This window comes from Musa acuminata, chromosome BXJ3-5, assembly GCF_036884655.1.
Source record: "Musa acuminata AAA Group cultivar baxijiao chromosome BXJ3-5, Cavendish_Baxijiao_AAA, whole genome shotgun sequence".
Lineage (NCBI taxonomy): Eukaryota > Viridiplantae > Streptophyta > Magnoliopsida > Zingiberales > Musaceae > Musa > Musa acuminata.
The window spans coordinates 14,086,040-14,230,218 of NC_088353.1; the positions used below are offsets into that span (position 1 = coordinate 14,086,040).

Sequence of the window (144,179 nt, forward strand, 5' to 3'; positions counted from 1 at the left end):
TTGATTTAAAAAATTTTTTAAGTAATTCCAATAAACCAAGATCATGATTTTGATAAAACTTATTCAAATTTAGATTGTCAAAATCATCAAAATCTCAATATTTCTTTCAAGAGATTCGAAATGGCATAAATAATTTTATTGATCTTTTAATGAAAAATCGATAAGATAGAGAAAAAGAAAATTTTAAAAAAATGCTTTCCTCCTTTTGTTTCAACTTATTGATTGATTTTATACATATATGTTCTTTTCTTTCAAATCGATGCATCATTCATTAACACCAAAAAAGAACTTTCAAAAGATCGCAAAAATTATCATGCATAAGTTCGAAATATAAACTTGTTAACCATGCTTTCAAGTTATCATTATATTTTCATTAAGATATATTTTCCTATAAGTGATTGATTTCATATAAGCATGATCAAGTTTTTTTTTTTTTTTTCGTATGAAAACATACATCATAGTTTTAAATTGAAAAGGCCACGTTCATTATCGTAAAATTCGATAATCCATAAATTTCAAGAATCATCATGCATAAATTCGAAACATAAACTTATTAAGCATGATATCAAATCATTACTTCAAATAAAAAATAATTTCATTAATCGTAGAGCATCTTCAATCAAAATCAAGAAACAATATGATTCATCTTGTTAGGTGTAGAAGCATTAGATTTATATCTAACATTCTATTACATTATTAAAACATCAAGCATGATTTCATAAGGCATTTTTAATCAAAATCATTTTGTTTGTTTATCATAAAATATATAATTTTTATTATTACTTTTAAAATCACTAGAAAGGTAAGCATAATCCAATTTTATTTTTGTATTTTCATTAAACATGTAATTCAAAAAATATATAATTTTTCTAAACTAATTTAAGAAAAATTCATGAAAAAAATTATGTAATTTCAAAATAAATTAAAGGAGTTTCATTTGAGTTGTTTACCTCATTGTCGAATGCCGTTAAAGCGTAGTTTGCCACCATGCCTATGTTGATTTTCTTCTTGTCTTCGGATGAGCTTAATTCATTCAAAGTTGCCTTCTTCTTTTTAAGTTCATTTTTAATTTTTGATTCTTGTTTTATAAATTTAATGAGGAGTTCAAGTTCACCATCACTTAAGCTTATGCTCGAGTGGTCTTCAATTGTTTTAACTCTGAAATGCTTCATGTTCTTTCGAAGGTGATGTTAGGAAAAGAGTCGGCACTAAGAGGGGGGGGGGAGGGTGAATTAGTGCAGTGGTAAAATACATCTTCAAATCGGTTTCGAAAAATATTTCGGTACGATAAAACCGATTTCAGAAATGCTTAACGTTGAAATCAAAGTAAGAGCGTACTGAATGTAAATCAAGTAAGGAGGTAAAGTGGTTTGCAGTAAAGATAAATTGCTCATAGTAAAATGCAAACCAGATTTTAGAGTGGTTCGGTCGTCGTGAACTACATCCACTTCGCCGATTCCTCTTTCGTCAAGGCCACCGGCATCTACTATTGATCTTCCTTTAATAGGCGAAGATCAACCTCCTTCTTACACCCCTCTTCTCCTTTTACCGGGTTTAGGAGACAACCCTTACAAGCACTCACTCCTCTCTCAAACTATTCTAACACTTAGAACTTTGAAGAGGATGACTCTCATAAGAGATTACAACAGCATTTTTTCCTTTTTAAATTCTCTATGCTTGTGTTTGTTAACCAGGGATGAGAGGGGTATTTATAGGCCTCAAGTTGATTCAAACTTGGAACATAAAAACATCTCATCCCGGGTTTCTTGGGTCCGGGTGGTACCATTGCTTGTGTTGAGCGGTACCACCGCTAGTGTCAGTCTAACACTGACATTGTACTAGGCGGTACCACCGCTAGTGTCAGTCTGACACTAACACTGCACTGGGCAGTACCACCGCCCAAATTGGTGGTACCATTGCTTAGCACTGGGCCACTAGGCGGTACCACCGCCCAGACTAGCGGGACCATCGCCTGACACAGTCTCGAAGACTATGCCACGACGGTGCCATCTCTTGGGTCACTGTTTGGGCATTTCATTGGGCCCAACATAGTCCTTACATGGGCCCAATTATCCCATAATTGGGTTGGCCTAAATCCAATCCCAATTACGTGCTAACTATGAAATCTAAGACATTTCCTAAGCTAAACAAGTCTGTAAGTCTAATTTCTTCCGACGAGCTTCTAGCAAACTTCCGACGATCTCTCGGCAATATTTCAGTGGACTCCCGGCAAGATCCTAGACTTCACGATGATCTTCTTGGCGAGTTCCGACGAGCTTCTCTAGCAAGTTCCGAGACTTCTCGACTGGTTCCGACAGAACTTCTGACGAACGTCCGAACTTCCGATGAACTATCGAACTCCCAACGAAATTGCGTCCTTGACTCCAGGACTTCATTTTGCTTTATGCCTTGCTATCATAGTTAATCCTGCATATGTAAAAATATACTTCGATCTAGACAATTAATACTAAGCATGAATCATGTTGTCTGGCATGTCATTGGTCTATCGACACTTCGTCCGATTCTTCGGTGCATCGTCCTCTCTTGCGGCCTATTACCCAATCGGCCAGTTGACTTCCACAACTCTGATATCCTTGGTGCAATATCTACTCTTCTTGGCCTGATGCCCGAATCCATGGCCTGAAGCCTTCTATCGATACGTCGACCGATCATTCGGCGCGATGTCCAATCTTCTGACATGTTTCTCCGGCCCAACATGATTCTTCCTGCTTTAAATGTCTCTCCCTAATTGAAGCATCCTGCATCACTCAAAATGTAAATCAAATCATAAACACTTATCACTTGGTTTCATCATCAAAATCTGAGATTTAATAGGTGGTTCTCAAGTTCTTTACGTGCATTGCACGTTATTTCGTAGGTCATCAAAGACCCTATAAGTTCTTCAATTGGAAAATGGTTCAAGTTATTTGATTCTTGTATTGCCATTATTTTTTAATCCCAATTTTTAGAAAGCAATCGTAAAATCTTGTTAACGAGTTCAAAATCCGAAAAACTTTTACCAAGTGCTTTTAAACCATTGACGACATCCGTAAAATGGGTGTACATGTCTCCAATGGTTTCACTTGGTTTCATATGAAATAGGTCAAAATCATACATTAAAAGATTGACTTTAGAATCTTTTATGCTACTCGTGCCTTCGTGTGTGATTTCGAGAGTGTGCCATATTTCAAAAGTCGTTTCGCAAGTAGAAATCCAATTAAACTCAATTTTATCTAAAGCACAAAATAGAGCGTTCATAGCTCTAGTATTTAAGAAAAAAGTCTTCTTCTCCAAATCATTCTAATGGTTCATTGGAAGAGAAGACCTTCAAAAACTGCTTTCGATAATATTCCATAAATTCAAATCCAACGAAAGCAAGAAAACACTCATTCGAGTTTTCTCTTGGGTGTTAAACCAAATGAGAAATACTGTTGAATCTTGTATTTTGATGATGAAACCACTTGATATATGTTTATGATTTAATATATGTTTTTGAGTGACGTAGGATGCTTCGATCAGGATGAGACAATTAAAGCAGGAAAATTATGTTGTGCTGGAGGAACATGTAAGAATATTGGATATCAGGCCGGTGGATCGATCGACATATCGATAGAAGACTTCGGGCCATAGATTCAGGCATCGGGCCAAGAAGAATAGAGATTGTGCCAAGGATATCGGAGTTGCGGAGCCAACTGGCCGATTGGGCAATAGGTCGCAAGAGAAGACGATGTGCCGAAGAATCGGACGAAGCATCCAGGGACCAATGACATGCTGGACAACTTGATTAATTGCTTAGGATTAATTATCTCGATCGAAGTTTTGTTTTAAGTGTGCAGGATTAACTATGATAGCTTGAAGACATAAAGCAAGTCTACCGAAGTCAAGTTTGATGGGTGTTCGAGAGTCCGTAGAGAGTTTGAAGATTCATCAGAAGTGCTGCCGGAACCAACCGAGAAGAAATCAGGGACTTGCCGAAGATTTCGGAAGTCCACCGGAGAGATCGTCGGAGGTTCGTGGAGATGATAAGACCCTAAAGTCTTATCGTAAAAAAGAAGAAGAGAAAGGGGATGATCACTTCGAGGGGATCGGCCTCCTTGATCACTTTGAGGGTTTGTCAAAAGATAGAATAGTATTTTTCATAGATAACTAAAAAGAAGCAGTTATATCCCTATTTATAGAGTTCCACCCAAAGTCCATCAGGACTTGAACTCTAATAATAAATAAATATTAAATAAACATATACTTGACTCTAATTGAACCAAATAGACTTAATAAACAATTGGACTAAATAGACTCAATAAACATTATTCAAAAGCTCAGAAAAATGGTCCTAACAGTTCCTCCCTCTTCAAATCAGCCTTGTCCTTAAGGCTGAGCAGTATCAATCTCGGGGAGCTTCTCTTTTAGCACTTGAGCCATAGACTATCTGCAACACATCACAACGATCAAGTAAGTATGGTCTCCACTTTTTGATAATGTAAGCAACTAGTCGGTCTTTCAGTGTAGTAATCGTTGCATGAAACTTCTAGCCCTGTATATTCAATTTTATCTTTGAACCTTTGCTATCACAAGTGAAAATTCGTCCATCAACGATCTTTACTTCGAATATGTCATAGTCTTCAATGTGGTGGGCCAATCGGTCAACAGTCTCACTATCCATAAAATTGTTAGTACTACCAATATCAATCAAAACTATAATAGGTTGATGCTCTAGAGTTCCGGCAACTTTCATAGTTTGCGGGTTAGAGTAGTTGACTAATGTATGCATTGTATGTACGGTAGGTTCAACGTCTTCATTAGAATTTATACCTTCATGATCGAAGTCCACATTCTTAGCTTTCGGCTCCTCTCCAATTAGTTCAATCATCAGAAGTTGCCCTTGTTTACATCGGTACTCCATACACCATTTTTTATCATAGTATAAACCCCTTACTGATCTTTCCTTGCTAATTTTTTTCTCATGTAGATTTGCAAATGAGATCGCAGCTATCATAGTGCGGGGTTGACAAGCCTTAACTTAACACCGGATCTCTGGAATAAGCCCTTCAATAAATGTATCCAGAAGTTGTCGGTCCGACCAATCTCTATCTTGATTTTATAATCTTTCAAACCTACTCTGATATTCTAACACTGTAGAAGTCTGACGAATTTTGGCGAGCTGGTAATCAACATTCTCATATTAGGATGGGCCAAAGCGAACAAGAAGCCCTCTTTTGAATTGCTCCCACAAAGGAACTCCGTGGAAAGTTTCATATCAATAGTGTCTCAGAAAGGAGAAATCGTAGGCTATAAGACATGGTACATTCCATGATGAGTTTCACTGACCTACCCATCTTATTCTGGGGATATGCCCTAGAAACCGCATCTTACCTTCTAAACAGAGTTGCAAATAAGTCGGTAGTGTCTACACCATATGAGATATGGAAAGGGAAGAAGCATGATCTTAAGGTTGTTAAGATTTGGGGCTGCCCTACCCACGTTAAAAGACAACCCCGATAAGTTAGAATCAAGGATAGAGTGATGTAAATTTGTGGGATAACCCAAGGAAACTTGAGGATATTATTTCTATCATCTCGAGGACAAAAAGGTCTTTGTAGCTAAGAGAGCAGTGTTCCTTGAGAAGGAACATATTCTTGGTGGAGATAGTGGGAGAATGATAAAGTTGAGCGAGGTTGGAGAACCAAGCTCAAGCACCACTCTACAGCCCGAGTCTGTTCAGGTACCTAATACACAAGTTTCAACTTTACGTATGTTTGATAGAGTATCCCATCCTCCTAAGAGATATGTGAGACATATTAGAGGAGAGGATGTTGAGGATATTGATCCTAAGACCTACGAGGATGCTATTATGAGTATAGACTCTAGGAAGTGGCAAGAAGCCATGAATTCTAAGATGGATTCTATGTACTCCAACAAGGTTTAGAACATAGTTCATGCGCCCGAAGGTATTGTACCCATCGGTTGCAAGTGGATCTTTAAGAAAAAGATCGGAGTAGATGGAAAGGTAGAGACCTATAAAACAAGGCTAGTGGATAAGGGGTATCGTCAAAGGCAAGGTGTTGACTACGACGAAACCTTCTCACCCGTAGCAATGCTAAATTCCATCGGAATTCTGTTGGCTATTGCAGCACACTATAATTATGAGATCTAGCAGATGGATGTGAAAACTGCATTCCTTAATGGGAACCTCGAGGAAGAGGTGTATATGATGCAACCTGAGGGATTTGTGTCTAAGAACTGCCTAGATAAGGTGTGTAGGTTGCTTAGATCCATTTATGGACTAAAGCAAGCTTTCCGAAGTTGGAACATAAGATTTGATGAGGCAATCAGATCTTATAACTTCGTTAAGAACGAAGATGAGCCTTGTGTGTACAGGAAGGTAAGTGGGAGCACTATCACCTTTTTGGTGTTATATGTGGATGACATCCTGATCATTGGGAATGATGTAGGAATACTATCCATAGTAAAAGCTTGGTTATCTAGACACTTCTCCATGAAGGACTTAGGGGAAGCATCCTATATCTTGGGGATTAGAATCTATAGATATAGATCCAAGAGGATGCTTGGCTTGTCCCAGTCCAGGTATATAGAAACAATTGTCAAATGGTTTGGCATGGAAAATTCCAAGAGAGGTCTCATACCGATGAGACATAGGATATCGCTTTCTACGAGAATGTCCCCAAAGACTCCAGAAGAAAGGGCGAACATGGATATAATACCTTATACCTCAGCAATAGGGTCTATCATGTATGTTATGCTATGTACTATGCCTGATATAGCACATGCTCTGAGTGTCACGAGCAGGTATCAAGCGAATCTAGGCTTGGAGCACTGGAAAGCAGTAAAGTGTATCCTTAAGTACTTAAGAAGGACTAAGGACCTTTTACTAGTATATGGAGGAAGTAACCTTAAGGTTGAAGGCTACACAGACTCAAGTTTTCAGTCTGATGTCGATGATAGCAAGGCGAATTCAGGGAATGTGTACACTTTGAATGGAGGAGCAGTGTGCTGGAAGAGTTCTAAGCAAGATACTATTGCTGACTCGACCATAGAGGCAGACTACATTGCTGCATCAGATGCAGCAAAGGAGGGAGTCTGGTTAAAGAAGTTCATCACGGATTTGGGAGTCATGTCGGATAGCGAGATGCCGACTTCCTTATATTGTGACAACTATGGGGCGATTACTCAAATAAGGGAACCCGGGTCTCATTAGAAGTGTTCTGTGGAGGTTCCAGCTTATCAAAGAGATCGTAACCCGAGGAGGTGTAGTAGTGGAAAGTGTTCCATCCGAAGATAACATTACAGATCCACTGATAAAGTCGTTATCTCATATTGTCTTTGAGCATCACAGGGGTCTGATGGAGATCAGACACATAGGTGATTGGCTTTAGGTCAAGTGGGCGATTGTTATTCATAGGTGCCCAACAAGCCAATCACATGAGTGATGGCACATGTGACTTGATACAGAATCTTTTTGCTTATTATATTTTGGCATATATCACTTTATAACTATTACATATATGCATATATATATTGAGATGTCCTTGGATTTGTCCAATGGGAATCGGATCGTGATGAGATCACGATAATGAGATCAATTCACCTTTAAACACAGATCCTAAATAATCCCGATCATAGGTTACTCGAGAGGGACAACGTGATAACAAGACAGAGTGGGTGCTGTATACCTGTCCATATGATGGATGCAGCTGGTCTCATAGCTGCTCGTGTAGGGACACTAGGGATACAGTATAGGTGCTCATTGGAGAATGAGTTCACTGATTGATCCGTTTACGGAATATTGGATTGTTGATGATGCCTTATTGTCAGACAACGATTCCGTAGTCCTAGTGGTGTATCTGGTCCTTAGACTTGAGACACCAAGGATGTCCTATATGAGTGCTCCACTCTTTGATACCAGACTTATAGGTTTGGTTGTCCCAAATCTAGTACAACTAGTCATTGGGAGTGGTAGTCGACCTTACGAGGGCTATTGAGTGTCGATAGAGGATCATCCACTCTCGGCGTCATGAGAGGAATATCCCAAGAGTTCTTGCTTAAACAAATCTCTGGCCAGGGACATTCAGGTTGAGAGAGAAAGAGTTCTCCGGAAGAATCCGATTAGAGCGAGACTCGAGTAGAAACCGTATGGGTCTGACAGCACCATGCTCAATATACGATCTCTGGGATATTAGATGGATGAGGGACTATAGGTACACGGTAACTGAGGACAGACAGGTCCAATGGATTGGATTCCCCTGTATCGTCTGGTGACTACGACGTAGTGGCCTAGTACGTCCGTAGTCGATGAGTCGAGTGAATTATTACAGAGATAATAATTCATTGAGTTAGAAGGAGTTTTGATAGGTTTGACTCATAACCAGCTCGATATTGGGCCCAGAGGGTCACACACATATGTTAGGCATTGCGATGAGTAGAGGTTCGGATATGAGATATCCGACGGAGCCCTTGTCTTATTGGATATCCAATAAGCCCCTGAATTATTGGATCCCATGGACGAGATCCAATATGAGCCCATGAGAGATTATTGGATAGAGATCCACTAATCTAAAAGGCTTGGGTTTTTGGATGCAGATCTAATACCCACTAGGCGAGGAGTTTTGAGGAGCGTCGTCGCAGCCCTGCTGTGTGGATCACCGCTAGAGAGGAGGATGCTTGACCTCCTTCACCCTCTCCTAAGGATCTGCAAGGAAACAAGGATATACGGTCTCCCTTGGTAACACAATATACTCTATACGTAGTTTTAAGTTTCGCAGATTTTGTGCACTAATCTTCGCACGACGACGAACATCTCTTTGGGAATCGGGGATTTTGTTTTCTTGTTCTTCCGCTACAAATGTGATATCGCCCCCAAGATTTCCCAACAGTGGTATCAGAGCCAGGTTGTTCGTGCGAATGATTGGTTTTGAACTGCGTGTGTTGTGTTTAGGAAGATTTTTGACGTCAAAATCGTTGACACAAAAACAAGGGCAGCAATAGTTGCTGCCCTCGATCTACGTGCCTACAGCCACCTACAGTGGTAGCCGCAGCCAAGCAGCACAGCTCCGGCGCAAGCACTGTGCCTACAGCAGGCTTGCGGCCGGCGGGGCTGGCAGCCAGCAGGCAGAGGTACCATAGGGCAGTGGCGCTTGCGGCCACTGCTCACGCAGGGCAGCAATGCCTGTGGCCACTACTCCCGCGGGCAAAACCCCGGCGAGGCAGCACCGCCTGCGGGCGCTGCCTCGCAGGCAGAACTGCCCGCGGAAGGGGCGGCGCCCACAGGGTCGCCCGCCCGCTTGTGCAACGCTACCCACGGCGGCGCCCACCTGTTGGGGCGACGCCCCGGCCCCGTTGCACCTACCGCCACTAGTAGGGTGGCGGCGGCAGTAGCGAAGAGGGAGAGGGGCGTAGGGTTTTTAGGCAAAAAGATAGTTTTACCCCTATGAATTTGAGAAATTCCAATTTTTGTCTTTTATCCAAATTATGAAAATACCCCTATGAATTCATAAATTCCCTATATGTCCCTGATTTCATAAAATACTAATTAGTTAAAAGGTTTAGTTGATTATTATTTTTATCATTATCTAGTAGTCCTACATGATGATTATTATTTATACATGTGATGTATGATGTGTGGACGGATGATCATGGACCATGTGATGTGTGTACTTGTGATTATTATTATATGAGGTCTATGAGCCTCCATTATATTTTTTGTTTATTGTTGGGCCTGCGTGCCTATGATTAAGTTGTAATCACATGAGGAGGCGTAGTGAGAGCGTGGATGCAATAGCGGGACCCACGAGATAGACGATCGCGATGCATGAAGATGCATCAAGATGTCGACGGAATCGACGAGGCTGAGATGGACGATCACAGGGCATGGAGATGCACCGTTGCACACAAAGATCTTGATGTGAGTGATTAGACCTACTAGCTCAGGCCTAATCACATTAGGTTGTGGTCCATGATCATCTGGTGTGATTGCTTATACACATACTAGATATGTATATATATTTGCAGGCGATATAGATATATATTAAATATGTATATGTGTGACATATCATATTAGGAGACCAAATCATGGAAACATCTCTCTCGATAATATTAAGTCGGTAAACGTGAGGCAATTAGATTAACCCACGTGGCCTTCCATCGTTATAAGTAGGAACTAATTCCCGGTGTAGGTTGAGTTGGTCAAGTCCCTCGAGACTCACCTATATCGTGATTCGCTATCTTGCTTATGACATAGAGATGTCACTGGTGACCTGAGGACATGGTATGCTTGGTCGAGTCCCTCGAGGGTATATCATCAAATCAAACTCATCTTGTAACGAAGGTGTTGACTTAACCGAGCATCATGGTTGGTCGAGTCCCTCGAGACCATGGTGATTCGGAGGCCGAACAGGACGGGAATCACAAGGAGTTGTGATCGGCAAGAGTTGCCTACCTTTTAGACTTAATGTGATTGGTCGAGTCCCTCGAGGTTACACTAAGACACTGATTGGATCCTGATCCCCACTAGAAGTCTGCCGGAGACTTCCGTTTCACGTGCTGAGGGTGTCGCGTGACTCGTTAGTAAAATAGTGGGAGCATATTAAGATAGAAGTCCATATCTTAATAGTTTATTTCTTGCAAAATCTGCATGTTATTCATTTCTGCTGCATCTTTATTTTTAGAAAAATGTCGCTTTCAAATCCCTTACGTGGCATACTTAATGTCAACCGCCTCACTGGTCCAAATTATACAGATTGGCACCGTAACTTGAGAATTGTTCTTACGGTAGAGAAAATCGTGTACGTCCTTGATACAATGATGCCTGCGCCCGAAGAAGGGGCAAGCGAGGATGAGATCACTCGCTACGTGAAGTACATTGATGACTCCACTCTTGCTCAGTGCTATATGTTGGGCTCTATGACTCCTGAGTTACAGAGACAACATGAAAAGATGGATGCCAGTTCCATTCTCCTACATGTCCGTAAATTGTTTGAGGAACAGGGAAGGACTCAACGATATGAGATATCTAAGAGCCTCTTCCACGCTAGGATGACTAAGGGGACACCGGTTCAGAACCATGTCCTAAAGATGATTGAGTGGATAGAGAAACTCACAGGTCTAGGAATGGTCCTAGAGGATAACTTATGTGTAGACATTGTGCTTCAGTCCCTACCAGATTCCTTTTCATAATTCATAATAAATTTTAATATGAACAAGCTTAATGTGACTCTCCTAGAGCTCCTCAATATGTTGAGGGAGGTAGAGAATACTATTAAGAAAGAGATGCCAGTTCCCTACATTGATGAGACCAGAAAGAAAGAAGCTTGGAGAAGCTTCAGGTACATTCATGATCAATCTCTAATTGTCAGATTTTTGTGATAGTGCATTGGTATTGGATACCAGTATTGCTTATCACATTTACAATTTATTATAAATTCTAGCAAAGCCGAGGGGAGATTGGTGAGAGGAATATTGCATAAATGTTTGTTTATGCTAGACACTACTCCACATATCATGAATGTAAGTGTCTAAGAGGAAACGAGATGAGGTGAACAGTGCATACCTATGGCATTGTAGGCTAGGTCACATCCATGAGGGAATGATTCAAAAGTTGCTAAATGAACGATATCTAGATCCATTTGACTATGTGTCATATGCAACTTGCGAGCCTTGCCTTCGTGGAAAACTAACCAACTCTCCATTTAGTGGAACTGGAGAGAGAGCCACTGAGCTGTTGGAACTCATACATAGTGATGTATGTGGACTAATGTCAACTCATGCCATTGGTGGATACTCCTACTTCATTACTTTTACCGATTATTTCTCAAGGAATGGATATGTGTACTTAATGAAGTACAAGTCCGAGGCTTTTGAGAAATTTAGAGAGTATAAGAATGAGGTGGAAAACCAGACTGGAAAGAGTATCAAAACTCTTCGATCAGATCGAAGAGGTGAGTACTTAAGTACAGAGTTTACTTAGTTCCTCAACGACCATGGGATATTATCCTAATGGACACCTCCTTATACACCTCAGCTCAATGGTGTCTCTAGAAGGAGGAATCGTACGCTGTTAGATATGGTACGGTCCATGATGAGTTTCGCTGACCTACCCATCTTATTCTATGGATATGCTCTAGAGACCGCAGCTTACCTTCTAAACAAAATTCCAACTAAGTAGGTAGTGTCTGCACCATATGAGATATGGATAGGGAAGAAGCCTGATCTTAAGGTTGTTAAGATTTGGGGCTGCCATGCCCACGTTAAAAGACAACCCCGATAAGTTAGAACCAAGGACAAAGCGATGCAAATTTGTGGGATACCCCAAGGAAACTTATGGGTACTATTTCTATCATCTCGAGGAACAAAAGGTCTTTATAGCTAAGAGAGCAGTGTTCCTTGAGAAAGAACACATTCTTGGCGGAGATAGTGGGAGAATGATAGAGTTGAGCGAGGTTAGAGAACCAAGCTCAAGCACCACTCTACAGCCCGAGTCTATTCAGGTACCTAATACACAAGTTTCAACTTTACGTAGGTCAGATAGAGTATCCCATCCTCTTGAGAGAAATGTGGGACATATTTGAGGAGTGGACGTTAAGGATATTGATCCTCAGACCTACGAGGAGGTTATTATGAGTATAGACTCCAGGAAGTGGCAAGAAGCCATGAATTCTGAGATGGATTCTATGTACTCCAACAAGGTTTGGAACCTAGTTGATGCGCCCGAAGGTATTGTACCCATCGGTTGCAAGTGGATCTTTAAGAAAAAGATCGGAGTAGATGGAAAGGTAAAGACCTATAAAGCAAGGCTAGTGGATAAGGGGTATCGTCAAAGGCAAGGTGTTGATTACAACGAAACCTTCTCACCGGTAACAATGCTAAATTTCATCAGAATTCTATTAGCTATTGCAGCACACTATGATTATGAGATCTAGCATATGGATGTGAAAACTACATTCCTCAATGAGAACCTCGAGGAGGAGGTGTATATGATGCAACCTGAGGGATTCGTGTCCAAGAACTGCCCAGATAAGGTATGTAGGTTGCTTAGATCCATTTATGGACTAAAGCAAGTTTCCCGAAGTTGGAACATAAGATTTGATGAGGCAATCAGATCTTATGACTTCGTTAAGAACGAAGATGAGCCTTGTGTGTATAGGAAGGTAAGTGGGAGCGCTATCACCTTTTTGGTGTTATATATGGATGACATCCTGATCATTGGGAATGACGTAGGAATACTACCCATAGTAAAGGCTTGGTTATCTAGACACTTCTCCATGAAGGACTTAGGGGAAGCATCTTATATCTTGGGGATTAGAATCTATAGAGATAGATCCAAGATGATGCTTGGCTTGTCCTAGTCTAGGTACATAGAAACCATTGTCAAATGGTTTGGCATAGAAAATTCTAAGAGAGGTCTCATACCGATGAGACATGGGATATCGCTGTTGAATCTCGGATTTTGATGATGAAGTCAATTGTCATTTGTTATCTAATCTATATGTTGAGATAAGTGTGCAGGATTAACTACGATGAGATTAAGACAAGCAGCAGGAGTTGCGCCGGAGTCAAGATCAGGATCACGTTGGGAGTTCGAGAGTTCGACGGAAGTTCGGACGGTCGTCGGAGGTTCAGAGAGAACAGATCCGAGAAGTCCAGAAGCTTGCCAAGCGAAGCTCGTCGGAACTCGCCAAGTGGATCGTCGCAAAGTCCAGGAGTATGCCGGATGTCCGCAGAAGGATCACCGAAGGTTATCGGTTGATCGACGGAAGTTGGCCGGAAACTCGCCGGAAGAAGCGATTGACGCATCGGAGCAAGCTGCAGAAGTTGTCTTAGAGATAATCGTAGTTAGCACGATGATTAAGCAGGAAGATGGGAGGTGATCCCATTAGCTTAATCTTGGGGCAATTGGGCCCCTGAAAAGATTCAAAGTGGGTCGAATGGAGTGAACCATTCGGACCCTGATTGCACCAGGAGGTGCAACCGCCCCAGCCAGGAGGTGCAACCGCCTGGGCTGAGGGGCTGGGAGGTGCAACCGCCCCAGCCAGGAGGTGCAACCGCCTGGGCTGAGGGGCTGGGAGGTGCAACCGCCCCAGCCAGGAGGTGCAACCGCCAGGGCTGCACGGCTGGGAGGTGCAACCGCTCCAGCCAAGAGGTTGCACCGCCAGAGCTCAAGTTCCGAGCTCTGCCAGGCGATGCAACCACCAAGCTCAGTCTTCGAGCTTTGGCAGAGTGGTGCATCAGCCTGAGCTCAGTCTCGAGCTTTGCCAGGTGATGAATTCACCAAGCTCGGTCTTCGAGCTATGGCAGAATGGTGCATCAGCTTGAGCTCAGTTTGGAGCTCTGCCAAGTGATGCAACCACCAAGCTCAGATTTCGAGCTCTGCCAGGTGATGCAACCACCAAGCTCAGTCTTCGAGCTCTGCCAGGTGATGCAACCATCGAGCTCAGTCTTCGAGCTCTGGCAGAGAAGAAGCAATCGGCAGAGCTCAGTCTTCGAGCTCTGCCAGGCGGTGCCACCTCTCCAGTCGAGAGGTGCAATCGCCTGATCCCAGAAATTCTGGGATTGGATCGATTTGATCGATTTGAGCTCGAATTTTGAATTGGGTTGGGGCCTATAAATACCCCACCCATTCAGCACTGAAAAGATACAGACACATACCAAAATTGTGATCTTTTCTGTGATTCTAAAGAGCTCAAACGTGTTGTAAAGCCTTGAGTCTCCTCCTTCTGTTCTTCAAGTTTTCAACTGTAAAGTGAGGAGAGAAAGGTCTGTAAAGGTTGTCTCCTAAGCCTGTCAAAAGGAGAGAAACTGTAAGAGGGAAGTTTGGCCTTCGCCCATTGAAGGAAGGCAGCTAGTTGACGTCGGCAACCTCATCGGTAGAGGAAGCCAAAAGTGGAGTAGGTCAAGGCTGACCGAACCACTATAAATCTCTGGTTTGCGTTTAATTTCGAGCACTTTATCATTACTGCAAACCTCCCTCATCACTACTGCTCTCTGCGCTTTCACGAACAAGTTCTAAGTGCTGTTCTTCCAAATCTGGATTCAGACGTAAACTCGTATTTTCGTACATTACAGTTTACGTTTACGTTTGATTCTGCAGAACTGTTTTCTGCGCTTTTACGAACGAGCTTCCTTGCAGTTTACGCTTGCATTTTAATCCTATTAATAACTGCAATCTGTCCTCTACGATTTTACGAACGAGTTTCAACATTTAGACGTAAAACTGCATTCGGACGTAAATCGGCTTTCTTCGCTCAATCATCAGATTTCAGTTTACGTTTACGTCTTGATTTCAACTGCATACTGCCTTCTGCGAATATACAAACGAGTTTCAAAGTTTAGACGTAAATCTGCGTTTAGACGTAAAACTGCGTTTAGACGTAAATCTGCGTTTAGACGTAAAACTACGTTTAGACGTAAAACTGCGTTTAGACGTAAAACTGCGTTTAGACGCAATCTGCGCTTAGACGCAAACTGCACTTAGATACAAACTGAGAATTTGCTTTTGCATCATAATCGTTTTTGAACGAACGCAGCTTTTTGTTTTTAAATTATTATAAGATTTCCGCTGCACTAATTCACCCCCCCCCCTCTTAGTGCTCTTGATCCTAACAATTGGTATCAGAGCTCGGTTAACTCTCTAAAGGATTAAAACCCAAGAGAGATGGCATACGCCGGAAACCAAGAGGGGCATTCGATTACACGTCCACCCATGTTCAGTGGAACGGACTACACTTACTGGAAGACCCGAATGAGGATCTTTCTTATTTCTATGGATTTTGAACTATGGAACCTTGTTGAAAATGGATTTTCAAAATCTTCTCTTCCAATGATCGATTGGAACGATTTGGAGAAGAAGGCTTTCGCTCTTAATGCAAAGGCTATGAATGCCTTATTTTGCGCACTAGATAAAAACGAATTTAATCGTGTTTCAACTTGCGAAACTGCTTTTGATATTTGGCACACACTTGAAGTGACCCACGAGGGCACAAGTAGAGTGAAAGAGTCAAAAATCAATTTGTTGCTACATTCTTTTGAACTTTTTCGAATGAAACCGAGTGAAACCATTGGCGACATGTTTACCCGTTTCACGGATGTCGTCAACGGTTTAAAAGGTCTCGGAAAGAGCTTTTCGGATTTTGAGCTTGTTAATAAGATACTAAGATCCCTTCCTAAGAGTTGGGATCCTAAAGTCACCGCCATTCAAGAGGCAAAAGATCTGCAAAATTTTCCTCTTGAAGAACTAATCGGGTCATTAATGACCTACGAAATGACATGCAAAGCTCATGAAGAGCAAGAAGACATCCTTCCAAAGAACAGGAAGGATATGGCACTTAAAACTTCTGAATGCCACTTGAGAGAAAACTCAAGTGATGAGGACTGTGATGATGACTTGGCACTTTTGACAAGAAAGTTTAAAAAATTCTTCAAAAGAAACAAGTTTAAAAACGATGTGAAAAATAAACTTGAACCTAAGAAGGACCAAGTAATCTGCTATGAATGTAAAAAGCCGGGACATTACAAAAGTGATTGTCCCCAAGTCAAGAAAAGAACAACAAAGAAGAAGGCGCTCCAAGCAACATGGGATGATTCGAGCGCATCCGAGGAAGAAGAATCCAACACCGAGCAAGTTGCTCATTACGCATTTATGGCCATCGAAGAGGAGGTAACGGATTTATTAGATGCTGATTTATCTTTCGATGAATTATTAAATGCCTTCCATGATTTATTTGATGAATGCAAAGTTATAAATAGAAAATACAAGTTGCTAAAAAAGGTACATGATAATCTTACTTGTGAGTTTGATAAGTTAAAAGTCGAACATCATGATAGTTTAAACTCATGTATCAAATGTCATGATTTAGAAACTATACAAAAAGAAAACTTGCTGCTTAAAAGCACCTTGAAGAAATTCGAGGTTGGTAGCAAGTCATTAAACATGATCCTTACAAACAAGGGTCATGCTCCCAAAAGAAGTGGGATTGGATTTGTGAGGAGTCCTCACCAAAATCCAACTACCTTTGTAAAAGGCCCCATCTTACACGTTCAACACCAAACCAAGTGCAACTTTTGTTGCAAATCTGGACACAAGACACATTGTTGTCCATTCAAGAAAATAAGTCCAAACAAATTAATTTGGGTTCCTAAAGGAACCATGATAAACTCTATGCAACATGATAGAAAATATAGATCTGTTTATGAGGCACCCAAAAGCAAATGGGTTCCTAAAGATCATTCGTTCCTATAAAAACATTAAAAGTCTAGGCCGGAGCAAGAAATAATGTTCTGCTCCTTAACTCTCAATGATCATAAACCAAGAATCAAAAAGGAACTCGCAACACTTAAGTAACAAGTGGAAGCTATGAAATCACAAATACGATACAATTTGAAACTTATGATTCACATACCCCCCTGATCTTCAAAAACCTGTTCATCTACGAATTAATTCTTGTAGAAGCTAAACATGTCATGATCTTAAAAGGGACACCAAACAAACATTCGTATGCACGTTAAAAGATCTATCTTACAAAGAGCTTCTTCCTTAAATAAAAACTCATACGAATTCATGTAAATCGATTGCTCTGAAACTCTCCTCAAGGCAAAGGCTCCCTAAATCAAAACATCCTAAAATGCTCACCTGCTACAGGCGGTGGCACCTCTCCAGCTGGCGGTTGCACCTCCAGCCTTCACGGGTTGCCAGAGGTTGCACCGCTCCAGCCAGAGGTGCAACCGCCAGCAGCTCTGCCCCCTTAAAATCACGCTAGGGCCGGCTAAGGAACCGACCCCAACTCACCCCCATTTCCTCCTCTACTCTTCCAAGACTCCTCCATTCCCACTTCACTCCTCTAAGCCTTCCAAATACCTCCCATTTCGGAGCAAAACATCAAGAATCCTTCCTTCTCTTGAAGATTTCACAAAGGTATTCTCTAAGAAGCTCTTAAATTCTGTTTTGTTCTTCATCTACTTTAGCTCATCATCATCCCTTTAAAACAGCAGTAGTAATGGGATCTAGAAGATCCTCAAGGGACAAGGGAAAGAGGAGAGTAGTAGAAGAGTTTGATCTCTCTCTTTTTGATTCCAAAAACCATGCTGAAAAATTTCTCTCCTTCGAACTAAGAAACATCAATAAAGGAAAATATGTAGATCTGAATGAACTAAGAGATGTAGAGACTATCCATTGGTTTGCAAACCTAAATCTACTTCCCATTTTGCAGATCAACGAACCCATTTATCCTAGACTAGTTAGATTGTTTTATAACAATATGCAAAAAGATGATGAAGAAAGGATATCAACCTATCTATTAGGACAACACATTTCAATCACTGATAAATTCATTTGTGATATAATAGGTATTCCCATGAAAAGCATAGGACTTTACTTTAAAGGATCATGGGATGAAAATACTATTGGAACATCTTACGTTGACGCCTTAGGAACAATCCTTGCCAATCCTAACGTAGAATCTATTCCTAAAAGTTGTGAACATCTAATGCCCTTTAACACTAAGATACTTCATCATATCATGACTAGTATAATTCTTCCTAAGCAATACCATCATGATGAAGTGAGTCAATTGGAATTAGGAATTATGTACCTAATTATGAAAGAACGTGACATTTGTCTTGGCTATCTGATCCAACAAAACATGTTGGAATTATCTACGAAAGATATGATGCTCCCATATGGTGGAATTATTACTAGAATAATGAAAGCTTACGACATTCAAATACCACCAGAAGAAGAAGTAATGAAATCAGATAGATACAGCATAATAAACAAAAATCTACTTCACCGACTGAGATGTCACTATAGAAACGGTAACTGGGTTAGAATGCCTAGAAGAACTGATCCCCCTCAGCTTGAACCTGAACAAGAGCCAGAAACCCCAGTCTTTAGAAGTACCCACTCTCCTCCGATCTGTCCCTTTGAGGAAACATATCCGGTTGAGCAAACTCACACATCATCCATCGAAGATATCGGGATTCGGATGGACCGATTTGAGCAACGACAAGAACGGCTTGAACGTCGACAAGATCAAATCCTAACCGAGCTACAACAAATCCATCAACAATTTGACTCTTTATTTAGGCACTTTAATCTTCCACCTCATGAATAAGCTTGTATAAACAACTGATGTTTTTGATATGACATGTTGTAAACTCCTTATGTTATTCATGAAGGACTTTGTCTTTATGGTTACCTGATATGCTGTACATATGTTACCCTGATATGGTTATCTTTATCTATGAAAGCATATTTGCAAACATCTCTTGTTGTTTATCTCTCTTTTTTACTGAAACTACAAAGGTTTAAAAGCCTATGCCTTGAAAATATGAAGCAACATACCAATGTAAGTTGATAAGTTAGCAGTATGACAGTGATATGGTAGCTATTGCTAATATGTTTGCTATCATGCCATGTATCAAACAAAAATTTGCATCATACGAGCTGATATCTTACCATGTGATGCAATGCTACACTTGCTGAAATAAAAATCCTGCTATGCAATATGATATAATGCTGCACTTAAAATAATTGTGTTACTACATCAAAATTATTCGAATACTATTACATGCCTTGACAACGCTTGATCATATAACATGTTGCAAATTATGTGACAAATATTTTTAACCAAATGCATGTAAGAAGTTCATTTTTCAGGATGTATGCTAAAAATGGGATGTTCCTGTACACTCTTATTAAAACTCCTTGGAAAATGACTTTCCTCCGTCAAGCAAAAACAATACAGTGATATATGTGTCATGACTTCTTTTATATGCTTAATAATGCTATCATGCTTTTTGTTGATGACAAAGGGGGAGAAAAATATGAATTGATAAACACTATGTCATAGCTGAACTGCCATAATCATATCTATGTCATAGTTGCAAATACTTGAGTGATGCTATAAACAATATTATGCCATCCTTGCATCACCAAGAGATATGTGAACATACACTATGTCATAGCTGAACTGCCATAATCATATCTATGTCATAGTTGCAAATACTTGAGTGATGCTATAAACAATGTTATGCCATCCTTGCATCACCAAGAGATATGTGAACATGTACTATAGTTTGCATCATATCTTAATTTGATATTGTAAAGAAAATGCAAACTTACTAGAAAATCTCAAATGTAAGCATCATGTAAAAAGTCCTTCGTTGCTTTATATGATTACATGATGAATGGTTACAAACATTATCATACAAACTTGTTGATGTATGTCATGCCTTGACATAATTCTTGAAGAGATACATCATGATAGGCATCATGATGGAAGCATTGATAAGTTTAACTGATCTAACCTATCAATGCGTCACTTGAATTCTTAGGTCTTGAATTCAAGGTTGACTTATCTCAACTATGGCATATAGATAGGGGGAGTTAAGGATAACTCCTTTATCAATTGATTGTCATCATCAAAAAGGGGGAGATTGTTGAATCTCGGATTTTGATGATGAAGTCAATTGTCATTTGTTATCTAATCTATATGTTGAGATAAGTGTGCAGGATTAACTACGATGAGATTAAGACAAGCAGCAGGAGTTGCGCCGGAGTCAAGATCAGGATCACGTTGGGAGTTCGAGAGTTCGACGGAAGTTCGGACGGTCGTCGGAGGTTCAGAGAGAACAGATCCGAGAAGTCCAGAAGCTTGCCAAGCGAAGCTCGTCGGAACTCGCCAAGTGGATCGTCGCAAAGTCCAGGAGTATGCCGGATGTCCGCAGAAGGATCACCGAAGGTTATCGGTTGATCGACGGAAGTTGGCCGGAAACTCGCCGGAAGAAGCGATTGACGCATCGGAGCAAGCTGCAGAAGTTGTCTTAGAGATAATCGTAGTTAGCACGATGATTAAGCAGGAAGATGGGAGGTGATCCCATTAGCTTAATCTTGGGGCAATTGGGCCCCTGAAAAGATTCAAAGTGGGTCGAATGGAGTGAACCATTCGGACCCTGATTGCACCAGGAGGTGCAACCGCCCCAGCCAGGAGGTGCAACCGCCTGGGCTGAGGGGCTGGGAGGTGCAACCGCCCCAGCCAGGAGGTGCAACCGCCAGGGCTGCACGGCTGGGAGGTGCAACCGCTCCAGCCAAGAGGTTGCACCGCCAGAGCTCAAGTTCCGAGCTCTGCCAGGCGATGCAACCACCAAGCTCAGTCTTCGAGCTTTGGCAGAGTGGTGCATCAGCCTGAGCTCAGTCTCGAGCTTTGCCAGGTGATGAATTCACCAAGCTCGGTCTTCGAGCTATGGCAGAATGGTGCATCAGCTTGAGCTCAGTTTGGAGCTCTGCCAAGTGATGCAACCACCAAGCTCAGATTTCGAGCTCTGCCAGGTGATGCAACCACCAAGCTCAGTCTTCGAGCTCTGCCAGGTGATGCAACCATCGAGCTCAGTCTTCGAGCTCTGGTAGAGAAGAAGCAATCGGCAGAGCTCAGTCTTCGAGCTCTGCCAGGCGGTGCCACCTCTCCAGTCGAGAGGTGCAACCGCCTGATCCCAGAAATTCTGGGATTGGATCGATTTGATCGATTTGAGCTCGAATTTTGAATTGGGTTGGGGCCTATAAATACCCCACCCATTCAGCACTGAAAAGATACAGACACATACCAAAATTGTGATCTTTTCTGTGATTCTAAAGAGCTCAAACGTGTTGTAAAGCCTTGAGTCTCCTCCTTCTGTTCTTCAAGTTTTCAACTGTAAAGTGAGGAGAGAAAGGTCTGTAAAGGTTGTCTCCTAAGCCTGTCAAAAGGAGAGAAACTGTAAGAGGGAAGTTTGGCCTTCGCCCATTGAAGGAAGGCAGCTAGTTGACGTCGGCAACCTCATCGGTAGAGGAAGCCAAAAGTGGAGTAGGTCAAGGCTGACCGAACCACTATAAATCTCTGGTTTGCGTTTAATTTCGAGCACTTTATCATTACTGCAAACCTCCCTCATCACTACTGCTCTCTGCGCTTTCACGAACAAGTTCTAAGTGCTGTTCTTCCAAATCTGGATTCAGACGTAAACTCGTATTTTCGTACATTACAGTTTACGTTTACGTTTGATTCTGCAGAACTGTTTTCTGCGCTTTTACGAACGAGCTTCCTTGCAGTTTACGCTTGCATTTTAATCCTATTAATAACTGCAATCTGTCCTCTACGATTTTACGAACGAGTTTCAACATTTAGACGTAAAACTGCATTCGGACGTAAATCGGCTTTCTTCGCTCAATCATCAGATTTCAGTTTACGTTTACGTCTTGATTTCAACTGCATACTGCCTTCTGCGAATATACAAACGAGTTTCAAAGTTTAGACGTAAATCTGCGTTTAGACGTAAAACTGCGTTTAGACGTAAATCTGCGTTTAGACGTAAAACTACGTTTAGACGTAAAACTGCGTTTAGACGTAAAACTGCGTTTAGACGCAATCTGCGCTTAGACGCAAACTGCACTTAGATACAAACTGAGAATTTGCTTTTGCATCATAATCGTTTTTGAACGAACGCAGCTTTTTGTTTTTAAATTATTATAAGATTTCCGCTGCACTAATTCACCCCCCCCCCTCTTAGTGCTCTTGATCCTAACAATCGCTTTCTATAAGTATTTCCCCAAAGACTCCAGAAGAAAGGGCGAACATGGATATAATACCTTATGCATCAGCAACAGGGTCTATCATGTATGTCATGCTATGTACTAGGCCTGATATAACACATGCTCTGAGTGTCACGAGAAGGTTTCAAGCGGATCCAGGCTTGGAGCACTAGAAAGCAGTAAAGTGTATCCTTAAGTACTTGAGAAGGACTAAGGACCTTTTACTAGTATATGGAGGTAGTAGACTTAAGGTTGAAGGCTACACAGACTTAAGTTTTCAGCTTGATGTCGATGATAGCAAGGCGAATTTAGGGTATGTGTACACCTTGAATGGAGGAGCAATGTGCTGGAAGAGTTCCAAGCAAGAAACTTCTGCTGACTCACCTACAGAGGCGGACTACATTGCTGCATTAGATGTAGCAAAGGAGGGAGTCTGGTTGAAAAAGTTCATCATAGATTTAGGAGTCGTGCCGGATAGCAAGAAGCTGACTTCCTTATATTGTGACAACTATAGGGCGATTACTCAAATAAGGGAACCCGGGTCTTATCAGAAGTGTTCTGAGGAGGTTCTAGCTTATCAAAGAGATCATAAACTAAGGAGATGTTGTAGTGGAAAGTGTTGCATCCGAAGATAACATTGCAGATCCACTAACAAAGTTGTTGTCTTAGATTGTCTTTGAGCGTCATAGGGGTCTGATGGGGATCAGACACATAGGTGATTGGCTTTAGGTCAAATGCGAGATTGCTAATCATAGGTGCCCAACAAGCCAATCACGCGAGTGATGGCACGTGTGACTTGATACATAATCTTTTTGCTTATTATATTTTGGCATATATCACTTTATCACTATTGCATATATGCATATATATATATTGTGATGTCCTTGGATTTGTGCAATGGGAATCAGATCGTGATGAGATCACGATAATGAGATCGATTCACCTTTAAACACATATCTTAAGTAATCCCGGTCATAGGTTACTCGAGAGGGACATCGTGATAACCGAACAGATTGGTGTGTTGTATACCCGTCCATATGATGGAGGCAGCTAGTCTCATAGCTGCTCATGTAGGGACACTAGGGATACAGTATAGGTGCTCATTGGAGAATGAGTTCACTGATTGATCCATTTACGGAATGCTGGATGGTTGATGATGCCTTATTGTCCGACAGCGATTCCGTAGTCCTAGTGGTGTATCTGGTCCTTAGACTTGAGACACTAAGGATGTCCTATATAAGTGCTCCACTCTTTGATACCAGACTTATAGGTTTGGCTGTCCCAAATCTAGTACAGTTAGTCAATGGGAGTGGTAGTCAACCTTACGAGGGCTATTGAGTGTCGATAGAGGATTATCCGCTCTCGGCGTCATGAGAGGAATATCCAATGTGTTCTTGCTCAGTCAAATCCCTGGCCAGGGTCATTCGGGTTGAGAGAGAAAGAGTTCTCCGGGAGAATCCGATTAGAGCGAGACTCGAGTAGAAACCGTATGGGTCTGACAGCACCATGCTCGATATACGATCTCTGGGATATTAGATGGATGAGGGACTATAGGTACACGGTAACTGAGGACAGACAGGTCCAATGGATTGGATTCCCCTGTATCGTTTGGGGGCTACGGCGTAGTGGCCTAGTACGTCCGTAGTCGATGAGTCGAGTGAATTATTACAGAGATAATAATTCATTGAGTTAGAAGGAGTTTTGATAGGTTTGACTCACGACTAGCTCGATATTGGGCCTAGAGGGTCACACACATATGTTAGGCATTGCGATGAGTAGAGGTTCGGATATGAGATATCCGATGGAGCCCTTGTCTTATTGGATATCCAATAAGCCCCTGAATTATTGGATCCCATGGATGAGATCCAATAAAAGCCCATGAGAGATTATTGGATAGAGATCCACTAATCTAAAAGGCTTGGGTTATTGGATGTAGATCCAATACCCACTAGGCGAGGATCCATTAGGGTTTGATAGGGGACCTCTATAAATAGGAGGGATTCAGAGCCTCATAGGCTAGAGCCTCATAGGGGACCTCTTATTCTCCTCCTCCTCACCACCTCAGAGCAGGCCTGGAGTTTTGAGGAGCGTCGTCGTAGCATTGCTGTGTGGATCACCGCTAGAGAGGAGGACGCTTGACCTCCTTCACCCTCTCCTAAGAATCTACAAGGAAACAAGGATATACGATCTCCCTAGGTAACACAATCTACTCTATATGCAGTTTTATGTTTCGCGGATTTTGTGCACCAATCTTCGCACAACGATGAACATCTCTTTGGGAATCGGGGATTTTGTTTTCTTGTTCTTGCGCTGCGCATGTGATGTTGCCCCCAAGATTTCCCAACACTAAGAGGGGGGGGTGAATTAATGCAGCGGTAAAAATTACCTCGGTTCAAAACTTCGTTGCGATTAAATTCGTTTCCGACGAAAAATCATTTCGTAAAGGTATTAACTTTGAAAGAGTACGAAAGAGCATAATGGATGTAAAGCAAGTAAAGTGGTTTGCAATAAAGTAAATTGCACAAGAGAAACGTAAACTAGATTTTTATAGTGGTTCGGTCGTTGTGATCTACATCCACTTCACTGATTCCTCTTCCGTCGAGGCCATCGGCATCCACTATTGGTCTTCTTTCAATGGGCGAAGACCAACTACTCTTTTACACCCCTCTTCTCCTTTTCACAGGTTTAGGAGACAACTTTTATAACCCTCTTTTACAAGGTATCCCTCTCATACCTCCTTTAGAACTCTCTCTAAGCTTTGGGAGGAGGGAACTCAACTTTCTAAGGTTTATAACTTTAGAATCACAAGGTTTTTCTCAATATTTCTTGCTAATACATGTATGAATAGATGGGGTATTTATAGGCCCCAAATGGATTCAAATTTGGAGCCCAAAATTTAAACTCCCAAAATTTCAGGGTATGAGCGGTACCACCGCTTGCGGCCTGACACTGGGTGGTACCATCGCCCAGACAGTCTTAGAGACTGAGTTTGGGTAGAACCACTGCCTAGATTGGCGATACCACTGCCTGACAGTCTCGGAGACTGTGCCACGACGGTTTCACTTGTTTGGTCATTGTTTTGACCTTTCACTTGGCCCAACACAGCCCAAACTTAGCCCAACTATCCCCTAATTGGGTTAGCCTAATTCTAATTCCTATTATATGCTAACTACAAATTTTAAGACATTTACTAAGCTAAACAAAATATGTAAGTCTAGGTTTCTTCCGGTGAGCTTCCGGCGAACTTTCGACGATCTCTCGGAAATGTTCCAGCGGACTCCCGGCAATCTCCTGGACTTCATGATGATCTTCTTGGCAAGTTCCGATGAGCTTCTTTGGCAAGCTTTGGGACTTCTCGGTCAATTCCGACAGAACTTCCGATGAACGTTCAAACTTCCGATGAACTCTCGAACTCCCAATGAAATCACGTTCTTGACTCTGGGACTTCATTTTGCTTTATTCCTTACTATTGTAGTTAATCCTGCATATGTAAAAACACATTTCGATCTAAACAATTATTTCTAAGCATGAATCATGTTGTCCGGCATGTCATTGATCTATCGACGCTTCATCCGATTCTTCGACGCATCATCCTCTCATGTGGTATATTTCCTAATCGGCCAGTTGTCCTCTGCAACTCTGATATCCTTGGGACAATTTATGCTCTTCTTAGCTCGATGCCCGAATCCAAGGCCTAAAGCATTCTGTCGATACGTCATCTGATCCTCCGGCTAGATATTCAATCTTTTGATATGTTCCACCGGCCCAACATGATTCTTCCTACTTTAATTGTCTCATCTTGATCGAAGCATCCTGCGTCACTCAAAATGCAAATCAATTTATAAATACTTATTAATTGGTTTCATCATCAAAATATGAGATTCAACACTCCCAAGTGCTTTGGACGGTGGTACCACCGATAGTTAATGCTGTCAGGGGGTGGTACCACCCTATTAAGCGATGGTACCACCAGAGCTCATTCTCTAAGCTCTATCAAGCAGTTATACTGCCCAGACTAGGTGATGATACCACCCAGCGTCAGTCAGCAGGCGGTAGTACCGCCCAATAATGGCAGTGGTACTGCTAGTACCCCAAAATCCGAGGATGTGACACTTTTTAGCTCCAATTCTGTAACCATTGGGGCCTATAAATATCCCACCCTTTTTTGCATGAAAGGGAACAAAAATGTGAACAAAATCTTGAGTTCTTGGGGTGTTAAAAGTGTTGTAAAAGTGCAAGTCCTCCTACCTTTCTAAGTGTTGAGATTATTCAAGAGAGGTATGAGGCTTGTAAAGGTTATCTCCTAAACCTGTGAAAAGGAGAAAGCACTGTAAAGAGGTGGTTGGTCTTCTCTATTGAAGAAAGACCATTAGTGGATGCCGGTAATCTCAATGGAGGATGAATCAGAAGTGGATGTAAGTCACAATGATCAAACCACTATAAATTCTAGTGTGCTCATTTCCAAAATCTTTAAACATGATTATTGCCAATAAGATTCATGTTCATCGAAAATAAGGAATTGGCTTTGTAAGTAGCAACACTGAACAAAAGCCAATCACATTTTTTTAAGGACCCACATTAATTGTTTCCCTTGAAAACAAATATCATTTTTGTGGTAGACATAGTCACTTTGCATATAAATGTTCATTTAAAAGATACGGCTCATATAAATTGGTTTGGGTTGCTAAAGGAACCATGAATGTCTTAATGCCAAAAATTAAAATAGGTAGATCCAATCATTAGGAACCTAAAGCTAAATGGGTATCTAGAACAAACCCACCCTTCTAGTAGAAATATCTATAATCGAAAGCTAAGAGCAAAAATAAAATTTTGATAGTGGATGCTCAAGGCTTATGATAGGAGAACCAACACACTTCACAAAGCTCATTAGCCGAAACAAAATAATTTTAAAAATACTCTATGTTTAAATCATGTTTGATAATTTAATGATTTAATTATGTATGATGATTTGAAGTAATGATGATTTTTATGATTTATGATTTATTGATCTTGGTGACTCTTGTGATAAATCTTATTTTTTGGTTTTAAATAATGATGCATGTTTCTATTTGGCATAAAAGACAAAGACATACTTGTATGAAATAAATCTCATAAATTGAAACACATAAGAAGGGAATGTATTTTTCTTAAAATTTTCTCTATCTCTATCTTATTGATTTTTCAATAAGAGATTAATAAATCTATTTATGTCATTTTGAATCTCTTAAAAGTGATTTTGATGATTTGATAAATTAAATTTGAATGAGTTTTATCTAAATCATGAACTTGATACTTGAGATTTTTTATGAATCAAGATCTTTGATCTCCTAAGATTCCTTTTCATTATTTACTAAAGAGGAGTATTATCTAAATGAATGATGATTTTTCTCTTGATTCCTTAGAATTATAACTTAAAATATTTTATAAATCAATATATCTTATTATGTATTCTCGTATCATTCCTTTCTATTATTTAAGAGGAGATTTTTTTTAATATATGAATCATGATCTTAACAACTTGAGATTTCTTATATATGAATCAAGATCTTTTATTTTTCTATGTTCTTTTTTGTTATTTATTAAAGATAATATCTTTTTCGAAATTCATGACTTGATCTTTTATTTTTTATGAATGAAATATTGATGTAAATTTATCTTTGTTATTTATCTTTGTCATGATTTAAAAATTAATGTAAAAGGAAAAGAATTATAACATTGTATTCTTCTCTTCTTTTTGACAATAACATGGGGGAGAAAGTCTTGCTAGCTTACACGTCGCAAAGAAAAAAAAATTTGCTAGCTTACACATTGCAAAAGGAAGCAAAAATTACTATCTTGCCCATCTCAAGAAGCAAAACTTGCAAACTTATCTCAAAAGATAAGCAAGAATTGCTAGCTTGCAATCTCAAGAGAAGCAAAAGTATTATCTTGCCCATCTCAAGAAGCAATGAATTTCTAAACTTGCACATCTCTAAAACTTGTAAGCTTGAATGTTCTAAAGTGATGAAAATTTTGCTAAATTACTATCATATCACAAAAACTTGCTAGTAGCATTTCTCCTTTTTGTTGATGACAAAGAGAACAAGTTATGATGATGATATGAATGTATAAATCATGCATGTTATACCTTGATAATTTGAAATTATGCATATGATTTTCTGAATTCAAAGTTCTATCAATATGGTATATTGATAGGGGGAGTATAGTTTAAACTATGTCGTCAATTGGTTGTCATCATCAAAAGGGGGAGATCGTTGAATCTTAGATTTTGGTGATGAAATCAATTAATGAGTTTATGATCAAATAAGTGATGTAGGACTAACTTCGATTAGAAAAGACAAATTGGTTAAACTAGGAGGAATCGAACGTTGGTCCGAAATGAAACATGTCAGGAGATTGGATGTCGAGCTAGAGGATCGGTCGACGTACCGGCAAAAGGTCTTTGTGCCGTGAGTTTGGGCATTAGGCTAAAGGATCATACATTGCGCAAATGAGATCGGAAGTTGCGAGAGTCAACATGTCGATTGGGCAATTCGCTAAAGAAGAGGATGATACACCAAAGGATCGAACTAAGCGCTAGATGAAATAATGACATGTCGAAAAATATAGGATTCATACTTGTAATCAATTGTGTCTAGATCGAGTTAGTTTAGGCCTAATTGAGTCGGTATTGGGGTGAAATAATGCCAACTCAATTAGGGGCCAACTAGGCCCGAATTAGGGCTATTTTGGACCAAGTGGAAGGCCCATGCACTGACCCATAATTGGCCCAAGCAATGGTACCACCCAGACATAGTCTCCCAGACTATGTCAGGTGATGGTACCACCAGATTGGGTGGTGGTACTGCCTAGTGTTAGTGTGTCAAGCGATGGTACCACCAGACTAGGTGATGGTACCACCTAGTGTCAAACTAACAAGCGATGGTATCGCCCGGTACTGGCAGTACCAGTCTAGTGGTACCACCCAATGTCAGACTGACAAGCGGTGGTACCGCCCAGTACTAGCGATGGTACCGCCAGTACCCTAAAAACCCAGGATGAGACAATTTTGGCTCAAATTTGAATCTATTTGAGGCCTATAAATACCCCACTCATCCCTACTCGATTAACACATCAACTGAGAACAAAAATTAGGGAAAACATTGTTGTAATCTTGTGAGAATTCCCCTCCTTTAGCTCTAAGTATTGATTTCAGTTTAAGAGAGGGGTGAGTGGCTTATAAAGGTTGTCTCCTAAAACTGTGAAAATGAGAAAGAGTTGTAAGAGGGTAGTTGGTCTTCGTCCATTGAAGGAAGACCATTAGTGGATGCCGATGGCCTCAACGGAGGAGGAATTGGGAGTGTACATAAGTCACGATGACCGAACCACTATAAATCTGGTTTGCACTTTCTTTCTTCATTTCATTACTATTACATTCTAAGTTAATTGCCTAGTTCACTTACTCTTAAGTCAAACATGCTTTCATTATCATTTTCGTCAAATGAAGTTTTCAAATCTACATAATTTTATGAAAGCACTATTTCAACCCGCCCCTCTCTTAGTGCTGATTTTGTTCCTAACAACAGTAGGCTTGGCTTAGGACCGGTAGACTTGTTGTGTGTCCAATTTTATCATAGAGCTAACAGATGACTTGTTGATTATTATTATTGGGACACCAAAGCTATTGATAATTATAGTATAAGTTGTTTCCTAAGTTGTTTGGATTGAAGTTACTACTATGATTGAAGGGTTGATAGTGTAATAGATGATGATAGCTATGAGTGTTACCCATGTTGTCAGGAGATATCTTGTTCAGTCCTTTATTGAAATTCTTATTACTTTAATTACTCTTTTTTTAGATTTTTGACTAAATTAAGCTGTGATAGTTGGTCCTATCATACTCTCTTCTCTTTTCAGATATGTTTTATGATCAATCAACTTGTAATATAGTTTTTCAAATGACATTGGTAAGTCTCATGCCCAAATTATTGCTACTAGTTCCTTATATTCGTTTCTTAGACCATTGAGAGAATAAACAATGATTTCTTTATCACTACCTATTAAAACTAAGTCATCTATAATAATTTTTATATTTTACACATAATCAGTAATAATACTTCCCTTTTGTATTGTTTTCATCGGGATAGATAAGAGACTTAGCATGCAAGAGCGATTAGTAGGGGTAGATTGTAACTTTGACCATGCTTCTACTGTAGTGTTGCATGAAGATATTAGTGGTGCTATGGAACCAACAACTGAGACTTGAATTACTTGTACAATAAGTTGATCCTATCGTAGCCATAACTTATGATCAAGATTTGTTATTCGATTGGGTTCTCCTGGTATTTGGATCTTTTCTAGTAGATAATTGAAAGAGCCGTCAATATAACTTAATAGATCATATCCAAAAGGAGATTGGAGAATTATGCTTGCCAAGATAGAGATTAAAGTTACTGCATTGATGGGTATAAGTCATGTATATTAAGAAGAACTATTGTTTCTTGTATGAATAATAATTGGATCGTCAGATATAGAAGGATATGCTAAGAATATGCATTAATCTAGTGGATCAAGTTGGCAAGCGGATGCTATGATCTGGTTGAAGTCCATTAGCTTGATTTCTAGAGCACTATGAACATCAGGAGGGTCGTCGAAGTTGATGATACTATACACCTCCGAGGATGAGAGGGTTGAGAGGAGACAGCAGGTGCTCAGCTTCTTATTGTGCAACTTGGGCACTGGAGAACTCAATGGAGGTCGGCCCATGATCGATGGATGGCAGTAGCAATAGAAGGATGGTGGCAACAACAACAAGTCAACCCACAAGAGGAGGCTGCCGTAAGAGTAGTAGCAATAAGAGGTTGGTGGCGAGATAAAGCGAAGTGAGGCTATTGAGATAAGGAGGTTATCGAAGCAAGTGGTCATAGAGAGGAGGAGTGATCACTCGGTGCAAATCAACAACGGTCTAAAAGAGGTAGCGAAGTCTAAAATAAGGAAGTCTACAATAGGCGATCATGGTGGCTTGAAGTCCGCCGATTGGCAATAGATCAGTAGAGGAGCAATAGAGGATCAGTGAAGACTAGAAGAGGAAATCAACAATGGTCGGAGTTCGACACTATAAGGAACAACTATGAAGGAGAGGCAGCACAACGACTGTGGTGGCTTGAAGTCCGCCTCCTATGATTCGTCGATGAGGAAGATGTGGGGATGGCGACAAAGGTGAGCTCGTTGGCGACAACACTTGGGACAACGGATGAAGAACGATCAAGTCCTCTATGAAAACACCTCCGTCCGCCTCGATTCGAAAGCCCAAAGAACGATTGAAACTAATCATTATTGCTGCTTTAGTGATGATGTCGTTGGTGGCTTGAAGTTCACCGATTAGATCAGCTACAGCTACAAGCATAGACTATCGCCAAGCAAAAAAGGATGCTCAAAGGAAACCAACGACAGATTAGCAGAGATAAGGAACTACCGTCGTCGGACGGTGAGAAAAGAAAACTTTTGCCATGTAAAATTGAAAAATATGCTACGAAAAAGATAGATTTTATTCATTGAGGTGATAAGTATTTATATAGATTTTGAGAAAAAGATTTTCCTCAATCAATCACTCAAATCACACAATCAGATCAACTACTCAAATCCATGATTGATCCTCAAATCATAGATTGATTGACGATAGAAAAAAACAGGGATGATGCTCAATCAAATCAGCTACTCTATCATAAGGTTCATGTCGGCACTAGATCAACAAAAAAAATATTTAGTTATCACCAAGTCAGCAGAGTGATGGTTTAAACATATTATGACAAGAAAATCACATAGGGAAATTATGTAAAGAGCTTGAGCTACTTGTAATAATATATTGTAGGCTTGCGAACCATTAGATTTGCAACACCCAATTATTAGCTGTGTACAAATATAATATATCTGGAGGTGTCAAAGCTAACAACCTGCGAATACGGTGTGGACGCTATTATTTAGATCAGATATGATATCCACAAGATCAAGACTATTGGATAATTCCCTGATCACATCGGCCATAATTATGCCTCCCAGTTTGTGCTTTACTAAATAACAAACAATATGCTTAATACAACACCAGACAATTATGAACTAATATAGCCAAATAACTTAGCAAACTTAGCAAGAAAAATACAAGCTATGTACTACCTGATGCAATTTTGTTTATGCTAATACCACCTTCCTCCATTTGTAGCTTCTTCATGTAGTATTTTGATCCACGTGACAGATTAATTCGTTTCCTCCTCTCTGCTGGAATGGACTCAATAGAACACTCTGTGAAGCCACGTCTCACAAACCTATAATGAACAAAAAGGATAGGAGTTCACAAAAGAACATCAAGCCAGCAAAACCTATATTGTCTTAACAAGAAACAAGAAGGCCTTTCTTTAAGTATGATTCATCAAACAAGCTCTTAGGAATATAACAAATAATCATCAAGATAATGCATGTGCTCATATGCGGGTCTATTGCAAAGAAGTGGAACCAAAGATATGTGTTTTTCCTTCTGGACTCCAAGAGATCTTACCTTCCTTGATAGTGACTCCTAAGCAGTAACTAGCAACCATTGTTTCAAGTGTAAGTGCACTATGCTTTTCTAGAAAGTTAATGCAATCCACTATCTTCTGGAACAATATATTCTGGAACGTTTTTGTTTTATGCAGGTTATTGCACTCTGTTTTAAATTCTCCTCTGAAACATTTCCACATGAAAAACAAACCATCTTCTGGAACTTCAGTCATGGTGAAAAAGAGAAACCATGAATTGTAAGAACTTTCCATTGACCATATGACAAATTCAATTACATATCTTCAATTAACAGTACTTGATTAATCTGCTTATATATAATTTAAACAAAAATGCATTTATAACTTTGCTGCCACAGATTTTTGTTAGATGATTCTCAGATAATGATCACTTTAGTTTATCAACAAAGAGATATTGCTTAATCCTACCATGTTCATAGCCATAACCAACAGAGCACGATCAAAATATTGGAGCCAATAATTCCCTTCAATATGATTATTCAAGTGTCACATCTTTTTTTATTGTTTATTGTTTATTTTTTATTTTTTAATTCAAGGGTCATATCAAATTCCATCAATGACTGTTTTTTTCCCTTTCAAATGTTTCTTGACTTCTACTAAAGCATTCTTTTAATCTTTCTCTTAATATCCACAACAAATTTGCCCTTTAAAGTGGATGTCAGATCTTCATTGCAAAAGCCCAAAACTATGCAACTGGTCCTCTATTAGTTTCTACACAAGATTAAAAACCTTCCAATTGCTTTAGTGCAATAGCTGACAAATTCAAAGAAGGATCATAATTTGCTAAAGCAAATAAGAGAAGCACTAGAATGATAAAAACATAACTAAAAAAGAAACATTTATCATACCTAAATATGTTCATCATGTTGCAGATCAGGCCCTCCTAAAATTAAAAGTGCTTGCATAATTTGCTATGCTTATCACTTGGTGACAAGTACCACTTATCCAATTACATAGGAAACTGCAACATACAACTATAAAAATTTCATTTTATTTCCCTATATGTCTGTCTTATTGTATGTTTTCGACTAGAAGCTCTCCCATGTTAATTCCAAGGTATAATTTGATCACACATGGTTATAAACTTATAATTATTTATCACTTTTGCTAGCATATTTTCATAAATGGGGTTTGCCCAGCATATCAAGGAATAAGAACAAAAGGAGTTGATATCATTGTATGCCAGTTTGAAATTAGATTTTAAAGATGAAATTTTTTGTATAAAATGCTATGCAAGAGTTTTCATAATTTTGTTGGCTTGTTGGTATGATCAATAAGCTATGAGCTTCAAGTATCCAGTTTCATGTGTTTTCCTAGAAAATTAATCTGATTTTTCCATTGATTAATCTTATAGAAACTAATCCATACATTCATCTTTATTGAATTATCAGTAAGCTCTTACGACAAAGTACTCCAAGATTGTGTAAAGACTAAAAAGATGCCATAGACCTAGACCAGCTACCAAGTCTTTCTCAGTTGTAGCACAGAAAACATTAGTTCTCACTTCCAGACAGAAATACTGAACATTTCAAATAAAATTTCATGATAACCAAGACAAAATTAGATATATCCATATGACAGGTTGACTATTTAATAGTTTCATGGTCATTAGAAGTTGTAAAAGCAAATGTCTGTACCATAAAGATATTGCATGCAGCACAAGTTCACACAAAAAGTTCTCTGGTCCAAGGCATCAAAACTATCCATTTATGATTTTTATAAACTAGAAGTATAAATAGATCAGCTTGGATCAAGGATTGCCATACTGTATACTTCCAGCAATGCACAGCATATTATTGTGCTGTGAGACAAATCAGATATCTGATATCATTTAAAATGGTAAGTAGCAACCATCAAGCATTATTGCCCAGCTCCAGTGCACTAGTGGCATAATACTTGCCAGCTTGCAGGGGGTAACATAATGATGTGATACTTGGTCTTAACATTTACAAGTACATGGTTGTCAAGTGGTACAGAATTAAATGCATGTCATCAAATGCATTACATACCAGTCTGCAGCACGAGTTGTAAGCAGGAAAAGTTTCTCTAGTCCAAGCAGTGATGCCTTCTTCTCAATGAAGTCTGCAAATTAAACCAAAAGTAAAGCCTTAATACTCGCACTATCCTGCTTTTGTCCAGTGTCTTCAACAAAATTGTGCAGCAAGTGAAGAATGCTACAGTTTATCTTTCTTCGTTATAAATTTATTTAGATGTTAAGAAAAATGAATTTTTTTTCATACTCCAGCTGCAACCATCCACTGTCACTGCCTCCACAACCAGACTTACTGCCACCATCCTGAAGTGTGTCACCACCAATACCAACTTCACATCGCCCTCATATATCTCCACAGCATCATGGTTGCGCTACTGCCATCACCATGTTGCCGTGTCCACTATCTCTCATTGGCCAACCATGCCCCTACCATGACTATATGCTTTCTATTTCACTGCTGCCACCATCAAGCCTACATCATTGTTCCTCTATCACTACGATAGCAGTACCCCACCACCACTAATGATGATGAGTCTATAGGATGAACAGAAGAATGAAGAGGGTAATTCAGTTATTTTATTATCAAATTAGATACAAAACGAAAACAATGAACAAATACTGTTGGCCCTAACTGACAGCAGGAACCTATTTGTGAGCTAAAGGAAAAGCTAATCAACTTGCACATATATCTGAGTTCTCTGAAATGCCAAACCGATGGGGTTTATATGCAAATAAACATAAATTTGGAAATATAAGCTAGAAAAAAGGAAAATCACATTGGCTGATTAATCACTAGCATCAGGGTTACCTCATTAAATTGGCATGTGTTTTTTAGCAGTCAAATGACAAAACAATCCTGAAAATGACTTTGGTTAACTCTCTTTATGACTTGTTACAACCAAAAATAAAGTTGGACCTGGTCATGCTATTGGATCATTTATTTTCAACTTCAATAAGCCTCCTCAGTACCTCTCTTGTCAAATGAAGATCGATAAACTATCCACATCATATTGCTTTTTATGCAGCACCTACTACCAGGAGATCACAGAAGGATTCGAGCAAAATGGCAAAGTAGATAAATGTAAAGATATATCAGAAAATACAGTCATAGGAACTTAAGGGGGTAATCATAAAATAACACAGAAGGCCAAAACTCAAAAAATGTTTTGTTGATACCAATTTTGTCCGAGGCCTAGACAGATAGTTAAAAATGAGAATAAAGTGAACCATGACCTATAATGGATTTCATAAGCCAGGAATTTAACTCAAAAATTGATGCAGCTAACTGTACTAAAGTTGCCATGAGGGGGACTCGAGTTGCATTTGGGATTCAATAACTGATGTGATGATCATCTATAGAAGTGAAAAACGCTGCCTAAGATGGAAAAGGACCAAAGAAGAACTTTATACAAATTACAAAAAAGATGAAAAATGCTTTCTTAATATAAAATTTGGTCCATTTGGGAGAACTGACAATATGATAATCAAGCAGGCTAAATAGCAATGATGTAAGGCTGACTATTAATCCACATTACATGAACCAAAAGTGCACTGATTAGATCTCATCTTCTTTTCTCCTCAGTCACATTCTAATGGTTCCAACTTCCAGATAAAAAAAAGCATAAAAGATGAAATAACAGCTGTTAAATTATATCCTAATTTATGTGGGTCCACTGTTCTCATTCAATTTTAAAGTAACTCAAGTCCATGGCCTTAATTTTGATCATCAAATATAAGAACGAGTCATATTCTTTTGAAACTACAGCATGCACAACGAAGCATACCTAACAGTTTATCCCCCTGTCCTTGTCCACGGCATTCTGGGGACACCGCAATAGAAGCAACTTCTCCACAATTATTATCAAAAAAGGGGATAAGGGCAGCACAAGCAATGATTGAACCATCTCTTTCCACAACCATAAATGAATCCAACTGTTTGAGAAGCTGAGGACATAAATCATGTTAAAAGCACTACAACTTTATTGCTAACTTTAATACATTAGGTGCCAGAAATTTTCTTTTTATGTACACAAACAAGAGGTATGAACGATATGAACGATGTGTAACTCAACTATTTAGCATTACTATTATTGAAGAAAAACAGAAGACACAGTAAACCTCTTCATTAGTCCTCCGAATCAGTGCACCCGACTCTTCTAAAGGTTGAATAACTCTTCTAATGCCTGGAAGATCTGCTGCTCTAGCTGATCGTGTTCCCTCGTAAACATCACTGAAATACATCATTAACGGATTCAGAAGTCAATTAGTCTCTTAAACTAGACAAAACCTTTTCATGAATTAAGTCATCTCCCTTAACTCAGAAAGCAGATCAAGTTTTTAGATGTTAAAAACTTGGTTAAAATAATTTAGGTTGTCACCATCAGATGCACAAAAGTTGGAGCTTTATGAACAAAACAAGCATATAAATGAGAGACAAAAGTAAACTTTTTTGTCCAAAATCAACTTCATGGGAGTCAATTAATGTGATGAACAAATGGCAATATTAGGCTTATAATTTTTCACCCTAAAACCCACTGCATTGGTGTCAATTAGCAGTCAATAGAATCTTCAAGCAAAATGTCAAGCTGCTCTGGAAACTTAACAAGGCAAATGAAAATTAAGATTTTCAGTCCCATCATGCTTCTGTTTCAGTAATCAAGCAGAAAGGCAAGATGGTCTTTTTATTAATCCATATCTGCATTGACCTACCCTTACCACATAACACTGCCAACAGTATCCATATACTAAATCTCAATGGAGCCTAAGTCCTTAGAGAATGATAAATAGATAGAATTCACCAACATAATTTTGATCGTGCCTAAATGTCTCAGATTTCCAGAAATATGATCATAATAAGTATGCTTGATAGAATAAACCATTAACTCTATCTAAAAAGCCAAAAAGTTAAGCCGAAACCACTTAAATCAAGCAATAATCTGCAAATTACTATGTTGGTATTCCAGCAAAATGGCACTTAAATGGATTGGCAGGAGGGATACACACCTAGCCACCATTGTCCCCACACCATCTCTTGTAAATAATTCTAGCAGCAAGGCCCCACCAAGTGTACCATCTATTATATGAACTCTTTGAACTCCAACCTACAAATACAAAATATCATATTGAATACCAGAATAAAGACATAAAAAATAAGGTAGCCTATGTATAACCCAATCCATCATTGAACAATTTTCATGATCTCAAACCTCATTTTTCATCAAGGAATCACTTAAGGAAGGGTTCTAATTAGTAACTTAACAACTGCGATACACTGGAATCAAATAGATGGTTGATAGACATGGTTATATCTTACATGAGTGCAACAATAAAATATGAATCATACATGAGAACCTTGCAAGTGTTTTTCATGTATGAAATAGCATGGTGCATATGCTTCAAGCATGCCAAGGGCCTAGGCTTATATATCCTAGACAGAAAAAAGAAGGTACCAGACAGCATATACAGACAAAGAACGCATATAAAATTGGAGTCTACAGAACGAAGAATGTAATCACATCTTGACAAACTTACTCTGCAAACATATGCTGCAGCAGCCAACTCTGAGAGATAACCATTTAATCTACTCAACCGTTCTTCACCACCAATGGCAAATCCTTGTTTTCCAGACCATAGACCATTTCCATTGTCAAAACCAACACCATTCTGAAACATTGCATTGCACCTTCCTTTATAGCCTTTTTCGTCCCATGGCAGATTGCCATCTTCGTGTGAATCAATATAGCATTTGGAAGGAATGGCTTCTTCACCTACAACCTTGACATAGTTTGCAGCTATTTCACTTTGCTTAGCGAGTTTTCTAATCAACATATCTGCATCTTGAAGGGTTAAAAAACGAATAGGCCATCCCTGTTCATTAAGAATCTGACCATCCGTAATACAGATCAGTTTGTCTGCTTTGATAGCTAAGGCACAAGCAGTAGCAACTTCATAAGTGCTGCAAAAATTTAACAAACAAAAAATATCACATCTCGATCATAATAAAGAATCAGAGTCAAGAATCTTCTAGTGAAGCACAAGAGATGTAAAGCTTAAGCAGCTCAGTCAGACTAGTAGCATATAATATGTGATGGAAAGTCAAGAGAAAAAAGATCTTAGACTATAGCCAAAAGATCTTAGTATATATAATAGCCACAACTATGGATGTTGACTAAACAAGAGAAATTCTGATATAATAATTACTTTTCACAAGCATAAGCACAATGTGCTCCTGAACTAACTTCCCTAGTTTAGATGCATTATAATACAAGAAAATTCTAATCAGTTACATGATAGCAATCAATAAGCAGAAACATCAACCAACCTGAAGTAATGACTCAACTCTTCTACATGTGTACATGTCTTGAAAATCATATCCACCAAATCTGAACACCCAAAGGCAACTGCCAACTTCTGGCCATAAAGGAAGATCTTGAAGAATGAATGTCCAGAGAAATGCTAGCTTATCTAACAGGGACTGTCCTCATGGAAATCAATCATGTTTGAACTAGAAGTACAGGCATAGTGAATTATCAAAAGGAGGTTCCTTGATAGACAACTAAAATAACAAGGGAGAAAAGGATATTGTTTGATTCAGATTCTTTCCACAATGATTCTGAAGAGAAATCTAAATAATTTCTTGATAAGTTGATAAATTCAAGGACAGTTTTTTTTTTTTTTTGAAAAAAAATCAAGAACAATTGAAAGTTCTCAACATATGTGATGAACAATATAAACCTCAACCAATCTGTTTGACAACCCAACCAAATATGCTTCAATATGCAACTATGGGATGTTAGCACCAATTTCACTACCAGCAATTTCCTTTTTTTGGGTATACAAGAGGACAAGTTATTTTGAGGCCCTCTCCTTTTACTTCCCAAAATATTCTCCCGATTGGTATGCTTGTCTCACACCTTATCTTTCTCCAAAACCTTATTGTGCAACTTGTCCTTTCGCTCAGTTATCATCTATCCTCCGTGATGGGGATCCACAATTGTTCCAAGAGTTGGATAAAGAAGGAAAATTTCAAAGAAACAGAGCCTTACATTGTTAACTGGATCTCCCTTTTCTATACATTGCCACTGATCTAACTAATTAACTGCATTTTCTCTTAGACTCCAACTTCAGTTATGTTTATCACATTGATATGTAATATGTCTTCTCTCAGTAACATGAAAGACCATGAGACTCGTGAGATATTGCAGCATCATAGCAAGAAGATGTTGGTGACACTGTTTGTACAATGTGAGTTGGTAGACCAGTTGGTCAATTGATTGCATGTTCTTTCGTCCTTGATGTATATAATTTAAGTCATTTGTTCAGGTCTTGGAAATTTGTTTTAGGACCAAGAAATGATTATGAATTTTGTTCTGTACTTACTATGATATTTAGACACCCTATGATATATTATATTGTTAGTAGGAGCTTGGTGCTTAACACTTTGTGATGGAAAATTAATCAGATTGTTACATACAAATTTACTTTTTATTTAGTATACTTTGAACTTCAAAACACATTTGAAAAAGTTCATGACAAATTGATTTGGCTTAGCCTAATGTATGAGTTGTAATGAGATATAAGACTTATTAATGTTGAGATGTTTACTTGTGTGATTAAGCAGATGTGGTTAATGAGCTAGAGTTTAAGAGGATTATCCTATGCTTGATTACTCTGGCCTGCATGTTAGTGCCAGCCTTTTATCCATGGATGGAAGCAATCCCTCTACAGATGGACAGAAATAGTCCTCCTCTTAGTTGTGACAACACTTGGACCGAAGTCATCTTCCTCTTTGTTGTAACAACACTCATGCTTAAACAAAGTGAAAGAAAAAGGTTGAGGATTCGAAACCTCATCCAACAAGTTTCTGCGTATCAAATCCATTTATCAAAAATTAAGGGTTTGAAATCTCATCTTATAAATTTGTTAGGATATTAGCTAGTTTATCTTGTAAAAACCTTACTGGTTGATAGCAAGGTCCTAAGATTGAATCTCTTCTTCACCACTTAGCTTTGCAGAAAAGACAGTTGAAAAAAACTGACATCGGGATGGAGAAAAAAATAAGTGGAATAGATTGAAACACTAGATAAACAAACTCACCACCTAAGTAAAACACCCAAGGGATACAGATATCACCACCTAAAGAGTCTAACTAGGAATGCAGTGTTTAGGAACTCATCTCTAAGGATTCCACAAATCGAGATAGAACTTTGTACGAGGACAGCACCTCTCAAGAAACAAGACTAGTATTTAAAACACTCTATGCCTCCAAGGCTTACAAGACATTACATGTATGTCCATATATATATATATATATATATATATATATATGTGTGTGTGTGTGTGTGTGTGTGTGTGTGTGTATATGTACATATATATATATATGTACAAGTATATGTATATGTACATGTACATGCATATGTACATGTATATGTGTATATGTACATATACATGTACGTATACAGGAACAGCTCTCCAACCATGGTGATCAAAAAAGCCATCTTGGAACTCCAAAAGGTAAGACGAACTTTCTTTAGCTCTCGGTAGATTAGTCATCGGGTGCATTGTAGAGAGAAAATAACTTTCTCTGGAAAACTTCAAATCAAATTCTGTAAAATGTCTTCGATTCCTAAATAAGCTTTCCAATGATGTATAATTCAAGTCATAAATGCCTAAAAATTCATCTCAGAATTAATGTAATATAAGTATTAAAATTCTAATTTATTGAAAAGCTAAGAAACTAGTGTGACTATCTTGACTTCTTTTGATTTAGAGTTCGAAGACACTCCTAGGTCAATCTCCCCTGATTGAATAAGACTCATTCTCGAGACCTAGACTATTGTTCTCACCATGGTAAAGGATCAGCAACATTAAAAGTATTTGAGATACCATAACTACGAGGAAGATCAACTTTGTATGCATTTTTACCAATACAATGTAGAACTTTGAAAAGTCCATTAGCTCTAGGATGAAGTTTCCTATACTTTCCTTGAGGAAACCATTCCTTTCGAAGATAAACCTAAACTAAGTCTCCTTGAAATTCAACATGCTTTTGATGCTTGTTAGCATTCTTCTTGTACAACTCATTTTGCTTAAAAATCTTGTATCCAACTTTTCTTCATGTACTTCTCATTTTGCTTAAGAATCTTTTCTCAAACTTTTTCATGTAACATTTTGATGATCTTTACTTGTTCCTCTGCATCTCCATTAAAATGATGATCAATGGGAAGAGGAACCAAATTCAAAGGACTTATAAGATTTTGGTCATACATAACTTGAAATGGACTACAACCAATAGTTTGGCTAGCAGAGGATTATATGCAAATTTAAGTAAAGCGAAAATAAGATTCCACTGATGAATGTTTTTGCCCACATAGCTTCTTAAAAGATTTTCCATACTTAGATTGACAACTTCTTAAAAGATTGTCTGTCAGCTTGTATATGGAAAGAAGATCTCTTCCTAATCTACACTAAAGAATACAGAGTATGCCAAAAATGACTCAAGAAGTTTGAAACTCTATCAGAAATAATAGATTTAGAAATACCATGGAGTTTCATAATTTCATGAAAATATAAGCCAGCAATATAAGAAAGATGTAACAGATGTTTTGTGGCAAGGAACAAAATGATAGAACATTTGTTCCTTTGTGGTTCTAGGTCGACCTACAACAAAATCGTGACTAACATCCTCCCAAGGAGTATTAGCAATAGTTAGTCGAGTGTAAAAACCTTGATTTTACTTATGACTTGGCTTTTTATAATATGACCTATTTTGTAATGTTCCATATATCTTCTCACATATTTGTTCATTTTTTTGCAATAAAAATTTTCCAGTTCAAGTGTTATAGTTTTGTCCCTTCCAAAGTGACCTTGAAAATGATTAACCTTGAGGAACACAAAAATGATTAACCTTGAAAAAATAATCATCACGAAGTAGAAAATGATTATGGCAGCCACTTTCACACTTTTCCAAAATTTCCTTAAAATAAGGACCATCTTTATAAAACTCTCTTAGACTTTCAAATCCCGTGGCCTTTACTTGCATTTAAACGAGTATTTTCTGCTTGCAGTAACAATATTTTCAACATCAGACTTATAGTTTATAATAAAATTATAGGCTTGTAAAAACTCAACCCATGCAGCATGTCACCTGCTATGTTTTTGTTAGCTATCGAGGTATTTCAAAGCTTCATTATCAACGTAAAGCACAAATAGTTTTGGAAGTAGGTAATGATTCTAATGATTTAAAAGCTTGGTAGATCATATAGAATTCCTTAGCATAAGTAGAGTAATTCTTGTGAGAATCATTCAACTTTTCACCAAATAAGGCAACTCGTTTACCATCTTGATAAAGAATAGCACTAATTCCCATGTTGGAAGCATTGTACTCAACTTCTAAAACTTAGTCAAAATTTAGTAGTCTTAGGCAAGGTTCGCATTACCATACCATACCGACGTTTCGACCTGGGCTCGGTACGGTACGGTACGGTGTACCGAGCGGAACACCTGATTTCACAGATTTAACCCTCCGAAAATACCTGAAAATTAAAAAAATAAGTTAGGATAAGGTTTTCAAGTTACAAATAAATATAGTAATAGTATAAGTTTAGCAAAATCAATGTAAATTAGGTAAAATAGTATCATATATCTTTTTCGAACTTTGAGGTAGTCTTGTTCGAGGTTCGTATTTCAGCCCGTTATAGATTGAAATATCTACAGAAAAATCAGTTGAATTGTTAGACTATTTTATTACAATATAAACTCTAAAATTCAAATGAATTAAATAATCACATATGTAGATATACCTGATTGTTGATTACTTGATTCTACCACCAAAACGAACGACGGGCCTCCACGGGTGGTGGATCGGGGTCCTCAATCCGATATTTCTACATATCAATATGATACGTTTGTTGGACCCAATCATGAAATTGATCCCATGACATAGTGTATTGATATACCGTATGCCATTGATGCATCAATGTGGTGCTGATCGTAGACTGATCGTCATGAATCATATTTATCCGAGGCAACTCTTGAGGCATATATTGGTGAATGTCAGAGCTTCTACTTTCGCTACTGATCTGATGTTCTGTATCATACTATTGCTCAGAGAAAGATGACCAACTATCACCATACTGTTGTTGCCCGTATGATTCTCCATAATACAATGGTTGTGAATACGATGAGCCTCTTTCTATGTCTATATCATATATGCTCTGTCGCATTTGTTCATTTTCATCCACTGCCTTCCCCTTCCCCTTCCCCTTCCGCGCATAAACTTGACCAGTACCTTGTCGAGTTCCATGATCTGAATCTTAAGTGGCATGTGTAAAATATTGCTCCTCAGTCCATTCACCACCCTCAAGTTGTGTAGACGAGACCAACGACTGCCCGGCATCACCGCCATCATCTATCAAGGCACTGCTGTCCGTGTTGCTGTCATGTCTCTAGACCGAGTGAGAAAGAGAATGTGATTGTGAAGGTGTCTCGTCGCCCGACTCGATTCTTTCCAACGATGCAATTGATGCTACTACCTGCCCCTTTGGCTTAAATAAGGGAGAGAAGAATGGCTTAAATAGAATGAGAAAGGGCTCCAACGATCAAATTGACCGTTGGAGCACTGTAGCACTGCTACAGTGCGGTAACGATCGATTTCGACCGTTACCGCCCTATATTACCCCGTATCATCCGATATGGGGTTTTTTTTAACGTACCACCCAGTAGCGGGCGGTCCGCATACCGGTAGCTTGTCAGACCGGTATGTACCGCCCATATCGGGCGGTACGATTCGGTATGGCAGACCTTGGTCTTAGGCATGGTTTTTAATTTCGATGTGTACCGCTCGATACGGGCGGTATGTATCGGTCTGAGAGCCTCTCGACACGTAGATCGCTCACTACCAAGCGGTAGCAAATTTTTAGCTTCGTATCGGGCAATACAGGGTTGTATCTAGCGGTAGCAAATTTTTAGCTCCGTATCGGACGATACAGGGTTGTATCTGGCAGTAATGATCAAAATTTCGATCAGGACCAATCGATTTCAAACGTTACCAACCTATACCAGGTAGTAACGGTCGATTTTAACCATTACTGACCTTTTAGCTATTTTAGGCGTATCGCTCGGTACGCCCTAGTATACCGTTGGTACGCCTCGGTACATACCGTACCGAGCAAGGCTCGATACCTCGGTATGGACCGAAATTGCAAACCTTGGTCTTAGAATAAGAGCTTCAATTATCTTGTTTTTTAGAATCTTAAAGTTCTTCTAGGCCTCATTTGCCCATTTGAAACTATATCCTTTCAAGCATTCAGTGATTAAAGTCACAATAAAACTGAATACTTTTATAAATCGATGATAAAAGAGGCAAGACCATGAAAGCTTCAGATACCATGTATGTTGAATTCTGGATTTTGACTATGAATTCAATTAATGAATTTGAGGAACTAATTTGTTATTAAGATCAGTGACACAAAATACACTTCGACTAACGATTTAAACTGCCAAAAAATCAAACATCGGATGGAAAAAATTGGTCATCGTGCCGAAAGATCACTGAGTCGAGTCGAACGTTGATCCAAAGAATCGATTATGTTAAAAGATCATTGAGCCAAGAAATTAGACATCAAGATGAAGGATTAGTTGACGTGCCAGTAATCGAACATCATGTTGAAGGATAGGATGACGTGTTGGACATGATGATAATGTGTCAAAAGTTGTGACAACATGTCGAAAGCTTTGATTATGTGCTGAATGAACCATGGATGAAAAATTGTTTTGGTCAAAGTCATTTTGGGTCGAATTGGGATGAAACAGAGCCTATCTGTTGATACTGACATTGGACTTCAAATTGGGCCTAACATTGCCTAGGGTCGGTGGTACTGCCTAAGTCAACCGACAAGCATCGCTAACACCCTGCAATTGCAATGGTGGTACCACCACCTATTGTCACATCCTTAGCTAAGATTGCCAAAGGCATATGGTGCCTAAATAATACTCGTCCGCAAGAGTCAACCTACACCTTAACCTTCTACAGTCCACAAAGGACCTGATGGACTCTTGGCCTAGTATATAAAGCATAATCAAACGCTAAAGGCTCGTTATGATTTGTGAAATAGTAGTAATCTAATCTTATTATAAGACATTGATGATTCAAATAAGTGGTTGTAGGGAAAATGGGTGCAAACTTTTAAAGATGGCAAAGTTGAGATTGTATTTGAAGATAATAGTTTGACATGGGAAGATGTGGTAAAAACCTGAAGTGTTAGAGAATCGCAGACATACACAAGACAAATGATGAAAGAAAAAATAAGTGCAAAAGCTTCAAGCTTATCATAATCTATTATCGAAGAGAAGGAAACTTATTTTGATAAAGATGGACAAGAAGAAGAGGAGGATAATGATAAGTTTGAGAATGATGATGTTGATTATGATAATCATTGAATTTGATGTAGAAACTTTACTGTTGTAACATATTTTTGTTATTAGAAGATGGACAATGTGATTTAACACTTTATATGATTTTTATTTGATGTGATATTTTTTTTATAATCATATTTATCAATCATAATATATATTTTTATATTTTTATATTTTTATATTTTTATATTCTGAAGCGATTCGCTTCGCTCAAATAGGCGCCTAGGTGAGATGCCTTAGGCGTTTTGGGACCTCAGCGTCTACTAATTTAAAAAACACTGGCTTTGTGGAAACATCACTATAAATGCCACGCTCCTCTAAAGCGACTTTACTAGTTTTCACAAGAGTGCTCATCAATTTCTCCGAAACGATCAAGTATTGTTGATGTCCATCTTGTATAGCAGTGCTAGTTTTGTCATGCTACTCTGCCATGGTAATTCGATGTTTGCTTAACCCGCTCTGATACCACTTTATCACGTCCTTAGCCAAGATTGCTTGAGGCGTACAACACCCAAGCAATACTCGTTTGCAAGGGTCAGCCTTTAACCTCGTGTAATCCACAAAGAACCTACACAGAGAAGAAAAGGTTAGAAAGGTGTATGTGCAAGTAATATACCACTGTCCCGAACAAAAAGGACAGTGGTATATTAAGATAACCAAGATCGTAAGCAACACAAAGCAGGCAACTTTTATTAAGCACAAAAGGATATCGAAAAAAAGCTAAATGAGCGCACACAAAGGGGGTTCCAAAGGTAGATATAGGCCCAATATGCACATAACACTTTCGTCAAATAGAAAACGGGGACACTAAAGACGTTGCATCACCCCTCGGACATATACCCAAGGCCTCATCCACCCAGATGCCACCTAGGGTTCCAAGGTGCTAAGACAATTGATGTTTCATACTACAAGGTCGTCAGCAAAAAATGAGCCCATAGCACACAAGAAAAGGGCTATTTTGCCATTATTTTTCCCTTCAGATGGTGTCATAACGAGAAACATTTTTCATGTTTCACATGATAGAAACATAAAACAAAAACACTGGCAACAAACAAAAATGGGGCTAATGATGGTAAATTCAGCCCCGTACATATTGCCTACGAGAAAACACTCAAAAATACCAAAAAAAAAGACAAAAACAAGAACCAAAAACAATCATGAACAAACATCAAATATATTGATTGCATTGATCCATGACACGATAACGATGGTGATACTGTCAAACTTAACCTTTTCAACTTTATGTCAAAGCTTACAATAGTAGTACCGCCCATGGTCAGCAATTACAATGTCCTGTCACGAACGGTCGTCGCGCACCCGCAACAACTCCGTTCAACGAACCGTTCGTCGCTCTCATCTACATGTACAGCTACTTGGCAGCCTGTTTTGCCTTGGTTTTGAGTCATTTTGCTTGTAAAAATGTAAGTTCGAACAAACTACAGCGTTACAAAGCGACCGCTCACCGAACCGAGCAAAACAACCCCAAAACAGCCCAAAACAGCTCCGTTTTCGTGTGTCACGGGCTGATTTCTGGAATCTACCTCCGCTCACCAAAATGTCAGCCATCTCAGCCCCTTTGAACCCCCCGGGTGGCACAGGGCTGGATGGGGCTTCGGTATAGTACCGGGCGTTGAACACTCATTCGCAAGTTCGCACGTTCACTTTGACAGGAACTTGTTGTCGCGCTCGGGACTCGGTGAGCAGCTGTTTGTGGGCTTGCAGCTGTTCGTTCAACCTTCTAAAGCCCTTGTTTTCCCCCTCTCCCTCTTTTCTCTTGTGCACGCAAGGTGCTCGCTGAATTGCTTGTAAAGCTTCCCCTCTTTTCGCGAGACGTCGGGACTTGTCCGTCGCTCGTTCTTTCGAACTAATCAACTTTCTCTTTTACAGGTCCTTCGGGACCTGCGAGAGGTTACAAGTGGGCTGATCTTTGCGGAGCATTATCGCAAGGGTGAAGCGCGACTTAGGCAACGCAAGCTAAGTTCGCGTCTTGGCCGCAAGGGTGCCTCACACCTTAGGCAATTCCAGCTAAGGTCGTGACATTGTGGTATCAAAGCGGGCAAGCACTTCAAGCGAGCAGCGAAGGGACTTCGCAACTTCGCCATGGCAAAGCATCGTGGCGAATCTAACAAGACGGGGCAAGCCGGACCCTTGCCCCAAGCAGCCGCAGGTGGGCTGCATGTGCACACTCGCTCTCATGCTGTTGGAGCCGCTCAAGAGGAGCACGGCAGCGAACATGATGAGCGAGAAGTTGGCTACTCTCCGCGAGCGGAGAAGGCGCAATCTAAAGCGCCAACTTGTCACGGACAAACTTCTAAACAGGATGTTTGATGTAATGCTTATGTATGTACATGTCTTTTGGCATGTTCATGCCTTGTACAGCATGTAGAGGGGCGGCCGAAGGCTTAATAGTCTCACTTTAGTTAGGTTGGTGGCCTCTTTAGGCTTGTAAATAAAGGTTGTGTCATGTGGACAAGTGTGAGAGATTCTCGGTCTGTAATAGACCATTTTACCCTTTGTTATGCAACTGTTCAGAGCTTGTAAAGGCTATTTGTAATTTGCATTGTCTATGAAGGGTTTTTCGGAGATGTTTGCTTGTGGATCTCGATTGAGGCGTTCTCTCTAACCCGTTCTCTCTTTTGTTGGTCCTAAGGGACAATAGGAGGCTTTGGGGAGGCTGACCTTTGCGGACGGACACGCAAGGGTGCCGCACGACTTCGGCAAAACCAGCTAAGTCCGTGACAGATGGTATCAGAGCGGGACAAGCACTCATAGAAACACTTAGCATGCAAACGTAGGGGACCTAGCGGAGCTGCGTTGAGGGCAGTCAGCACACGCGCGACCGTTTGGGGGAAAACGGGCATGGAGATGTAGGGAAAAGGAGTCGCTCGGAGGAGCGGGCATTTGACATTGGCATTCAGAGGAATGGCCAACCCTTCGCGCAAGAGGCACCACGAGAACAGGCAAGCTTGGAAGAATGCGGAGCGCACAAAGGTTGGGATGGCTGAGTTTGAGCTATGGCTCAACGTTGACAACTATACTTGATAGTGCTCAAGACAAGCGAGGCGCTTGGTAAAGGAAGAGACCATGCAAGGTGGAATGAGTTGCTCAACGACTAAAAGAGTTATGCAAAGCTCACAGAGGTGAGGGGAATTGCTAACTCGAAGAATTTGGTACTCATTCATGGGCTTGTATGCGGACGATGGAATGTTCGTGGCCATCCCAAGGCGACCGAAACTCGGCGCCATGGAGCATTGAAACTTTCTCTTCGGCATGTGAAGGATACGTCCGTAGGAGGCTGAAGTGTGTAGTGAGTTCAACATGTTGCTAGGCCTTGAGTGGTGCAGCGAGGGTTGTATTGACGTGGAGTTGCAATCTAGCAAGTGAGTTTGCAGAAGGCAGAACAATGCACAGTTTGTTCAACAGATCGGAGTAGTCCAAGGGGATGGTGGTCTCCGAAACGAAGAGAGATGTTGCTCCAATGGGATAGTTATCCAGGAGGGATATGTCCCGGCTCTATAGAGGGAGAATCATGTGGGACAGACCTCACATGTTGAGGAGGAGTACCTCAACAAACAACGACTCCACGAAGCTCAATGGACTGAGCAAGCGGCGAGGAGTCGTCGCATGATCTCGCTTGAGAGAATGCATTGGTGGATGCATTGCGAGATCAAGTGGGGGAGCGACCCAAAGCAACTTAAATGAAGGCACACTTGGAGTCGATGTGGAGATCGGACTCAAGGGAGGGCTGACCCGTGAAATGGTGGGCGCGAGAACCACCATCGACTCAATGCAAAAACGAGGAGCGGAGCAACTTGGGTGTAACTTAGCGAAGTACCCAAGCCGCATGAAGGGAGCTAGCATAGAAGTTGGAACATGGAGCGGAGGCATAGTGCTTTCCTTAGACAGAGGTCAAGGACATGAACTCTTGTAGAGGCAAGAGTAGAATCATGTTTTTCCACGGGTTCTTCATTCTGACGGAGCAGACTCATCTTGCATAGTGTCAAAGACGAAAGGAGCTTCTGGGCACATGCACCTTATCTCGGAGAAGCATTTGATGAAGGAACTAAGGCGACTCAATTTGCGAAGGCGAAATTGGGTTCAAAAGGCCTTAGCACGGGGCAAGAGGACTCAGAGGTGGGTACTCTTGAAGAATATGCCACAGTGTTGCCATTCAAGTTGCCATGAAGGAAGCGGTGCGCAGCGGAGATTGTGCCGGTAGGGGCAGAGGCCCAAGATCCAAACAATGGTGCACAAATTATAGTGAAGTCAGTGGACTTCGGGAGCTACTAGGCGACGGACTGTCCTAGAGCGGTGCTTCATCTAGGTGTGACCCAAGAGTGGGTGGATGAAGGTCGATTGCCAAAGGAGCGAACAAAATCGAAGGTGGAAGAGACCCTGCGATGTATTGGCAGAGGCTACACATGGAGGGTTCACAATTCGAGTTTATTCCACAAGGATCAAAATGCAATGAAGATGTCACCAGGAGGCGACATGGTGCAGCGGGTCGTGGTGGAGAAGACGGTACAATCCCAGAGGCGACCAAACCTATGAGAGAATTACCCTAAGTTGGGGTGAAAACTTCCTGCATTCCAGAAGTTCGATGGTATTGAGAAGGTGAATCACAGTAACTAACTCAACGCAAGGAGTGCAAACACTTCAAGTGCTTCAGAAGTGTGAGCAAAGAGCAGGCGAAGGCTAGTAACCAGCTCGATGCATGGAGTACAACTTGGAGGAGGCGGGCGAAGTCAAGTAACCTTTGCCTTCTCAACCCTTAAGAGAATGGGCGAAACAGAGTACCCCAATTCTCTTATCTATCCAGCAGAGGAGCTCTGCACAAGTTCAAAGACCCTTCGAAGATAATGGAAGACAATAGTTGTCAAATCCTCACCAACGGTGATCAGTGCTACTGAGAGTAGATTATCCGCTTCATTTCCCAATGAAATGCCAATCGAAAGCGGAAGTGATGCGAACCTACTTGGATGTGACAACTAAGTGAAAGAAGAGTCAATGAGCAAATTTTGTGGAGGAAGGACCCAAAACTTCAGAAGTTTGCGAGACGATGCTCGTTAAAGCTCCAACAAGCATCCACCCGGTTCAAGCAGCATAAGAAATTTGAGAGACTGGCGTAGTAAGGATGGTCTTTTCCTTCATCTAGCGGATCCGCAGGAATCAACAAGGATCAACACAACTCAGCCAACCCCACACCAGAGTCAGAGTCATTGGTGAGTTGAAGCAGCATGGCGGATCAAAGGTTCGACTACGGAAAAACAGCAACGGAGAGCAGCTGGGAGCCAAGAGGCGCATTGTAGTTGGAGCAAAAGATTGAAGACTCAGCAAAGGCGATGAGTTGTAGTGTTGACAAAGGCTTCAACGAGGACGTCGAAGGAATAAGTGGGGGAGAATGTCACGGACAAACTTCTAAACAGGATGTTTGATGTAATGCTTTTAGCATGTTCATGCCTTGTACAGCATGTAGAGGGGCGGCCGAAGGCTTAATAGTCCCACTTTAGTTAGGTTGGTGGCCTCTTTAGGCTTGTAAATAAAGGTTGTGTCATGTGGACACGTGTGAGAGATTCTCGGTCTGTAATGGACCATTTTACCCTTTGTTGTGCAACTGTTCAGAGCTTGTAAAGTTTGTTTGTAATTTGCATTGTCTATGAAGTGTTTTTCTAAGATTTTGCTTGTGGATCCCGATTGAGGCGTTCTCTCTAACCCGTTCTCTATTTTGTTGGTCCTAAGGGACAATGGGAGGCTTTGGGGAGGCTGACCTTTGCGGACGGACACGCAAAGGTACCGCACGACTTAGGCAAAACCAGCTAAGTCCGTGACAAACTGGGAAAAAGAGTCACAAGGAGAGACTCACAACGGCGGAAACCCACCTGGATGTTCTTGAAGCGAGCATGGAGGAACTCTACCGTGGCCAACAAAGGCTTGTTGGGGTAGAGAGCTCGCAAGAGGAAGCGGAGTCCAGGATCGACAAGGTCGAGGCCCTAGTCGACCGACTGTCTGATGACACCAAGTACTCCGCGCAACACTTACAAGATGTTGTGGCGGAACTCACTTCAAAGGTGGCCATACTCATAAGAGCACTAAATGCGGGAGGAAGCAACACCCGCGTTGCATCACCACAAAACTTGAGGGCACCCGAGCCTCATGGTTATGGAGGGGCCAGAGATGCCAAAGAGCTCGAGAATTTTCTATTCAACATGGAACAATACTTTCGAGCTACGAGGCCCGATTCTGAAGATACCAAAGTTTCTATAGCAACAATGTATCTGAACGGAGATGCGAAACTTTGGTGGCGAACCCGTTGGGAGGAGATCCAACAAGGTCGGTGTCGGGTTGACACATGGGAAGACTTGAAGCGGGAGTTGAGAACTCAGTTCCTACCTGAGAACACAAAGTTCATCGCAAGAAGGAAGTTGAGACAACTCCGCCAGAGTTCCACCATTCGAGACTATGTGAAACAATTTTATGCACTAATGCTGGACATATAGGACATGTCCGAGAAAGACAAGTTGTTCAGCTTCCTCGATGGTTTGAAGCCATGGGCTCAGCAGGAACTAAATCGAAGGAATGTCACCGATGTGGTCGGGGCAATTGCTGCTGCAGAAAGGCTCACCGACTTTGTTTCCTCCGAAGACCCAGGGAGAAGGAAACAATCTTCAAGCAATCGCCCTCCAAAACATTCTCGAGGGAAGGAGCTCGGGGGCGAACAAAAGAAGAAGAGTTCCCATAAAGGGCCAAGCCCGAAAGGCAAGGCCCCGAAACCTGGCGGATGCTTCTTGTGTGGAGGGCCACACATGGTGAGGGAGTGCCCACAAAAACAAGCACTCAATGCGCTAACAACTTCCATCCACCCTCCCAAATCGGACAAGGGCAAGGCTGTCGCCCTTAGTTCGAGTAGTTCTGAAGCCAGCAGTGACGATGAGGAGTCGCAAGGACCCCGGATGGGAGCCATGCGTTTGTTGAACGCCATGCGGGATCAAGTGGGGGAGAACCCGAAGACAAGGCAACAAAAAGCAGGAAGTGGCGAGCTAATGTATGTTGACATCAAGCTCAATGGCCAAACAACTCGTGCAATGGTGGACACGGGCGCTACCCACAACTTTATAGTCGATCGAGAAGCAAAGCGACTCGGGTTGATCTTGGAGAAGAGCCCAAGTCGAATAAAGGCGGTGAACTCGAAGGCCAAACGAATCTCTGGGTTGGCGAAGGGAGTCCCCATCAAAATCGGGACATAGAGCGGGAACACCAACATGATGGCAGTGCCATTGGATGACTTCCAAGTGATTCTTGGAATGGAGTTTATGCACGCAGTGAAGTTGGTGCCAATGTCGTTCTTGAACTCCTTATGTATGATGGGAGGCAACGATCCCTGCGTGGTTCCTGTCTCTCGGAGAGGAACCAAGGAACCGCAACATATATCGGCGTTGCAACTAAAGAAAGGGGTGCAAAAAGGTGAATTAACCTTCGTGGAGGCAATGAAGTTAGAGCCACTTGACGAGAAGGTCATTCAAGAACCTACTGTGGTGGCGAACGTCTTGAAAGAGTTTAATGACGTTATGCCACCCGAGTTGCCGAAGACTCTTCCACCGCGCAGGGGCATGGATCACAACATCGAGCTGGAGCCAGGAGTGAAGCCTCCAGCGAGACCACCCTACCGCATGCCCCCGCCAGAGTTGCCAGAACTCAGGAAGCAGTTAGGTGAACTACTAAATGGTGGTCTCATCCGCAGCTCTAAAGCACCTTTCGGAGCTCTAGTTCTCTTCCAGAAGAAACAAGATGGGAGCCTCCGATTATGCGTCGACTACCGAGCCCTCAACAAAGTGACAGTGAAGAACAAGTATCCCATCCCGCTCATTGCGGACTTGTTCGACCAATTGGGCAAAGCCAAGTATTTCTCAAAACTCAACCTTCGGTCGGGGTATTGGCAAGTGCACATTGCTGAAGGCGACGAAGCGAAGGCTACCTGTGTGACCAGGTATGGAGCGTTTGAGTTCTTGGTGATGCCTTTCGGCTTAACCAATGCTCCGGCCACGTTCTGCACTCTCATGAACCAGCTATTCAAGGAGTATTTGGATAAGTTCGTGGTCGTCTACTTGGACGATATCGTCGTCTACAGTCAAACGCTAGAGGAGCACGTCAAACACCTTCGGACAATTTTCAAGGTTCTCAGGGAGAACACTCTATTTGTGAAAAGGGAGAAATGCTACTTTGCTCAAACTGAGATCTTATTCTTGGACATCGAATCGATGATGGCTCCATTCGGATGGATAAGTCGAAGGTGCAAGCGGTTGCGGAATGGCGAACTCCAAAGAAGGTGCCAGAGTTGAGATCCTTCCTTGGTTTCGTCAACTATTATCGACGCTTCATAGCGGGATATTCGAAGCATCCAACCCCACTGACGGAGTTGCTGAAGGAGCAGCCTTGGAAGTGGTCTGACAAATGTGAAATAACATTCTAAGATCTGAAGGCTGTTGTTCTAGAAGAACCAGTGCTCAAATTGCCAGACTATGGGGAGCCTTTTGAAGTCCATACAGATGCTTCGGACTTCGCTATTGGGGGAGTACTCATGCAGGAGGGTCATCCGGTGGCCTACGAGAGCCGCAAACTCAACGAGACCGAGCGGCGGTATCCAGTGTATGAGAAGGAGATGACAGTGGTGATCCATTGTCTACGAGTTTGGCGACACTATCTCCTCGGATCGCGATTTGTGTTGAGGACGAACAACATCGCTCTGAGCTATTTCCAAACTCAGAAGAAGCTCTCCCTAAAGCAGGCGCGTTGGCAGGACTTCCTGGCTGAATTTGATATGGCAATGGAGTATAAGCCTGGGAAGGCAAATGTCGTGGCCGATGCATTGAGTCGGAAAGTGGAGCGCATGAATACTACACAATTGGAGGGCGGAGGCCAAGCAAGTCAGTTGCACTCCAACTTTCTTTCCAGGATCAGGGATGGACTGTATAGTGACCCCTAAGCAGTTATCCTGATGCAGCTCATCAAAGAAGGCAAGGCACGACGATTTTGGGTCCAGGAGGGACTTGTTTACACAAAAGGGAATAGGGTTTATGTTCCCCGAGTAGAGAATTTGAGGCGTGAACTCTTAAAAGTGTGTCACGATTCCCTTTGGGCTGGACACCCAGGCATTCACAGAACGTTGGCTCTCGTGGAGAGGGCCTTCTACTGGCCGAAGATGGGGACTGATGTGGAGGAATATGTTCGAACATGCCTTACTTGCCAACAAGACAAGGTAGAGCAGCGGAAGCCGATGGGACTTTTAGAGCCGTTGCCCATACCAGAAAAGCCGTGGGAGAGCATTTCCTTGGACTTCATATCAACCTTGCCACTTGTAGGGAGACTCAGATCGATACTCGTGGTGGTCGATCGGTTTTCAAAGTATGCAACTTTCATTGCTGCTCCCCTACACTGTTCAGCAGAGGAGGCGGCCAAGCTGATGATGAAGGATGTGGTGAAGTATTGGGGAGTCCCGCATAATATCATTAGTGATCGAGATGCTCGGTTCCTGGGACGATTCTGGACCGAGCTATTCAAATTGTTGGGGTCAAAGTTATACTTCTCTACAAGCCTCCACCCTTAGACGGATGGCCAGACTGAAAGGATAAACTCGCTCCTGGAGCAATATCTTCGGCACTATGTGAGTGCCAACCAACGAGATTGGGTGAAGCTGTTGGACATTGCCCAATTCTCCTACAACTTGCAACGGAGCTCTACATCCAACAAGAGCCCCTTCGAGATCATTACCGGACAACAACCGTCGACTCCGCACACCATGGCCATTGGGTATACTGGGAGTAGTCCGTCAACCTACCATTTCGCAAAGGAGTGGTATCGAAATGCAGATATTGCACGGGCTTACTTGGAGAAGGCGGCAAAAAGGATGAAGAAGTGGGCAGACTTGGGAAGGCGACCGCAAAAGTTCAAAGTTGGCGATTTGGTGTTGGTAAAGCTCCAACCAGCATCACTCCAATTCTTTAGGAACAAAGTCCATAAAGGATTGGTGCGCAAGTATGAAGGGCCCTTCCCAATTATCAGCAGGGTAGGCAACGTCTCTTACAAGTTGCAGCTGCCGGCGTGGTTCAAAATTCACAACGTTCTTCACACCAGCAACCTGAAAACCAACCACTCGGATCCGCAAGATGCTTCCCGAAGTGTTCCAACTTGGCTACCTCCCATCACAGCCTCCTACGAGAAGCGAGTTGAAACCATTATGGCGAACCGCAAGATAAAGCTACCCAACGGAGCTAAGCAGACAGAGTACTTGGTGAAGTGGCGAAAGCTTCCCCGAACTGAAGCCAGTTGGGAGCCTAAAGACGCCCTGCGACATGAAGAGGAGATCATCAACAACTACCAACAAGCTATCACGGACAAACTTCTAAACAAGGTGTTTGATGTAATGCTTATGTATATCCGTGTTTTTTGACATGTTCATGCCTTGTACAACATGTAAAGGGGCGGCCGAAGGCTTAATAGTCCCATTTTAGTTGGGTTGGTGGCCTCTTTAGGCTTGTAAATAAAGGTTGTGTCATGTGGACATGTGCGAGAGATTTTCGGTCTGTAATGAACCATTTTACCCTTTGTTGTGCCACTGTTCAGAGCTTGTAAAGTCTGTTTGTAATTTGCATTGTCTATGAAGTGTTTTTCGGAGATGTTTGCTTGTGGATCCCGATTGAGGCGTTCTCTCTAGCCCGTTCTCTCTCTTGTTGGTCCTAAGGGACAATGGGAGTCTTCGGGGAGGCTGACCTTTGCGGACGGACACGCAAGGGTGCCGCACGACTTAGGCAAAACCAGCTAAGTCCGTGACAGATGGTATCAGAGCGGGACAAGCACTTATAGAAACACTTAGCATGCAAACGTGGGGGACCTAGCGGGGCTGCGTTGAGGGCAGTCAGCACACGCGCGACCGTTTGCGGGAAAACGGGAATGGAGATGTAGGGAAAAGGAGTCACTCAAAGGAGCGGGCATCTGACATTGGCATTCAGAAGAATGGCCAACCATTCGCGCAAGAGGCACCACGAGAACAGGCAAGCTTGGAAGAATATGGAGCGTACAAAGGTTGGGATGGCTGAGTTTGAGCTACGGCTCAACGTTGACAACCATACTTGATGGTGCTCAAGGCAAGCGAGGCGCTTGGTAAAGGATGAGACCATCCAAGGTGGAATGAGTTGCTCAACGACCAAAAGAGTTTTGCAAAGCTCACAGAGGTGAGGGGAATTGCTAACTCGAAGAATTTGGTACTCATGCATGGGCTTGTATATGGACGATGGGATGTTCGTGGCCATCCCAAGGCGACCAAAACTTGGTGCCATGGAGCATTGAAACTTTATCTTCGGCATGTGAAGGATACGTCCGTCGGAGGCTGAAGTGTGCAACGAGTTCAGCATGCTGTTAGGCCTTGAGGGGTGCAGCGGGGACTGTATTGACGGGGAGTCGCATTCTAGCAAGTGCGTTTGCAGGAGGCAGAACAATGCACAGTTTGTTCAGCAGATCGGAGTAGTCCAAGGGGATAGTGATCTCCCAAATGAAGAGAGATGCTGCTCCAACGGGACAGTTATCCAGGAGGGATAAGTCCCGGCTCTCCAGAGGGAGAATCATGTGAGACGGACCTCACATGTTGAGGAGGAGTACCTCAACAAACAACAACTCCACGAAGCTTGATGGACTGAGCAAGCGGCGAGGAGTCGTCGCATGATCTCGCTTGAGAGAATGCATTGGTGGATGCATTGCGAGATCAAGTGGGGGAGCGACCCAAAACAACTTAAATGAAGGCACACTTGGAGTCGATGTGGAGATCGGACTCAAGGGAGGTCTGACCCGTGGAATGGTGGGCGCGTGGGCCACCATCGACTCAATGCAAAAACGATGAGCGGAGCAACTTGGGTGTAACTTGGCGAAGTACCCAAGCCGCATGAAGGGAGCCAGCATAGAAGTTGGAACATGGAGCAGAGGCACAGTGCTTTTCTTAGACAGAGGTCAAAGACATGAACTCTTGTAGAGGTAAGAGTAGGATCATGTTGTTCCATGGGTCCTTCTTTCTAACGGAGCGGACTCATTTTGCATGGCGCCAAAGACGAAGGGAGCTTCTGGGCACATGCACCTTATCTCGGAGGAGCATTTGATGGAGGAACTAAGGCGACTTAATTTGCAGAGGCGAAGTTGGGTTCAGAAGGCCTTAGCACGGGGCAAGAGGACGCAGAGGTGGGTACTCTTGAAGAATATGCCACAGTGTTGCCATTCAAGTTGCCATGAAGGAAGCGGTGTGCAACGGAGATTGTGCTGGTAGGGGCAGAGGCCCAGGATCCAGACAATGGTGCACAAATTACAGTGAAGTCGGTGGACTTCGGGAGCTACTAGGCAACGGACTGTCCTAGAGCGGTGCTTCATCTAGGTGTGACCCAAGAGTAGGTGGATGAAGGTCGATTGCCAAAGGAGCGAACAAAATCGAAGGTGGAGGAGACCCTGCGATGTATTGGCAGAGGCCACACATGGAGGGTTCACAATTCGAGTTTATTCCACAAGGATCAGAATGCAATAGAGATGTCACCAGGAGGCGACATGGTGGAGTGGATCGTGGTGGAACAGTTCGTGGCAATGCGATACACACGACTTAGTCCCGGGAGGGACTAGATCATATGGAGGTATGATCGGGAGCTACTGGAAGCTCCACTTCGGTGAACAACACGACGGCAAGAAGGGCTATGGATTCATGGAGTGAAGGCCATGGTACCGCAGAGGCGAGTCTTCCGGGCGTGCATCGAATTTTGCATCGGATGAAAACCTTGGTCATCAGTATATGGGGGCTAGGTTCCACCAAGGGAAAAGTTCGAATGCAAGTACCAATGAGTTCCATGGGAGGGACTGGATCATGCAGACGTATGATCAAAGCAGCTGGAGAGTTGGACTACTCCAGAGCTCATATTCGCTTAAGGGAGCCCAGCAAGTCAGAGGACAAGGCCGAGTAAGCGAACGTTGCTACCAAGGAAGCTAAGGAGAACAGAATCGGTGCAAACCCTACAACGTGATGGCAGAGGCCATGCATGGGAGTTGCAGTCTATCTTTCCATCGACCAAACGGACTGCTTGGAGAACACAGAGGTGTTGAAGCAGGGGGTCGAAAGGGGCGAGGAAGCGACGACGAGTCCAGAGGGACTTAGCTACCCAAAATCAAGCATCAGTTAGAATAGAGGTGGACTCAGAGGAGTGCCACGGAGACATATCTACTGATCGCGAAGAAAAGGGATGCAGATGCAAGGCGACGGATAGTAGGGCCATGGGCATGGCAGCGCCATGGTACCGCAGAGGCGGGACTTCCGTGAAAGTCATTGATCCCTTGCTCTCATGGAGGGAGAGCGTTTGGTCGTGAAAGGAGCCGAGGAGGTGGAGAATGCAGAGGCAATCTCCAAGTACCGAGACAAGGCTGAAGGGCAGAGGCCGAAGAACTTCGTAAGACTAGTGTCAATGTGCTTCTCATCAAGATAGCCGAAAGTGAAAGACTTCAGGTCATGCAAGAGTGCATAACCAAGGAACGAAGCAGGCAGTACGCGGTGCTGTACCTTTGCTACTTAGTGGAGTAGGCGGCAGGGTTGATGGAGAAGACGGTACAATCCCAGAGGCGACCAAACCTATGAGAGAATTACTCCAAGTTGGGGTGAAAACTTCCTGCATTCCAGAAGTTCGATGGCATTGAGAAGGTGAATCACAGTAGCTAACTCAACGCAAGGAGTGCAAACACTTCAAGTGCTTCAGAAGTGTGAGCAAAGAGCAGGCGAAGGCTAGTAACCAGCTCGATGCATGAAGTACAACCTCGAGGAGGCGGGCGAAGTCAAGTAACCATTACCTTCTCAACTCTTAAGAGAATGGGCGAAACCGAGTACCCCAATTCTATTATCTATCCAGCAGAGGAGCTCTGCACAAGTTCAAAGACCCTTCGAAGATAATGAAAGACAATAGTTGTCAAATCCTCACCAACGGTGATCAGTCCTACTGAGAGTAGATTGTCCGCTTCATTTCCCAACGAAATGCCAATCGAAAGCGGAAGTGATGCGAACCTACTTGGATATGACAACTAAGTGAAAGAAGAGTCAATGAGCAAATTTTGTGGAGGAAGAACCCAAAACTTCAGAAGTTTGCGAGATGATGCTCGTTAAAGCTCCAACAAGCATCCACCCAGTTCAAGCAGCATGAGGCATTTGAGAGACTGACGTAGTAAGGATAGTCTTTTCCTTCATCTGGGGGATCCACAGGAATCAACAAGGATCAACACAACTCAGCCAACCCCACACCAGAGTTAGAGTCATTGGTGAGTTGAAGCAGCATGGCGAATCAAAGGTTCGACTACTCAAAAACAGCAGCGGAGAGCAGCAAGGTGCTAAGAGGCGCATTGTAGCTGGAGGAGAAGATTGAAGCCTCAGCAAAGGCGAGGAGTTGCAGTGTCGACAAAGGCTTCGACGAGGACGTCGAAGGAATAAGTGGGGGAGAATGTCACGGACAAACTTCTAAACAAGGTGTTTGATGTAATGCTTATGTATGTCCGTGTCTTTTGGCATGTTCATGCCTTGTACAGCATGTAAAGGGGCGGCCGAAGGCTTAATAGTCCCATTTTAGTTGGGTTGGTGGCCTCTTTAGGCTTGTAAATAGAGGTTGTGTCATGTGGATATGTGCGAGAGATTTTCGGTCTGTAATGGACCATTTTACCCTTTGTTGTGCAACAGTTCAGAGCTTGTAAAGTCTGTTTGTAATTTGCATTGTCTATGAAGTGTTTTTCGGAGATGTTTGCTTGTGGATCCCGATTGAGGCGTTCTCTCTAGCCCGTTCTCTCTCTTGTTGGTCCTAAGGGATAATGGGAGTCTTCGGGGAGGCTGACCTTTGCGGACGGACACGCAAGGGTGCCGCACGACTTAGGCAAAACCAACTAAGTCCGTGACAAAGAGTCGACGAGGGCATCGACAGTTTAAGTGGGGGAGAATGTCACGAACGGTCGTCGCGCACCCGCAACAACTCCATTCAACGAACCGTTCGTCGCTCTCATCTACATGTACAGCTACTTGGCAGCCTGTTTTGCCTTGGTTTTGAGTCATTTTGTTTGTAAAAATGTAAGTTCGAACAAGCTGCAGCGTTACAAAGCGACCGCTCACCGAACCGAGCAAAACAGCCCCAAAACAGCCCAAAACAGCTCCGCTTTCATGTGCCGCGGGCTGATTTCTGGAATCGGCCTCCGCTCACCAAAACGTTAGCCATCTCAGCCCCTTTGAACCCCCCGAGTGGCACAGAGCTGGATGGGACTTCGGTATAGTACCGGGCGTTAAACACTCATTCGCAAGTTCGCACGTTCGCTTTGACGGGAACTTGTTGTCGTGCCCGGGACTCGTTGAGCAGCTGTTTGTGGGCTTGCAGTTGTTCGTTCAACCTGCTAAAGCCCTTGTTTTCCCCCTCTCCCTCTTTTCTCTTGTGCACGCACGGTGCTCGTTGAATTGCTTATAAAGCTTCCCCTCTTTTCGCCAGACGTCGGGACTTGTCCGTCGTTCGTTCTTTCGAACTAATCAACTTTCTCTTTTATAGGTCCTTCGGGACCAGCGAGAGGTTACAAGTGGGCTGATCTTTGCGGAGCAATATCGCAAGGGCGAAGCGCGACATAGGCAACGCAAGCTAAGTTCGCGTCTTGGCCGCAAGGGTGCCTCACGCCTTAGGCAATTCCAGCTAAGGCCGTGATAGTCCGTACGTAAAATCATAGAAATTTAAATTTTTTGGCTCCACTTTTAAAGCTTTTGGGGCTATAAATAACACATTCGGGCTTGGCTAATGAAGTAATCCATTTCTTAAGTTTACAAGTATTGTAACTCCCTCTTTGAGTCTTCTTTAAGTCTCCTCTACTTTGTTAAGTTGTCCTTGTTGAGTTACGTTGCGATTTTAAGTAGTAGAAGGTGAGAGTTTAGTATAAAAGATTGAATATAAGGTTCTCACTTAAGCCTTGTAAAGGAAAATATTGTAAAAAAGTAGTTAATCTTCACTTATTGGAAAGATGATCGTTAACCGAGGCGACGCAACGTCACCTTTAAAATATTTTTTTTTTCCTTCTCCGGGCGGCGTCGCCTTTAATAATATATATTTTTTTTTTTTTTTTCCTTCTCTAGGCGACGTCGCCTTTTTCGACGACATCACCGAGGCGACGCGATGTCGTCTTTTAAAAAAAAAAAATATATATATATATATATATATACCGTCTAGTAACGAGCGATCCGTGTACCAGTCAGTTGACAGACCGGTATTTACCACCCGATACGGACGGTATTATTCGAAACTATATACCTTGGATTCAATCCACAATTCGTTGCTTTGTTGAGTTTAGGAGAGTGAAGATCAGAGAATGTAAGAAAAAATGAGTTTAAAAGAGTTTAAGAGTGTTAGTGAAATGGATTGAAATAGGAGAGAGGAAAGGGTTTAAAAACCCTTGAGGAGACCTACAACGGTGAAATTGACCGTTAGAACACTGTTACCATTCGATAACGGTCGATTTTGATCGTTACCACCTGGTATAACCCCATATCGCCCGATACAAGGCCAAATACTTGATACCGCTCGATAGCGGGTGGTCCACTTGCTGGTTTGTTGGTGGACCAATATGTACCGTCCCGTATCGAGCGATACGATACGGTATTCAAATCATTGCTTTCAATAGCATAAAGCCAATTATGAAACTCATTTTGTTACATTCATCATTCAAACTTCATAATATCGATTTTAATATTAAAGTCACAAACAAAATCATGATTTCTTCGTATACAAGGAGAGGGAATGAAATCATCTCTAGAAGGGTGACTTTAATAAAAAGAATTAATATACTCTTCTTCAACTTCAGAAACATGGTTTGAATTGTTATACTGAAAAAACTCATATTGATCCAAACGTTATTGGACTTGTTGTATATGCCTCCTCAACTCATCAATTTCAATGTGTCAATGATCTCTTTTATAAGAGACATGTTCTTTGGCAACGATCAACCATGATAATCTTTGTTCTAATACCAATTTGATGCCGGGATGGATCAGATGGAGAGGAAAATAAGTGAAATAGACTAAATGGTAGATAAACAAAGTCACCACCCAAGTACAACACCCAAAGAATACAAACAACGTCATCCAAGTCGTCTAATTAGGGATAGAGTGCATAGGAACTCACCACTTTAAGAAAAACTACAAGGAATCCACCAAAAGATATAAAGTCGTATGAGAAAAACACCTCTCAAGAATTTGAGAGACATATTCAAAATACTTTATGCCTCTAAGAGGCTTACAAGACATGAGATATATACATTGATAGGCTTAGAACAACCCTCCACAGATAATCAATTCTTCACTATTTTCAAGATTTAAAATAAATAAAAATTAATTAAAGACTCATAGAATAACTAAAAGTCATCTTAGAATTATTTAAAATAAATGAAAACTAATTAAAGGCTCATAGATTAACTAAAAGCCATCTTTAAACTCCAAAAGTGAGAACTTTCTTTCAATCTTGATAGAAGTCATCACAACTTTTATAGAGAGAAATAAGCTCTAAAAAAAGTCAAATTAGGTTCTGTAAAATGTCATGCATTTTTAACTCGATAAGCTTTCTAATAATGTATAATCCAAGTCATAAATGAATCAAAATTTACCTTGGAATTAATATTGAAATATGTATTAAAATTCTTATTTATAAGAAAGCTAAGAAACTAGTGTGAATATCTTGACCTCTCTTGATTCGGAGTTTGGAAACATCCATTAAATTATACTTAAATAAGTGGTCATGTACCAACCACATTTATCAAAAAAAAAGAAAGAATGCTCATCTGATGAATTGTATTCAAAACATTATTCTAGCATTGTTCTGGTGCTGATATGCATCAATGGTTGGGGTACAAAATTTCACCTAATAAATTTTTCAAGATGTTGGCAAGCCTAACTGATAAAAATCTTTATTTTTGATAACAAAGGTCCTGCATCTCGTCTTTGTCAGTTACCTTTGTTAGAAAAATGAAAGAAAAGTGAACATATAGATGGATGGCATTGGTTTTATGAGCACTCAATTAGGAATTGAGAGCAAAGGTCCTAGGATCAAATCAATCTCGTCTTTGTCCCTTACCTTTGTCAGAAAAATAGGTTTAGGTTTAGATGGAGCTAGCACAGGTCCTTTTATGAGCACTCAATTAGGTTTAGGTCAGCTGGCCCAAAATCAAAAGAAATCACAAAATTCATGTGCTTATAACACATAATACCGAACAAGTTACCATAGAAAAGTGGATTCCAAGAAGGTTTATACCAGCTACAAAGGGAATACAAGGCCCAGATGTCACATCATTACTAGAATACTAATAAGTACCATTCTTATACATAAAAAAAGGATACTTGTTGGACTTGGTTTTAAAGGAGCACATAGCATGAATCAACTATACATATGACATCACCTGTCTAGATATTATAAAGCACATTATTTCTCCCACATGTGGCACACAAGGAGGGGGTTTACCATAAACCTTTAAAAAATGACTTGTGATCAATAGAATGAAAAAAGATATTATATCTGACAAAGTATAGCATCCAACATGTTAATATTCATGGTTTGGAATGGAGGTGCATAGATAAACAAAAATGAAATCGAAATCCATTCAGAAAAAGAGAGAATAAATCGTCATACTTGCAATTCAAAACTCCTCCTGCACTAGAGTAACCCAGATTGCTCACTATGACTATACATTCTTTGTCAAGCCATTCCCGTATACGTGGAACATCTATCTTTTTCACCTCACCAGTTGATCCAAAGTCAATACCATCAACTACTCCTCTTCTCTGCCATGTGAGAAGGAGATCAAGTTACCCAACTTAGTGGAAAGATGAGAAAAAAGAAGAATTCTGAAAAGAAAACTACCCTCCAATTTCCCAAAGGAAAGAGAAACAATTCATAGAATAAAAGCATGTTTAGTGAAAGAATTTCATTTTTTTTGTAGCATTAGCATCCAGAGGTATGTGAGAATACTTGGATAACCAGAACTGCTCTTGGTTTTTTTCTTAAATATTAATTATAAAAGAGAAATAAAAAGTTACTTAAGCTCTCATCGCAGTCAAAGCAACAAAAATCTACTTAAGCCAGAAAGGGGACTGCTAGAACCAACTGAATCCATAAACAAAACCCCAGAATCTTCAGGTTGCACCAATTAAATATATCAAAGCACCAAAGACATCTCAAGTTTTAACAACAAATGAGCAATCACATTTTGACAACTACAAATGCTAGAAGATGGATCAGGAGAAAGAAACAGAAAAGAATAGCAAGCAGAAAAAAAAAAAAAGCAAAGCAAACATAAAGAGGTGAAATATCAAAGAATGAACTGGCTTCGTGATCCCTTCCATTGCAAAGACCTTTGAACTTTGTAACTGCTTATTAGAAAAAGAATTCATATTAAAGAGACTCTCACTGCTTAAAAATGACCATTCACTTAGAAACTGTATCTTCTCAGTTACAAAATTGAAGCAATTGCCTTTTGCTTCCTTGATATTGAAACCCCTTACCTTCCTGTCACGGACTTAGCTAGAATTGCCTAAGTTGTGAGGCACCTTTGTGGCAATTATCACGGACTTAGCTGGAGTTGCCTAAGTCGTGAAGCACCCTTGTGCCAACTTCTCGAACTTAGCTAAGATTGCCTAAGCCATGAGGCACCCTTGTGATATATGCGTCCGTAAAGGGTCAGCCTAATTACAACCTCGTGAAGGTCCCGAAGGACCTGTAAAACAGCAAGATGATTAGTTTGAAAACGAGCGACGGACAAGTCCCAACATCTCATGAAGAGGAAGCTTTATAAGAAATTCAGCGAGCAATCCTTTGTGATAATTGGGAAGGGCCCTTCATACTTGCGCACCAATCCTTTGTGCACTTTGTGCCTAAAGAACTGGAGTGATGTTGGTTGGAGCTTCACCAATATCAAATCACCAACTTTGAACTCTTGCGGTCACCTTCCCAAGTCTGCCCACTTCATCTTTTTGGATGCCTTCTCCAAGTAAGCTCACGTAATATCTGTATTTCGGTGCTATTTTTTTGTAAAGTGATATGCTGACGGACTAGTCCTAGTATAACCGATAGCCAAGGTGTGAGTCGACGGTTGTTGACGTATAATGATCTCGAAGGAGCTCTTACTGGACGTAGAGCTCTGCTACAAGTTGTAGAAGAATTGGGCTATGTCCAACAACTTCATCCAATCTCGTTGGTTGGCACTCACGTAGTGCCGAAGATATTGCTCAAGGAACGAGTTTATTCTTTCAGTTTGGCTATCCGTCTGAGGGTGGAGGCTTGTAGAGAAGTATAACTTAGACCCCAACAATTTGAATAGCTCAGTTCATAATCGTCCCAGGAACCAAGCGTCTCGATCACTAATGATATTATGCGGGAATATTGTGCGTGACTCGATCACTGAATATTGTAGGGGTGCAGCAATGAATGTTGCATATTTTGAAAATCGATCAACTACCACGAGTATTTATCTGAATCCCCCTACTACCGATAAGCTTTATATGAAATCTAAGGAAATGCTCTCCCACGACCTTTATTGTACGAGCAACGACTCCATACATATATATATATATATATATATATATATATAAAATCTTTTATTTATATATCTATTATTTATATATTTATATTTATATTAAAAAATGTGCGACGTCGCCTCTCTTCTCCCCAGGCGAGGCGACGTCGCCTTTATATATATATGTAATACCGTCCGGTAGCAAGTGGTCCACGTACCGATTTACTATCAAACCGATATGTACTGCCCATACCGAGCGGTATCATTCGAAATTGTATACCTTTGTTTGTGCTTATACTTCATGTTCCGTTCTTGATGGGGACTTCCTTTGCTAGCCCGGAGATTCGCTTGGTTTCCGAGTTCACCGCCTTCATCCCACTTGAGTTCTTCTCCAAGATCAGCCCAAGTCACTTTGCTTCTCGATCGGCAATAAAGTTGTAGGTAGTACCCATGTCCGCCATTGCATAGGTTGTTTGGCTATTGAGCTTGATGTCCACGTACATCAACTCGTTGCTCCCTGCTTTCTGTGGCTTTACTAATAGGACCCTAGCAGGGTTGGGTCTTACTCAACCAAGAAACAGCTAATAAAACCCTATGAGATTGTAATAAACCCCACCTAGCCGCCTCTGTCCTATAAAGAAGAGTGGCTAGGGTTTATATTTGGGCCTTTGGGCTTCCTAGTCGCCGCCCCCTTTTACTGGGCTGGTTGGTTAGGGCTGAGGGCAAAAGGGTTAACTCACTTAGGAAGCAGCTCCTAGGGCTAGGGTTTGGAGCCTTATATAAGCATGAAGCTTCCATCTCTTTGAGAATAAGATATATGTACAATTGCAGCCATTTGGCCGACTTCTAGGAGGGTGGAACCCCTATAGCATTCCAAGGAGTGATCTCCCTCAAATATTAATCTACATAGAATTCCTCTGGGGTTCTATTATCTGGTATCAGAGCAGCGATCTTGCTGCTTTTGCTGCCATCCCTGTCACCCACCACCGGCCAAGCAATTCCAACAATTGCTCTTGACGTCGCCATCTCCACCATCATCTTATGTCGTAGATCAAATCAATCTACTGACGTCACCTCCAATTGCATCAAAGATCTGGTATTCTCTTATCACTAATACATTTTACAACTACAATTTTCCATTCAAAATACCAAGAAGAAGTCTTCTTATCTATCCCGTGCTGCGAATTCCTTTCGTCGCAAAAGTTACCATCTTTGCGAACGAAGGATTGCTATAGAAAATTTCAGCCGCATATTGTTGCCTTTAACCGAATCTATTTGCAATCTTTTTTGAACGAAATTTCTTATACGCTTCATAGATCATCTTGGCTTCCATCTAAGATTGATCTATTGAGGAATTCATCTCTAAAAACATTCTTGTGTTGCTGCAAACTTTCGTCGCAAACCGCTAGAATTTTTCGACGAGAATTCTGCTATCACAACTTGCACCAATTTCCTTGCTGTTATACTGCTGAAATTTTCTTGATTAAATTAGTCATCATTGCTGTAATCTAAACCGAGATTTTGCTGTCAAATTCCCTCCTCAAATCTCTCGGTTTTTGCTGGACATTTCGTCGAGAAACTGTTGTTTCTTCGACGACAATTCTGCTCTTACAATACAACACATATCTGCAGCAACTTCCACTGATTTCTATCAAACCTTTGCTGCCATCTACCACAGATCTAAAACTTTTTTTCACCTTCATCCACTACCATCACAGCCCTAAAACTCCACTAAACCACAACCTCAAACTACACCCAAAACAGCCACAAAACAAGCCTAAACCACAGCCTACATCCACCAATCCTTTCGACCACCACTTCTCTCAACCTATACATGCCTTTAACCCGACAACAAAAGAGAGATCTTAACATTACAGATTTGGAGGCATATACTATGGCATCTGAGGAGGCAATCAATGCTAAATTCGAAGCCTTCGAGGTGCGAATGGAGAATAAGATTCGGACTCTTTTACCGAACTTAGTTTGGGCCGACCACCAAGTCCGAAGAAATCACATCAAGGAGAGAGCTTTGACCAATCACACCAAGCCCAAAGAGATGACTTCCAAGAGAGGGGAGGCTCTATGACTGATCTCTACTATCCACGCATGAGGGTGGACTTCCCTAGATGGGAAGAAGGAGACCCGATTGGTTGGATCTCGTGCATGGAGCGATATTTTCGGTACCACAAAACTGCTGACGCATCTATGGTGGAAATTGCAGCTATACATCTTGAAGGGGATGTCATACAGTGGTTTGACCGGTTTGAACACACTCATGGAGTCCTCTCATGGAAACAATTCAAAGAAGGACTACTGATCCGCTTCGGACCAACCGATTAAGAGAACATTGACGGACAACTAGAAAAGATCCGACAAACCTCTACCATTCAGGAGTACCAAACCAGGTTTGAAAGGTTATCTAATCAAACTCGTGATTGATCAGAAAAACAGCTATTGGGGACCTTCATTGAGGGCTTGAAGCCGGAGATCCGAGGAGAAGTTAAAGCGCGACAACCGTATACGCTTATGGCAGTCATCTCTTTCGCACGACTTCAAGAGGAGCGCTTGAACCATAAAGCCCGGAGGACTATGGTCGCTCCCCGACCAGCAATATTGAAGCCCTCAGCTCCCCCTATTGTCAACCGAGCCCCTTGTTGATCTTGATAGGAATAAGAGATAGAATTATCAAACAGAGGAAGAGTAGACAAGCTTCAATCTTCTATATTTCTCTCAAGAAAACTCTTTACAAATTCAAAAACTCTATTTATTTCATGACCCAACATATAGGGTTTATATAGTCCCCAAAGATACATTACATTAATTGTATTCAAGATGAATCATTCTCTTTCAAGAAACCCTTTCAATAACCAATAACCAATTTGACTTATCCTTCCATAGACTTTTAATCTATTTCTTCTTGATATAATGAATCTTCCTCTTGATGCAGTGAACCTTTCTTTTGATGAAATGGACTTCTTTATGACACTTAAACAAGTTTGATTCCAACATTCTCCTCCCTTAAACTTGTTCCATCTAACATACCAAGTTTCTTTCGAAGTTGTTGAATATATACCTCTTCTTCAAGAACTCCATTAAGAAATGCTGATTTGACATCCATTTGTAAAATTTTCCATTTCATTTGAGCTACTAGAGAGATAAGTAATCTTACTGTCTCCAATCGAGCAACTGGTGCAAATACTTCTTCTTAATCAATCCCATATTGTTGTTTATATCCCTTTGCAACCAATCTGACCTTGTATTTCTCCACCTCTCCTTTTGCATTTCTTTTTGTTTTGTAGATCCACTTAAAACCGATAACTTGGTGGTCTTCTGGAAGTGTAGTAAGCTCCCATGTATTATTTTTGTTAATGGCATGAATCTCTTCATTCATAGCTTGTCACCATTTTTCATCTCTATAAGCTTCTTCGAAGATTAATGGATCATATCTTGCAAAAAGACAAAATAAAAAAAGTTCATCATTATTAGTATCAATCCTTCGAGTCATATCATATAGCTCCTAAATTGGTCTTGTCCTTCTTATAATTGGACTTTTGAATCATATGACCTAGCTAATCTAGGTGATGATTCTAGCAAAGCCACTTCGGTGCTTGCTTGTATTATATCATCTTCTTCTGAAGCTATAGCCTTCTTATGTTGCTCATCACTTTTCCAGTTCCAAATCTGTTGTTCATCAAACTCAACATCTCTTGACATCACAACTTTATTTGTGATAGGATTGTAGAGTTTGTAACCACTGGAATTTTGTGGATAACCTGGTAAAATGCATTTTTGACTTTTATCCTCCAATTTTGTTCTCTTTTCTTCTGGTATCTTGGCAAATGCAACACTTTCAAAAATCCTCAAATGATCAACTCTTGGTTTTGTAAGCTCCATGCTTCTTCTGGTGTAACATTACCAATTCATTTTGTCGGAAACCTGTTAAGCAAATAAACTGCACAAGCAACAGCATCTCCCCAAAATTCTTTGGGAATTTTTCTTTCCTTTAACATGCATCGGACCATATTAAAGATAGTCCTATTTTTTCTTTCTGAGACACCATTTTGTTGAGATGTATATGGCATGGTGAATTGATGTAGAATTACATTATTTCAACAAAAACTTTCAAATTCATTTGATATATATTCACCACCCCTATCTGTTCTTAAACATTTAATCTTACAACAACTTTGTTTTTCAACCAAATCCTTAAATTCTTTGAATTTACTTATAACTTCTTTTCTTTTAACACGTAAACCTAAGTTTTGCCACTATGATCATCAGTAAAGGTAAGAAAATACCTGCTTCCTCCAAGTGATACTAGATTTATAGGGCCACAAACATCTAAGTGCACTAGATCAAGTCGATGCCATGCTCTTTTTGTTCTTCTCATTTTGAAATACTTTCTTTCTTGTTTACTCATGACACATACTTCACATAATTTTGTTGGGCGATCAATTTTTGGCATTCCTGTCACCATATTATACTTCTCTAGAAGTTTCAAAGCCTCAAAATTTAAGTGAGCATATCTAAGATGCCAAAGTGTAAAAATATTCTCAATATCAACTTTAAAACAATTTGATTGATCAAAAATACTTAAATGCAGAGGAAACATTATATTCTTTGTCATTTTCACATATGATATCAATGTTTTATTCTTGTCACGAATTGAGAGAGCCATATCTTTCATCTCAATATCAAAACCTTTTTCAAGTAATTGTCCCAAGCTTAGAATATTATTTTTCATATCAGGAACATAATAAACATCTGAAATACATAATTCTTTGCCATTATTAAGTTCAAGGAGAATTTTACCTTTGCCTCTTACTGGTCTTTGAGACAAATCACCAAATGTAATGTTCCCAAAATAACTTGTATCCATTTCTGAAAATAACTCTTTGATGTCACACATGTGATTTGAGGCTCCTGTATCTAGATACCATGTTATAGATTAATCCTCTTTCAAATGATCATAACTCATCAATAAAACTTGATTTTCATTCTTTTCTTCCTCAACAAAATTTGCCTTATCACCTTGATTGTTAGGATTATAATAACATTCATAAGAGTAATGTTCGTACCTTTTGCAAACATAACATTGAATTTCAGACCTTTTATAATCTCTACCACATCCACGGCCTCGGCCACGTCCTTGGCCATAACCTCGGCCTGTTTGGCTAGAATTTTCTCCACCACCTTCATTGTTTAGAGATTCTTGATTGGTCTGATTTCTGCCTCCTCTTCCTCTTTGTCCTCGTCCTCTTCCTCTTTAAGAATTTGATTCTCCTTTATTTTTAAGAGTAAGCTTCGTTTGTAGTGCTTGCTCCATAGTTTTGTCTTCTCCTCTTTTTGTAATCCTTTATTCATTAACTTGAAGGGAACCCATAAGTTTTTCTAAAGACATTTTTTTCAAATCTTTAGATTCTTCAATCGCAACAGTAATAAAATCAAATTTTGGATCTAGAGATCTCAGTATTTTTTCTATTACTCTGATCATTTATTTGTTCACCATTTCGTCTCATATGATGAACAATAGAAATAATTTTTGATAAGTAATCAGAAATAGTTTCAGAAGTACCTTGTTGTAATTTTTCAAACTCGACTCGTAAAACTTGTAGACGAAGTTTCTTTACCTTATCAACACCACCGAATGCTTTTTGAAGCATTTCCCAAGCCTCCTTTGAAGTATTTGGTGGAGCGATGATCTCGAACATTGTATCATCAAGCCCTTGATAGATCGTGAACAAAGTATTTTTCTCTTTCTTCCTTCTTTCTTTGAGTTGTTTTCTTCCTTCTGCATTCATTGCTCCTTTTGTTGGACTTGGTTCAACAAATCTATCTTCTACAAACTCTCATACATCTTGGGAGCCTAGAAGAACGTTCATTTGGATGCACCATATTGTCACGACCTTAGCTGGTTTTGCCTAAGGCGTGCGGCACCCTCGCGCGTCCGTTCGCAAAGGTCAGCCTCCCCGAAGCCTCCCATTGTCCCTTAGGACCAACAAAAGAGAGAACGGGTTAAAAAGAACGCCTCAATCGGGATCCACAAGCAAACACGTCCGAAAAACACTTCATAGACAATACAAATTACAAACAGACTTTACAAGCTCTGAATAGTTGCACAACAAAGGGTAAAATGGTCCATTACAGACCGAAAAGCTCTCGAACGTGTCCACATGACACAACCTTTATTTACAAGCCTAAAGAGGCCACCAACCCAACTAAAATGGGACTTATAAGCCTTCGGCCGCCCCTCTACCTGCTATACAAGGCATGAACATGCCAAAAGACAACGGACAGACATAAGCATTACATCCAACATCTTGTTTAGAAGTTTGTCCGTTACATTCTCCCCCACTTATCCCTTCGACGTCCTCGTCGAAGCCTTTGTGAACACTGCAACTCTTCGCCTTTGCTGAGTCTTCAATCTTCTGCTCCAGCTGCAATGCGCCTCCTGGCTCCCAGCTGCTCTCCGCTGCTGTTTCTGAGTAGTCGAACCTTTAATCCGCCATGCTACTTCAACTCGCCAATGACTCTGACTCTGGTGTGGGGTTGGCTGAGCTGTATTGATCCTTGTCGATTCTTGCGGATCCACCAAATGAAGGAAAAGACCATCTTTTCTGCGCCAGTCTCGAAAAATTTCCACATGCTGCTTGAACTGGGTGGATGCTTGTTGGAGCTTTAACGAGCATCGCCTCGCAAACTTCTGAAGTTTTGGGTCCTTCCTCCACAAAATCTGCTCATTGACTCTTCTTTCAGTTAGTTGTCACATCCAAGTAGGTTCGCATCACTTCCGCTTTCGATTGGCATTTCGTTGGGAAATGAAGCGGACGATCTACTCTCAGTAGTACTGATCACCGTTGGTGAGGATTTGACAACTATTGTCTTCCATTATCTTCGAAGGGTCTTTGAACTTGTGCAGAGCTCCTCTGCTGGATAGATAAGAGAACTGGGGTACTCGGTTTCGCCCATTCTCTTAAGAGTTGAGAAGGCAAAGGTTACTTTGACTTCGCCTGCCTCCTCGAGGTTGTACTTCATGCATCGAGCTGGTTACTAGTCTTCGCCTGCTCTTTGCTCACACTTCTGAAGCACTTGAAGTGTTTGCACTCCTTGCGTTGAGTTGGCTACTGTGATTCACCTTCTCAATGCCATCGAACTTCTGGAATGCGGGAAGTTTTCACCCCAACTTGGAGTAATTCTCTGATAGATGAGGTCGCCTCTGGGATTGTACCGTCTTCTCCATCAACCCTGCCGCCTACTCCACTGAGTAGCAAAGGTACAGCACCGTGTACTGCCTGCTTCGTTCCTTGGTCGTGCACTCTTGCGTGACCCGAAGTCCTTCACTTACGGCTATCTTGATGAGAAACTTGTTGACACCGGTCTTACGAAGTTTCTTGGCCTCTGCCCTTCAGCCTTGTCTCGGTACTTGGAGATTGCCTCTGCATGCTCCACCTCCTCGGCCCCTTTCACGACCAAGCGCTCTCCCTCCATGAGAGCAAGGGATCAATGACTTGCACGGAAGTCCCGCCTCTGCGGTACCATGGCGCTGCCATGCCCATGGCCCTACTATCCGTCGCCTCGCCTCTGTATCCCTTTTCTTCACAATCAGTAGAGATGTCTCCGTGGCACTCCTCTGAGTCCACCTCCATTCTAACTGATGCTTGATTTTGGGTAGCTAAGTCCCTCTGGACTCGTCGTCGCTTCCTCGCCCCTTTCGACCCCCTGCTTCAACACCTCCGTGTTCTCCAAGCAGTCTGTTTGGTCGATGGAAAGACAGACTGCAACTCCCATGCATGGCCTCTGTCATCACGTTGTAGAGTTTGCACCGATTCTGTTCTCCTTAGCTTCCTTGGTAGCAACGTTCGCTTACTCGACCTTGTCCTCTGACTTGTCGGGCTCCCTTAAGCGAATATGAGCTCTGGAGCAGTCCAACTCTCCAGCTGCTTCGATCATACCTCTGTATGATCAAGTCCCTCCCATGGAACTCACTGGTACTTGCATTCGAACTTTTCCCTTGGTGGAACACAGCCCCCATATGCTGATGACCAAGGCTTTCATCCGATGCAAAATTCGATGCACGCCCGGAAGACCCGCCTCTGCGGTACCATGGCCTTCACTCCTTGAATCCATAGCCCTTCTTGCCGTCGTGTTGTTCATCGAAGTGGAGCTTCCAGTAACTCCCGATCATACCTCCATATGATCTCATCCCTCACGGGACAGATTGTGTGTATCGCATTGCCACGAACTGTTCCACCACGATCCGCTGCACCATGTCGCCTCCTGGTGACATCTCCATTGCATTCTGATCCTTGTGGAATAAACTCGAATTGTGAACCCTTCATGTGTGGCCTCTGCCAATACATCGCAGGGTCCCTTCCACCTTCGATTTTGTTCGCTCCTCTGGCAATCGACCTTCATCCACCCACTCCTGGGTCACACCTAGATGAAGCACCGCTCTAGGACAGTCCGTCGCCTAGTAGCTCCCGAAGTCCACCGACTCCACTGTAGTTTGTGCACCATTGTCTGGATCCTGGGCCTCTGCCCCTACCAGCACAATCTCCGCTGCGCACTGCTTCCTTCATGGCAACTTGAATGGTAACACTGTGGCATATTCTTCAAGAGTACCCGCCTCTGCGTCCTCTTGCCCCGTGCTAAGGCCTTCTGAACCCAACTTCGCCTCCGCAAGTTGAGTCGCCTTAGTTCCTCCATTAAATGCTCTTCCGGGTTAAGGTGTATGTGCCGCGAAGCTCCCTTCGTCTTTGGCACCATACAAGATGAGTCCGCTCCGTCAGGATGAAGGACCCATGGAACAACATGATCCTACCCTTACCTCTGCAAGAGTTCATGTCTTTGACCTCTGTCTAAGGAAAGCACTGTGCTTCTGCTCCATGTTCCAACTTCTCTGCTGGCTCCCTTCATGCGGCTTGGGTACTTCGCCAAGTTACACCCAAGTTGCTCCGCTCCTCGTTCTTGCATTGAGTCGATGGTGGCCCTCGCGCCCACCATTCCACGGGTCAACCCTCCCTTGAGTCCGATCTCCATATCGACTCCAAGTGTGCCTTCATTTAAGTTGCTTCAGGTCGCTCCCCCACTTGATCTCGCAATGCATCCACCAATGCATTCTCTCGAGCGAGAGCATGCGACAACTCCTCGCCGCTTGCTCAGTCCATCGAGCTTCATGAAGTTGTTGTTTGTGAGGTACTCCTCCTCAACATGTGAAGTCCGTCTCACATGATTCTCCCTCTGGAGTGCCGAGACTTATCCCTCCTAGATAACTGTCCCGTTGGAGCAACATCTCTCTTCGTTTCGGAGACCCCCATCCCCTTGGACTACTCCGATCTGCTGAACAAACAGTGCATTGTTCTGCCTCTTGCAAACGCACTTGCTAGATTGCGCCTCCACGTCAATACAGCCACCACTACACCCCTCAAGGCCTAGCAACATGCTGAACTCGTTGCACACTTCAGCCTTCTACGGACGTATCCTTTGCATGCCGAAGAGAAAGTTTTAATGCTCCATTGGCGCCGAGTCTCGACCGCCTTGGGATGGCCACGAACATTCCATCGTCCGCATACAAGCCCATGCATGAGTACCAAATTCTTCGAGTTAGCAATTCCCCTCACCTCTGTGAGCTTTGCATAACTCTTTTGGTCGTTGAGCAACTCATTCCACCTTGGATGGTCTCATTCTTGCCAAGCGCCTCGCCTGCCTAGAGCACCATCAAGTATAGTTGTCAACGTTGAGCCATAGCTCAAACTCAGCCATCCCAACCTTTGTGCGCTCCAAATTCTTCCAAGCTTGCTTGTTCTCGTGGTGCCTCTTGCGCGAAGGGTTGGCCATTCCTCTGAATGCCAATCTCAGATGCTCGCTCCTCTGAGCGACTCTTTTCCCTACATCTCCATGCCCGTTTTCCCTCAAACGGTCGCGCGTGTGCTGACTGCCCTCAATGCAGCCCCGCTAGGTCCCCCACGTTTGCATGTCAAGTGTTTCTATGAGTGCTTGTCCCGCTCTGATACCATATTGTCACGACCTTAGCTGGTTTTGCCTAAGGCGTGCGGCACCCTCGCGCGTCCGTCCGCAAAGGTCAGCCTCCCCGAAGCCTCCCATTGTCCCTTAGGACCAACAAAAGAGAGAACGGGTTAAAAAGAACGCCTCAATCGGGATCCACAAGTAAACACGTCCGAAAAACACTTCATAGACAATACAAATTACAAACAGACTTTACAAGCTCTGAATAGTTGCACAACAAAGGGTAAAATGGTCCATTACAGACCGAAAAGCTCTCGAACGTGTCCACATGACACAACCTTTATTTACAAGCCTAAAGAGGCCACCAACCCAACTAAAATGGGACTTATAAGCCTTCGGCCGCCCCTCTACCTGCTATACAAGGCATGAACATGCCAAAAGACAACGGACAGACATAAGCATTACATCCAACATCTTGTTTAGAAGTTTGTCCGTTACAATATGTCATAATTTTCTTTTGTCAATCTGGGGATTTAGAGTTGGATGGTACTTGAGGAAGAGGTCATAGCTTAACCTATGCTCTGATACCAAATGTTAATCTTGATAGGAAGAAGGGATAGAGATATCAAACAGAGGAAGAGTAGAACAAGCTTCAATCTTCTATATTTCTCTCAAGAAAACTCTTGACAAATTCAGAAACTCTATCTATTTCATAACCCAACATATGAGGTTTATATAGTCCTCAAAGATACATTACATTAATTGTATTCAAGATGAATCATTCTCTTTCAAGAAACCCTTTCAAAAACCAATAACCAATTTGACTTATCCTTCCATAGACTTTTAATATATTTCTTCTTGATATAATGAATCTTCCTCTTGATGCAATGAACCTTTCTTTTGATGAAATGAATCTCTTTATGACACTTAAACAAGTTTAATTCCAACACGCCTGGACCAAAAAGGTTGATAAGAGAAGAGCTTCGAGAGCGATCTGCGAAGGGGTTATGTTGGCATTACGACGAGTCGTGGAGTCGCGAGCATCGCTGTAAGAAAGGGAGACTTCTTGTGATTGAACCAGTAGAAGAAGAGGTCATTGAACATCCAGAAGAGAGCCTTGAATATAAAGAAGAAGATGCGGAAGAAGAGCCACAACCGACTGACTTTATGGTACATGCGCTGGCCGGCTACTCAAACCCGCAAACGATGAAAGTTAGAGGCCTTATCAAACAACAACCAATCATTGTTCTCATCGACACGGGCAGCACTAATAACTTCTTAAACAGTAAGGTTGCTGCTCGGATGGCGCTCCACATCGAAGGTTGCAGCAAGTTCGATGTAAAGGTCGCCAACAGCAGAATCCTAAAGTGCGACCAAAGATGCCGCAGGTGAAACTATTACTGCAAGACCAAGAAATTATCACTGACTTCTTCCTCCTACAAACTGATAACTATGAGGCCGTGCTTGGCATAGAATGGCTGACTATGCCAGGTGATGTCTCTTAGAACTTCTCCAAATTAATTATGAAATTCTACTGCAAAGGCAAACAGATCATCCTACGCGGGAAGCGCGAAAGCAACGTAACCACCGTTTTAACCCAACGAATGGAGAAAGTTTTACACAAGGTAAATGGTGGCTTTTTGATACATCTCCAACAGCAACCAGAGGGGAAGAAAATAGAAATTGAAGATCAAAATCTCGTCCAATTGCTTGCTGAATTTGCCGACATTTTTGTTGAGTCGCACGGTCTTCCTCCTACTCGGCAACATAACCATCGGATTCCAATCCTTCCGGGCAAATCACCAGCGAACACTCGGCCATACCGTTATCCTCACCTCCAGAATGATGAAATTGAAAAGATTGTAAAGGAGATGCTTGAAACAGGGGTGATTCAACCAAGTTGCAGCCCCTATTCCTCATCGGTACTACTTGTACGCAAGAAAGACGGAACTTGGCGGATGTGCATCGACTACCGAGCTTTAAATGGCATCACCGTCAAGGACAAGTACTCAATACCAGTGATGGATGAACTTCTTGATGAGTTAAAAGGAGCTCGAGGAGTCTTCACAAAATTGGACCTCCGATCTGGTTACCACCAAATTCGGGTATGTGAAGACGACATTCTAAAAACTACATTCCGCACACATGACGGCCATTATGAATTCTTAGTAATGCCTTTTGGACTCACTAATGCTCGTTCAACCTTCCAAAGTCTCATGAACGATACTTTTCGGAGCTTTCTTCGTAAATTTGTGCTGGTATTTTTCGATCATATTCTCATTTACAGCCCTTCTCTTGAGACTCACTTTCAGCATTTACGGGTTGTTTTGACGATCCTTCGAGAGAATACACTTTCTGTTAAACAGCCAAAATGCAGCTTTCTCCAGCAAAAAGTAGAGTACCTTGGGCACATAATATCAAAAGGAGTGGCGGTAAACCCAACAAAAATTGAAGCAATGCAAGGCTGGCCGAAACCTACAAACGTGAAATTACTACGCGGGTTCCTTGGACTAACGGGCTACTACCGAAAATTTGTCAAGGACTATAGGAAGATCAGTGCACCCCTCACTTCTTTACTGAAAAAAGACGCTTTCCAATAGTCGGACAAAGCCTCCGCTGCCTTCGACAAACTTAAAGCAGCCATGACGACGATGCCAGTGCTAGCGCTACCATATTTTAACCGACCCTTCATCATTGAGGCCGACGCATCTGGAGTCGGAATTGGAGTCGTTCTCATGCAAGAGGGTCAACCACTCGCATACACCAACAAGGCATTGTCTCCCTCCCATCAAAACATGTTAATATATGATAAGGAGATGCTCGCCATTGTGTACGCAGTAACTAGGTGGAGACCCTACTTGATCGGCGAGCGATTTCAAATTAAAACTGACCATAGAAGTCTCAATTACTTTTTGGAGTAGAAGATATCATCCCTTGAACAGCAGAAATGGGTAACTGAACTTCTAGGATTTTATTATGAAATTATTTACAAAAAGGGGAAAGAAAACGTTGTTGCAGATGCACTCTAACGACTACCTAAGCAAGCTAAATTTTTAGTCATCTCCCTTCCTACCACTAGCTTCCTCAAGGACATTAGGGAAGAATGGAAGAAGGATCCAAAGATCAGCAATATCATAAAAAAATTGGAGGAGGATCCAAGTGCAATAACCCACTGCTACACTTGGGATTCGAGGGATCTAAGCTACAAAGGTCGCATTGTGCTTATACCCGACTCCCCTTTCATCAAAATCATCCTGCATGAAATGCACTCCACACCTTCAGTAGGGCACTTCGGATTCCTGAGAACCTACAAAAGAGTGAAGCAAAATTTTTATTTGAGAGGGATGAAAAAAATTATTTTTGAATATGTGGCACATTGTGATGTGTGTCAACAGCACAAGGGTGAAATAGTGGCAAGTCCAGGGAAGCTATAACCACTATTCATACCAGACTCGATGTGGACTAACATCTCCATGGACTTCATCAAAGGGCTGCCACCTTCCAAAGGTAAAAGCATAATTCTCGTAGTGGTTGATCGACTTACGAAATATGCTCATCTTTGTGCTGTGCAAAATCCCTACACTACTACTAGCATTGCCCAGATTTTCATAGAAAATATTGTTAAAATGCATGGGATGCCAAGGTCCATTGTAAGTGATCGTGACAGGATCTCCACCAGTAAATTTTGGACCGAGTTATTTCAGTTACAGGGCATCAAACTCAAGATGAGTACAACATATCATCCACAAACTGACAGCCAAACAGAGGTGGTGAACAGGTGTTTAGAGACGTACCTTCGGTGTTTCGCCAATGGCCGGCCAAAGGAGTGGGCGAAATGGCTTCCCTAGGCTGAATGGTGGTATAATACTACATATCATTCATCTACAAAATGTGCCCGTTATGAAGTACTGTATGGTCGACCGACCCTTGTGATTCCAAAGTATGTAATTGGCTCGGCCAAGGTAGATTAGGTCGACCAAGAATTGATTGACAGGGACAAACTCCTATAACTGCTAAAGGATAATCTCTCTATCGCTCAAGCCAGAATGAAGCAGCAAGTCGACACACGCAGAAGTGAAAGAGAATTTTCAGTAGAAGATTGGGTTTATCTTCGCCTACAGCTATACAAGTAACTCTCCATCGACATACGAGCCTCCATGAAGCTATCCCCATGTTTTTATGGGCCCTATCAGATCACAGAGCGTATTAGAGTCGTGGCGTACAGACTTAAATTGCTTGAGGATGCCAAAATTCACCCTGTCTTCCACGTGTCATGCTTGAAGCCCAAGTTGGGAGAACACGAGTCACCTCAGATCCAACTGCCCAACACCACTAATGATAGAGATATTCAAGCCCAACCACAAGCCATCCTCGGTCGTAGAATTGTGATGTGTCGCCGACGTCCCTCTATTGAAGTACTAGTGCATTGGAATAATTTACCACTTGAAGACGCCACATAGGAATCACATTAGGAGCTGAAGACCCGATTCCCTGAGTTCATAGAACATCAGCCTTGAGGACAAGGCTGATTTGGAGAGGGCAAGCTTGATAGGACCCTAGCAAGGTTAGGTCCTACTCAACCAAGAAGCAGCTAATAAAACCCTATGAGATTGTAATAAACCCCACCTAGCCACCTCTATCCTATAAAGAAGAGTGGCTAGGGTTTATATTTGAGCCTTTGGGCTTCCTAATCGTCGCCCCCTTTTACTGGGTTGGTTGGTTAGGTTGAGGGCAAAAGGGGTAACTCACTTAAGAAGCAGCCCCTAGGGCTAGGGTTTGGAGCCTTATATAAGCATGTAGCTTCCATCTCTTTGAGAATAAGATCTATCAACAATTGCAGTCATTTGGCCGACTTCTAGGAGGGTGAAACCCCTATAGCGTTCTAAGGAGTGATCTCCCTCAAAGATCAATCTACATAGAATTCCTCTGGAGTTCTATCATTTACCTTCATGTTCTCCCCCACTTGACCCCACAAAGCATTCAACAAACGCATTGCTCTCATCCGGGGTCCTTGCGACTCCTCATCGTCACTGCTGGATTCCGAACTACTCGAACTAAGAGCGACGGCCTTGCCCTTGTCTGATTTGGGGGGTTGGATTGAAGCTATTAAAGCGTTGAGTGCTTATTTCTATGGGCACTCCCTAACCATGTGCGATCCTCTGCACAAAAAACATATGCCAGGTTTTGGGGGCTTGCCTTTTAAGCTTGGCCCTTTGTGGGAACTCTTCTTCCTCTGTTCGCCCCCGCACTCCTTCACTTGAGAATATTTCGGTGGGCAATTTCCTAAATATTATTTCTTTTTCCCCGAGTCCTCCAAGGAAACAAAGTTAGTGAGCCTTTCCGTGGCTACAATCGCCCCGATCACATCGGTGATATTCCTTCGATGCAATTTCTGTTGTGCCTATGGCTTTGGCAAAGTTGTCTCAGCTTCCTCCTAGCAATGAACTCTGTGTTCTCGGGTAAGAACTAAGTTCTCAACTCCTGCTTCAAGTCCTCCCATGTGTCCACTCGACACTGACCTTGTTGGATCTCCTCCTAACAGGTTCGCCACTAAAGTTTTGCATCCCCATTCAAATACATTGTTGCTATTGAAACTTTGGTATCTTCATAATCGAGCCTTATAGCTCGAAAATACTGCTCTATGTCAAAAAAGAAATTCTCGAGCTCCTTTACGTCCCTGGCACCCCCATAGCAATGATGCTCAGGTGCCCTCAAGTTTTGTGACAACGCGACGCGGGTGTTGCTCTCTCCCGTATTTAGTGCCCTTGTGAGCAATATCACTCTAGAAGTGAGTTCTGCCACGACTTCGTGTAGATGTTGCACGGAGTCTTTGGTGTCTTCCGTCAGTCGATCGACTAGGGACTCAACCTTGTCGATTCGAGATTCAGCTTCTTTTTCTAAGCTCTCTACCCCAAGAAGCCTTTGTTGGCCTTAGTAAAGTTCCTCCAAGCTCACTTTAAGAACATCCAGGCGGGTTTCTGCCGCAGTGAGTCTCTTTTTGTGGCTCTTTTTCTCGGTTGGCGCTTCAGATTACACCTCCTCCACTCGCAGAGAGTAGCCAACTTCTCGCTCATCATGTTCGTTGTCGCACTCCTCTTGAGCGGCTCCAACAGCATGAGAGCAAGTTTGCACTTACAGCCCACTTGCGACTGCTTGGGGCAATGGTCCAGCTTGCCCGGTCTTGCTTGATTCACCATGATGCCTTGCTATGGAGAGATTGCAAAGTTTCTTCGCTGCTTGCTCAAATTGCTTGCCCGCTCTAATACCACACTGTCACGGACTTAGTTGGAATTACCTAAGACGTGAGGCACCCTTGCGGTAATTGTCACGGACTTAGCTGAAGTTGCCTAAGTCGTGAAACACCCTTGCGCCAACTTCTCGGACTTAGCTGGGATTACCTAAGCCATGAGGCGTCCTTGCGATATATGCATCCGCAAAGGGTCAACCTAGTTATAACCTCGTGTAGGTCCCGAAGGACCTGTAAAATAGCAAGTTGATTAATTTGAAAATGAGCGACGGACAAGTCACGACGTCTCGCGAAGAGGAAGCTTTACAAGCAATTTAGCAAGCACCTTGAGTGCAAGAGAGAAAAGAGAAGAAGGAGAAAACAAAGACTTTAGAAGGTTGAACGAACAATTGCAAGTCCGCAAACAACTGCTCACTGGGTGTCGAGCACAAAGGCAAGTTCCCATCAAGTTAATATACGAACTTGTGAAGAGTGTTCAACGCCCGACACTACCGCGAAGCCCCATGCCCCCTAGTGCCACCCGAAGGGTTCCAAAGTGCTGAGAAGGCTGACGTTTCGCATACAACTATGGTATGTAAAAAACAGGTCATGGCTCGTGAAAACGGAGCCATTTTAGGGTAATTTTGCCTAGCGCGGCGAGCGGTCGCACTGCAGCACTGCAAATTGTTCGAGCTTACATTTTTACAAGCAAAAACATACAAAACCAAGGCAAAACATGCTGCTAAGCATCTGTACAAGTATGCAAAAACGACGAACGATTCATTGAACAAAGTTGTTATGGGTACGCGACGACCGTTCGTGACATTCTGACCTCAGAACTCATCTATGCCAAGAAGTATCCCAGCCACCTAGTCAACCTATATAGAACTCATTGTCCCTCTAGAATTAGGCAAGAGAGGTACCTTCTATACTACCCGCTAATTCTCTTAAAAGAGAGGAATATATCCTGTCTTTTGAATACTGAGTCTCACTTCCTTTTATTCTTAACCTCATGGCACTAGGTCTACCAAAGCTACTCATATTGTAATTTGGAAAAGATGATATTGTTTCAAAAAGAATAAAGCAAAAAACTGAACATAGCTTCATGGATTCAAGTAACTCAACATATTCAGTGAACTTTTATTCTTAATAGAGAACATTATAATATAGTTAAGTACCCAAGTGCCTTTGTTTAATTAAATAATTGGGTTTCTGGCAGTCCAACTGTTTTGAAATGGAGGTTGACCCATACAGCTTATCAACTTCGAGGTCCATATGCCAACTTAAGGGACTAACACTCACATATCTTCATAAATAAGCTTAAAGCAAGGGAATATCTTTGAACCCATTGTGTATGAATTTTTTTATTATATTAGTCATAAGGCCTTGGTGGCTTCATGCTCCTATCTTCTCCATTTTGCTATCATTATATGTATTTCTCCAAATAATAAGGATAAATCAACATTGAAAAACCATATAACTATGAGTTGAACAGCTTCGTTACTCAGATACTTCTAACTTTTGTAGTTAAATTGCTTGCTTACAAAGATATCTTAACAGCATCTCCTAGTTACCTTACAGAAGAAAAATGAACATCCACTCTTTGGCTCAAATGATTTGTGTTTTATCTTTACATTCTCAAATTAAATTTTCCTGACATTTCTTAAGTTTCTTCTATTTAGTGCATTGTTTCTTAAGGTCTGTCATACCGAAGCGTACCGCCCGTACCGGGCGGTACGTACCGGTCCGACAGGTTACCGGTACGTGGATCGTCCGGTACCGCTACAATGCTATAGTACTATACTGTAGTACTGCTACAATATGAAAAAAAATAAAAAATTGTTCGGTACACCAGGGTGTACCACTCGATACGCCCTGATGTACCGCCTGGTACACTGGTACCGTACCGTACCGAGCCCGAGTCGAAATACCGGTACGGTACGGTATAGCGAACCTTATCTATTAATATCAAATATTGTTTTTGTGCTCAATAATGGAACAACAGATGAAAGATAAGAAACCACTTTAAATTTTTTCATGCAAAAATACCTTAGCTGCAAGGAAGTTACCACTTGCCACACTAACGCCAAGTTCATGCCAACGATCATTATCACCATGTCGGCGGAGACTTAATATAGGTGGTCCCGGAGAAAGTTTTGCTTCTATTATCAGTCGAATTCTTCCAGCTGCTTCCATTGCAGCCTCTAGTGACTTGGTATCAGTAATTCGATATCGACCAACATACCTGCCCTTGCTTCCTAAAATAAGAAGTCAAAATATGCATGACAATCTAGGCATAGATAGAAAAGGTTATCCATCTAAGCATAGATATAATGTCCTAAGTAAAACATGCACACATCTGAAACTCAAGTTATCCAAGTCAGGTGCACATGCACATATTCAACTTGTACAACATAAGACCATATGATCATAATCAGTTATTGTATCTGGTGTGTTGTCAATAAGTTAAATTTTGATTGAGGATATTGTCATATTTGGACACATTTCAAAATATTTTATCATATAATTTCTGAGGAAGCAAGCACAAAAAACATTTAATCATGTATAACAAACTCTCTGGGCAAATAGCCGTTGTCATAGTGGGCAAGGTCCCTAGCTCTAAATTTCTATCAGAAGAAACAAAAAAAAAAATCCAATTCATGCAATAAATCATCCACCCTACTTGCAATGGAGTTTGCTAGCAAAACAAAAGATTGAGCCAGAGCTGGAAATTTTGAATAAATAGTTGTAATATTATGTGATAGAAGACCATTAACAGTGTTTGAAAAGGAACATGTATTAAGTAAAGAAAGAGATAAATCTCACATTATGTATATGCATAAAGGAAGAGATAGTGGTGTCATAAGAAACCAAAGGAACAAGGATCATCAAAAGAGTTAAAGCCAATCCATAGAAATAAGACCAACTAAAATCTGTGTAAAAAAAATTGTAGAAGTGTCCTACCTCTTTCTGTCAAGAGCTTATCAATCTGGCAATGGGTTCCAGGAACAAGGACAAATTTGATCCCAAGACCATGAAGGAGTGAAATATCCTGCAACAGAAGCATAGGATTATAATGTACTGATCATGAACAGTAAAAGAAACAGAATAAGACCAATACAATACACGTTGAAATTTTTTCTTCTATTAATGCCAACTTACTCTTACCTCATGTAACTGGCATGCAATGCTGCATGCTTTACTGGGCCTAACGCTTCTAAAGCATTCAAAAACTAAGCATTCCATAATTATCAAGAAAACGTAAATAGCAAGATAATAGATCATTCAATAATCCAATCAGGTTGAGATTTGTTAAGGTATCTGCTACCTGATCTCACTAAATTAATCTTAAAAATTCAATATACAGAAAAAGAAATCAAGTTCACTATGAAAACTATAACAACTAAGCATCCAATTGCTTAGGCTGTGATACTGAAATAAGTGCTTTGAGAAATTTCACGAAAAAAATTCTCATTCATCCCAAAGTTAGTCATCAAAAAGAAATCAAAAAGAGGACATCAAGAAGAAAAAGAACCACCAAGTACCTGAAGAATGCTATCCAAGTGAGAGCTGTCCACGACCTCCCCCGATATCACCACCACGAACGTGCTTCCCCTGTGACCTCTTATGTAAGGCCAGGCCTGCCGAAACCATCCGACGAACCGCTCATTTTCCTCCGCGCCGCCGGAGGTCTCGTCGGCGGATCCATTCCCGGAATGCCGATCGGACCTACAGCCTAGAGCCAGCTCCCTCCAAGCAACAGCGCCCCGATCAAGTGACAAAGAACGCTTCGTCACCGCCGGAAATCGAGGCAACATTCCACTCGGATCCGATGCTTTCGCAGCGCCTCCGGCGAAAATCCAGGGCCTCGAGCACGAAGCCACCATTGCGAGCGGCGGATCCCAGTCGCACAGGGAAGCGGTGGAGGCAAGAAAACCCTAGAGAGAAAGAGAAAAAGAGAGAGACACAAGTCGAGAGGAGTCGGGGAACGCGGCGAAAGAGGTCGAGGAGGACAATATTTGGCGGGCGTGGGAGGCCATTTATTTACTCTTCCCACTCTCCGGCACCGGCTGGCCGTCGAGGTTGCGGCCCAAGCCGCCACACTGCGCCCTGGCACGCATCTCAAAGCAACCTTGATGCAAACTTGCTCAGGTGCAATCACTTACGGCTAAGAAAAATTAAGATTTTATATATATGAGATTTTCCGAGACCCCCATTTTTCTAAAACATCGTTTCTGTTATCCTAAGTAATACATCCTATTCTAAAAATACTCAAACAATTACTCAAAAAATGAGTATATTTTTTCTGTCCATCAAAGTGTTTTGACCCTTTTTTTTTTTTTGCTGGTTATAATATTTTGTTCATCACAATAAAATTACTATAAAATCTACTTAAAAGCATTATGTATGAGTCCAATAAAATCAAGACACAGTAGAAACTTTTTGATATATCATATTAGGATTCAGATAAGTATTTATAATAATTTAAGTATAAAATCAATTAAATAAGAATAAAAATTAGTTTATTATAATATTTTAGCCATCATAATAAAAAATATTATAAAGCCTATTTTAAAATTTTTAAACAATCTAAATGGACTCATAACCCCAATCAAATCAAGTATATGTCTAAAAATATTATATCGTAACCATCCATAAGCTATGATAATTAAAAAATATAATATGATGTTACTTACAATATTTTTTAATAATTACATAGTGTTTTTATTTATTAAAAATATTATAAATGAGTCAAATGAAAACACTAATAACAGTTAAAAAATAACGAGAAAACTAACAAAAAATTTTGACAAGAATATGTGATGGGAGGTATTTTGCATGTTTCATGAATTAGGAGCACTATTTGAAAATTACTAAAATTGAAGGCACTGAGAAAAACCCAAAATGAGGTTTTTTTCAGGGAAAAGCTTATATATATATATATATATATATATATCATAAATTAGGAGCCAAAAAAAAGTTTTTTTATCTCAAATTTCGGAAAAATATCTTATAATGTGGAAGTGATTTTATGGTCAAATTTGTTCTAAATTCACCTTAAATTGGCAAAAATAAAAATAAAAAATCAACTTTTAAGGGTTAAATTAACTGAAATATAGCTTTTGAAGGCCTAAAAATAGAAAAATTATCATTTAGGGCTTGTAAGATATTTCCTAAAGAAATTTTTTTGTCAAAAGACCTAGTTATTTTAACTTAAATTGGATAAAGTTAAAAATAGAGGTGATTTTTATGAGCAAATTTGTTTTAAATTCACCTTAAATTGGCAAAAAAAAAAGTAAAATAAAGAACTTTCAGCCTTCTAAGGGTTGAATGAATAAAAATAGTTCTTTTAAAGGAATAAAAAGAAAAATGTAGTCATTCAGAGCTTCATTAGACATTTACAAGGTTTTATGAAACTTTGGGGTAAAAAACATTGGAATTTCACCTCAAATTGGTCAAAAATGAAAAAAATAAAAATTTTAAACTTTTAAGTGCTTAATTAACTGAAGATAGATACTTTCAAGGTCCAAAATATAAAACAGTGATCATTTAGGCTTCACAGTTATTTCCAAGGTAACATGAAAATTTTGATCCAAAGACCTTTTAATTTCAGCTAAAATTAGCCAAAAAATGAAAGAATTAGAAAATTTCAATCTTTAAATAACTAAATTAATCTAAAATATATCTTTTATTGACTCAAAAATAAAAGTAATAGTCAACTAAGGCTTAAATATATTCGCGAGTTTTTTATTAAAAATAGTCATTAATTACACTAATTTTAAAATGAGTTTTATACTATTTTTTAAGGACCTAAAAACAGTGTAACCCGATGAAAAAATATTGTAACTTAGATGCCAAAAGATAATAATCTCATAACTTTATAAAAGTTTCTCTGATAACTTAGAATTGATTTTGTGACCAAATATATTCTAAAATAACCTTAAATCGACCAAAAATAAGAAAATAAATTTAGCCTTTTATGGGTTGAATAACTCAAAAATATATTTTAAAGGCCAAAAAATGATCATTTAGAGCTTCACTGGATTTTTCTAGGTTTCATGAAACTTTTGGCCAAAAATTAAAAATAGAAAATTTTAGCATTTTAGGTGCTTAATTAATTGAAATTTGGTCCTTTAATGCTCCAATAATAGAAAATAATGGTCACTCAAGCTTCATTAGACATTTCAAGGTTTCATGAAAATTTGCTCAAAAGACTATTTAATTTCAAATTAAATTAGCAAAAAAAGTAAAACAATAAAAATTTCAGTTTTTTTATAATAAAATTAACTGAAAATAGGTCTTTTAATGGTTCAAAAATAGAAAATTTTGTCAATTAGGACTTCATTTGACTTTATGAAGGTTTAATAAAAATTTTAGTGTTTTGGATAAAAGTAGAACTAAGTCATATTATTTTTGAATGGGAACGAAATACAGTATAACCCATTCAAAAGCATTATAATACAGAGAGACCAAAAAATATTATTTTGGTATTGAATTTTAGAAAAGTTTCTCTAATAATGTAGAAGTGATTTTGTGAACAATTTTTTTCTAAATTAACCTTAGATTGACCAAAAATTAAAAAATCAGCATTTTAAGGGTTAAATTAACTAAAACTATGTATTTTAAAAGTCTAAAAATGAAAAATAATCATTTAGGACTTCATAAGACATTTTCAAGGTTCCATAAAACTTTTTGGGAAAAAAATTGTAATTTCAACATTAAAATTATGAATTAACTGAAAATATATATTTTTTCAGCCCAAAAATAGAAAAAAAAATAATCAATTATGGCTTAATTATATCTTCAACATTTCATGAAAAATTTTATATTTATGGATAAAAATGAACTATGTTGAATCTCAAATTTTAATGATGAAATCATTCGATGAATTGATGATCTAATCCATGTGTTGAGATAAGTGATGTAGAACTAACTACAATCATTAAAAAAGTAAAATAACTAAAAAAGAATTGAATGTTGAGCCGAAGTCAATGATCGGGCATCGAGTCGGATGAATCGGGGGACATACCGAAGGATCAAACAATGTAGTGAAAGCTCGCTAGAAGTTCATCGGGAGTTCCCTAAAAGTTCGTCGAAGGTTCGTCATGTTAAATCTCGGATTTTGATGATGAAACTAATTGATTATGTTTAGATGTTTAACTGCATTTTGAGTAACGCAGGTCTACTCGATCAGGATTAGACAGTTAACGTAGGAGGAATTGACGTTGCGCCGGAGGAGATCACGTTAGGATATTGGATGGCAGAAGGCTTCGGACGTCGAGCATCGGGCCAAGAGCGGAATTGCGCCAAGGATATCGGGGTTACGGAGGTCAACAGCCGATTGGGCAACAAGCCGCAAGAGAGGACGATGCACCGAAGAATCGGACGAAGCACTAACCAATGATGTGCCGGGCAACGGAATGTCAATTTGCTTTGTAATAATTGTCTAGATCGGAGTAGAGTTTTGGCTTGTGTGTGTAGGATTAACTACAATAACGATGAAGACATAAAGCAAAACAAAGTGTTGGAGTCAAGCGCGAAGGATTTGTTGTGAGTTTGAGAGTTCGATGAAAGTCCGAAGGTTCGTCGGGAATGCTGCTGGAACTAGCCGAGAATGAGTAGGGAGCTTACCGAAGGGTTTTTCGGAAGCTCGTCGGAAGGTTCGTTGGAAGTTCACAGAGCTCGCCGAGAAAGATCAGAGCTTGCCGAAGAAGCTCAGTGGAACTCGCCAAGATCAAATCGTGAAGTCTAGGAGCTTGCCGGGAGTCCGTAGAATGGTTTCCGAGAGTTCGTCGGAAGACCGTCGGAAGTTCGCTGGAAGCTCGCCGGAAAAAGTCTTGACTTGCGGACTTTGTAATAGCTTAGAAAATATCTTTAAATTCATAGTTAGCACGATAATTAGGGTTAGGATTAGGTGTTAATCCTATAACTCAAGTAGGGGCCAATTGGGCCCGAGTTCGGACCGGTTCGGGCCAAGTTTGGAGCCCAACCAGTGAGCTGAAATAGTGTAAGCGGTGGCATAGCCAGATTAGGCGGTGGCACCGTCTAGAACCCGAGAACCAAGCGGTGGCACCGCTGGACTGAGCGATGGCACCGCCCAGCACCCGAGAGGTCTGGCGGTGGCGCCGCCAGTACACTGTCAGTGTTAGACACTGATAGGCGGTGGCACCGCCAGCATCGGGAACCAAAGAGAATTCAAATTTTGGAGCCCAAATTTGAATCCTCTTGAGACCTATAAATACCCCTCAATTCTCAGCTGAGATAATAACTTTTTGAGAAGCAATAGATTGAGAAAAAGGTCTTAGAAAAGTCTTAGCAAGTCTTGTTTTCAATTTGTTAGAGTGTTCACCTCCTTCTTTCTTGCTGAAAATTTATAAGAGTGTGAACCGCTTGTAAAAGGTTGTAAGAGGGGTATTTGTCCTTCCCCTTTAAGAGATTTGCTAGTGGAAGGTGGGAGCCTCATCGAAGATGGCCTCGCAAGTGGATGTTGGTCATTTGACCGAACCACTTTAAAATTGGCGTGATCTCTGGTTTGCATTTTTCTTATTGTTATTTACATTACTGCAAACCTTCTTACGTGCTTTATTTCCTCATTACCTTTGCTGCACACCTTTACGAACACGCGTTCAAGTTAAGCTTTTCAAGTTTGATTTTTATCGTACGAAAGATTTTCCAAAACCGACGTTTTAATCCACTGCACTAATTCACCCCCCCCCTCTTAGTGCCGCTCCGATCCTAACACGTCGGGAGTTCGCCTAAAACTCGCTGGAAGATCATTGGAAATTCACCGAGAGTTTTGTTGAACCATTGACGTGTTGGATAATTTAGATTGATTGTATCGTAATTGTTTTAGCTTTAACTATCGTAGTTAGGACTTTAATTGGAATTAGTTTTGGGAGAATTCCTACTAACTCGATTAGGGGCTAATTAGGCCCAAAACATGACTGAATTAGGCTAATTGAATGGCTCATTCAGCCACTTTGAGCCACGTGAGATGGTGGCACCGCCTAGACTGGGCGATGAAACCTCTTGAGGCTTTGCCTCCTAGGTGGTTTGGGCGATGGTATTGCTTAGATTGGGTGGTGGTGCCATTGACAATTAATGATGTCAGGCGATGGTATCGCCTTATCAAGCGATGGTACCTTCAGAGCCCAGTCTCTAAGATTCTATCTGTTGAATCTTGGATTTTGATGATGAAGTTAATTGTCATTTGTTATCTAATCCATATGTTGAGATAAGTGTGCAGGATTAACTATGATGAAAGAAAGACATGCAGCAGGAGTTACGCCGGAGTCAAGGCTATGATCACGTTGGGAGTTCGAGAGTTCGACGGAAGTCCAGACGGTCGTCGGAGGTTCTGCGGGAACAAATCCGAGAAGTCCAGGAGCTTGCCAAAGAAGCTCGTCGGAACTAGCCAAGTGGATCGTCACAAGTCCAGAAGTTTGCTCGAAGTCCACTGGAGCATCGCCGAAGGTTCGTCGGAAGTACGCCGGAAGCTCGTCGGAAGAAGCGATTGACGCACTAGAGCAAGTTGTAGTAAAAGTCTTAAGAAATATCATAGTTAGCACGTAGATTAAGTTAGGAATGGGAGGTGATCCCATTAACTTAATCTGGGGGCAATTGGACCCTTGATAGACCCAAATTGGGCTGAATGGATCAACCCATTCAGACCAGAATTCCTGCTAGGCGGTGGCACTGCCGAGGAGATGGTCTCCCAGGAAAGCTGGGCGGTGCAACCGCCTAGGTCAAGCGGTGGCACTGCTTGGGCTCAGTCTCCGAGCGAGACTAGGCAGTACAACTGCTAGTCATAGGTGCCCAACAAGCCAATCACGTGAGTGATGGTACATGTGACTTGATACAGAATCTTTTTGCTTATTATATTTTGACGTATATCACTTTATAACTATTGCATAAATGCATATATATATTGTGATGTCCTTGGATTTGTGCAATGGGAATCGGATCGTGATGAGATCACGATAATGAGATCGATTCACCTTTAAACACATATCCTAATTAATCCCGGTCATAGGTTACTCGAGAGGGACATCGTGATAACCGGATAGACTGGTGTGCTGTATACCCGTCCATATGATGGATGCAGCTGGTCTCATAGCTGCTCATGTAGGGACACTAGGGATACAGTACAGGTGCTTATTGGAGAATGAGTTCACTGATTGATCCGCTTACGGAATGCTGGATGGTTGATGATGCCTTATTGTCAGACAGCGATTCCGTAGTCCTAGTGGTGTATCTGGTCCTTAGACTTGAGACACCAAGGATGTCCTGTATGAGTTCTCCACTCTTTGATACCAGACTTATAGGTTTGGCTGTCCCAGATCTAGTACAGCTGGTCATTGGGAGTGGTAGTCGACCTTACAAGGGCTATTGAGTGTCGACAGAGGATCATCCACTCTCGGCGTCATGAGAGGAATATCCCATGTGTTCTTGCTCAGACAAATCCCTGGCCAGGGTCATTCGGGTTGAGAGAGAAAGAGTTCTCCGGGAGAATCCGATTAGAGTGAGACTTGAGTAGAAACCGTATGGGTCTGACAGCACCATGCTCGATATACGGTCTCTGGGATATTAGATGGATGAGGGACTATAGGTACATGGTAACTGAGGACAGACAGGTCCAATGGATTGGATTCCCCTATATCGTCTGGGGACTACGGCGTAGTGGCCTAGTACGTCCGTAGTCGATGAGTCGAGTGAATTATTACAGAGATAATAATTCACTGAGTTAGAAGGAGTTCTGACAGGTATGACTCACGGCCAGCTCGATATTGGGCCTAGAGGGTCACACACATATGGTAGGCATTGCGATGAGTAGAGGTTCGGATACGAGATATCCGACGGAGCCCTTGTCTTATTGGATGCAGATCCAATACCCACTAGGGAAGGACCCATTAGGGTTTGACACGGGATCTCTATAAATAAGAGGGATTCACAGCCTCAGAGGCTCGAGTCTTTGCTTGCCCTTCCTATTCTCCTCTCCCTCTCCACCTCAGAGTAGGCCTGGAGTTTTGAGGAGCGTCGTCGCAACCCTGCTGTGTGGATCACCGCTAGAGAGGAGGACGCTTGACCTCCTTCACCCTCTCCTAAGGATCTGCAAGGAAACAGGGATATACGATCTCCCTAGGTAACACAATCTCTATACGCAGTTTTGTGTTTTGCGGATTTTTGCGCACCAATCTTCGAACGACGACAAACATCTTTTTGGGAATCGGGGATTTTTGTTTTCTTGTTCTTCCGCTGCGCATATGATGTCGCCCCCAATGATTTCCCAACAGTGGTATCAGAGCCAGGTTGTTCGTGCGAATGATTGCTTTTGAACTGCGTGTGTTGTGTTTAGGAAGAATATTGACGTCAAAATCGTTGACGCAAAAGCGAGGAAGGGCAGCAACAGTTGCTGCCCTCGATCTGCATGCCTGCAGCCACCTGCAGCGGCAGCCGCAACCGCAGCCAGATAGCACAGCGCCGGCGCATGCGCAAGCGCTGTGCCTGCAACAGCCGGCCGACGGTCTGCTTGCAGCAGGGTTGCTGCTGGCCGGGCTGGCAGCCCACGGGCAGAGGCGTCACAGGGCAACGACGCCTACCGCCGCTGCTCCCGCGGGCGAAACCCCCCCCACAGGGGCGGCCGCCCGGCGGTACAGCACCGTCTGCGGAGGCATCGGCGCCCGAAGGGGGCACCCACCCGCAGCGGCATCGTCGCCAGCGGGCGTGCCGCCTGCAGGCGAGGGCAGTGCCCTCGCCCCGCCTCACAGGCCGCCGCCGGCAGGGTGGCGGCGGCGGCAGCAGCGAAAAGGGGAAAGGGTATTAGGGTTTTTTGGGCAAAAGACAGTTTTGCCCCTCGGAATTTGAGAAATTCCAGTTTCCGTCTTTTGTCCAAATTACGAAAATACCCTTAGGAATTGAGAAATTCCCTACATGTCCCTGATTTTAGAAAAATATTAATTAACTAAAAAGTTTAGTTGATTATTATTTTTTATTATTATCTAGTAGTCCTACATGATGATGATTATTTATACTTGTGATGTATGATGTGTGGACGGATGATCATGGACCGTGTGATGTGTGTACTTGTGATTATTATTATTGAGGTCTCCGAACCTCCATTATATTTCTCGTTTATTGTCGGGCCTGCGTGCCTATGATTAAGTTGTAATCACATGAGGAGGTGCAGCGGGAACGTGGATGCGATAGCGGGACCCACGAGACGGACGATCGTGATGCATGGAGATGCATCAAGATGTCGACGGAACCGACGAGGACGAGATGGACGATCACAAGGCATGGAGATGCACCGTTGCACACATAGATCTTGATATGAGTGATTAGGCCTACTGGCTCGGGCCTAATCATATTAGGTTGTGGTCCATGATCATTTGATGTGATTGCTTATACACATACTAGATATGTATATATATTTGCATGCGATGTAGATATATATTAAATATGTATATATGTGACATGTCATATTAGGAGACCAAATTATAGAAATATCTCTCGATAATATTAAGTCGGTAAACATGAGGCAATTAGATTGACCCACATGGCCTTCCATCGTTATGAGTAGGAACCGATTCCCGGTGTAGGTTGAGTTGGTCGAGTCCCTCGAGACTCACCTATATCGCGATTCGCTATCTTGCTTACGACATAGAGATGTCACCAGTGACTTGAGGGCATGGTATGCTTGGTCGAGTCCCTTGAGGGTATATCATCAAATCAGACTCATCTTGTAACGAAGGTGTTGACTTAACTGAGCATCATGGTTGGTCGAGTCCCTCGAGGCCATGGTGATTCGGAGGCCGAACAAGATGGGAATCACAAGGAGTTATGATCGGCAAGAGTTGCCTACCTTTTAGGCTTAGTGTGATTGGTCGAGTCCCTCGAGGTTACACTAAGACGCTGATTGGATCCTGATCCCCACTAGAAGTCTGTCGGAGACTTCCGTTTCACGTGCTGAGGGTGTCGCGTGACTCGTTAGTAAAATAGTGGGAGCATATTAAGATAGAAGTCCATATCTTGATAGTTTATTTCTTGAAAAATCTGCATATTATTCATTTCTACTGCATCTTTATTTTTAGAAAATGTCGCTTTCAAATCCCTTACGTGACATACTTGATGTCAACCGCCTCACTGGTCCAAATTATACGGATTGGCTCCGTAACTTGAGAATTGTTCTCACAGCAGAGAAAATCGTGTACGTCCTTGATACAGTGATGCCTAAGCCCAAAGAAGGGGCAAATAAGGATGAGATCGCTCGTTACGTGAAGTACATTGATGACTCCACTCTTGCTCAGTGCTATATATTGGGCTCTATGACTCCTGAGTTATAGAGATAACATGAAAAGATGGATGCTAGATCCATTCTCCTATATGTCCGTAAATTGTTTGAGGAACAGGGAAGGACTCAGCGATATGAGATATCCAAGAGCCTCTTCCGCATTAGGATGACTGAGAGGACACCGGTTCAGAACAATGTCCTAAAGATGATTGAGTGGATAGAGAAACTCACAGGTCTAAGAATGGTCCTAGAGGATAACTTGTGTGTGGACATTGTGCTTCAGTCCCTATCAGATTCCATTTCACAGTTCATAATGAATTTTAATATGAAAAAGCTTGAGGTGACTCTCCGAGAGCTCCTCAATATGTTAAGGGAGGCAGAGAGTACTATTAAGAAAGAGAAGCCAGTTCTCTACACTGGTAAGACCAGAAAGAAAAGGAAAGCAGAAAGGTCCCTTAAGAAGGGAAAGGGCAAGGGCAAACCAGGTAAAACAAAGGTTGCTAAGAAAGACCCAGCAAAGGACAAAGGCCAGTGCTTCCACTATGGCAAAGATGGGCACTGGAAGAGGAACTGCAAAGAGTACATTGCAGAAAGGGTGAAATAGAAGCTTGGAGAAGCTTCAGGTATATTCATGATCAATCTCCAATTGTCAGATTTTTGTGATAGTGCATTGGTATTGGATACCAGTATTGCTTATCACATCTACAATTTATTGTAAATTCTAGCAAAGCTGAGGGGAGATTGACGAGAAAAATATTGCATAAAGGTTTGTTTATGCAAGACACTACTCCATATATCATGATTGTAAGTGTCTAAGAGGAAACGAGATGAGGTGAACAGTATTGCTAAATGATGGATATCTAGATCAATTCGACTATGTGTCATATGCAACTTGCGAGTCTTGCTTTCGTGGAAAACTAACCAACTCTCCATTTAGTGGAACTGGAGAGAGAGCCACTAAGCTGTTGGAACTCATACATAGTGATGTATGTGGACTCATGTCAACTCATGCCATTGGTGGTTACTCCTACTTCATTACCTTTACTGATGATTTCTCAATGTATGGATATGTGTACATAATGAAGTACAAGTCTGAGGCCTTTAAGAAATTCAGAGAGTATAAGAATGAGGTGGAGAACCAGACTGAAAAGAGTATCAAAACTCTTCGATCAAATCGAGGAGGTGAGTACTTAAGTACATAGTTTACTCAGTTCCTCAAGGACCATGGGATATTATCCCAATGGACACCACCTTATACACCTCAGCTCAATGGTGTCTCTAGAAGGAGGAATCGTATGCTATTAGACATGGTACGGTCCATGATGAGTTTCGCTGACCTACCCATCTTATTCTAGGGATATGCCCTAGAGACCGCAGCTTACCTTTTGAACAGAGTTCCAACTAAGTCGGTAGTGTCTACACCATATGAGATATAGAAAGGGAAGAAGCCTGATATTAAGGTTGTTAAGATTTGGGGCTGCCCTGCCCACGTTAAAAGACACAACCTTGATAAGTTAGAATCAAGGACAGAGCGATGCAAATTTGTGGGATACCCTAAGGAAACTTATGGGTATTATTTCTATCATATCGAGGACCAAAATATCTTTGTAGCTAAGAGAACAGTGTTCCTTGAGAAGGAATATATTCTTGGCGGAGATAGTGGGAGAATGATAGAGTTGAGCGAGGTTGGAGAACCAAGCTCAAGCACCACTCTACAGCCCGAGTATGTTCAGGTATCTAATATACAAGTTTTAACTTTACGCAGGTCTGATAGAGTATCCCATCCTCTTGAGAGATATGTGGGACATATTAGAGGAGAGGATGCTGAGGATATTGATCCTCAGACCTACGAGGAGGCTATTATGAATATAGACACCCGAGAAGTGGCAAGAAGCCATGAATTCTGAGATGGATTCTATGTACTCTAATAAGGTTTGGAACCTAGTTGATGCGCCCGAAGGTATTGTACCCATCGGTTGCAAGTGGATCTTTAAGAAAAAGATCGGAGTAGATGAAAAGGTAGAGACCTATAAAGCAAGGCTAGTGGCTAAGGGGTATCGTCAAAGGCAAGGTGTTGACTATGACGAAACCTTCTCACCCGTAGCAATGCTAAAATCCATCAGAATTCTATTGGCTATTACAGCACATTATGATTATGAGATCTGGCAGATGGATATGAAAACCACATTCCTGGAACCTCGAGGAGGAGGTGTATATGATGCAACCTGATGGATTCATGTCCAAGAACTGCCCGGATAAGGTGTGTAGGTTGCTTAGATCCATTTATGGACTAAAGCAAGCTTCTCGAAGTTGGAATATAAGATTTGATGAGGCAATCAGATCTTATGACTTCGTTAAGAACGAAGATGAGCCTTCTGTGTATAGGAAGGTAAGTGGGAGCGCTATCACCTTTTTGGTGTTATATGTGGATGACATCCTCATCATTGGGAACGACGTAGGAATGCTATCCACAGTAAAGGCTTGGTTATCTAGACACTTCTCCATGAAGGATTTAGGGGAAGCATCCTATATCTTGGGGATTAGAATCTATAGAGATAGATCCAAGAGGATGCTTGGCTTGTCCTAGTCCGGGTACATAGAAACCATAGTCAAAAGGTTTTGGCATGAAAAATTCCAAGAAAGGGCGAACATGGATATGATACCTTATACCTCAGCACTAGGGTCTATCATGTATGCCATGCTATGTACCAGGCTTGATATAGCGCATGCTCTGAGTGTCACGAGCAGGTATTAGGCGGATCCAGGCTTGGAGCACTGGAAAGCAGTAAAGTGCATCCTTAAGTACTTGAGAAGGACTAAGGATCTTTTACTAGTATATGGAGGTAGTAGCCTTAAGGTTGAAGGCTACATAGACTCAAGTTTTCAGTCTGATGTCGATGATAGTAAGTCGAATTTAGGGTATGTGTACACCTTGAATGAAGGAGCAGTGTGATGGAAGAGTTCCAAGCAAGATACCACTGCTGACTCGACCACAAAGGCGGAGTACATTGCTGCATCAGATGCAGCAAAGGAGGGAGTCTGGTTGAAGAAGTTCATTACAGATTTGGGAGTCGTTCCGGATAGCGAGAAGTCGACTTCCTTATATTGCGACAACTATGGGGCGATTACTCAAATAAGGGAACCTGGGTCTCATTAGAAGTGATTTGAGGAGGTTCCAACTTATCAGAGAGATCGTAACCCGAGGAGATGTAGTAGTGGAAAGAGTTTCATCCGAAGATAACATTGTAGATCCACTGACAAAGCCGTTGTCTCAGATTGTCTTTGAGCGTCACAGGGGTCTGATGGGGATCAGACACATAGGTGATTGGCTTTAGGTCAAGGGGGAGATTGCTAGTCATAGGTGCCCAACAAGCCAATCACGTGAGTGATGACACGTGTGACTTGATACAGAATCTATTTGCTTATTATATTTTGGCGCATATCACTTTATAACTATTGCATAAATGCATATATATATATATATATATATATATATATATATATATATATATATATATTGTGATGTCCTTGGATTTGTGCAATGGGAATCGGATCGTGATGAGATCACGATAATGAGATCGATTCACCTTTAAACACATATCCTAAATAATCCCGGTCATAGGTTACTCGAGAGGGACATCGTGATAACCGGACAGACTGGTGTGCTGTATACCCGTCCTTATGATGGATGCAGCTGGTCTCATAGCTGCTCATGTAGGGACACTAGGGATACAGTACAGGTGCTTATTGGAGAATGAGTTCACTGATTGATCCGCTTACGGAATGCTGGATGGTTGATGATGCCTTATTGTCAGACAACGATTCCGTAGTCCTAGTGGTGTATCTGGTCCTTAGACTTGAGACACCAAGGATGTCCTATATGAGTGCTCCACTCTTTGATATCAGACTTATAGGTTTGGCTGTCCCAGATCTAGTACAGCTGGTCATTGGGAGTGATAGTCGACCTTATGAGGGCTATTGAGTGTCGATAGAGGATCATCCACTCTCGGCGTCATGAGAGGAATATCCCATGTGTTCTTACTTAGACAAATCCCTGGCCAGGGTCATTCGGGTTGAGAGAGAAAGAGTTCTCCGGGAGAATCCGATTAGAGCGAGACTCGAGTAGAAATCGTATGGGTCTGACAACACCATGCTCGATATACGGTCTCTGGGATATTAGATAGATGAGGGTCTATAGGTACACTGTAACTGAGGACAGACAGGTCCAATGGATTGGATTCCCTTGTATCGTCTAGGGATTACGGCGTAGTGGTCTAGTACGTCCGTAATCGATGAGTCAAGTGAATTATTACAGAGATAATAATTCACTGAGTTAGAAGGAGTTCTGACAGGTATGACTCACGGCCAGCTTGATATTGGGCCTAGAGGGTCACACACATATGGTAGGCATTGCGATGAGTTGAGGTTCGGATATGAGATATCTGACGGAGCCTTTGTCTTATTGGTTGCAGATCCAATACCCACTAGGGGAGGACCCATTAGGGTTTGATAGGGGACCTCTATAAATAGGAGGGATTCACAGCCTCATAGGCTAGAGCCTTTGCTTACCTTTCCTATTCTCCTCTTCCTCTCCACCTCAGAGCAGGCTTGGAGTTTTGAGGAGCGTTGTCGCAACCCTGTTGTGTGGATCACCGCTAGAGAGGAGGACGCTTGACCTCCTTCACCCTCTCCTAAGGATTTGGAAGGAAACAGGGATATACGATCTCCCTAGGTTACACAACCTACTCTATACGTAGTTTTAAGTTTCGCGGATTTTGTGCACCAATCTTCGCACGACGACGAACATCTTTTTGGGAATCGGGGATCTTCCGCTGCGCTTGTGATGTCGCCCCCAAGATTTCCCAACATTTCTCTCTTAACCCGAATGACCCTAGCCAGAGATTTGTTTGAGCAAGAATACATGGGATATTCCTCTCATGATGCCGAGAGTGGATGATCCTCTATCAACACTCAATAGCCCTCGTAAGGTCGACTACCACTTCCAATGACCAGCTGTACTAGATCTGGGACAGCCAAACCTATAAGTCTGGTATCAAAGAGTGGAGCACTCATACAGGATATCCTTGGTGTCTCAAGTCTAAGGACCAGATACACCACTAGGACTACGGAATCACTGTCTGACAATAAGGCATCATCAACCATCCAGCATTCCGTAAGCGGATCAATCAGTGAACTCATTCTCCAATGAGCACCTGTACTGTATCCCTAGTGTCCCTACATGAGCAGCTATGAGACCAACTGCATCCATCATATGGACGGGTATACAGCACACCAGTCTGTCCGGTTATCACGATGTCCCTCTCGAGTAACCTATGACCGGGATTATTTAGGATATGTGTTTAAAGGTGAATCGATCTCATTATCGTGAACTTATCACGATCCGATTCCCATTGCACAAATCCAAGGACATCACAATATATATATATATATATATATATATATATATATATATATATATATATATATATATGTATTTATGCAATAGTTATAAAGTGATATGCGCCTAAATATAATAAGCAAATAGATTCTGTATCAAGTCACACGTGCCATCACTCACGTGATTGGCTTGCTGGGCACCTATGACTAGTAGAACCAACCCCAACTTGCTCCCCTCTCCTTCTAGTAGCTCCAACACTTCTCCACCTCCATTTCTTCTCTTTAGCTGCCCAAATACTGCCCATTTCAAAGCAAAGATCAATAATCTCTCATTCTCTTGAAGATCTCACTTAAGGTATTCTCTAAGAAGCTTTTGATTTATGTTTACTCTTGCTCATTACTATCTTCTTAAATAGTAGTAGTTATGGGCTCTAGAAGATCCTCTTGGGACAAAGGGAAGAGGAGATTAGAAGAAGACTTTGATTCCACCCTTTTCGATTCATAACCTTATGCCCAAAAATTTGTTTCCATAGAATTTAGAAATGTCCATAAGGGAAAGTATGTTGATCTAAATGAACTAAGTAATTTAGAGACAATTCAATGGTTTGTAAATTTAGATCTATTCCCAATACTACAAATTAGTGAACCCATCTACCCAAGATTTGTTAGGTTGTTTTACAACAATCTACAAGTAGATGAAGAAGAAAGAGTGTCTACCTATCTCTTCGGACAACACATTTCTATTACGGATAGATTGCAACATAATAGACATTCCCGTAAAAGATAAAGGTATTTATTTTAGAGGATTGTGGGATGATGAAACATTTGGGACAACCTACATCGAAGCCTTAGGAACAATTTTCGGTAATCCCAACTTAGTGATAGTTCCTAAAAGCTGTGAGCATCTACTACCACTAAACACTAAAGTACTTCATTATATTCTAACTAGCATCATTCTCCCTAAACAATACTATCATGATAAAAGTTATGAACCATGTATTGGATCATTAAAGGACATAACATTTGTTTTGGTTACCTTATCCAACAGAACATGATAAAAATATCTAAGAAAGATATGATGCTTTCATATGGTGGTATAATCACTAGAATACTTAATGCCTACGATATTCCAATACCACCCGATGAAGAGGTAATAAAAGTAGATAGTGTTAGGATCAAGAGCACTAAGAGGGGGGGGGTGAATTAGTGCAGCGGAAATCTTATAATAATTTAAAAACAAAAAGCTGCGTTCGTTCAAAAACGATTATGATGCAAAAGCAAATTCTGCAGTTTGCGTCTAAGCGCAGATTGCGTCTAAACGTAGTTTTACGTCTAAACGCAGTTTTACGTCTAAACGTAGTTTTACGTCTAAACGCAGATTTACGTCTAAACGCAGTTTTACGTCTAAACGCAGTTTTACGTCTAAACGCAGTTTTACGTCTAAACGCAGTTTTACGTCTAAACGCAGTTTTACGTCTAGACGCAGATTTACGTCTAAACTTTGAAACTCGTTTGTATATTCGCAGAAGGCAGTATGCAGTTGAAATCAAGACGTAAACGTAAACTGAAATCTGATGATTGAGCGAAGAAAGCCGATTTACGTCCGAATGCAGTTTTACGTCTAAATGTTGAAACTCGTTCGTAAAATCGTAGAGGACAGATTGCAGTTATTAATAGGATTAAAATGCAAGCGTAAACTGCAAGGAAGCTCGTTCGTAAAAGCGCAGAAAACAGTTCTGCAGAATCAAACGTAAACGTAAACTGTAATGTACGAAAATACGAGTTTACGTCTGAATCCAGATTTGGAAGAATAGCACTTAGAACTTGTTCGTGAAAGCGCAGAGAGCAGTAGTGATGAGGGAGGTTTGCAGTAATGATAAAGTGCTCGAAATTAAACGCAAACCAGAGATTTATAGTGGTTCGGTCAGCCTTGACCTACTCCACTTTTGGCTTCCTCTACCGATGAGGTTGCCGACGTCAACTAGCTGCCTTCCTTCAATGGGCGAAGGCCAAACTTCCCTCTTACAGTTTCTCTCCTTTTGACAGGCTTAGGAGACAACCTTTACAGACCTTTCTCTCCTCACTTTACAGTTGAAAACTTGAAGAACAGAAGGAGGAGACTCAAGGATTTACAACACGTTTGAGCTCTTTAGAATCACAGAAAAGATCACAATTTTGGTATGTGTCTGTGTCTTTTCAGTGCTGAATGGGTGGGGTATTTATAGGCCCCAACCCAATTCAAAATTCGAGCTCAAATCGATCAAATCGATCCAATCCCAGAATTTCTGGGATCAGGCGGTTGCACCTCTCGACTGGAGAGGTGGCACCGCCTGGCAGAGCTCGAAGACTGAGCTCTGCCGATTGCTTCTTCTCTGCCAGAGCTCGAAGACTGAGCTCGATGGTTGCATCACCTGGCAGAGCTCGAAGACTGAGCTTGGTGGTTGCATCACCTGGCAGAGCTCGAAATCTGAGCTTGGTGGTTGCATCACTTGGCAGAGCTCCAAACTGAGCTCAAGCTGATGCACCATTCTGCCATAGCTCGAAGACCGAGCTTGGTGAATTCATCACCTGGCAAAGCTCGAGACTGAGCTCAGGCTGATGCACCACTCTGCCAAAGCTCGAAGACTGAGCTTGGTGGTTGCATCGCCTGGCAGAGCTCGGAACTTGAGCTCTGGCGGTGCAACCTCTTGGCTGGAGCGGTTGCACCTCCCAGCCGTGCAGCCCTGGCGGTTGCACCTCCTGGCTGGGGCGGTTGCACCTCTCAACCCCACAGCCCAGGCGGTTGCACCTCCTGGCTGGGGCGGTTGCACCTCCTGGTGCAATCAGGGTCCGAATGGTTCACTCCATTCGACCCACTTTGAATCTTTTCAGGGGCCCAATTGCCCCAAGATTAAGCTAATGGGATCACTTCCCATTTTCATGCTTAATCATCGTGCTAACTACGATTATCTCTAAGACAACTTCTGCAGCTTTGCACCGATGCGTCAATCGCTTCTTCCGGCGAGTTTCCGGCCAACTTCCGTCGATCAACCGATAACCTTCGGTGATCCTTCTGCGGACATCCGGCATACTCCTGGACTTTGCGACGATCCACTTGGCGAGTTCCGACGAGCTTCGCTTGGCAAGCATCTGGACTTCTCGGATCTGTTCTCTCTGAACCTCCGACGACCGTCCAAACTTCCGTCGAACTCTCGAACTCCCAACGTGATCCTGATCTTGACTCCGGCGCAACTCCTGCTGCTTGTCTTAATCTCATCGTAGTTAATCCTGCACACTTATCTCAACATATAGATTAGATAACAAATGACAATTGACTTCATCATCAAAATCCGAGATTCAACAATCTCCCCCTTTTTGATGATGACAATCAATTGATAAAGGAGTTATCCTTAACTCCCCCTATCTATATGCCATAGTTGAGATAAGTCAACCTTGAATTCTAGACCTAAGAATTCAAGTGACGCATTGATAGGTTAGATCAGTTAAACTTATCAATGCTTCCATCATGATGCCTATCATGATGTATCTCTTCACGAATTATGTCAAGGCATGACATACATCAACAAGTTTGTATGATAATGTTTGTAACCAATCATCATGTAATCATATAAAGCAACGAAGGACTTTTTACATGATGCTCACATTTGAGATATTCTAGTAAGTTTGCATTTTCTTTATAATATTAAATCAAGACATGATGCAAACTATAGTACATGTTCACATATCTCTTGGTGATGCAAGGATGGCATAACATTGTTTATAGCATCACTCAAGTATTTGCAACTATGACATAGATATGATTATGGCAGTTCAGCTATGACATAGTGTTTATCAATTCATATTTTTCTCCCCCTTTGTCATCAACAAAAAGCATGATAGCATTATTAAGCATATAAAAGAAGTCATGACACATATATCACTGTATTGTTTTTGCTTGACGGAGGAAAGTCATTTTCCAAGGAGTTTTAATAAGAGTGTACGGGAACATCCCATTTTTAGCATACATCCTGAAAAATGAACTTCTTACATGCATTTGGTTAAAAATATTCGTCACATAATTTGCAACATGTTATTTGATCAAGCGTTGTCAAGGCATGTAATAGTATTCGAATAATTTTGATGTAGTAACACAATTATTTTAAGTGCAGCATTATATCATATTGCATAGCAGGATTTTTATTTCAGCAAGTGTAGCATTGTATCACATGGTAAGATATCAGCTCGTATGATGCAAATTTTTGTTTGATACATGCCATGATAGCAAACATATTAGCAATAGCTACCATATCACTGTCATACTGCTAACTTATCAACTTACATTGGTATGTTGCTTCATATTTTCAAGGCATAGGCTTTTAAACCTTTGTAATTTCAGTAAAAAAGAGAGATAAACAACAAGAGATGTTTGCAAATATGCTTACATAGATAAAGATAACCATATCAGGGTAACATATGTACAGCATATCAGGTAACCATAAAGACAAAGTCCTTCATGAATAACATAAGGAGTTTACAACATGTCATATAAAAAACATCAGTTGTTTATACAAGCTTATTCATGAGGTGGAAGATTAAAGTGCCTAAATAAAGAGTCAAATTGTTGATGGATTTGTTGTAGCTCGGTTAGGATTTGATCTTGTCGACGTTCAAGCCGTTCTTGTCGTTGCTCAAATCGGTCCATCCGAATCCCGATATCTTCGATGGATGATGTGTGAGTTTGCTCAACCGGATGTGTTTCCTCAAAGGGACAGATCGGAGGAGAGTGGGTACTCCTAAAGACTGGGGTTTCCGGCTCTGGTTCAGGTTCAAGCTGAGGGGGATCAGTTCTTCTAGGCATTCTAACCCAGTTACCGTTTCTATAGTGACATCTCAGTCGGTGAAGTAGATTTTTGTTTATTATGCTGTATCTATCTGATTTCATTACTTCTTCTTCTGGTGGTATTTGAATGTCGTAAGCTTTCATTATTCTAGTAATAATTCCACCATATGGGAGCATCATATCTTTCGTAGATAATTCCAACATGTTTTGTTGGATCAGATAGCCAAGACAAATGTCACGTTCTTTCATAATTAGGTACATAATTCCTAATTCCAATTGACTCACTTCATCATGATGGTATTGCTTAGGAAGAATTATACTAGTCATGATATGATGAAGTATCTTAGTGTTAAAGGGCATTAGATGTTCACAACTTTTAGGAATAGATTCTACGTTAGGATTGGCAAGGATTGTTCCTAAGGCGTCAACGTAAGATGTTCCAATAGTATTTTCATCCCATGATCCTTTAAAGTAAAGTCCTATGCTTTTCATGGGAATACCTATTATATCACAAATGAATTTATCAGTGATTGAAATGTGTTGTCCTAATAGATAGGTTGATATCCTTTCTTCATCATCTTTTTGCATATTGTTATAAAACAATCTAACTAGTCTAGGATAAGTGGGTTCGTTGATCTGCAAAATGGGAAGTAGATTTAGGTTTGCAAACCAATGGATAGTCTCTACATCTCTTAATTCATTCAGATCTACATATTTTCCTTTGTTGATGTTTCTTAGTTCGAAGGAGAGAAATTTTTCAGCATGGTTTTTGGAATCAAAAAGAGAGAGATCAAACTCTTCTACTACTCTCCTCTTTCCCTTGTCCCTTGAGGATCTTCTAGATCCCATTACTACTGCTGTTTTAAAGGGATGATGATGAGCTAAAGTAGATGAAGAACAAAACAGAATTTAAGAGCTTCTTAGAGAATACCTTTGTGAAATCTTCAAGAGAAGGAAGGATTCTTGATGTTTTGCTCCGAAATGGGAGGTATTTGGAAGGCTTAGAGGAGTGGAGTGGGAATGGAGGAGTCTTGGAAGAGTAGAGGAGGAAATGGGGGTGAGTTGGGGTCGGTTCCTTAGCCGGCCCTAGCGTGATTTTAAGGGGGCAGAGCTGCTGGCGGTTGCACCTCTGGCTGGAGCGGTGCAACCTCTGGCAACCCGTGAAGGCTGGAGGTGCAACCGCCAGCTGGAGAGGTGCCACCGCCTGCAGCAGGTGAGCATTTTAGGATGTTTTGATTTAGGGAGCCTTTGTCTTGAGGAGAGTTTCAGAGCAATCGATTTACATGAATTCGTATGAGTTTTTATTTAAGGAGGAAGCTCTTTGTAAGATAGATCTTTTAACGTGCATACGAATGTTTGTTTGGTGTCCCTTTTAAGATCATGACATGTTTAGCTTCTACAGGAATTTATTCGTAGATGAACAGGTTTTTGAAGATCAGGGGGGTATGTGAATCATAAGTTTCAAATTGTATCGTATTTGTGATTTCATAGCTTCCACTTGTTACTTAAGTGTTGCGAGTTCCTTTTTGATTCTTGGTTTATGATCATTGAGAGTTAAGGAGCAGAACATTATTTCTTGCTCCGGCCTAGACTTTTAATGTTTTTATAGGAACGAATGATCTTTAGGAACCCATTTGCTTTTGGGTGCCTCATAAACAGATCTATATTTTCTATCATGTTGCATAGAGTTTATCATGGTTCCTTTAGGAACCCAAACTAATTTGTTTGGACTTGTTTTCTTGAATGGACAACAATGTGTCTTGTGTCCAAATTTGCAACAAAAGTTGCACTTGGTTTTGTGTAAGATGGGGCTTTTATTTTGGTGAGGACTCCTCACAAATCCAATCCCACTTCTTTTGGGAGCATGACCCTTGTTTGTAAGGATCATGTTTAATGACTTGCTACCAACCTCGAATTTCTTCAAGGTGTCCTTAAGCAGCAAGTTTTCTTTTTGTATAGTTTCTAAATCATGACATTTGATACATGAGTTTAAACTATCATGATGTTCGACTTTTAACTTATCAAACTCACAAGTAAGATTATCATGTAGCTTTTTTAGCAACTTGTATTTCTTATTTATAACTTTGCATTCATCAAATAAATCATGGAAGGCATTTAGTAATTCATCGAAAGATAAATCAGCTTCTAATAAATCTGTTACCTCCCCTTCGATGGCCATAAAGGCGTAATGAGCAACTTGCTCGGTGTTGGATTCTTCTTCCTCGGATGCGCTCGAATCATCCCATGTTGCTTGGAGCGCCTTCTTCTTTGTTGTTCTTTTCTTGACTTGGGGACAATCACTTTTGTAATGTCCCGGCTTTTTACATTCATAGCAGATCACCTGGTCCTTCTTAGGTTCAAGTTTATTTTTCACATCATTTTTAAACTTGTTTCTCTTGAAGAATTTTTTAAACTTTCTTGTCAAAAGTGCCAAGTCATCGTCACAATCCTCATCACTTGAGTTTTCTCTCAAGTGGCATTCAGAAGTTTTAAGTGCCATATCCTTCCTGTTCTTTGGAAGGATGTCCTCTTGCTCTTCATGAGCTTTGCATGTCATTTCGTAGGTCATTAATGACCCGATTAGTTCTTCAAGAGGGAAATTTTGCAGATCTTTTGCCTCTTGAATGGCGGTAACTTTAGGATCCCAACTCTTAGGAAGGGATCTTAGTATCTTATTAACAAGCTCAAAATCCGAAAAGCTCTTTCCGAGACCTTTTAAACCGTTGACGACATCCGTGAAACGGGTAAACATGTCGCCAATGGTTTCACTCGGTTTCATTCGAAAAAGTTCAAAAGAATGTAGCAACAAATTGATTTTTGACTCTTTCACTCTACTTGTGCCCTCGTGGGTCACTTCAAGTGTGTGCCAAATATCAAAAGCAGTTTCGCAAGTTGAAACACGATTAAATTCGTTTTTATCTAGTGCGCAAAATAAGGCATTCATAGCCTTTGCATTAAGAGCGAAAGCCTTCTTCTCCAAATCGTTCCAATCGATCATTGGAAGAGAAGATTTTGAAAATCCATTTTCAACAAGGTTCCATAGTTCAAAATCCATAGAAATAAGAAAGATCCTCATTCGGGTCTTCCAGTAAGTGTAGTCCGTTCCACTGAACATGGGTGGACGTGTAATCGAATGCCCCTCTTGGTTTCCGGCGTATGCCATCTCTCTTGGGTTTTAATCCTTTAGAGAGTTAACCGAGCTCTGATACCAATTGTTAGGATCAAGAGCACTAAGAGGGGGGGGGTGAATTAGTGCAGCGGAAATCTTATAATAATTTAAAAACAAAAAGCTGCGTTCGTTCAAAAACGATTATGATGCAAAAGCAAATTCTGCAGTTTGCGTCTAAGCGCAGATTGCGTCTAAACGTAGTTTTACGTCTAAACGCAGTTTTACGTCTAAACGTAGTTTTACGTCTAAACGCAGATTTACGTCTAAACGCAGTTTTACGTCTAAACGCAGTTTTACGTCTAAACGCAGTTTTACGTCTAAACGCAGTTTTACGTCTAAACGCAGTTTTACGTCTAGACGCAGATTTACGTCTAAACTTTGAAACTCGTTTGTATATTCGCAGAAGGCAGTATGCAGTTGAAATCAAGACGTAAACGTAAACTGAAATCTGATGATTGAGCGAAGAAAGCCGATTTACGTCCGAATGCAGTTTTACGTCTAAATGTTGAAACTCGTTCGTAAAATCGTAGAGGACAGATTGCAGTTATTAATAGGATTAAAATGCAAGCGTAAACTGCAAGGAAGCTCGTTCGTAAAAGCGTAGAAAACAGTTCTGCAGAATCAAACGTAAACGTAAACTGTAATGTACGAAAATACGAGTTTACGTCTGAATCCAGATTTGGAAGAATAGCACTTAGAACTTGTTCGTGAAAGCGCAGAGAGCAGTAGTGATGAGGGAGGTTTGCAGTAATGATAAAGTGCTCGAAATTAAACGCAAACCAGAGATTTATAGTGGTTCGGTCAGCCTTGACCTACTCCACTTTTGGCTTCCTCTACCGATGAGGTTGCCGACGTCAACTAGCTGCCTTCCTTCAATGGGCGAAGGCCAAACTTCCCTCTTACAGTTTCTCTCCTTTTGACAGGCTTAGGAGACAACCTTTACAGACCTTTCTCTCCTCACTTTACAGTTGAAAACTTGAAGAACAGAAGGAGGAGACTCAAGGATTTACAACACGTTTGAGCTCTTTAGAATCACAGAAAAGATCACAATTTTGGTATGTGTCTGTGTCTTTTCAGTGCTGAATGGGTGGGGTATTTATAGGCCCCAACCCAATTCAAAATTCGAGCTCAAATTGATCAAATCGATCCAATCCCAGAATTTCTGGGATCAGGCGGTTGCACCTCTCGACTGGAGAGGTGGCACCGCCTGGCAGAGCTCGAAGACTGAGCTCTGCCGATTGCTTCTTCTCTGCCAGAGCTCGAAGACTGAGCTCGATGGTTGCATCACCTGGCAGAGCTCGAAGACTGAGCTTGGTGGTTGCATCACCTGGCAGAGCTCGAAATCTGAGCTTGGTGGTTGCATCACTTGGCAGAGCTCCAAACTGAGCTCAAGCTGATGCACCATTCTGCCATAGCTCGAAGACCGAGCTTGGTGAATTCATCACCTGGCAAAGCTCGAGACTGAGCTCAGGCTGATGCACCACTCTGCCAAAGCTCGAAGACTGAGCTTGGTGGTTGCATCGCCTGGCAGAGCTCGGAACTTGAGCTCTGGCGGTGCAACCTCTTGGCTGGAGCGGTTGCACCTCCCAGCCGTGCAGCCCTGGCGGTTGCACCTCCTGGCTGGGGCGGTTGCACCTCTCAACCCCACAGCCCAGGCGGTTGCACCTCCTGGCTGGGGCGGTTGCACCTCTCAACCCCACAGCCCAGGCGGTTGCACCTCCTGGCTGGGGCGGTTGCACCTCCTGGTGCAATCAGGGTCCGAATGGTTCACTCCATTCGACCCACTTTGAATCTTTTCAGGGGCCCAATTGCCCCAAGATTAAGCTAATGGGATCACTTCCCATTTTCATGCTTAATCATCGTGCTAACTACGATTATCTCTAAGACAACTTCTGCAGCTTTGCACCGATGCGTCAATCGCTTCTTCCGGCGAGTTTCCGGCCAACTTCCGTCGATCAACCGATAACCTTCGGTGATCCTTCTGCGGACATCCGGCATACTCCTGGACTTTGCGACGATCCACTTGGTGAGTTCCGACGAGCTTCGCTTGGCAAGCATCTGGACTTCTCGGATCTGTTCTCTCTGAACCTCCGACGACCGTCCAAACTTCCGTCGAACTCTCGAACTCCCAACGTGATCCTGATCTTGACTCCGGCGCAACTCCTGCTGCTTGTCTTAATCTCATCGTAGTTAATCCTGCACACTTATCTCAACATATAGATTAGATAACAAATGACAATTGACTTCATCATCAAAATCCGAGATTCAACAGATAGGTTTAACACAATAAATAAAAATCTACTTCACCGATTGAGATGTCTTTATAGAAACAGTAATTGGGTTAGAATGCCTAGAAGAACCGATCTCCCTCAACCTGAACCTGAACTAGAAACAACAATCTTTAGTGGTACTCAATCTCCTCCGATCTATCCCTTTGAGGAAACACATCCATTTGAGCAAGCTCTTACATCATCTATCAAAGACATAGGGATTCGAATGGACTGATTTGAACAAAGACAAGATTGATTTTAACAAAGACAAGATCGGCTTGAACATCGACAAGATCAAATGCTATCTGAGCTGCAGTAAATTCATCGACAATTTGACTCTTTATTTAGACATTTTAATTTTTCACCTCCTGAATAAGCTTGTATATATAAATGTGATCACAATTTCTTCTTGTCTTGTTGTAATAATTATGTTGTTGTAAACTCTTTATGCTACTCACCTTGATCACAATGCCCCTTGCCTTGATAACTACTAATCCTTGATATATTTTGCTTAATGTATTATTTGGTGAGTATATGCAGAGTTAGGAGTATTAATGTAGATTGAACATCGTTTTCGGATTTTCCTTAAATCTCTTTACGCTACTCGTTTTCAAAATTTTCTTGATCACTTAAGTTTCACGTTGAGATTGAATGCTTCTATAACATGCTTACTTTATAAGTTGAAAATCTTGTGCCTTGATTTCCATGATGAGCATGTTCTACTCTCATTGTGATTTGAGAAGATTCATACATCGAATTCTTAATCCTTGAGCACTACAAAATTGTGTTCGAATGCATGAACTTGTTAAGATTATTTTTCGGATTTTTTTTTGATCAAATCACTTAATTACCATGATGATTTTACATAATTACATGCCTTAATTACATGTTGGAAATTATTTGTTTTAGATACAAAATTTTTTCATGATATAAGCATGTTTTAACTTTATGATTGAATTTGAAAATCTATAGCAAAACCTCGTCCGAATGCATGAATGTGTTAAATTTCATTTTTCGGATTCTCGTGATCCTAACAATCGGATTTTCTCAATACATTATTCTCTTTCGGACTTTCTAAACAAATGTCATATCGAGTTTTGGATTCACATCATTTATTTTTGACATATGGAATCAACTAGCAAATGCATCTCTCATAGACTTATCATGTGAAAAATATCTTTCACGAAATGGATTTGATGATTCCTTCATATATCCCTTGAGAAATAGTTTTACGTATAAGGATTTGATTCACACACATATCTTGATTCTTATAAAAATGAAGTGTGCTTTAAGATCTTATCAATTTTAACTTCATTCGAGTAAGCTCTTAAATGACTTTCCTCCTTCATGCAAAAAGATAATAACAAATAAAGAGGAAGAAGCAATAAAAATCATCTCCATGTCATGTTTTCCTTGAGATGTTTGTATAACTGGTATCTTATCACTCATTATTGAAAAATGACATAAACCTAGTTAAAATTTGCTAATATTGTTCTGCTTTTTGTTGATGACAAAAGGGGAGAAATATATGAATTGATGCTATGAGTGCCATATTTGAATGAGAAATATATGAATTGATGAGTGCCATATTTGAATTTAATGCTGTATAAATTGATGCTATGAATGCTATATTTGAATTTGAATTATGTTAAGGTATCAAAATATTGCATCAAAATATATGATAAATTGGTGATTGAATTGCTATGATTGCCATATTTGCACTATGCCATATTTGCACTATGTTAAGATATCTAGAGCATATATCGCAATTTTACAAATTGATATGTGATGAAATGCTATGATTGCTAAACCCTTGAAACGTTTGTATTATGTTAAGATATCAAGAACTTACAACGCAGTCTTACATGTTGATATCTTACCATATGTTGAATTGCTACGATTGCTATCTTTCACATTTGAAATATAAAACCTGAAAATGGGTGTCAAGCCTTGACATAATTTTCAAAGAAATACATCATGATAGGAATCATGATGGGAGTATTGATAAGGTTAAACGATCTTAACTTATCAATATGTCTCTTGAATTCAAAGGCTTTGAATTCAAGAATGACTTATCTCAATTATAGCATATAGATAGGGGGAGTTAAGGTTAACTCCGTTATCAATTGATTGTCATCATAAAAAAGGGGGAGATTGTTGAATCTCGGATTTTGATGATGAAGTAAATTGTCATTTGTTATCTAATCCATGTTGAATCTCGGATTTTGATGATGAAGTAAATTGTCATTTGTTATCTAATCCATATGTTGAGATAAGTGTGCAGGATAAACTACGATGAAAGAAAGACAGGAGTTGCGCCAGAGTCAAGACTATGATCACGTTGGGAGTTCGAGAGTTTGACGGAACTCCGAACGGTCGTCGGAGGTTCTGTGGGAACAAATCCGAAAAGTCCAGGAGCTTGCTAAAGAAGCTCGTCGGAACTCGCCAAGTGGATCATTGCAAGTCTAGGAGTTTGCCGAAAGTCCGCTGGAGCATCGCCGAAGGTTCGTCGGATGTTCGCCGGAAGCTCGTCAGAAGAAGCGATTGACGCACCAGAGCAAGTTGCAGTAAAAGTCTTAAAAAATATCGTAGTTACATGTAGATTAAGTTAGGAATGAGAGGTGATCCCATTAACTTAATCTGGGGGCAATTGGGCCATTGATAGACCCAAATTGGGCCGAATGGATCAACCCATTCAGACCAGAATTCCTACCAGGCGATAGCACTACCAGGGTCGACGGTGGCACCGCCCAGGAGATGGTCTCCTAGGAAAGCTGGGCGGTGGCACCGCCCAAAGGCTTAGTCTCTAAGCTACCACGGTTGTACTGCCCTAGTCAATAGGTAGTACCGCCAAGACCCCGGAAATATGGGAAAAGACATTTTTGATATCCAAATTCAAACCAGTTTGGGGTCCATATATACCCCACCCTTTCCTGCATGAAAGGGCACCGAAAATCCAATCTTACTATGTGATTTTTAGAGCTCAAAAGTGTTGCAAAGGCTAGAACTTCTCATCCCTCTTTTCTTATAAGTTTTGATCTTTCAAGAGAGGAGAGAAAAGTTTGTAAGAGTTGTCTCCTAAGCCCGTCAAAAGGAGTGAAACTGTAAAAGGGTGGTTGGCCTTCACCTATTGAAGGAAGGCCTCTAGTGGACATCGGTGACCTTGTCGGTGGAGGAAGCCAAAAGTGGATGTAGGTCAAGATTGACTGAACCACTCTAAATCTCGGTTTGCATTTACTTTGAGCATCTTATCTTTACTGCAAACCTCCTCAGTAGCTTACTGCCTTCTGCTCATTTACGAACGTATTTCATAGTTAAGTATTTTCTGAATCGGCGTTAAGACGGAAATCAGTTTTATCATGCGAACATCATATTTCAGTTTGTGCTTACATTCTGATTTCCATCATAACTGCAAACTGCCTTTATATCTTTGCTTTAACTACATCTCGCTTGATCACAAGTTAAAGTGATTTACGAATCGGCTTTTATACCGAAATCGCTTTTATCGTACGAACGTCATATTCCAATTTTCTATTACATTCTGTTGTCTATCTTAAACTCCAAACTGCCTCTATATATTTGCTTTAACTACATCTCGCTTGATCACAAGTTAAAGTGATTTACAAATCGACTTTCTTACCAAAATCAATTTTATCATACGAATGCAGTTTTAATCGTCGAAAGTTTTCCGCTGCACTAATTCACCCCCCCCCCCTCTTAGTGCTCTTGATCCTAACAATTGGTATCAGAGCGGGGTTAACTCTCAAACAGATTAAAACCCAAGAGAGATGGCATACGCCGGAAACCAAGAGGGCCACTCTATTACACGTCCACCTATGTTCAATGGGATGGACTACACCTATTGGAAGACCCGAATGAGGATCTTCCTCATTTCAATGGATTTTGAACTTTGGAATCTTGTCGAAAATGGATTTTCGAAGTCTTCTCTTCCAATGATCAATTGGAATGAATTGGAGAAGAAGACTTTGGCTCTTAATGAGAAGGCTATGAATGCCTTATTTTGTGCGCTTGATAAAAATGAGTTCAATCGTGTTTCGGTTTATGAAACTGCATTTGATATTTGGCATACACTCGAAGTGACTCATGAAGGCATAAGAAGAGTGAAAGAGTTAAAAATCAATCTTTTGATACATTCTTTTGAATTTTTTCGAATGAAACCGAGCGAGACTATTGGCGACATGTACACCCATTTCATGGATGTCATCATTGGTCTAAAAGGACTCGACAAAAGTTTTTCGGATTTTGAGCTCATAAATAAGATTCTAAGATCCCTTCCTAAGAGTTGGGACCCTAAAGTCACTGCTATTCAAGAGGCTAAAAATTTAAACAACTTCCCTCTTGAAGAACTAATCGGGTCATTAATGACCTATGAAATGACTTGTAAGGCTCATGAAGAGCAAGAAGACATCCTTCCAAAGAACAGGAAGGATATGACACTTAGAACTTTAGATGACCACTTGAGAGAAAACTCAAGTGATGAGGACTGTAACGATGACTTGGCACTTCTAACAAGGAAATTCAAAAAATTCATTAAGAGAAATAATTTTAAAAGTGACACAAAAAATAAACTTGAACCCAAAAATGACCAAGTTATTTACTACGATTTGAAAAAGCCGGGACACTACAAAAGTGATTGTCCCCAAGCCAAGAAGAGAACATAAAAGAAGAAGACGCTTAAAGCAATGTGGGATGACTCGAGCGCGTCCGAAGAAGAGGAGTCCAATACCGAGCAAGTTGCTCATTGCGCCTTAATGGCCATCGGAGAAGAGGTAACAAATTTAATTGATGCAGATTTATCATTTGATGAATTATTAAATGCCTTCCATGACTTATTTGATGAATGCAAAACAATTAGTAGAAAATATAAATTATTGAAAAATAAGCATGATAGTCTTGTTAGCAATTTTGATAAATTAAAAACTGAATATCATGATAGTTTAGCTCAATGTGAAAAATGCCATGATCTAGAAACTCTCTAAAAGGAAAACTTACTACTTAAGGACACCTTGAAGAAATTCGTAGCAAGTCTTTGAACATGATCCTTGCAAACAAAGGTCACGTTCCCTAAAGAAGTGGAATCAGATTTATGAGAAGTCCTCACCAAAATCCAACCACCTTCATAAAAGGCCCCATCTTACATGTTCGACACCAAAGCAAATGCAACTTTTGTTGCAAACATGGACACAAAATAAATCAGTGTCCATTCAAGAAAATTAGTCCGAACAAATTAATTTGGGTTCATAAAGGAACTATGATAAACTCTATGCAACATGATAAACAATGTAGATCAATTTTTGAGGCACCCAAAAGCAAATGGGTACCTAAAAATTATCCTTTCTTGTAGAGACATACACCATCACAAGCTAGGAGCAAGAGATGGTACCTTGATAGTGGATGCTCAAGGCATATGACCGGAGATCCATCTCAATTCTCTAAGCTCACTAGAATAGACGAAGGTTATGTCACCTTCGGAGACAACAACAAGGGTAAAATCATTGGCAAAGGAACCATAGGTAACAAATCCAACTTCTTTATTAAAAATATTTTGTTAGTTGATGGTTTAAAACATAACCTCTTGAGTATTAGTCAATTATGTCATAAAGGATATATCGTGAAATTTGAATATAATGGTTGCATAATTGTAAAACCACACAAAAACACATCTATGATTGCATTAAAACTGAATAACGTATACACCATTGACATCAATGATCTTTGCAATAAAATGTGTTTCTCGGTTTTGAATGAGGATGCTTGGCTTAGGCATACGAGATTAGGTCATGCTAGAATGAAACTAATCACTCAAATATTATCCAAAGAACTTGTATGAGGAATTCCTCATATCAAGTTCATCAAAGATAATGTGCATAATGCTTGTCAATTAGGAAAACAAATTAAGGGTAGTTTCAAATCTAAGAATCAAATAAGCACCTCTAGGCCCTTACAATTGATCCATATGGACTTGTTCAAACCAATCTCTACATCAAGCCTAGGAGGTAGCAAATACGCCATCGTCATTGTAGATGACTATAGTAGATACACATGGACTTATTTCTTGAAACACAAAAATGAATGCTTTAGATATTTCACCAAGTTTTGTAAACTTGTTCAAAATGAAAAGAGTTTTATGATTTCATCAATTCGAAGTGATCACGGTGGTGAATTTCAAAACCATGATTTACAAGAATTTTATGAATCTAATGGATATAACTATAACTTCTCTACTCCAAGAAATCCTCAAAAAAATGGAGTAGTAGAAAGAAAGAATAGAAATTTACAAGAAATGGGAAGAACCATGTTGAATGAACATAGCCTACCCAAATATTTTTGGGCCAAAGTTGTAAACACTACATGCTATATTTTGAATAGAGTTATAGTAAGACCCTTACTCACCAAAACTCCCTATGAGTTGTGGAATAATAAAAAACCAATGTTTCATATTTTAAAGTTTTTGTGTGTAAGTGTTTTATCTTGAATGAAAAAGATGCCTTAGGAAAATTTGATGCTAAATCCGATGAAGGAATTTTTCTTGGTTATTCTTCGGTTTCTAAAGCTTTTTGTATCTTCAATAAAAGAACTTTAATTATAGAAGAATCAATTCATGTTGTTTTCAATGAGATTTTCGAAATCAAGAAAAATGATTTTGATGATGATGTTAATTTTGATTCTTTGAATTTAAATGAAACCCCTTCTCCAACTAGCAACTTAGATGCATCCACTTCCGAAACACCCTTACCCAAGGATTGGAAGTATGTAGATGCTCATCCTAAGGAGCTAATCCTAGGAGACACATCTAAGGGGGTTCAAACACGTTCTTCTCTTAAAATTTTTTGTTTCAACGCCGCTTTTCTCTCCCAAATTGAACCTAAATGTATTGACAAAGCCATGAAAGATGATTCATGGATTATCGCAATGCAAGACGAGTTAAATCAATTTGAGAGAAATGAGGTATGGAAGCTTGTTCCTAGGCCAAATGACCATTTAGTTATTGGTACTAAATGGGTCTTTAGAAACAAGCAAGATGAATATGGTATAGTGGTTAGAAACAAGGCTAGATTAGTGGCCAAAGGTTTCAACCAAGAAGAAGGTATCAATTACGAAGAAACCTTCGCTCCTGTGGCTAGATTAAAAGCCATAAGGATGCTCCTTGCCTATGCTAGTAATAATAATTTTAAGTTGTTTCAAATGGATGTTAAAAATGCTTTTCTTAATGGCTTTATTTCTGAAGAAGTTTATGTTGAACAACCTCCCAGATTTGAAAATAATAGCCTCCCTAATCATGTATTTAAATTAACTAAAGCTCTCTATGGTTTAAAATTAACTAAAGCTCCCTAATCATGTATTTGTTATTCATCATAGAATTATTTATAGTTCCTTTAGGAACCTATATCAACTTATGTGGGCTAATTTTCTTAAATGGACATTTGTAAACAATATGTCAGGATTTACAACAAAAGTAGCATTTCAAATGAGGTGAAACATGTAATGTGAGTCCTTTAATGAAGGTGGTAGGATTTTGGTGAGATCCTCTCTCAAAACTAATTCCACTTCTATTTGCGACGTGACCCTTGTTTGCAAGGATCATGTCCAAGCCTTTGCTACCGACCTTAAACTTGTTTAAGGTCTCTTTAAGTAGTAAATTCTCATTTTTTATTGCTTCTAAGTGTTTACACTTAGAGCATAGAGGAGTTTGAAGATTATCAAGCTTATTTTGTAGTAAGGCATGCTCTTTCTTTAATAGATTGAATTTCTTACTAATAGTTCTACACTCATCAAATAATTCGTGAAAAGCGATAGAAAGTTCATCGAAAGATAAATCTTCATTAATTAAATCACATACCTCTCCTCCTAAAGCCATCAGCGTGAAGTTTGCCTCCTCTTTGTTGCTAGCTTCATCATTCTCGGAATCACTTGAGTCATCCCAAGTCGCTTTCAAAGCTTTCTTCTTCTTCGGTTGCTTCTTCTTGGCTTGGGAGCATTCATTTTTTAAGTGCCCCGGCTTCTTGCATTCGTAACATATTACTTGGTCCTTTTTATGTTCAAGTTTATTTTTGGTGTCATTTTTAAATTTATTCGTTCTTATAAATTTTTAAAATTTTTGAGTTAATGATAAGACCTTAAAGTCTTATCGTCGCTCTGATACCAAATGGTAAGACCCTAAAGTCTTATTGTCGGTGAGTTGCGCTTGTTTCTGGCACTACGGATGCAGAGCAAGGAGGATCAACTGCGGGGAGGCATGCGACGGTCGTCGCACGATGGCTGGCAGCAGTGGTGGCTCGGCAACGAAGGAGAGGGTTGGCGTTGAAGTGGCCGAGAAACAATGGTGGTGGTAGAGGCAACCGGCGCCTACGACAGTAGAGGGAGCGGCGGTTGCTCTATTTCTATCGCATCATAGAAACAGCGACGCCGACAGATCGCACGGCCGAAGCTACAACCAAGGGAAGGCAGCGATGGCGGTGCTGCTAGGGTAGCGTCGCCAATGGTAGAAGCGACGATGGGTGGTCTGCTGGCTAGGAAACGATGGTCGAGGCCCTTCTCGCTCGAGCGAGGAGGCGAGGCGAGAAGGTTGCTGGCCGGGGCACAGCGGCAGCGGTGGGCATTGGCCGGGGAGCAGCGGCGGCGGTGGTCGCCGACCAAGAAGCAGCGCCGGTGGTGGAGGAGAAGGAAAGCAAGGGTGGTCGACGCTAGGAAGCAAATGTTCCTTCTTGGTTGAGAAGGAACAGCGTGCGTGGCTACCGGTTTCGCCCTCATAATTTTTTTTTTTTTTTTAGATGACAAACTATAGCGAGAACGCCGAGGATCGCTGCTCTGATACTAAATGATAAGACCCTAAAGTCTTATCGTCGCTCTGATACCAAATGATAAGACCCTAAAGTCTTATCGTAAAAAAGAAGAGAAAGGGGATAATCACTTCGAGGGGATTAGCCTCCTTGATCGCTTCGAGGGGATCGGCCCTCCTTGATCACTTCGAGGGGATCGACCTCCTAGGTTTTGTCAAAAGACATAATAGTATTTTTCATAGATAACTGAAAAGAAGTAGTTATATCCCTATTTATAGAGTTCCACCCAGAGTCCATCAGGACTTGAACTCTAATAATAAATAAATATTAAATAAACCTTTAATTGACTCTGACTGAACCAAACTGACTCAATAAACAATTGGATTAAACAGACTCAATAAACATTATTCAAAAGCTTAGAAAAAGGGTCTTAACAGTTAAAAGTGCAATGTCATCGTCACTGTCCTCATCACTTGATGTTCCTTTCAAGTGGTCTTCTTGTGTTCTAAGTTTCATATCCTTCCTGTTCTTTGGAAGGGGGTTCTCGAGCTCTTCATGAGCATGACACGTCATTTCGTAGGTCATAAGAGACCCAATAAGTTCTTCGAGAGAAAATGTTTTAAGGTCCTTGGCCTCTTGAATGACCGTAACTTTTGAATCCCAACTCTTTGGAAGGGATCTTAAAATTTTATTTACTAGTTCAAAGTTAGAAAATCTTTTACCAAGAGCTTTGAGTCCATTGATGACATCCGTGAAACGGGTGTACATGTCTCCGATGGACTCACTTGGTTTCATCCGGAAAAGTTCGTAAGAATGCACAAGAATGTTGATTTTGGACTCTTTCACTCGGCTAGTGCCTTCATGACTGACCTCAAGAGTTCTCCAAATATCAAAAGTCGAATCACAAATCGAAACGTGATTAAATTCATTTTTGTCAAGTGCACAAAACAAGGCATTCATAGCCTTTGCATTTAAAGCAAAAACCTTCTTCTCCAATTCATCCTATTCGCTTATCGGAATAGAAGATTTTTGAAATCCATTTTCGACAATATTCCAAAGCTCAAAATCCATGGAAATAAGGAAGATCCTCATACAAGTCTTCCAATACGTGTAATCTGACCAATTGAAAATAGGCGGACGTGTAATAGAGCGACCCTCTTGCATGCTGGAGTAAGCCATCTCTTTTGGGTCTTAAACCAAATATGAGAGTAAGCATTGCTCTTTTGGGTCTTATACCAATTGTTAGGATCGGAGCGGCACTAAGAGGGGGGGGGGGGGTGAATTAGTGCAGTGGATTAAAACTTGTAAGTTTGAAAATGAATTCGTAAATGCGAGGAGATTTTGATTCGACAGTAACTTGAGTAAAGTGAGAAGATGAAAACGAAAGCTTGCTGCAGTGTAAATAACAATTTCAGAAAGGTACGTACTCACATATTCAAGGAACACACCAATTTAAAGTGGTTCGGTCAAATGACCAACATCCACTTGCGAAGCCTTCTTCGATGAGGCTCCCAACTTTCACTAGCAAATTACTTTGAAGAGGAAGGACAAATACCCATTTTACAACCTTTTATAAGTGGTTCACACTCTTATAAATTTTTAATAAAAAGGAAGGAGGTGAACACTCAAGCAATTGAAAAACAAGGCTTGCTAAAGACTTTACTAAGGTTTTTATCTCAATCTATTGCTTCTCAAAAAGTTGTATTCTCTACTGAGAATTGAGGGGTATTTATAGGCCCCAAGAGGATTCAAATTTAGGCTCCAAATTTGAATTGTTTTTGTGTTTCCCAGTGCTGGCGGTGCCACCGCCAGTCAGTGGTGGTGTTATCGCCTATCAGTGTCTGACATTGACAGTGTACTGGTGGTGCCATCGCCCAGTCCAATGGTGCCACCGTTAGACCTCTCGGGTGCTGGGCGGTGCCACCGCCCAGTCCAACGGTGCCACCGCTTAGACTTTTCAGATCACTGGTTGGGCTCCAAACTTGGCCCAAACCAGTCCAAATTTGGGCCTAGTTGGCTCGTAACTAGATTATAGGATTAACTCTTAATTCTAACCCTAATTACATACAAACTATGAAATTAAGACAGCTCTAAGTAGGTTTTTAACCGGCAACGTCGAGTTTCCTTCTGGCGAGCTTTCCGGCGAACTTCCGGCCGACTTCCGATACACCCTCGGATATCTTCCGGCGGACTCCCAGCAGGCTCCCAGTCTTGTGGTGAGTTTTGTGAGTCTTTGGCAAGTAGCCAAACCTTCTCGGTGATCTCCGCGAACCTTCGACAATCTCTCCGGCGGAGTTCTTAAAATTTCGACAAGTCCCCGATTCCTTCTCGGTTAGTTCCGGCAGCACTTCCGACGAATCTTCGGACTTTCGGCGGACTCTCAAACACCTATCGAACTTGACTCCGGTAGACTTTCTTTATGTCTTCAAACTATCGTAGTTAATCCTACACACTTAACTCAATAATATGGATTAGATCAATTAACCCATCAATTGATTTCATTATCAAAATTCGAGATTCAACAATCTCCCCCTTTTTTATGATGACAATCAATTGATGATGGAGTTAAACATAACTCCCCCTATCTACATGCCATATAATGAGAAGATAAAAACTCTTGAATTCAGTTTCTTTGAATTCAAGCCCAAATCGATAAGTTCTATCTGTTGAACTTATCGTTATTTTCTATAAGCATAAGCAAATACGAAACTTCGTATTTCTCATGATTTCAAGCTATGAAAATTATTTTTAAGTCAAATGATAAAAGAAAATTATCATTTCGACAAGAGATATGAACTTTCAACATAAATCTCATGATATAAATGTAAGGCATGATTTCATATGATCATGAGATGAAACGACAACCAATCTAAAATCTTTCATATTGCGATATTCTCAAAATGTTTTGCGATGCATATAAGACATTTGCATTACACAACATATTAGCTTTTGCAATTCATATAAGTCATGCTATCACATTTGCGATGCATATAAGACATTTGCATTACACAAGCTTTTGCAATTCATATAAATCTTGCTATCACATTTGCGATGCATATAAGACATTTGCATTACACAACATATTCATATATTGCACAAGTCATCAATCTTTTGCACATTCTTCTCCCCCTTTGTCATCAACAAAAAGGAGATGAGACTTTGAAGTATACAATTTGTGATTGAAAATTCACCATGAAGATTGAACATTCGGCATTCATAAGATTATACAAAATTTCAGCTTATTAAACAGAATCCAAAATTCATTTTAGTAGAAAGAAATCAGCATTCATTCGAAATTCATCATATTTAAAAAATTCATCATTCATTTAAAACCGCATGGCTTTCATACAAAAGAAGGAAGTGTTGAATCTCAGATTTTGATGATAAAATCAATTGATGGGTTAATTGATCTAATCCATATTATTGAGTTAAGTGTGCAGGATTAACTACGATAACCAGAAAACACAAAGCAAGAATACCGGAGTCAAGTTCGATGGACGTTTAAGAGTCCGAAGAATCGTCGGAGATGCTACCGGAACCAACCGAGAAGAAATCGGGAACCTGTCGGAATTTTCGGAAGTTCGCCGAAGAGATCGTCGGAGGTTCACGGAGATCACCGAGAAGGCTTGGCTACTCGATAAATTCATCACAAGTTCGGGAGCTTGCTGGAAGTCCGTCATAAGAAGTCCGTCGGAAAGCTCGCCGGAACAAGACTCGACGTTCACAGTTGAAAACTTGCTTAGGATGTTTTTTTTGTTATATAGTTCACTTGTAATTAGGATTAGGATTAAGAGATAATCCTATATCCTGGTTAGGGGCTAACTGGGCCCAAAATTAGACTTGGTTTGGGCTAAATTGAAGCCCAACAAGTCAACCGAAGGGTCTGGCGGTGGCATCGCCCAGCACCCGAGAGCTAGGCGGTGGCACCGCCCAGCACTATCAATGTCTGACAGTAACAGGCGGTGGCACCGCCACTGACAGGCGGTGGCACCGCCACTGACAGGCGGTGGCACCGCCAGCATCGGGAACCCAAAGAGAATTCAAATTTTGGAGCCCAAATTTGAATCCTCTTGAGGCCTATAAATACCCTTCAAATCTCAGCTGAGATTACAACTTTTTGAGTAGCAATTGTTAGAGAGAAAAATCTTAGAAATGTCTTTGCTAGTCTTGTTTTCAATTTGCTAGTGTTCACCTCATTCTTTCTTGCTGAAAATCTGTAAGAGAGTGAACCGCTTGTAAAAAGTTGTAAGAGGGGTATTTACCCTTCCCCTTCAAGAGATTTGCTAGTGGAAGGTGGGAGCCTCATCGAAGAGGGGCCTCGCAAGTGGATGTAGGTCATTTGACCGAACCATTGTAAAATCGGCGTGATCTCTGGTTTGCATTTACTTATTGTCATTTACATTACTACAAACCATTTGCACTTTAATGCTCTACTTCTTTGTCTCCGTCGTACTTATCTCTTCAAGTTAAAATGCAATCGAAACGGTTTCAAACGAAAACGTTACTTTTATCGTACGAAGTTTTCGAAAGTGTTTAAATCGTCAAAAGTTTATCACACTTTACCGCTACACTAATTCACCCCCCCTGTCTTAGTGCCGCTCCGATCATAACAATTGGCATCAGAGCTAGGCTCACTCTCATATTTGGTTTGATACCCAAGAGAGATGGCTTACTCCGGCATATATGAGGGTCATTCTATCACACGTCCACCCTTATTTAATGGGTCGGATTATACTTATTGGAAGACTCGTATGAGGATCTTCCTCATTTCCATGGATTTCGAGCTTCGGACTATTGTTGAAAACGGATTTCAAAAATCTTCTCTTCCGATGAGTGAATGGAATGAATCGGAGAAGAAGGTTTTTGCCTTAAATGCAAAGGCTATGAATGCCTTATTTTGTGCACTAGACAAAAATAAATTTAATCATGTTTCAATTTTTGATTCGGCTTTTGATATTTGGAGAACTCTTGAGGTCACTCATGAAGGCACTAGTCGAGTGAAAGAGTCCAAAATCAACATCCTTGTGCACTCTTACGAACTTTTCCGAATGAAACCAAGTGATTCCATCGGAGACATGTACACCCGATTTACGGATGTCATCAATGGACTCAAAGCTCTTGGTAAAGATTTTACTAACTTTGAACTAGTAACTAAAATCTTAAGATCCCTCCCTAAAAGTTAGGATCCAAAAGTTACGGCCATTCAAGAGGCCAAAGACCTTAAAACATTCCCTCTTGAAGAACTCATTGGGTCTCTAATGACCTACGAAATGACATGTCAAGCTCATGACGAGCTCGAGAACCCTCTTCAAAAGAACATGAAGGATATGACACTCAAATCACAAGAAGACCACTTGAAAGGAACATCAAGTGATGAGGACAGTGACAATTGTTAGGATCAAGAGCACTAAGAGGGGGGGGGGGGTGAATTAGTGCAGCGGAAAACTTTATGCGATTAAAATGAAACTGCGTTCGAATGATAAAAATGATTTCTGTGTGAAAGCCGATTCTAAGCAAGATGATGTTAAAGTCAATCTATGAAGGCGGTTTGCAACTATGATGAAAACCAGAATATAGGCGCAAACTGAAATACAACGTTCGTATGAAGAAATTGATTTACGTCTAAATGCTGATTCGTAAATCACTTGATTAGGCAAGATGCAGTTTAAGCAAGAGTATAAAGGCAGTTTGCAGTTATGGTAGAGCTCAAAACATAAACGCAATCTGAAATATGATGATCGTTCGAAAAAACAGATTTACGTCTAAACACTGATTCGGAAAGTGAAAGGCTTGAAACCCGATCGTATATGCGCAGAAAGCAGTAAGCTTCAGAGGAGGTTTGCAGTAAAGATAATATGCTCAAAGTAAATGCAAACCGAGATTTAGAGTGGTTCGGTCAATCTTGACCTACTCCACTTTTGGCTTCCTCCACCGACGAGGTCACCGACGTCAACTAGAGGCCTTCCTTCAATAGGCGAAGGCCAACCACCCTTTTACAGTTTCACTCCTTTTGACGGGCTTAGGAGACAACCCTTACAGAAATTTTCTCTCCTCTCTTTACAACTCAAAACTTGGAAGAATAGAGGGAGAAGAACTTTTGGCCTTTACAACAATTTTGAGCTCTAAGAATCACAGAAAGGATCAAGATTTCGGTGTTAGTTCATGCTCTTTCAGTGCTGAATGGGTGGGGTATTTATAGGCCCCAACCTAGTTCAAATTTGGAGCTCAAAACTGTCAATTCCCGGAATTCCGGGATCAGGCGGTTGCACCTCCTAATTGGAGCAGTTGCACCGCCTGGCAGAGCTCGAAGACTGAGCCTCTAGGCGGTGCCACCTCCTGTCAGGGGCGGTTGCACCTCCTGCCAGAGCTCGAAGACTGAGCTCAGGCGGTTGCACCTCTTGACTGGGCCGGTTGCACCGCTTGCTAGAGCTCGAAGACCGAGCTCAGGCGGTGCTACCTCCTGTCAGGGGAGGTTGCACCACCCAATCTCGCTTGGAGACTGAGCCCAGGCGGTGCTACCTCCTGGCTGGGGCGGTTACACCGCCCAGTCTCCCTGGGAGACTTAGCCCAAGCGGTGCTACCTCCTGGCTTGGGCGGTTGCACCTCCCACTGCAATCAGGGTCCGAATGGGTAGATCCATTCGGCCCAATTTGGGTTTTTCAGGGGCCCAATTGCCCCAAGATTAAGCTAATGGGATCACCTCCCATTTCCAACTTAATTATTGTGCTAACTACGATAAATCCTAAGACAATTTCTGCAGCTTGCTCCGGTGCGTCAATCGCTTCTTCCGGCGAACGTCCGTCGATCATCCGATGAACCCTCGGTGATGCTCCTGCGGACTTCCGGCAAACTCCTGGACTTGTGACGATCCACTTGGTGAGTTCTGACGAGCATCTTTTGGCAAGCTTATAGACTTCTCGGATTTGTTCCCGCAGAACCTCCGACGATTGTCCAAACTTCCGTCGAACTCTCGAACTCCCAACGTGATCATTGTCTTAACTCCAGCGCAACTCCTGCTGCATGTCTAACTTTCATCGTAGTTAATCCTACACATGTAAAACAAAACTTCGATCGAGACAATTAATCCTAAGCTATTAACCAAGTTGTCTGGCATGTCATTGGTCCCTCGATGCTTCGTCCGATTCTTCGGCGCATCGTCCTTTCCTACGGCCTATTGCCCAATCGGCCAGTTGGCTCCGTAACTCCGATATCCTTGGCACAATACCCGCTCTTCTTGGCCCGATGCCCGAGTCCACGGCCCGAAGCCTTCTGTCGATACGTCGACCGATCGACCGGCCCGACGTCCAATCTTCTAACATGTTCCTCCGGCACAACATGATTTTCCTGCTTTAATTGTCTCATCCTGATCGAGGCATCCTGCATCACTCAAAACGCAGATTAAATCATAAACATATATCAAGTAGTTTCATCATCAAAATATGAGATTCAACAATCTCCCCCTTTTTGATGATGACAACCACTTGATGACGGAGTTAAACTTAACTCCCGGAGTTTAAACAAACTCCCCCTATCAATATGCCATATTGATAAAACCTTGAATTCAAATTGAATTCAAGTCATTGCAATATTCATCATGAATACTTGCAACACGTCATGATGAACTTATGCATAACATCATACTTCTCCCCCTTTGTCATCAACAAAAAGGAGAAGTACCACAATCAAGCGTTTGTGATATTGGTTTAACTCATTGCATGAAAAACATAATATCAAGTTTTATCATCATGCAAGTTTGCTATTATCAAATATCAACATGTAAAATTTTGATGTAAGCTTGTGATATCATAACGCAAACATTTCAAGTGTTTATCAATTGTAGCATTTCATCACATGGTAAGATATCAACGCGTAAAATTACGATACAAGTTCTTGACATCTTAACACATGATGCAGACATGGCATAATGCAAATTTGGCAATCATAGCATCAGTGTTCATAGCATCAATTCATATATTTCTCCCCCGTTGTCGTCAACAAAAAGGAGAACGATATAAGCAAATTTTAAATATAAGTGCGATGCCATAACCAGGTTCATGTCATTTTTCAACAAAAAGTGATAAGATACCAAATATTCAAACATTTCAAGGAAAACATGGCATGGAGATAGCTTTGAAAACTACTTCCATTTTATTTGTTATTTTCTTTTTGCATGACGGAGGAAAGCTATTTCTGAGCTTACTCGAATAAAGTTAGAATCGATGAGAGATTAAATCATTCTTCATTTTTACAAGGATCAAGATATGTATGTGAAACAAATCCTTGCAAGTAAAAACACTTTCATCCATATTCATCAAATCCATTTCTCAAAAAAAATATTTTTCACATGATATGTGTATGAGAGATGTATTTGCTAGTTGATTACATATGTCAAAAATCAATGATATGAATTAAACTTGATATGACATATGCTTGTTAAGTTCGGAAGAGAGTAAACTTGATATGTTAGGATCACGAGAATCCAAAAATGAAATTTGACTCTTTCTTGCATTCAGACAAGGTTTTGCAATAGATATTCAATTACAATCATGAAGGTAAAGCATGCTTGTTATTATGGAAGTTTTGTATTCAAGCACATAATTTTCAACATGTAATTGTGTAAAATCATTATGCCAATCAAGTGATTTGATCATTTAATCAAAAAATAATTTTAACACGTTCAATCATTAGGACGTATTTTTGCCATAGTTTTTCAAATACAATCATGAAGATAAGGTATGCTCATCAACATGGTAGTACGATGGCAAGTTTACAATTTTAAGACACGCAAGCTAGTAATTTTGAGATGTTCAAGAAAGCAACTCTTGCTTCTTGAAATATAAGTTTTGCTACATGTGCAAGTTAACTTTTTGCTTCTGCAAGATATCATTCCTTGGTGATGTTCAATATAGCAAGTTCTACATCATGCAAGCTAGTGAATCTTATAACATTTTAGAACATGCATAATTACCAAAGCATCATAAATTTTAATGATGTGCAAAATTACAAAATTTGCATGTTTGCATTTGTGCATCTTGAGATTTGTAAGATAGCACTTCTTGGTGATGTTCAAGATAGCAATTCCTTTTCTTTTGAGAAGTGTAATTATTTTCTTTCTCCTTTCTTTTTGAATTATATGAGCTAGTAAATTAGCTTTCAAGCATGTTTTGCTCCCCCTTTGTCATTGTCAAAAAGAAGGGAAGACCTTTTACATTAATTTCTAAATTATGACAAAGGTAAATAGCATTGATGAAAATTCAAGTCTTGAATGTCAAAACAATTATTTTATCATGAATATTTCATCTTTGCATGCATCATTATCATCATATATATTTTTAAAACATATAAACTCATTATTATATGATTTCAAATCATCATTCCTATTATTTCAATCATCTTTATAGCTTATCATGCACAATATGTCAAACCATCTAACATGATACAAACATTTATTTTTAAAGTATTTATCACTTCATTTTGATCATGATACCAAACATTCATCATTTAGAGCATTCATGACATTATCATCATTTATCATGAATATTTCATTTTAGCAACAACTCATAGCATTTTAAATCATGATTCACATCATATGCAAAACATCACATCATAATTAAAAAGCTCAAGTATTGCGTGCATTATTGCAAATCATAAATGTTTCATATCATGATGGTATCAATTTTGTCAAATTATATCCTACCATGTATGATCATAACTTTTCATCAAAATAAATTAATGAATATTTCATGTATTCATATCATCACATAAGGAATATTAAGAAGAATTGGTAATGAGATTTACGAATCATGTAGACAAATTATGAATATTAAGAGACATATTATGATTCTTTTTTAGATAACTCAAATAGCAAAAAGAAAGAATCATAGTAAGTTATTTTGATTTATAAAAAGAATTCTCAAGTTATAATTCCAAGAAATCACGATTCATTTCGATAAATTTCAATAAGAACACAAAGTAGGTGATCTTGATTCATAAATGATTTCAAGTTATAAATCATGTGAAATTAAGATCATGATTTCGATAAAACCCATTAAATTCAAATCATCAAAATCTCAACATTACTTTCAAGAGATTCAAAATGGCATAGATAATTTTATTAATCTCTTAGTGAAAAAGTCAATTGTTAGGATCGAGAGCACTAAGAGGGGGGGGGGGGGGGGGTGAATTAGTGCAGCGGAAATCTTACAACAATTTAAAAACGAAAGCTGCGTTCATCCGATAAAAAACGATTTCGATATAAAAGCAGAATCACAGTACAGTTTGCGTCTAAGCGCAGTTTGCCTCTAAACACAGTTTGCGTCTAAGCGCAGTTTGCGTCTAAGCGCAGTTTGCGTCTAAACGCAGTTTTGCGTCTAAACGCAGTTTTACGTCTAAACGCAGTTTTACGTCTAAACGCAGTTTTACGTCTAAACGCAGTTTTGCGTCTAAACGCAGTTTTGCGTCTAAACGCAGTTTTACGTCTAAACGTAATTTTACGTCTAAATGTAGTTTTGCGTCTAAAAGCAGTTTTGAACCTTGAAAAGCGTTTTACGTAGAAAGTAATTTGCAGTTACAAATGGAATCCGAATGTAAGCGTAAGCTGCAATGTGAAGATCGTACGAAAACACGATTTACGTTTGAATGCAGATTCTGAAAGATCAGAGCTTAGAAACTTGTTCGTAAAGGCGCAGAGGGCAGTAGCAATGTAGGAGGTTTGCAGTAATGATAAAGTGCTCAAAGTAAAAGCAAACCAGAGATTTAGAGTGGTTCGGTCAGTCTTGACCTACTCCACTTTTGGCTTCCTCCTCCGACGAGGTCACCGACGTCAACTAGCTGCCTTCCTTCAATGGGCGAAGGCTAACTGCCCTTTTATAGTTTCTCTCCTTTTGACAGGCTCAGGAGACAACCTTTACAGATCCTTTCTCTCCTCTCTTTACAACTCAAGACTTGAAGAACAGAAGGAGGAGAACTTTAGGACTTTACACAAATTTGAGCTCTTAGAATCACTGAAAAGATCAAGAATTCGGTGTGGATCTATATCTTTTCAGTGCTGAATGGGTGGGGTATTTATAGGCCCCAACCCAGTTCAAATTTGGAGCTCAAAACGATCAAATCGATCAAATCCCAGAATTCTGGGATCAGGCGGTTGCACCTCTTGACTGGAGAGGTGGCACCGCCTGGCAGAGCTCGAAGACTGAGCTCAGGCGATTGCTCCTCTCTGCCAGAGCTCGAAGACTGAGCTTGATGGTTGCATCACTTGGCAGAGCTCGAAGACTGAGCTCAGTGGTTGCACCGCCTGGCAGAGCTCGAAATCTGAGCTCGGTGGTTGCATCACCTGGCAGAGCTCGAAACTGAGCTCAGGCTGATGCACCTCTCTGCCAGAGCTCGAAGACTGAGCTTGGTGGTTGCATCACCTGGCACAGCTCGAAACTGAGCTCAGGCTGATGCTCCTCTCTGCCAGAGCTCGAAGACTGAGCTCGGTGGTTGCATCGCCTGGCAGAGCTCGAAACTTGAGCTCTGGCGGTGCTACCTCTTGACAGAGGAGGTTGCACCGCCCAGTCTAGCTCGAAGACTGAGCTCTGGGCGGTTGCACCTCCTGGTTGGGGTGGTTGCACCGCCCAGTCTGGCTGGGAGACGCAGCCCTGGCGGTTGCACCTCCTGGCCTGGGCGGTTGCACCGCCTGGTGCAATCAGGGTCCGAATGGTTCGCTCCATTCGGCCCAATTTGAATCTTTTCAGGGGCCCAATTGCCCCAAGATTAAGCTAATGGGATCACCTCCCATTTTCAAGCTTAATCATCGTGCTAACTACGATTAACTCTAAGACAACTTCTACAGCTTTGCTCCGATCCGTCAATCGCTTCTTCCGGCGAGTTTCCGGCGAACTTCCGTCGATCATCCGATGAACCCTCGGTGATCCTTCTGCGGACATCCGGCATACTCCTAGACTTTGCGACGATCCACTTGGCGAGTTCCGATGAGCTTCACTTGGCAAGCTTCTGGACTTCTCGGATCTGTTCTCGCTGAACCTCCGACGACCGTCCGAACTTCCGTCGAACTCTCGAACTCCCAACGTGATCATGATCTTGACTCCGGCGCAACACCTGCTGCTTGTCTTACTCTCATCGTAGTTAATCCTGCACACTTATCTCAACACATAGATTAGATAACAAATGACAATTGACTTCATCATCAAAATCCGAGATTCAACAATCTCCCCCTTTTTGATGATGACAATCAATTGATAATGGAGTTATCCTTAACTCCCCCTATCTATATGCCATAGTTAAGATAAGTCAACCTTGAATTCAAGACCTAAGAATTCAAGTGATGTATTGATAAGTTAGATCAGTTAAACTTATCAATGCTCCCATCATGATACCCATCATGATGTATATCTTCAAGAATGATGTCAAGGCATGACATACATCATCAAGTTGGTATGATAGTGTTTGTAACTATTCATCATGTAATCACATAACGCTGCGAAGGATTATTACATGATGCACACATTTGAGATTTTCTTGCAAGTTTGCATTTACTCTTGCAAGTTTGCATTTACTTCACGGGATAGAATATCAAATCAAGACATAATGCAAACATGTTCACATATCTCTTGGTGATGCAAGGATGGCATAACTATAACATTGTTTATAGCATCACTCAAGTATTTGCAACTATGACATAGACATGATTATGGCAGTTCAGCTATGACATAGTGTTTATCAATTCATATGTTTCTCCCCCTTTGTCATCAACAAAAAGCATGATAGCATTATCAAGCACATAAAGGAAGTCATATAATACTTTGAATATCTCTTTATTGTTTGTTGCTTGAAGGAGGAAAGTCATTTTTCAAAAAGTTTTCATAGCATTCAAACCGAAAAATATTTGTCACATGTTATTTGATCAAGCGATGTCAAGGCATGTAATAGTAATACCATCCGAAAAATAATTTTAACTATTCATCATGTATTCGGACACATCAACATTCCTAATTCTCTTCTTATGTAATCAAATTGTTCTTCACATAGGGGTTTTGTAAAGATATCAGCTAGTTGATGTTTGGTATCAATAAACTCTATGGTTACATCATGATTAGTGACATGATCTCGTATAAAGTGATGTCTAATATCAATGTGTTTTGTTCTTGAGTGTTGTATAGGATTTTTAGTTAAGCATATTGCACTCGTGTTATCACATTTAATGGGAATATCTTTAAGATTCACTTTGTAATCTTCTAAAGTGTTTTTCATCCATACAACTTGTGCACAGCATGCACTTGCTGCAATGTATTCAGCTTCGGTTGTTGATAGAGCAACCGAGTTTTGTTTCTTAGATGACCAGGATACAAGGGCATGTCCTAAAAATTGACATGATCCTGATGTGCTTTTTCTATCTAGTCTATAGCCAGCGAAGTCCGCATCAGCATACGCTGTTAATTCAAAATTTTCTGATTTTGGGTACCATAATCCTAGATTGGTAGTTCCATTAAGATATCTGAGTATTCTTTTGACTGCTTTGAGATGAGATATCTTAGGGTCTGATTGAAATCTAGCACAAAGTCCTACACTGAACATGATGTCTGGTCTGGTGGCAGTGAGGTAAAGTAAACTTCCTATCATACCCCTATAGGATTTTTGATCGAAGCTTTCTCCATTCTCATCAATTTCTAGCTTAGTGGAGGTGCTCATAGGAGTGTCAATGGCTTTTGAATTATTCATTTTGAACTTCTTTAGCAAACTCACAGCATATTTGGTTTGACTAATAAAGATGCCATTGCTTAGTTGTTTGATTTGTAGGCCTAAGAAGAATGTTAACTCTCCCATTAGACTCATTTCAAATTCATGACTCATAGTTTTCGCAAAGGATTCACAAAGAGATTCATTTATAGAACCAAAGATAATATCATCAACATAAATTTGAACAATGAGAAAATTATTTTCAAGGTTCTTGATGAATAATGTAGTATCAACCTTGCCTTTTATGAAATTATTTTCAATAAGAAAAGAACTAAGTCTCTCATACCAAGCCCTAGGAGCTTGTTTTAAACCATAGAGAGCTTTAGTTAATCTAAACACATAATTAGGGAGACTATTATTTTCAAATCCAAGAGGTTGTTCAACATAAATTTCTTCGGAAATAAAGCCATTAAGAAAGGCGCTTTTAACATCCATTTGAAACAACTTAAAATTTTTACTGCTAGCGTAGGCAAGGAGCATCCTTATGGCTTCCAATCGTGCCACAGGAGCGAAGGTTTCTTCGTAATCGATACCTTCTTCTTGGTTGAAACCTTTGGCCACTAATCTAGCCTTGTTTCTAACCACGATACCATTTTCATTTTGCTTGTTTCTGAAGACCCATTTAGTACCAATAACTAGATGGTCATTTGGCCTAGGAACAAGCTTCCACACTTCATTTCTCTCAAATTGATTTAATTCATCTTGCATTGCGATAATCCATGAATCATCTTTCATGGCTTCATCAACGCATTTGGGTTCAATTTGGGAGATAAAGGCGGTATTTGCACAAAAGGTTTTAAGAGAAGATCGTGTTTGAACTCCCTTTGATGTGTCTCCTAAGATTAGCTCCTTAGGATGAGCATCTATATACTTCCAATCCTTGGGTAAGGAAATCTGAGAAGTGGATGCATCCAAGTTGCTAGTTGGAGACGGGGTCTCGTTTAAATTTAAAGAATCAAAATTAACATCATCGTCAAGATCATTTTTCGTGATTTCAGAAGTCTCATTGAAAACAACATGAATGGATTCTTCAATAATTAGAGTTCTTTTATTAAAGATACGAAAGACTTTAGAAACTGTAGAATAACCAAGAAAGATTCCTTCATCGGATTTAGCATTAAATTTTTCTAAGTTGTCTTTTTCATTCAAGATAAAACATTTACACCCAAAGATTTTGAAATATGAAACGTTGGGTTTTTTATTATTCCATAACTCATAGGGAGTTTTGGTCAGTAGAGGTCTCACTAGAACTCTATTTAAGATATAGCATGCAGTATTTACGGCTTCGGCCCAAAAATATTTGGGTAGGTTATGTTCATTCAACATGGTTCTTGCCATTTCTTGTAAATTTCGATTTTTTCTTTCTACAACTCCATTTTGTTGAGGGTTTCTAGGAGTAGAGAAATTATGGTTGTATCCATTGAGTTCACAAAATTCTTGAAAATCATGGTTTTGAAATTCACCACCATGATCACTCCTAATTGACGAAATCATAGAACCTTTCTCATTTTGAACGAGTTTGCAAAACTTGGTAAAAGATCTAAGGCATTCACTTTTCTGTTTTAAAAAGTAAGTCCATGTGTATCTGCTATAGTCATCTATGATGACGAAAGCGTATTTGCTACCTCCTAGGCTTGATGTGGAGATGGGTCCGAACAAGTCCATATGGATCAATTGTAAGGGCCTAGAGGTGCTTACTTGATTTTTAGATTTGAAGCTACTCTTAATTTGTTTACCTAATTGGCAGGCATCACATACATTATCTTTGATGAACTTGATATGAGGAATTCCTCTTACAAGTTCTTTGGATGATATTTGAGTGATTAGCTTCATGCTAGCATGACCTAATCTTCTGTGCCATATCCAAGCATTCTCATTTAAAGCAGAAAAACATGTTTCATTACATAAATCATTGATGTCAATAGTGTATACGTTATTTTGTTTTAATGCAATCATAGATATGTTTTTGTGAGGTTTTTCAATGACGCAAGCATTAGATTCAAATATGATAATATATCCTTTATCACACAATTGACTAATGCTCAGGAGGTTATGTTTTAGACCATCAACTAGCAAAACATCTTCAATAGAAAAGTTGGATTTGTTACCTATGGTTCCTTTGCCAATGATTTTACCCTTGTTGTTGTCTCCGAAGGTGACATATCCTTCGTTTATGCTAGTGAGCTTAGAGAATTGGGATGAATCTCCGGTCATATGCCTTGAGCATCCACTGTCAAGGTACCATCTCTTGCTCCTAGCTTGCGATGGTTTAGTTTTCTACAAGAAAGGATGATGTTTAGGTACCCATTTGCTTTTGGGTTCCTCACAAATAGATCTACATTTTTTATCATGTTGCATAGAATTTGTCATGGTTCCTTTAGGAACCCATATCAATTTGTTTGGACTCAATTTTCTGAATGGACAGTAATGTGTCCTGTGTCCAAACTTGCAACAAAAGTTGCATTTGCTTCTAACATGTAAGATGAGGCCTTTTACAAAGGTAGTTGGATTTTGGTGAGGACTCCTCACAAATCCAATCCCACTTCTTTTGGGAGCATGACCCTTGTTTGTAAGGATCATGTTTAATGACTTGCTACCAACCTCGAATTTCTTCAAGGTGTCCTTAAGTAGCAAGTTTTCTTTTTGACAGATTTCTAGATCATGACATTTCATACATTAATTTAAACTATCATGATATTCGATTTTTAACTTATTAAAATCACAAGTAAGACTATCATGTACCTTTTTTAGCAATTTGTATTTTCTATTTATAACTTTGCATTCATCAAATAAATCATGGAAGGCATTTAATAATTCATCGAAAGATAAATCAGCATCTAATAAATCAGTTACCTCCTCTCCGATGGCCATTAAGGCGTAATGAGCAACTTGCTCGGTGTTGGACTCTTCTTCTTCAGATGCGCTCGCGTCATCCCATGTTGCTTGAAGAGCCTTCTTCTTTGATGTTCTTCTTTTGACTTGGGGACAATCATTCTTGTAGTGTCCCGGCTTTTTACATTCGTAGCAGATCACTTGGTCCTTCTTGGGTTCAAGTTTATTTTTCACATCGTTTTTAAACTTGTTTCTTTTGAAGAATTTCTTAAACCTTTTTGTCAAAAGTGCTAAGTCATCATCACAATCCTCATCACTTGAGTTTTCTCTCAAGTGGCATTCAGAAGTTTTAAGTGCCATATCCTTCCTGTTCTTTGGAAGGATATCTTCTTGCTCTTCATGAGCTTTGCAAGTCATTTCGTAGGTCATTAATGACCCGATTAGTTCTTCAAGAGGGAAGTTGCGCAGATCTTTTGCCTCTTGAATAGCAGTGACTTTAGGATCCCAACTTTTAGGAAGGGATCTTAGTATTTTATTTACGAGTTCAAAATCCGAAAAACTTTTTCCGAGTCCTTTTAGACCGTTGACGATATCCGTGAAACGGGTAAACATGTCGCCAATGGTTTCACTCGGTTTCATTCGGAAAAGTTCAAAAGAATGCAGCAACAGATTGATTTTTGACTCTTTCACTCTACTTGTGCCCTCGTGGGTCACTTCAAGTGTGTGCCAAATATCAAAAGCAGTTTCGCAAGTTGAAACACGATTAAACTCGTTTTTATCAAGTGCGCAAAATAAGGCATTCATAGCCTTTGCATTAAGAGCGAAAGCCTTCTTTTCCAACTCATTCCAATCGACCATTGGAAGAGAAGACTTTGAAAATCCGTTTTCAACAAGGTTCCACAGTTCAAAATCCATAGAAATAAGAAAGATCCTCATTCGGGTCTTCCAGTAGGTGTAGTCCGTTCCACTGAACATGGGTGGACGTGTAACCGAATGCCCCTCTTGGTTTCCGGCGTATGCCATCTCTCTTGGGTTTTAATCCTTTAGAGAGTTAACCTTGCTCTGATACCAATTGTTAGGATCGAGAGCACTAAGAGGGGGGGGGGGTGAATTAGTGCAGCGGAAATCTTACAGCAATTTAAAAACGAAAGCTGCGTTCATCCGATAAAAAACGATTTCGATATAAAAGCATAATCACAATGCAGTTTGCGTCTAAGCGTAGTTTGCGTCTAAGCGCAGTTTGCCTCTAAACACAGTTTGCGTCTAAGCGTAGTTTGCGTCTAAGCGCAGTTTGCATCTAAACGCAGTTTTACGTCTAAACGCAGTTTTGCGTCTAAACGCAGTTTTACGTCTAAACGCAGTTTTACGTCTAAACGTAGTTTTACGTCTAAACGCAGTTTTACGTCTAAACGCAGTTTTACGTCTAAACGTAGTTTTATGTCTAAATGCAGTTTTGCGTCTAAACGTAGTTTTACGTCTAAACGTAATTTTACGTCTAAATGTAGTTTTGCGTCTAAAAGCAGTTTTGAACCTTGAAAAGCGTTTTACGTAGAAAGCAATTTGCAGTTACAAATGGAATCCGAATGTAAGCGTAAGCTGCAATGTGAAGATCGTACGAAAACACGATTTACGTTTGAATGCAGATTCTGAAAGATCAGAGCTTAGAAACTTGTTCGTAAAGGCGTAGAGGGCAGTAGCAATGTAGGAGGTTTGCAGTAATGATAAAGTGCTCAAAGTAAAAGCAAACCAGAGATTTAGAGTGGTTCGGTCAGTCTTGACCTACTCCACTTTTGGCTTCCTCCTCCGACGAGGTCACCGACGTCAACTAGCTGCCTTCCTTCAATGGGCGAAGGCTAACTGCCCTTTTACAGTTTCTCTCCTTTTGACAGGCTCAGGAGACAACCTTTACAGATCCTTTCTCTCCTCTCTTTACAACTCAAGACTTGAAGAACAGAAGGAGGAGAACTTTAGGACTTTACACAAATTTGAGCTCTTAGAATCACTGAAAAGATCAAGAATTCGGTGTGGATCTATATCTTTTCAGTGCTGAATGGGTGGGGTATTTATAGGCCCCAACCCAGTTCAAATTTGGAGCTCAAAACGATCAAATCGATCAAATCCCAGAATTCTGGGATCAGGCGGTTGCACCTCTTGACTGGAGAGGTGGCACCGCCTGGCAGAGCTCGAAGACTGAGCTCAGGCGATTGCTCCTCTCTGCCAGAGCTCGAAGACTGAGCTCGATGGTTGCATCACCTGGCAGAGCTCGAAGACTGAGCTCAGTGGTTGCACCGCCTGGCAGAGCTCGAAATCTGAGCTCGGTGGTTGCATCACCTGGCAGAGCTCGAAACTGAGCTTAGGCTGATGCACCTCTCTGCCAGAGCTCGAAGATTGAGCTTGGTGGTTGCATCACCTGGCACAGCTCGAAACTGAGCTCAGGCTGATGCTCCTCTCTGCCAGAGCTCGAAGACTGAGCTCGGTGGTTGCATCGCCTGGCAGAGCTCGAAACTTGAGCTCTGGCGGTGCTACCTCTTGACAGAGGAGGTTGCACCGCCCAGTCTAGCTCGAAGACTGAGCTCTGGGCGGTTGCACCTCCTGGCTGGGGCGGTTGCACCGCCCAGTCTGGCTGGGAGACGCAGCCCTGGCGGTTGCACCTCCTGGCCTGGGCGGTTGCACCGCCTAGTGCAATCAGGGTCCGAATGGTTCGCTCCATTCGGCCCAATTTGAATCTTTTCAGGGGCCCAATTGCCCCAAGATTAAGCTAATGGGATCACCTCCCATTTTCAAGCTTAATCATCGTGCTAACTACGATTAACTCTAAGACAACTTCTGCAGCTTTGCTCCGATCCGTCAATCGCTTCTTCCGGCGAGTTTCCGACGAACTTCCGTCGATCATCCGATGAACCCTCGGTGATCCTTCTGCGGACATCCGGCATACTCCTGGACTTTGCGACGATCCACTTGGCGAGTTCCGACGAGCTTCGCTTGGCAAGCTTCTGGACTTCTCGGATCTGTTCTCGCTGAACCTCCGATGACCGTCCGAACTTCCGTCGAACTCTCGAACTCCCAACGTGATCAAGATCTTGACTCCGGCGCAACACCTGCTGCTTGTCTTACTCTCATCGTAGTTAATCCTGCACACTTATCTCAACACATAGATTATATAACAAATGACAATTGACTTCATCATCAAAATCCGAGATTCAACATCAATAAGGTAGAGAAAAATAAATTTTCAAGAAAAATACTTTTCTCTTTTTAGTTGTTTTAATTCATATGATTTTATTTCATCTATGCCAAACATGTAGCATGTTTTAAAATCGAAAGTGCAAGTTTTATTATGACAAAGATCAATAAGGCACTTTCATTATCGTGAAAATCGAAAATCGCAAGATTCATCATCCATAATTATAAAACCAATAAACACGATTTTTAAAATCTCATGCATAGAATAAAATCATGGTATCAAAACATCATTATATCATCAAGCATGATTTTATATTTTCAATCAAAATCATTTTATTTGTTTATCATAAAATATGTATTTTTCATGATTATTTTCAGAACTACTAGCATGATCATAAATTTTGCATTTTCATCATAATTTTTTTTTAACATGTAATTTTTAGGAAAATTAATTCTATACTAAAAAAAAAAATGCATTATGAAGAGCATCATGTAATTTCGAAATAAATTAAGGGGGTTTTGATTACCTCATCGTTGAATGTCTTTAAGTCGTAGTTTGCCACCTTGCCTTTCTTGATTTTCTCCTCGTCTTCGGAGGAGCTCGATTCATCCCACTTTATGTTCTTCTTCTTGGGCCTCTTCCTTCGTTCAAGTTGATTGTTTATTTTAGATTTTTGTTTAATAAACTTATTAAGATTTAGTGTTCGAAGTTCAAGTTCATCATTGTCCTCATCACTTGAGTCATCGCTCAAGTGGTATTCATTTGTCCAGAGTTCCAAATCCTTCCTGTTCTTTGGAAGGTGATTTTGTTCAACATGTTCATTATGTGCATTGTGCACAATTTCATATGTCATCAACGAACCAATTAGTTCTTCAAGTGGTAAGTTGTTTAGGTTTTTAGCTTCTTGTATTGCAGTTATTTTCAAATCCCACTTCTTAGAAAGCGAATGCAAAATCTTATTTACGAGTTCAAAATCTGAAAAACATTTTCCAAGAGCTCTTAAACTATTGACGACATCCGTGAAACGGGTGTACATGTCGCCTATAGTCTCGCTTGGTTGCATTCGAAAAAGCTCAAAATCATGCAATAAAATGTTAACTTTCGAGTCTTTGACTCTACTAGTTCCCTCGTGCGTGATTTGAAGTGTTCGCCAAATGTCAAAAGCCGTTTCGCACATAGAAATCCGATTGAACTCATTTTTGTCCAAAGCGCAAAATAAGACATTCATAGCCTTTGCGTTTAAAGAAAAATACTTCTTCTCCAAATCCGACCATTCGTTCATCGGTTTAGAGGGAAGTTGAAAGCCATTTTCAATGATATTCCATAAGTCCAAATTCATAGAAATCAAGAAAACTCTCATTCGAGTTTTCCAATAAGTGTAGTCCAATCCGTTAAACAACGGTGGATGAAAAACTGATAAGCCATCTTGAAAGCCATGAAGAGCCATTTCTCTCGGATGTAAATCCGAAATGAGAAATACCGAGCTCTGATACAAATTGTTTGGATTAAGAGCACTAAGAGGGGGGGGGGGGGGGGGGGTGAATTAGTGCAGCGGAAAACTTTCTGCGATTAAAACGAAACTGCGTTCAAATGATAAAAGCGATTTCTGTGTGAAAGTCGATTCTAAGCAAGATGATGTTAAAGTCAATCTATGAAGGTGGTTTGCAGCTATGATGAAAACCAGAATATAGGCGCAAACTGAAATACGACGTTCGTACGAAGAAACTGATTTACGTCTAAATGCTGATTCGTAAATCACTTGATTAGGCAAGATGTAGTTTAAGCAAGAGTATAAAGGCATTTTGCAGTTATGGTAGAGCTCAAAACATAAACGCAATCTGAAATATGATGATCGTTCGAAAAAATAGATTTACGTCTAAACACTGATTCGGAAAGTGAAAGGCTTGAAACCCGATCGTATATGCGTAGAAAGCAGTAAGCTTCAGAGGAGGTTTGCAGTAAAGATAATATGCTCAAAGTAAATGAAAACCGAGATTTAGAGTGGTTCGGTCAATCTTGACCTACTCCACTTTTGGCTTCCTCCACCGACGAGGTCACTGACGTCAACTAGAGGCCTTCCATCAATAGGCGAAGGCTAACCACCCTTTTACAGTTTCCCTCCTTTTGATGGGCTTAGGAGACAACCCTTACAGAAATTTTCTCTCCTCTCTTTACAACTTAGAACTTGGAAGAACAGAGGGAGAAGAACTTTTGGCCTTTACAACAATTTTGAGCTATAAGAATCACAGAATGGATCAAGATTTCGGTGTTAGTTCATGCTCTTTCAGTGCTGAATGAGTGGGGTATTTATAGGCCCCAACCCAGTTCAAATTTGGAGCTCAAAACTATCAATTCCCGGAATTCCGGGATCAGGCGGTTGCACCTTCTAACTAGAGCGTTTGCACCACCTGGTAGAGCTCGAAGACTGAGCCTATGGGCGGTGCCACCTCCTATCAGGGGTGGTTGCACCTCCTGCCAGAGCTCGAAGATTGAGCTCAGGCGGTTGCACCTCCTGACTGGGGCGGTTGCACCGCCGACCAGAGCTCGAAGACCGAGCTCAGGCGGTGCTACCTCTTGTCAGGGGAGGTTTGTTGAATCTCGGATTTTGATGATGAAGTCAATTGTCATTTGTTGTCAAATCTATGTGTTGAGATAAGTGTGTAGGATTAACTACGATGAAAGTCAGACAAGCAGCAGGAGTTGCGCCGGAGTCAAGATAATGATCACATTGGGAGTTCGAGAGTTCGACGGAAGTTCGGACGGTCATCGGAGGTTCTGCGAGAACAGATCCGAGAAGTCCGGAAGCTTGCCAAGCGAAGCTCGTCGGAACTCGCCAAGTGGATCGTCGCAAAATCCAGGAGTTTGCCGGAAGTCCGCAGAAGCATCACCGAGGGTTCATCGGATGATCGACGGAAGTTCGCTGGAAACTCGCCGGAAGAAGCGATTGACGTACCGAAGCAAAGCTGCAGAAATTGTCTTAGATTTAATCGTAGTTAGCACGTTGATTAAGTTAGAAATGGGAGGTGATCCCATTAGCTTAATCCTGGGGCAATTGGGCCCCTGAAGAACTCAGATTGGGTCGAATGGTTCAACCCATTCGGACCCAAGTTGCTGTGGGCGGTGCAACCGCCCCAGCCAAGAGGTGCAACCGCCCAGGGCTCAGTCTCCAAGCGAGACTGGGCGGTGCAACCTCCTCTGTCAAGAGGTAGCACCGCCAGTGCTCAAGTTTTGAGCTCTGCCAAGAGGTGCAAACACCGAGCTCGGTCTTCGAGCTTTGGCAGAGAGGTGCAACCACCTCTGGTAGAAAGGTGCAACCTCTCTGGTCAGGAGATGCACCGCCTGAGCTCGGTCTTCGAGCTCTGGCAGAAAGGTGCAACCACCCCTGACAGAG

General features: G+C 41.0%; 1 protein-coding gene across 2 annotated transcripts; it reads right to left on the reverse strand.

Moving 5' to 3' along the window:
• Window positions 1–32,489: 32,489 nt before the first annotated feature.
• On the reverse strand, window positions 32,490–87,438 carry LOC103974020 (probable amino-acid acetyltransferase NAGS2, chloroplastic). 2 transcript variants are annotated; one of them, XM_065150420.1, is made up of 11 exons: window positions 86,834–87,438; window positions 86,253–86,340; window positions 85,338–85,546; window positions 65,215–65,366; window positions 43,546–43,641; window positions 38,639–39,062; window positions 38,111–38,208; window positions 37,226–37,337; window positions 36,892–37,051; window positions 35,124–35,196; window positions 32,490–32,865 (listed from the first exon to the last, which is right to left on the reverse strand). In XM_065150420.1, exons 1-11 carry the CDS (start codon window positions 87,173–87,175, stop codon window positions 32,706–32,708), a joined length of 1,914 nt encoding a protein of 637 aa, XP_065006492.1. In that variant the 5' UTR covers window positions 87,176–87,438; the 3' UTR covers window positions 32,490–32,705. The 2 variants fall into 2 exon arrangements, with proteins under 2 accessions (XP_065006492.1, XP_009387014.2); XM_009388739.3 differs by lacking the exon at window positions 43,546–43,641.
• Between the last annotated feature and the right edge of the window lie 56,741 nt (window positions 87,439–144,179).

Excerpts from the sequence above, each read along its gene's own strand:
- LOC103974020 (XM_065150420.1), bottom strand. The coding sequence starts at position 87,175 with ATGGTGGCTTCGTGCTCGAGGCCCTGGATTTTCGCCGGAGGCGCTGCG. Across the intron at positions 43,642-65,214 it reads GGAGGAGTTTTGAATTGCAA|GTATTTTCGGAGGGTTAAAT; the intron begins GTATGACGATTT and ends TTTAATTTTCAG. Across the intron at positions 39,063-43,545 it reads CGAAACGTCGGTATGGTATG|CACTTATGAAGTTGCTACTG; the intron begins GTAATGCGAACC and ends AAATTTTTGCAG.